Source organism: Saccoglossus kowalevskii, chromosome 3 (genome assembly GCF_978046115.1).
Source record: "Saccoglossus kowalevskii chromosome 3, keSacKowa6.1, whole genome shotgun sequence".
NCBI classification, from domain to species: Eukaryota; Metazoa; Hemichordata; class Enteropneusta; family Harrimaniidae; genus Saccoglossus; species Saccoglossus kowalevskii.
In genome coordinates this window covers 40,933,900-41,078,078 of record NC_140643.1, presented here as the reverse complement: position 1 = coordinate 41,078,078, position 144,179 = coordinate 40,933,900, and the positions used below count along the sequence as shown (strand labels likewise).

The 144,179-nt window shown below is 36.0% G+C and overlaps 4 protein-coding genes across 4 annotated transcripts; all 4 read right to left on the bottom strand.

Moving 5' to 3' along the window:
• Window positions 1-7,140: 7,140 nt before the first annotated feature.
• On the bottom strand, window positions 7,141-8,265 carry LOC100375862 (melatonin receptor type 1B-B-like). Its single transcript, XM_006814246.2, has one exon. The coding sequence runs from the start codon at window positions 8,263-8,265 to the stop codon at window positions 7,141-7,143; it is 1,125 nt and encodes a 374-aa protein (XP_006814309.2).
• Window positions 8,266-41,522: 33,257 nt separating this feature from the next.
• On the bottom strand, window positions 41,523-44,166 carry LOC102801156 (uncharacterized). Its single transcript, XM_085497216.1, has 2 exons — window positions 44,000-44,166; window positions 41,523-43,485 (listed from the first exon to the last, which is right to left on the bottom strand). Exon 2 carries the CDS (start codon window positions 43,479-43,481, stop codon window positions 42,303-42,305), a length of 1,179 nt encoding a protein of 392 aa, XP_085353342.1. The 5' UTR covers window positions 43,482-43,485; window positions 44,000-44,166; the 3' UTR covers window positions 41,523-42,302.
• Window positions 44,167-44,693: 527 nt separating this feature from the next.
• On the bottom strand, window positions 44,694-48,540 carry LOC100376008 (NXPE family member 4-like). Its single transcript, XM_002732955.3, has 4 exons — window positions 48,397-48,540; window positions 47,019-47,734; window positions 46,676-46,728; window positions 44,694-46,278 (listed from the first exon to the last, which is right to left on the bottom strand). Exons 1-4 carry the CDS (start codon window positions 48,472-48,474, stop codon window positions 45,437-45,439), a joined length of 1,689 nt encoding a protein of 562 aa, XP_002733001.3. The 5' UTR covers window positions 48,475-48,540; the 3' UTR covers window positions 44,694-45,436.
• An 8,638-nt stretch (window positions 48,541-57,178) lies between these two features.
• LOC100376158 (plexin-A2-like) lies at window positions 57,179-135,343 on the bottom strand. Its single transcript, XM_085497508.1, has 43 exons — window positions 135,204-135,343; window positions 134,656-134,847; window positions 134,382-134,573; window positions 133,286-133,477; window positions 133,012-133,203; window positions 131,642-131,833; window positions 131,231-131,422; window positions 130,712-130,874; window positions 130,131-130,256; window positions 129,480-129,580; window positions 126,361-128,011; window positions 126,085-126,180; window positions 125,447-125,609; window positions 124,615-124,711; window positions 122,525-122,645; window positions 122,053-122,181; window positions 121,757-121,858; window positions 121,247-121,343; window positions 116,302-116,495; window positions 115,912-116,060; window positions 113,577-113,700; window positions 110,902-111,038; window positions 109,366-109,545; window positions 105,819-105,909; window positions 93,401-93,643; window positions 89,982-90,158; window positions 77,121-77,358; window positions 76,347-76,489; window positions 74,362-74,483; window positions 72,586-72,651; window positions 71,495-71,569; window positions 70,962-71,028; window positions 70,208-70,354; window positions 69,125-69,281; window positions 68,074-68,183; window positions 67,714-67,810; window positions 66,883-67,013; window positions 64,709-64,858; window positions 63,876-64,045; window positions 63,441-63,588; window positions 59,859-59,999; window positions 59,695-59,769; window positions 57,179-58,371 (listed from the first exon to the last, which is right to left on the bottom strand). Exons 1-43 carry the CDS (start codon window positions 135,341-135,343, stop codon window positions 58,267-58,269), a joined length of 7,575 nt encoding a protein of 2,524 aa, XP_085353634.1. The 3' UTR covers window positions 57,179-58,266.
• Window positions 135,344-144,179: the final 8,836 nt, after the last annotated feature.

Genomic DNA, 144,179 nt, shown 5'->3' with positions numbered 1-144,179 from the left:
ACTCGTGAAAAAGATTCATAACCAAATATCCAAATATAACCACCACGATCTAGCAATGTGGTTTTACATTTCAGTTACAAATACTTTTGTCATGTTATTTGTCTTTACTATTATTATCTAATAAAATACCTAATCTAAATAAATTTAAATTGAATTGAAAGAACATCCGCAATCTGTTTATTTCGATTAGCATTCCTTCAAAACATGGAACTAAAAAGTTACAAATTTGTCGCACTGTGATCATACTGCATGTACTTTCTTTTATTTCTATAGCCTCAATTTGGTATAATTCCCTGGCAGACTGTAACAAAGTAACCATTACGATTCAATTTGGGTCATTTATATTTTGTATTCATGCCAGTGTTATCTCACCTACCGTTATTTTTTTTTACAAACCTTTAATGTATTATTTATGTATTATTTGATTTTTTAACAGTGTGTAAACTTTCGGTGTTTATTTTGTAGTGACCTGTCGTGGTAATTGTTAACTTTATTGCACACACATTAAATTATAGTGATACATAAATGCATGCGATGTATTGTAGCTTAGGAAAGTGCTTCTGCAATACGGACATTGACTTGCCACTTTAAAACCATCTGGATCTATAGAATTAATTAACATATTTAAACTCTACACGTGCGTATATTCAGTCACTTTACCAGAAGTTTTTAAAGAAAGCACATCGTCATCTTATGTTTAGGCTGACCGTGTTCATACTCACTGTGAGTTGAGTTATAGTCGTAACCCTGGTTTAAAGTCATTGAAAAGAAATTTGGTTTGTGAATTGATTGACAAGTTGCCATGTTTATTATATATATGGAATCTTGACTTTGTGTCGACGGTCACTATACGAGCGAGCTGTTGAATAGTTACAAGATAGAACTTGATAGATGTCAGTTATATACACAGTATTATACGACTGAAATGCACCTAATCAGTAGTAAATTAGTTTGCTATTACCATGTATTTATTTGATCATAAACAGCCGCGTGGTGTCGAGCACGCTTTTAGAAACGTGCGATATCGTGTCAACAAAGACTACTTGAACGCCGACTAGAAGCTGACGGTACACTGTGTTACTAGTCTGGTCTATTGCCACGTTAACCACTACGTAATTGGTATTTATGCTATAAATAAAAAAATATTCCAATGTGCACAGTATGTCTAATGACGATGGTGACGTGTGTGGACATTTTTGTTATAAGCATGTTGTATATATTCGATAATGTGCGTTGTGTCTAGTATGGTTGCTTACAGTAGGCTGCATACAAAAATATCCAGTACATAAATAGTTTATGAATCATGCATAGTTGGGTGTTGAAACATGTGTGCTTCTAACAAGCCAGTGTAGATGAAAAGTGAACACAAATGTGTCTTATAAATTGCTATTTTGTAAAACATAAAGTCTGGGCTTTTGGGTTTAAACATCGTTGGTGATTTTACTTTTTGAACTTCTTCAAATTGAACATATTTCGAGGTACTCGCCAAGTGTCTCGATTTCCAGTTATAGGATAATAAGTTCATATAAGTATCAGGGGGAAATTCTTCTCCTCTGGGTTCTTCACACGTGTCAAGGGGGAATATCGTCTCGTTTCTCTATCACGTTCCCTTGAGGTACGGGATCGGGAAAGTCACTTAAACTTTTCAGCCAAATAGACGCACACAACAAAATACGTTTCAACTCCCGTCTTAGTCGGTCAGTCGAGCACTCTATAAGACACAGTGCCCTGGGGAAAAGTCCCCAAGACTATCACAAGGCTGACCCAAGACTGCGTCAAGACTCGCCCCAAGACTCTCCAAGACTGTGTCTCTCCTCGTGTACTCGCCAAGACCAACTCAAACAACTTTATTCACTTTCAAAACCTTAACCAATTACAAAGAAGTATAAAGACTCTAGGGCGTAATCTTCAATCATACAGCCAATCACACTAAGTACTGAACACGTCATATCTTTTGATTAATCGTTCACTACATTACTAACTGCAAATACTAACTGTCAGAAATAGTAGTCCGAATAGCGATGGTTATATCGTAATTAGTTCCAAATCACTGAATCAAGTTCCGTCCAGAACCTCAAATGAGCCTAAATGATGACAGATATAACACAGCTATTCGCTAGTTATCAGCTAATTAAGTCGATCAACAGATACGTGTAAACAAATTCATCACGTAAGAGTACATTTTTTGAAATTAAGTCTAGAGCCCAATTTAAAAGTCAACTTGTCAGATGTAAAAAAAACGGAAAATAAGCTTAGAGCCAATGCTTTGGCGGAGAGTCTTAAAAATGACCCTGTCGATTACTGGAAAAGAATTTCCTTACGAAAAACAAAATCTACACCACCTACTACTGTCGGTAGTTGTACTGGTGACATTGCTGTGTCAGATATGGCAACGTCATTACAAGTCTATACTTACTAAGACAGGTGCGGATTTTAATATTGAAATTCCCACTTCTGATTTATACAGATATGTTAGTTTCCCCGGAAGAAATTTCGAATATGATAAGAGTTAAGATCAGGAGCTTCTCCAGGTATTGATGGTGTTTATGTTTTGCTATCCCTTTGTTTTTCTGCAATTTTGATCCATGGCTTTGTACCTAATCAGTTTATGTCTACTGTTTTAGTCCCCATTCCAAAAGATCCTGGGGGCGATATCTGTGACCAGTCTAATTGTCGTCCGGTTGCTGTTGCAACTGTGTCATCAAAATTGTTAGAGAAAGTTTGGCTCAATAGATGTATTGATTGTATCCTCCCTTCCATTTGGTTGTTTAATAGGGAGTCAGAAAATTAATCATTTATTTTACGCTGACGATATTGTAGTATTCAGTACAGGAGCGTATGGTCAACTTAACTCTATCTTTTTAATGAGAACAAAAACCGTATGTATGTTAATTCAGTCTCGTTTTCGAAGGTTAAGGAATGTGTAAATTTATTTAAGTGGTAGACTACTTGATTACGTCACTGTATATATATAAATATATGGGACACTTGATCACTAGAGGAACACGATTATTCGCGATTTTAAATTTGCGTTCTTAGCTGTTAAATGTCATTTATTTTCTGTATTTTGTGATATTCCATATTGTGCATTTTTGTGGTCTAATTTTACACTTTGTAGTTTTAAGTCTATTAGGAGAGCACACTCACACGTATTTCGTAAATTATCTGGGTATTCACATTCTGTTGTACAGAGTAATAGGGCAGGGTTTGTTAATCTTTATATTAGATCTTTTGATGAAATTCTTCGGAAAAAGACATTTAGCTTTATGAGTAGACTGTACCTTTCATCTAACCCCTTTGTAACAACAACATTGTACATTTCAATTCATTCCCAGAGTTTAATATGGAAATTATGGGAGGATTTTTTGACTTGTCTTTTTTTTGCTATGGATTTTTTATGATCTGAAAATTTTCGTCTGCTACCATAAAGTTGATTACATTATTCTTTAAATGTCATATCAATAAACAATTTAATGACACATTTAAAACACTTTTAATTTTTTTAAAGTATTTTAATTACTCTGACAAACACGTTTCCAAAAGTACTAACACACTAATTGTTTCAATAGAGAAGAGTGTGTTTTTAAAACTAATGAAAAAAGTGCCCTAAGCATTTTCAGCAGCTGAGCCACAGAGAATTTCCCGATTCTGCGTGGCACTTAATTAGCTTTAATGCTTATCAAGCGTATACAACTACTGTCAAAATATATTACAGGCCAAAGGCAATAGAACATTGATCCCTCATGTGACGATTAAAAGGACAAGTAATATGAACTTAGTAATCAGCTGTTTGTCGTAATAGCGAGCATTATAGCCATAACTAAACCTCCTTATAAATACACATCTTAGTTGCATTGATCGTGACAAACTAGAATTAATTGTTGTATCTGTCACAAAATTGAGTGACTATGTGTATTGCATTTTTCTTGGTCTAATTAATTATAATAAATATTTAAGGAAATGTTGTAACCCATGGTGTATTGGAATTATGTGTGGTGTATATGTGAATTGAGAACACACTGTAAATGCGTGTGGAACTAATAATAGTTAATGGTTGGATGTAGTATGTAAAGTCAGTGACACTCCAGTTGACTTCCTATTTCTGAGGGATTATTGTTATTCGTAACGCAAGGTATAGGATACGCTTATAAATCAGATGATGTTAGCTTTTTAGATCTCTCTGGACAAGTTAAATGTGTTACTTACGCGTACTTATATACACATCAGAAAAAATATACATAAGAAAGTATATACTTCATATACAGCTAGTTTTGTAGCACAGTTATCTATAGCACTGCGGGGACGTATGTTTACCTCATTCCCTGATACTTATCTTGCGATGTGAAGATTTTACTATTTCTATTGTCCGTTTTCAGCTTGGTCCGTCTATCGATGTCAAAAACCTTATCTATTGTGCCATGCCCTTCATATGCTCAAAACTATATATCCATCTTATAAGATTCTACCCTGCCTAATTATATTGGTGCTTTGGATAAATAAACTTGTTAAATTTGTTCATACTCAACAACCTGTTCTTATTTACTGTAGTCATTCGAATTTCTTCTGAATATTGTTCGAGTAGACGGTATTTAGTCTTCTAAATATTTGAGACACTCTTCTGCACGTATCCATGACTACGCGACCAAAACGCTTTGTTGTTAGACGTCAGAAAGTAATAAAGAAAATATTCATATTCAGTACAAATCTTCACTGGCAAACAAACCAGAGTGGCACGCACTGTGTATATTGTATTCATTTAATGTGTTCGATATTTTATGTGGGTTCTAGTGGGCCATGTATGGTCTGTATTTGATAATTGATATATTATGAGGCAACGTGTGCACGAAGACAGTATTGCGATCGTATAGACTGCTGCGTAGCGGAGTAATGTCCTGCTTGTAACAATAACAACCCGAAATGACAACGAAACACGTTTTTCCGTTGTGCAAACGTTTGCACTTAGTGATGGGGTTATATTTCCGCCACGCTATAGTGCTTCGGCAACCGGTGTGAACAAACAATTGTTCGAAACGAACATGTTTCAAATAAGGAACAAGTAACAATTTCTAACACGTCCGTACGAAGTTTATGGTTGAATTCTATTTTTGTCCGTGTCAGATGTATAATAAATAAATTTACTTCAGCATAAGTGTTTACATTTTATTCCCAACAGTAAGTGTCGTAATGCGTTGAGTACAGTTTGAAGCATTATTATTTGGAAATCTTGTGTTCTCTTGTGAGCCATATCTTTTTTTTTCACATACCTGATTGTGTACTTGCATTTTTTAAAACTTTATATGGAGTGATTACATACTTGATCAACATTATAGAATACTTTCTGTTGTTTGGTATTGGCTTCCTTAATATTTTAATGGTCTTTTATAAGACTTTGGTAGATTCTACATTACAATATATGTTTTACTTTCTTCGACTGCGTCTCTCTTTTGCGCACATCTTCATCTTTGCCCTTTGTCCCGTTATCACGCAATAACGTACAATGAGTCCTTCATTCCCCAATTATTTGCAACCAAAATTACCTTGGTTTTTCTCTCTCATTCAATGTGTATTCAATGTAATATGTATAACGAATCCCATTCCCGCGTTGTAGTAATTTTATTCTATTTCATTTCACACATAACGAATTGACAACTTCCAAATAAACATTATTAACGTTCATTTAACGAATTGCTTTAAGAACAAAATTCCTTTCAAATAATATAATGGTAAAGTTATAGCATTTGTCGAACAGGACACCATATGTAGCTGTTACACAATTAACTATACAAAGAAACTAATACGTTTGTGAGCTACATACCAATTGGGTAAGACCACGTACGAGTATTTACCTCATTTAAACCATATCCGCTGCCAGGTTGTATTTACAATGTATTTATATAACCACAGGGGGCCCAGGAACTATAATCAACTGTAATACACAGTCTCTATGAGCGGGGGGGGGGGTATCGGCTGGTATCTAGTGTAAGAAATAGACAAGGGATGATGGCTCCAGCCAGCTCACATTTTTTAAACTCGAAAAAACAGACGAAAAAAATAAAAAATAAAATCTAAAAAAAATACCAGGTTGAAGAATATTAGTTGCTCCTTCGAATTTCGCCAAAGCCTTACCTACATTTTACCGATATCTGCAGAATAAATCAAGAAAACTACACAAATTGACTCCATTTAGGAATTCCTAACGGTTAGTCCGAACGCACGACACCGTTGGAGGCGTGGCCTAGTGTAAGAAATAGACAAGGGATGATGGCTCCAGCCAGCTCACATTTTTTAAACTCGAAAAAACAGACGAAAAAAATAAAAAATAAAATCTAAAAAAAATACCAGGTTGAAGAATATTAGTTGCTCCTTCGAATTTCGCCAAAGCCTTACCTACATTTTACCGATATCTGCAAAATAAATCAAGAAAACTACACAAATTGACTCCATTTAGGAATTCCTAACGGTTAGTCCGAACGCACGACACCGTTGGAGGCGTGGCCTATAACCAAGAAATACCACCAGCAACGTACAATGACGCGATTTTGTCACAAATATAACTAAACTCACATATTTCTAAATATAACCTGTCATTAATGAATAAGTGAAAAGTTAATACGCTATATAATAAATTATATTCTCAACGAATGTAATACAGTGTACTCATTATAAGTAGATTACATCATTAATGTGTTCTATAATATATACGGTTGTCATAACCATTTTGTCAACCCCAAGCCTTCCAATACGCTGTATTACTTTGTGATTAAATCGTGCAATGCATGCTTTGAAGATTACAGAATCTCACTTAAGTATGTAAATTAGGAAGGCTAAATTCCTAATAATTTGACATTGAAACTTTTCCAGTTTCCTGGGCGTTAAAACGTAATGTAACATTAACATGACAATTACATTATTTCAATTAACCTTTTGAATTCTATACGAACGACAGCCAAGTCAGAATGAACGTTTTCACGAAGTCCATATTCTGTAAAAATATAAACAGGAAAGCATTTAATAATGGTATCAAGTGAAGGTAAGCAACTTAACAGTGCGCCGATATGCACTCACTGAACTTATATTTTCGATCACCGGTATCATCTGAATTTTACATACTAAAATAAAATGTTCTTACCAGCCTCGGAATTATTCATCTAAAGGGATCACATGATTTCGTTCATTAGTTGATGGAATTCTAAAATTTACAGACTTTACTGCCCACACTGCAGTTGGACGTGTAGTGTCTCCGGAGTACTGTGACTCTACACTATCTGTTCCTCTTAAAGGTGACTTAATGCAGCAAATGTACCGCCATACGGACGAATAACTTCTCCTAAACTGTGCGTTCGTTACACCGTATACAATGGGATCCAGAGCACAGCTAGAATGAGCAATAGTCCATACAATGATATGTGCTGTTTGTGATAGTTCATCTTGAAAATCGAGTAAGACTACAACGCCATATGGTATCCAACTCAGGGAAAACAGAGCGAAAATGGAGATGATCATTTTAAGCAATTGTACTTGTTTTTTATTGAGTCTGGAGCGTCTTTGTTCCTGTGCATGGTTGTTAAGAGAGTTACCTGGCTCCCCGTCTCGATGTAACTGAATTTTGAGTGTTTTATTCCTAACATACATGAATATGCTCATGTAGCACAGTACGTCAACAAACCAAGGAAATAGTACACCTGCACTGACAAAAAGCAATATCCAACCATACTGTGCTGTACGATCGTAAGAACAGACAAGCGTTTTCATATCAAAACGGTTATCACCCCAGTTCAGAAAATTTGGCATATCGATAAGAGCGGAGATAACCCACACTCCAATAGCCATCACAACTGTGTTCCGAAGATTGAAGATGCGTTTGTAATACTTATTGTGACAGATGTACACGTAACGGTTAACACTGATCACCATGATGTTCCATAGCGATGCTATGCACGCCGTAACGCAGAAGAAAGCTATAACTTCACAAAGAACAGTGTTGAGAGTGAAGAAGTGGTGACTCTGTAGTATACCTAAAACATTAAATGGCAGAATAAATCCAGTTACTATAATATCTGCCCACGCCAAACTGAAAATATACACGTTGGTGAGGGTCCGGAGTTTGTTGTTGAATGAAAATGACAAGATAACCATTATGTTGCCCAATGTACCGGCCAAAATTAATATCAGCTGAACGGTGACGTAGAATACCAAGAATGGATGGCTTGGATCATCGTACTGTATACCGAGGTTGGAACTCGTGGCACTCGCTGTCTTGTTCATATCTACATTCGACGTGTTCTCACTTGAAACGATGTTATATTGTGTGCTGTCAGTATCAGATCATAACAGTGAAGCACGTTTCTAAACTGTTCATTCTTGTAGACTTGTGTCTTGCTTGAAACATGTTTTATTGGTGCCTTCAATCTGTTTATAATAATACATTCAAGAATATATTAGCAATTAAGTACATAAGTAATTGACCAAATATTAAATAGTTATAACAATGTGAAGAATACACATTCTTAACTGTGAATAGACACGATGACGTGGATCTTTTTTCTTTTATGTTCCCTATAATACTACAACATGCTAAGTTTCGCCCATTTTTGCGCACATGCCCGTCCTTGCCCTCTTATGGCGCGATAACGAGCAATGCGTCGCCCATTATTCCCGAGTATTACACTATTTCGCTCCATTTAACATTTGACATTAAATTTTGTAATACAAAATCCCGGACAAAATCAAGCAACTTTTCCGGTATTGTGTGATTTGCTCATCAATGATGATGAACACAAACAAATTTAAAATTCGTTTATGGTCGAATTAGTGTGTCGTCATTTCCAGATTCATGGCGTCCACTCTACGCATCATTCAGGGCGTAATGAGCCAAAAACGCAATTCACAGCAAAATAAACATTTGACACGTACTGTTGGTATATCATAATAAATCCATTTAGTTTACTAGTATATACGAAGTCAATTTTACATTAAATCAACTCCTAATATTAAATTTATGTTTCCCTTTTCATTATACTAATACTTAATATAGTTAAATGCGTATCACATGATGTGCATTTGTAGCTTAGCGTCGTTTTTGTTTGTATACATACCAAATTTATAACACTTTGAAATTAAATTAAGGTAAAAATGCAGGTTCGTGGGCTCGTGGCTATAGACTGTTGAAATTTTCTAGAATTGTGAATAGTGGAACATACTCAAAAAACGATTTTAAAATATAGATAACAGGTGCAAACATTCTTACTTTTGAATGCTTAGCAAGATTTAGCACGACTGTACATAAATAATAAAAAAGAAACATGGTGAAAAGAAATGATGGGATCTCCATATTATGCACTATATTTAGCTTTAAACAAAACGATAATACATTTAAATTTGGAACTGTTACAGCCATTTTAATTATGAGCATTAGCAAACTTCTTACTGAGTGAATTGTTATGCAAATTAGCAATTATCTCAGCTTCTTTTTAGTGCACATCCCAAAAAATAGCTCCTATACACTTTGACCTTTTGTTTTGAAATTTTCACAAATGATTGAAAATGTGTTTATCTTCAAAACGCCGTTGGGGCATTGTTTTTGGTTGCACAGTGTTACAACAATCATACAGACAACTAGCCTGGGTGTTAATTTATGCACAAACTTGAGCTGCTGCCCTGCAAAATTTACAACTGGTAGACAGTTTTCAAGACGGCACTTTCTTCATAGTAAACAGATGTACCCATAAACCAATTTTGACAGGAAACAGAAGCATGGTTTCAAATCACTTTTGACCAAAAAAGCACATTTTTGTGCGTAGTTCAAACTACAGTGTCCATAAAAAAAATACTAACAAAATTTTATAATTCATACAATAAGCTTCCCGAAAATATATAGTTTTGTGGACAAGGGAGGTCATCCTGGTTTCCTAATTAACTAATTAAAATACATGTCAGGTAAACTGCGTCTCTACCTTAAACGTTGTCTGACGAAGAAATGTTCCACACATATTCTATTAGTTAATGTCACTAGGCTGTAGTATGTTAAGTGTACAGTAATTGCGGGTTCAGGATGCATGCAAGTATAACTAAATGATGTATACATTGAATAGAAGTGAATGAGTATTACGATCTAATAATGCATGCTGTGATTGGTTGAAACTCAGAAAGGTGAACAGATTGTAGAACAAAACTTACATTACATTACATTACACTACACTACAGCTCAGAGGGTTCAGGACAATGCAATTCTAATTAATCTAATTAATTGATGATTACATGTAGCCAAATTATTCACAAGTAATTTATCATTTTTGTTGTAAGGTTATTTATTGGTAGATTTTCGCACATCAGCTCGACAAATGAATTACAGTTTTTGGTGAAATTCAAGACAGTCGCCGTCAAATCTGTCAAGTTACCGATTCAAATGTATATGCAGCTTATATAACAAACATACCCCGAAGAAATATGTATATCTCAAAAATCGAAATATTTTATTAGACATTGCCTATGTTTATCAATATTAATCATGACAATGGTATCAAAGATTGACATTCTTCTAGAGAAGGCCCTAAGGTGAGTTTGTTGCATTTCTTCTAATGGCCCTGTGGAGTTAAAATTCCCAAGTGAATTGTAAAAGGCTGTTCGATCTATGCTAGATTATGGTACAATATATCGATACTGGACAGATGTTGTTTCCAATGGCCGTGTTATTTAAAATCTCCGATACTGCCGATGGATACTATGAGGTTATTACGATAATACCGCAAAGTATACACTAAGGCATTATCGACCATCTGGTAGCGGAAATCGATGCGTTACCGTACATACTTTATGCATATCTTGCGGTATTTTCGTAATAACACATTGTTATAAATTTTTACCTGCTTGTACTATTAATTTAATAAGAGGTAGCGGCCCAATATGCCAACAAAGAACGTTTTGCAGTGTCGGAACGTTCTCGTTCTGCGTCTGAAGTAAACACAGGAAAATGTTCAGATTTGACGTAAACGTGGCTCACAATTATATCGAATAAGGAAGACATTCGAATAACTCTGTGCGACATTTTACGGGCAGGTGAATTCTATTGTTTTTGATGATGTATAATAATGTACGATATTTAATTATAATATATTTTTTGAAAATAGTTTTTTCTCTAAGTCGCGAAATGGTATGATGATACCCATTTATTTTGTAATTTTCGACATTAATCTATTATAATAGTATGGAGAAATTATCGTATAAACTTTACTTAGCAACAAATTAATTGAAGCATTTGTTGTTGTGGGTGCTGAAAAGCAGTATCTGGTTCTATGGTAGCAGGTATTTAGAAGAATGACTAATAACAGGTGTCAATCTTTTGAACATGTCTACCAGAGGGGATAAATTTGAAGCCATTCACTATTCTTACTCTGTTTATGATGTAAAACCGGGACATGATTGTTTAAACATACTACCTACTTCCAATGCATGAACCAATGAGTGATAAACATAATAAAATCTCAGAACAATTACTAAAGAATTGAACTACTGGTTTACTGCCACAAGTGACTGTCATTGTACTAGTACTTGAAACAACATAGTGATTACGTTACGAGCTATTCAGAGCAATATTTAAAAGATGACGATTACTCGCCTAATATACTGGTAAATATAACCATTAATGTACCATATATCTGGCAAAATAGTTTATATAGTTGTTGATTGCCACTGTATTAGTTAAGACTGTGTTATATATTGCAATATCGGTTAATGTGCTTGAGCAGGGGAGGGGGGGGGTCATCTGTACTATTACGAGAGACGGAGACCAATAGTGGTTTTCAGCAAGTTTTATAATTGTATGTTACATAATAATGTAATAGCAAACTTCATTGTACTGCTTTATGTGCGTTAATAATAAAACATGATAAATATTGCATCGATAATTGTGCTAGGATTTGCATATATTGCTATAACAACTTTATTATTTGTGGTGAAACTGTGATATTCAGGGTAAGCCATTTGTTTTAGAATTATACATGACGTCATATAATCTTATAATTATGTGTGTATATCTACTACATACATATTGCTATATTTATCGTATCATTTACAGAGAATCAATACTCCCAATGGTTGATGGACATAAATATGAAATCTTATATGAAAGAAATCCAAAAGGACGTCGTCTTAGATGATAGAAGAAATCGTAGAGTACATACTGTTGAGTAGTGGGGCGTTACTATGAGAGCAACCTGTGAGTGTGTGCAAATTACAACATTACTGCTATTATATGTTGAGAGTACATGTAACTGCACATATTAGATTTATTATTCATTAACAAGATTTTCAGTATATTTTCCAGTGTTCTACGGTTTGTTCGAAGGTTAGATACAATTTTATGAGACGTCATCATGCATGAATAAATTAAAATGTGTTAGCCTACGATATCGCATACACATCGGATACTCTAGTCATTATACTACAATAGAGTATATATTGAGAACTTTGAATTGTGGGTTATGTGTTACTCGCCAATGATATATACTAGTAGTACACAAACAAGCAGCATTATTTACTAAAATACACATTACTGTTAGTTAAGCTAAATAACCATTTTGCGACGTCTGTATGACTCCTAATGATGAAAGTATGAAAGTCGTCCTGCGTACTTGTTAACGAATGTTCTCAGTTATTACATGATGGGGATCGATACTTACCCTTATCCACCCGGCCACAATCTAAAGCCAGCCAAGATATCATTGACTTCTTAAGGTATTCCTAATAAGAGAAAGAGGAGTTAATGATATATGTCAATATGTATCACAAAATGGTACCATGTAAAGTACAAGAGTTTTATACTATTTTTTCAAAATATTATTAATGTTGTAACATTGAATTATCTCTGGCCTGGGAGGAACAGCAATATTCGAACTCTGGTCTCGATTGCCATGACAACATCAGTTTTTCTAGCATTGGGACATGACTACAACATCTTGTCATGAGTGTAAAAATGAAATCACAATAAGGTGATTAAATTTCATTTTAAATCCATGAAATTATAGTTATATTTCATATACATGCACAAATTGGAGATATTGTGTGTGTATATATATATATATAACGAAATAAATATTTCTGTCAACTAAATAAAATAAATACATCTTGGAAATACAAGACATGCATTTGAGTAGCATAACGACGTGTATAAGTCTATTTAAAGCCTCAATAAATTCGATTTTTTAACCTTTTCATTCAGACATTCGGTGAAATCTATTTACCCCTAGCTAAATTTTCGAAGCACGAGGTTTTTCCCGACCGGCAAACCAACATATTCGTGATCATACACACAAAGCCGGGTCTTCCTGTCACATGATCCAAACTAGATATATCAAACAAAGTGAGTCTTGTCCCTCGGAATAGCTGACCCAATTTCTGGATCTTAGCTCGTGAAATTGTATTTATATGAGACAGGGCATAGATTTCATCTTCATTATTTTTTTTTATATATTACCCTTTATTTGAACCGTGTTTTCAACTTGTTCAAATATTCGTTGCATTGTACACTTGTCAATCACTTACACGCGCAGCATTCCATAGTACGCACGCTCTATGAATTGAAAGATATAGCAACGTGTTGTTGCTGAATGTGACATTGTATTCATACCACAAATTATTCATAATATATACAATTTCATTTCTGGACAACTCAAATATCTATTTTGAGTGCCACCGAACGTGCCATTCCACTCCGCATTATGCTCATAAAAGTACATTTACGAATGTCCATTATTTTCACTTTCACTACTACATACAAGACACGGCAAAGATACTGACAATGGGAAATGCGTCAACACTTTTAAGTACGTACTATTATTATTGAGAGTGTTAACGGAGTTAATTTCCCCAGGTAGATTACGCATTATGATTATGTCGTACACTAATTAAAATGTTTTTGTAACGGTGGACACTATGACGAGAAGATATGAGATAGATATACATATCCGTCTTAAAATCAAACTGGTATTTCTGTGACGACCCCAACATTCATTCACATACGTACTGATGTCTTTTCTTCTAGGAATATTCGAGCCGATAACAAGTCTATATACTACAACGTTTATATGCAGGTCACGTGATAGTTTGAAAATAATATGTTCATTGAGTTCAGAAAAACCATCAGATTTGATAGACTTCTAATACCAGCTGATAGTCTAAAGCAAATTCTCAAAATATTGATTCTCAGACTGATGCACTGCTATGTAAAACCTCTGCTATATCGTTTTTCAAATGTAGATATAACATTGGATCTCGATAAAAGATCGTGTTGTAGAGATATTTGAGAAATGTTATAATGTTCATTAGTCGGAGAAGTAAACTTAAAGAGACGCACTGCGTGCGTTGAGTTGACATTTATCTGCTTCCAAACTACTGCTTAAAGTCGGAGCATGAATATTAACATAATCAACGCCAGCCAATGAACTCAGTCAACACATACTAAAATGACAACATCTCGATCAAATGTGTAATACAAATTTTACAAATTAGGTAAAATAAAGAAACAAAGGTCACAATGTTCTGTGGGTGGCCCTCTCTATTGAAATAAGCAGGCCTTACACTGTGACACGGCATGTACCATGCTTAATGAAACCATGCCTTATGAAAGACGTGGCACATTACTAATACTACTACTCAATAATTATGATTATAGTTAATGATTATTTTATAATCAATGTCCTTAATATAACAACTCACATTACCTGGTCGGGAAAATAAGTACCTCGCTAAATGTAGCTAATTTATTAATTCATTAAATTCAGGTTGTACCACTAATGATGTAGTATAGGCTCAGCTGTGCGCCACTTTAATATTATATTTGTATGTTCAAACCTAACGACTTTGTCAATTCACTACACAAATTCCAAATACATAATTCTATTCATTAATGTAGTGTCTGGGTGAAGGTATTATATCTGGTTTTATTTCATTGTTTATATTACTAGGTTCTTTCGTCTAGGGAGTGATTAACTTTAAATTATCAAGTATTTAATGTGTTACATTTCTCGCAAGAACGTTTGCTTATAATTACCAATAATGAATGCTTACAACTGTACTTAAGTCATACACGCCAGACAGTGTTCTATATAATGTGTTAATTGCTCACCGGAGAGCTATGAACTATATTTGCAGTACAATATGAACGCAGCTAAGATGCTGTAATTTGGTGTAGCTAGTTAATTAAATCAAAATTTATGTGAGCAGTTTTATAGTTGCTGGACACTTTGATTGTCTTCGCCAGGACAAACAATTCTTATGGGGTGAAAATATATAGGAAGCTCTACGGACCACGGTATTGCGACGTATGTGTTCTACATATGAAAGTCTACGACAAACACAACAAATGAAATTACTTATGTTGATTGTGAAAATGTATCACAAGAAACATGGAAGATCGTCACAAGTCAAGCATTATGTATTCAATAACAAAAGTCCAAATTTGTAGCAGGGAGCCTCCCCCCCAAAAAAAACGGCAAATCATCATCACTACTATCGTAAATCTAGGCTATTTTACTCAATCGTCATTGAGGGAAGATTATATGCAGTCATTATTGCTGAAGATCGACTTGACTTGTATCATGATAAATCTGATGCAATCTCAGACTGCGAGATTTCGTTGCTTACCAAAACTAAGAATTTCCACCTCTATTATATCGTGCACTAGCTTTGATTGTGGATAGCTACACCCTCCATTTGCAGCTTTAATAACGACCTCAAAACTAGTTTGTCGCCCCAAGGCGGTATAGATGCCTGTATGCTTCTCACCACGCTAAATTAGCTTGCCCGAAATTCGAATACGATTTTATTAAAACGAGAGATTCGTACCGGAGCCCAAATCCGGCTATCCACGTCACGGTTCTCCATTGTGCGTAAGACGATTTATCTCGCGGTGGACTTGGTGCAAGAATTACCCGAGTTTCACATTAATGTTATACAAAAGAAACGTTAATGAATAGACGACGAAAGGTGTAAGTTTACAGCATATAATACAATGGATACAATGGAATACATCGATGGTCACGGTTATAATTGGTAGTACTCTATATAACGCAGCTAAAATGAAACACAATCTAAATTTATTAAATGGGGTCTGTTCTATGCCAGTTGAAATCATCGTCACTCAACCTTCGGATTGAACATATTGGATCGGAAATTCAATACTGTGAAGAACATGAGAATTATGTAACATGGGCTTGGTCGAAGGTGAATTTCATTTTTGCTTGTATGTTCACTATATAATGATCTCAGAGAGAAATATCTACCTTTATCTTTCTACCATTCATATCATACATTTATACGCATTATGCAAATTGCTACTACTGTTTTGTGTGTTTTTAAGCACAGAAAATCGCAAATAACCATAATAATTGTTCTAGATAGATTACATGTATGTCAATGTGTCTTTGTACCGGGCCATAGTACTGAATACACTATATGCATTAAAGGCTATTCAGGAACTTATTTGCAAATAAAACACTTTCATGGGATCATGCTCTAAGATATTTATAATGTATTGTTCTATAAACAATGTATTTTTGCATTCCTCTCATAATCCTATATAGAGATTAAAGTTGCTCCCTGAACTCATTTTTCCAGTTGTAGCTTCAGCTAAGTGACCACTTACCATTTCTTTGAATAAATCAGTTAACACAAAGAATTGTGGATCCTTGGCAAATATTGCCTGGAAAGTGGGAACATGTTTCGCTATTTAACGCATTGGCGCCTCTTTGTGGAATTTGTGCATTTGAAAACTCCAGATTATATATTAATTTGACAGAGTTTTGTTCAACGTATCTGCTTGTAATATTTTTGGGCAGGTAGTTTTCAAGAAAAGGTTGAAAAATGCATTGCTTTAACAACACTAAAAATTATTCACTAAAATTAGGGAATTGAACTTGTCAACACAAAATAAACACCCTATTTGCCACATTGCTACAACAAACCCAGACGTTCTTTTGTAGATACGCAAGTCACAATGTAGTGGCAAGTTCAACAGAAAACAGGGTAACAAGAAAGTTTGAATTTTTCTGGCCTACTGTAAAAATCAGGAAGAGAGGATGGCTAATTTGCATATTCATTAACCATGTACACAATTTACCGATATTTATATTAAAATGGTTATAAAAATATATCGTAAAAACGGATCCGTTATAAAATATATATGAATCCTCATTTACAGACAAATTATGCTTTTCATTAATTATATACAACCTAGACATCAAAAAGAAACGCATTTTTGTACGTTTTAAGTGCGCTTTAGTATAAATCCAAGACTGCCTACATATACGACAGGTAAAACGTTTAGGGCTGCTTGTGGTCACGAACCTGCATCAATATCTTAAGGAAACATCATTCACGATGAAAAACGGAAATCTTGAAAATAAATTCAAGTTTACTTAATGAATTTGATATATGAGATTTGTATAACTACATCAACTGCCAAACGTTTACGTGTTTTGAAACAATCCAATTAAATAAATAGCAATACATGACGAAAACGTATGTGTAACGGCAATTAAGAACATGCTGTGCGGTATTATATATTGTCTCCAATTCAATTACTCTAGAAATAAATTGTAAACCTGTAGAAACAACACTACTTAGACATATTGTATGCTGGGCATCTATGACGTATGAATGGCAAAGTGATCCACATCAATCAAGTTTAACGCAACAAAAGCAATAATTCGTAAACTATAAACCAAATTTAAATTCTCAGTCACAATCCGTAGAATGAATTTCATTAATAACGCTATGGATACACAATAGTCAAGCGTAGCAGTATATATGGTTAGTAGAAATACTCAATCGATGTACAAATAAACCAAGTACAGAAACAATGTTAATACTGTAGAAGAACGTGCGATTTCCCGAATTATGTCATAATTATGGCAGATGAGAACCGATCATTGAAACATAACGCGCGCGTGATCCTAACCATAGCACATATCAATCACATGGCAACATATGAAATTACTCGCTGATATTCATTCAACATGTTATTATTAGTACAACGTAAGAGGATTTATAGTAGAATTATAGAAGAGTTATATAACTGATATAATCCCAATTATTCAAACGTGCAATATTTAATGTTATGTTTCTTTCGTAACATTTATCATTCCGGTTTCATGAATATGACGTCATTCGTCGTGCGTGTGTCACTATAATATTGCTCCATGCCTTTGTGATTTTTTCGTAGTTCAAGTGTGCTATAAGCTCATCTCCACAAAACGTTGACCATTGACTGACAATTGGGCCGCCTAGAAGTCAAATATGTGAATAAAGAACTGCTGAACTCAAGCATACACATGTTTAAAAAGGAATGCCTCAGTTGTCCAGTGGAAATCGCAAGTCCAGCTTTACGTCTCCATTTAGAAAACTAGTTGGGTAATGAAATGAAATAATGAAAAAAATGAGAAGGCACTTCAGACAGCGAATAATAAACCATTGCAATGCTCTATCAGTCTACATCATTACGTGAAAATCGACAAATATAGTGCATTATTATAATTATTGAATATTTTTTCTAGGTATATTTAAAAATCTTCATAAATTGTGAATAGTACGTATTGTTATTTTAATTTTAGAAACATCTCTTGCTACATGCGTCACAGTTTTGGTTGATTAAATAGTTTAATAAATTCTATTGAGCCATTAAGAGAGAGTTCAAGGATTTCCAAGAAAGAAAGAAGCTCGGCCATTAACCTTATACAGTATTAATTGCGCTGAGAAGAAAAGAACCAGGAATAGCTTGGTCCCAGGTGAATTTCAAGCCTTAACTGGATTATACTCGCGAACTACAGACTTGTGATATGTTGGAAAGAATATAATCTAAACATCAAGGACGTATACAATGAAGAATACCCAGGGAACTAATTAAATAGTTGAACATTAATACCATCTCAAGGAATTCAGTTTTAGATTATCTACTCAGTTGCGGGTTGCGGTGTTCTTTGATCAAATTACACATACCATAATTATATTATATGAACACTATTAGAGAATAACATAAATGGGCAGTAGTGATATGACCTACTGACATGAACAGATACATATACTTTCAAGAAAAAGAAAAAAACATTGTATAAGTGAATAACTAATTTCAAATGTCACCTAACGATACATTCGTTGAAGTTGAAGTGAAGGGAGACAGTCATTCTAATATATTTGACTCATGTGTCGCTTGATAATATGTATCAAACACTACGCGGCACTTATGATACTAAGGAACAAACAACGTACAATGGATTGGGGATTGCGAGTGTTTACAATGAATAGTGAAATTGGTGATCACCTCGAAGCAAGGTATTGCTGTAATGAAATTTTATTTAGTAATTGACCTAAATACAGATGAACAAATTATATATATAAGGAGGTGTCCAATAGTACAGTTCAAGGCCATCAACATTTCTCATATCGCACAAACCCAATACTTAGAACTAATGGAAACTCACTAAGTGAACATAACTTCTACCCACTGTTAATGGACAAAGTACATTATTTCTGTACTCTGTTATATGCATGGTACTGATATTGTTCTATTGATTGGGGCGGGGTCATAGTTTTCGTAGTTTTGCGTGTTACCAACAAATACACAATTTACGATGTTAGGGACAATCCTGTAAACAGATTATTTTATTTTATTGTATTAACTCTATTTATTAAAGGTAGCGGATATGCTAAGTAATGTATACACCGCAAGTTAGCGAAGACAATCACAGACGGTGTATACCTACATATAAAATCATGTTGTCACTGTAGACGTACTTAGTATATATTCATCACTTGGAAATAGTATATAAATACGTGGGTTGGTATACGTCACTCACAGAGACATTCAATCAATTTATTTTCCTAAAAACATCACCATTGAATTGTGTACTACTATTATAAGATTGAAACTATACATGATGCATGTTAAAATACAAAATTCTCAGCTGTTCAAATATTGAAGTTGAATAATTAATGTACCCAATCGTAGTTATCGTTTTTAGTAACATTATAAGTACAAAAAGGTAACATGAGAAAGATAGACAAGTGTAACATCACTAAATGGCCAAATTAGCGACATATATATATACCTTCTATCAAAACGGTTAATGTGAATATAGAGACCGACTCACACAGTCACATATAGAGAAACGATAGAGCTAATAGATAATCTAATAAACATCAGGTCAACTCATGGAGAGAAGGATTAATTGACCTCACTGTGTCGTAGGAACGCATTGTACTATGGTGCGAAGTTTCAAAATGATGTTTTTGACAACGGTAACCAATTTAAAACATATCAATTGACAGCGTATCCCAAAGCGGCCAATTATTTGACTAATTATTGCTAGCGTTCAAATCGTCTCATGGTTACGCTGGCATCGAAGAAATCAACGCGCATATTGGGACATGAGACCAATGTCCGTTATGGTAGCGAGAGAGAAATATACTTCTTTAATTCAAAGATTATGTTTTATTGCATTTGGTACGTAATTTCGGCGGAGGGGGGGGGGGGTTATACACTACGTTTTTTCATAATCAGGGTCAGGTGACGGACTAAGGAAAGTTGGAAAGGAAAAAGGATCTTGAATACATTAGTGACAAGATATGCCATCTTGTTCAAGTTATCACCTGTTATCACTTCTGAAATCATTCATTTTTATCGTTTTCTTGGTGACAGTCCTAGTAGATCGAATACTCGTATATCGATAACGAATGAGCGAAATGGCGTTCACATTATTTCTTTTATCCGCGGCCAAATGCGAAGAAATCTTTAATTGGCTTTTTATGGAAACTAACTATCGCGGTTATTGGAAATACCATCTTTCAACACTTTTCTTCTCGTAAATGCTACTCATATAGATATGTCTTGCACCTCTGTACATTTTGAGTTATGGTGACAAGATAATAGTCCGTGAATTTGAGTCATTTTGAACTGTTTGCTATGTGTGATCTTATCTATCTTCTGAACTTATATACAATAGTCTATAGAACATCCTGACTCGTGGTTGCTATGTTGTGACCATTCTTTATAACCACAAATTACAAACATATTCGCAGTGAAAATAGTGAAGTAATGAATCGTTACAAAAAGTGTATTTCCTGCACATTTCCAAAATTACAAATATAGGTCCATCGATCCTTACTCAGAGCCAAAACTAATTTACATCAAAAACGTAAAAAATGCATGGTAATACGACATTACCCTGGTATTAAACGCCAATTCTGATTTTGAAAGAAAGAAATAGAATAAACAGTATAACAACCTATCCCACAGGTTCATGCTCATCAAATATCAATCAAAACTACGATGCATGTTCTCGAAATATCAGGATTTCAAAAAATGTCCTTAATTAAAGCGGGAGGGAACTGAGTTCCAAGCGACGATAACAACACACGCTAAAACGCAAAGGCTCATGGGTAGACGCTTGTTTCAGTTGTTTGTAAACAATGACACGCTATGCATTGACGCTGCAGTTCGGCGTCTTCTACACCGATCTGACGCATATCGCGCTAGGTGTGCCGGGAGTTTGTTCGAAATTTCGAACGTTTCGAAGTCAATTGTCGATTGCCACGTATTTTACGGATATATTAAATCGTTTCAGAGACCTGTTTATTAAATAATGATAAATGAAACTTAGAAAGCTTGTAAGAACAAACTGGGCCCAAATCGCGCAAATTGCAATAAGTTTACGCTGGTTCGGATGGAGTTCTAGGCGTGATTTTATTGCGCTCAAGGACGTTCTATTTTCGAACTAGTTGAAACCGGAAATAACGCAACTACTTTCGAACTTCAAACACAAATTTGATTATCGTTATTATGTGTTAGTTTCTGTTGTTTCAAAGATTGAATTATGTATGACAATAATATTTCACTCTATAAACAATGTTTCACTAAAATATGTGATTCAAAGGCAACCCAAATTGTAAAAAGCAATATCAAGCTCCGCGTATAAACACTGTTGTAAAGAGGCGGCGGAGCGGAATTTTAGCCAAAATCGGCTAGTAAGGCGTCATATGACACAGGTTTGTGCTGGGACAGCGCTTCCGGGGCTAATCTGCACTGGCTCGGAAGGTTGTAAATGATTAGCTAGTTTGAATTTGCATAACAATACTGACAATGAACGTGCATTCAACGCCACAAGTTTTTTTGTTTTTTTAGCCAATCAGAATTCATCTTCCGAGCCAGTGCAGATCAGCTGCGCTTCCGGTGACGACACAACGCACGCTATGGCCATCTGACGCATGCGCAGGTGACGACTCCCCGCTTTGATACATCGTTTGTTTAAAAACTACTATACTAAAAACTTTCAAAGGAATTCCGTTTCCCCGGCCTGAGGAACTATTGCATCAAAACTCAAGCAAACAGACTTTTCCACAAGAAGTTCTGCTTACAACGCGCATTTTCAAACATTCAGTCTTAATATGACATACAATTACAGCCGAAATAAATTTACAGTAAAATAAAAAGACAGAACCCCATGACCTCGACCTGACGTTTGTGTGCTATGGGAGGTATACTCACGACTTATGCGATGTATTATTCACCGAGCGAAGCATGGAAACATCGTATCACGAGTAATGCATTTGGCCAGTAACATTGATGTGAGCATGCGTGGCATAATCTTGAAAAATAGAGGCATTGGTGAAGAGTAGATGTAAACGATTTTGTGCATTAGTGGTTTCCTATGCTTTGCACTAAACACTCTCATTTTCGTCGATGATTTCAATGAAATGCGTTCATGTGATATATATAAATGTACAACTTAAGTTCAATTGGAAAGACGAATTTACCATCAACAAGACGTTGAAAACTCAATTTGTATAATGGCCTACATGACTATAATGGCCTACATGACTATAATGACTGAACTTGACGGTTCATTGTCACGTAGTTGCGACCGAATCAAACCGACGCGTTTCATCAAAGAGACGCGCTGCATTCAGTGATCAATTTACGCGACTTCTTCAATTTACGTGAGGTTTTCATCGCATATCACATTTTGTATACCTTGAAATCCTTGATAGTACCTACGTGTCAAAAATACATGTTTGCTTCTTCCCCAAGGTATATCTAATTTCCACATTTGTTTCCACAAAAGTATTTTTAAACAAGATAATTTAGACACAATGAGAATAAGTGAGAAGCATTGCTAAATTAATGCGTCTAATGCATGTTTTATTAGATGGTGATAACTTAATTTAATCAGTGCACATTTGCGTTCTGAGATGTTAAAAAAAGCTTTAATGACATGACATTCCAGTTACTAGACCAAAACTGCGACCATACTGAATTAAATACTTAGTGAATAGTGAATAGTGAATTTGAGATCATGGTTATTTCTATAATCATACTATAGTGGATTTGCAGATTCTCATTTTTCTCATTATTTCCACATTACTTTCACATTTTCGACTGAGATACATTGACTATAGAAGTGTTAGTTGAATGAAAATCACTATACCCTGAAAGAATAAAGATGATGTCCTTGTCAATGAGAAGAGTTTCGCATACTTCCTGATACACTGGATTAACAATTATTATTATACATATGTCACTGTAACGCCATAAGTTACAGCGTGTCGTAATTTTGCGGTATTTTACGGGGTATTTTCATCACATGAGGAAATCCGAATTCCAATTATGGAATGATTACGCTCGTTAGCGTCCTCTAATAATAAAAACAAACATGGCTGATACCAAGGTTTGACCGGACTCCACACAAAGAAGTCCACTGATTCTGTTCTAAACTTTTTGGATTCGGCATTCCCATGATGTATCCTTGAAAGGCAAAGATGTATAAATATTATGAGAATACCTAAAAGTAAGCCGTCGCATCGACCTCTGCTGTGCGACGGTCGATACTGCCGCTGTACTGTCTACGTGCATACTTACACAACCACAGATCATTATCACACGAATCTCATAGGGATATAAGTTTGTGTACACAACGCAACTACATCTAGGTGCATAGAAAATACAAAACTAGAGAGGTATTCAGGTATTTTCAAAATACATCCATGCTTTACATATGAGCTGATTCTGTAAATGTCAGGTGATCCATCCGTTATATCACTGATACTATTGAACTATATAAATACAGAGGATCTGTACGAGTGGCCTAGTGATCAGGGATTTACCGAACTTACGTAGTCATTTCCATATGTTATAAATATAAATAAATGCAATATTACACAGTCACGAACTTGAGGTCATATTTATGTTATCTCATAAATCTATTTGTTCTATTCATTGCCATAATACACGCACCCGGGAGAATTGAAAATTGTCCATATCGTCTCAGAATGTTCGATACCGCGTTTGCATACTAGAATGCCGTTCCTTGAACAACATAGTTTACAGACAAATAATCACCATTGATACAAGATTTTTCATATTTTCTGAGAAATCAGTATATTTACGGTTTTAGAAACACATTGATAACATTGTCATTCAAATCGTGAAGTGGTTCTATCAGCGGTTTTTACACAGCTCATGAGAATTCGGCAATCGGTACATCGGGAAAACGAACCATGTGTACTGCCACAGATAAGGAAAATAAGAAATGTCAAGACCGTACATGCGACTATAATACGCAAACACGCCATTTTATGTATGGTATAAAGCGGAAAGATTTACCATTTTTCAAATACTATCTAAAAATAGTGTTGCCAAGCCGTCACTTCAATCGTGCTCACATTACAAATGTGCATCGACCAATCAGATAGCCCATTGGACATCGTTGTTTGATATCAAAATATTCAAATAGTATGTATTGTATGAAACAGACATGATACATTGGATGAAATATCAGACTATATATGATATTTTATTACGACGTATATACTTGTATAGCATGGTCTTATAAAGAAGTTATGCCCAGATATTTTATGAAGAATACATTACCACCCTGTAAATCAAAAACTGACTCATTTTTGTCCCCACTTTTGATTTTAAAGTGAAGACCAACATGTATCAATTTTATTAAACACATGAAGTATTTTTTTCAATTTGCAACTGAGTTATATTATAACACTAGTTTTTTAAAATGAAACAAATTTTGGGAATAAAACATTTAAAGCCGGAGAATCGTCACATACGCATAGCTTGTTAGTGTTTACAAACAAACGTCTTTCCATAAGCGAAGGTCTGATCTCACATAATAGGCACTCTCATTGTACCCGGCCTACAAACTATTTTATTTGCACCTCTATGGTATGAGATACCATAATTTGTTGGTATGCTCGAAAACAGTTATTGCGGCGACCTTCAAATCCAAGATGGCGTCCAAGATGGCGACCAAGCCTGTACAACCTAATATAGCTGGTTCCATTTGTGATAGAATATTTGTGAAAGTGGTTAAATATATGTTTTTGTGAACGAAATAGTTCGCGAACTAATATTTCATGATGATAAAACTATTGTTTCTTATCAAACTGTAAGATATTCACCAATATTTGGTGCAAACCACGTTTTATGTATATAACTGATGATCTATTTGTTTGTACCATGGTAGCTATTCAGCAGCTGAAAGTAAATAGCAACTCCACAGTAGGTGACTTGGCAGGAACTGTGCTAAGGTTGATAATGAGACAGGTTCCCACGAGATATACAGCATATGTACATTAGGTGACTGACACCTATCCAGAATCCTGAACGAGAAAATCGAACTCATTCAGAACACAGTCCCTCAAAGGACTGTGATCAGCAGAAGGCAGCTTTGTCACCGTAATTAGCAATGCATAACAAAAAGTGGAAAAACAGTTTTAAAAGACCCTTCGAGATTCAACGAGTCATTGGCACGGGGATAACACACATAATGAAAATTAAACTGTAATCAGTGGAAATGGGTTTTATACGTACGAAAATAACAATATTCAATACGTAAATGGTTCGTTTCGCTAATTACAGATAAATAAAAATACGTAATCAGCGAAACAAGGGTCTTACACGTATAATATTTACAACTGTTGGACGAAACTTGACCAGTACATTCACCTTTCAGTAGTGTATACAACGGCTTGAAACAATTGTCAAAAAATAAAGGGTAAAATGTTTAAATTAACAGTAATATTGCAACCAGCTACGCAACGTGCAAGGCTCCGAGGCATACCAAAAGCCGTATTAATTTGCATATGACCATCAGTATGGCGGGCTCTCTGGCTCAACCAAGGTCAAAAGATGGGGCTGCCCTCCTTTACGAACTTTCCTGCCGGTGTCATCACCTTTATTTTTGACAACTGTTCCATGCTGTTGTATACACTGGACTACTAAAGCCATCAGTTTACATAATAACACACATGTAGGACATTTGTTTCGCTGATTATAGATTTCCAATTATCTGTAATTAGCGAAACGAATGAGTTATTGAATAAAATATTGTTATTTTCGGCAAATGTTTTATGTCTTTATATACACTACTGAAAGGTACATATACAGGTAAAGTTTTGTCCGACAGTTCGTACGTGTACGTGTAAGACCATTGTTTCGCTGATTACAGATTTCTGATTATCATATACTAGTAGTTACTGTTCAGATCAAAATACTAAAACGTGTGTGTTACTTTGATATGTTAGTGTGTGTATGCCACACACAATTATTATAAATATTCATAACCAGTAATGATAGCTGTAATTGCCCATTGTATACTATATATTGTGTATTTCAAAATAAAAGTCACTTAAACTTTCAATTGCAAATTGTTTTTTCTATCTGGCAAATAAATTTAGCAGTTTATATTTATACGGTATATAATACCCTATGTGACAATGTCACAATGTGACCTGAGATCCAGGCAAGCTATGGGAATCAGTCCTTCGTTTAATGAGTCTTTGCGTTTTTAGCAAGTGTTGTTATCGTCGCTTGGTAGTTTTTATAGTATATTTAGTAAAAGTGTATATTATGAAAACACTTGTAGTGTTTTGAAAAGTGCTTTCATAATATCTGCACCCGAAATACATTTTGTATACATAAAGTTTTTACGAACCGTAATATATCAAATGTTGCGTTTCGTGATCAAGCACTTTGCACATATTCGCGACATAAATATATGCAATACATACAAACAAATCACATCAAAAAAGACAATTTATATATTGTTTTTGTAAAAGATAATTACAATCGCATAAAGGAGAGTTTTTTGGAACTAATTCATTTGCATATCGACCTTGAAAATACCGAAAATATTATTGCATGGGTGATATGCAAATTAGTTTTAGTCAAAATAAGTGACTGCCTAAAAATACCATTGTACTGCTGTTCAAATTTCATTTCACTCAAGTATATCCATGTACCCCAAGGGTAAAATATCGTACTTCTACTTATTTGCATATGGGCTGTGGAAATACCGATTTTGATTTCAGAAACGAGTCAAAATAAACTGCAGTACATATATAATAATGTTCATTATTAGCTTTCACATTACACTGAATATCAGACATTTCTAAATAATAGTGAAATAGTTATATATTATTAGAGACATTGAGGAGCTGGTTTAGATTAATCGCAAACTCGCATAGGTGTATGGTAATCACCATATTAGATGAAATTCAATATTGAAGCTCTGATAACAGAATAATAGCTATGAAGAAAATGTATATATTTAATTGATCACTGCCATTAACGCTTGTCTAGCGCCATCCAGCTTACTAACTAACTAACTCGAGCATTGATAACAACATTTTGTTGTACATGTTGATTTTTATTTGTTACTGGACTTATGACAGGTATTTTTGTTTCAGTACTTGTCGCATACATGAACACTTATGAAACATGCATAGTCAAGTTTGTTAGGTTAAAATCGTGCATAAGTGTTTTCTGTGTTTCAAAATAGAATCGTTTGAAAGAAAAGTGTTTCAGTTACTTTCATGAACACAGATATATATCACACATCCACACTATCTGACAGTTTTTTATGTGTTTTCAATTGTTGTAAACATGAAAGCGCTCCTAAGATTTAAAGCGCAGTTACATTGATGTACAATCAGTTTATCCGAGGCAGATTTCCTAAGCATTAATTCAACCAGTTTATCACTTTATTATAATGTTTTCAAAGGTATGACATTCAATAAATGTAGCAATCGAATTAAATCGACACTCGACACACATGCATCACTTTATGCATATTATAATGGAAATATTAGACGTAGCTGATCACAATTGAAAGGGGTGCCTCCAAAGCCTCCTGTTATATGACTTATAATCTGTAACATTGGATGAATGTATTATATAGTCGTATTGTATTGCAGTAACTATGATTTCGTCAAGGTACGTAGTATTGCAGCATTGATAACTGATTATATCGAAATAAATCGAATAACATACAGCCAAACATGTATAACGCAGGCCATAATTTCTTGAAATTTTAAAATCTATGCTGTTTTATTTATGGAATCTAACATCGATACGTATCGATAACGTTACATCAGTATCGGTTACGTCACATCAGTTACTTTCTGTGCCTATTCTGACAATAATAAATAAAATTACTGTTCGAGGCAGCGGTATATAATGTGGGCAATGCAGCCATGGGTGAATATTTTCAGTGAATGAAACGCATTTTCTATAATATAAAAACGTTCACTGTTGTAAATATTTATTTCACCTATACAGAAAGGCATTATGTAATGGACGTTAGTCTCGGGTTATTGACAACTTTGTTAATATATATCAATCATATGTACTAAAGAGTTTCTAACATTATATACGTATTACAATATGTTCTGATTTGAATAACAAGTTACTCCATGCCTGAACGGCAGTATTGAATACCCTGGAAAATGATTGAATGAATCTATTGTAATATGCCTTATGGGTTTTCAGTGGTAGAATATATGCATTTGATATAGAGTGTATTAACAGTTTGCATTTGCAAACCATGATGTAATAATTAAATCGAGAGAATTTGTTGAGAACAATGGAATGACACAGATGGCAATAGTCAATATGCGGGGTGTACTTTCACTGTACATCTTCCCGGAATATATAAGAGAATACTCACAATGTAAAATCGTTAAATTTGTCGACTGATGTCTTTCATATGTTGAATTGAGTGGGTTCAGCATACATTTTACTATTAGCTAAAAGTCGTATTAATTCAATCTCGTTAATAGAAACATGGGCGATGATTTGAAGAATCTTTGTATTTGGCTCGTTGTTATTCGATAATATATAGGATTATTTTTATTTATGTAAATGTAAAATATAAATACAATATTATAAACTTGGTTCACAGCGAAGAGCGGCATACTACTAAACAGTGACATTAGTTACTTGGGTGGGCATTGTATTATAAATAATAACCTTCAACGGTGTAACCTGGATAGTTAACACTTATCTGGTCAATTCAATGTAAAAGTACATGAGATAGGCAGGATATTTATGATTGGAAATCGCTGTGCGTTGTGCTACGCTGATATGATAATATGTGTACAAAGTGATCGCCAGTGATGTAATTAGAACTGTTAATCAGATTAACTGTACAAAGATATGGTTTTACTGACATGATAGTGTACCTGTGAAATGAACTACACAATACGAAAGATGAATCTTAGCCCCCATCTTTTCATCAAAATTGCGGAGGTAATGTACATGAAACAATTACAGTCAGTGATATAACCGGAACTATTAGGCTGGATTATAAAATCACTGTTGAAAGGTATGGCTTATGTCACATCTGGTTTACTATGTAACCTTGTATTGTGATTGTGACTAGCGAAATATTGATACGAGTTGTTAGAAGAGATGTTTTATTAAACTCACTTCAACTGTGATACTTTATTTTTACGAGTGCGATGTGAACAGTGTAATCACTTCCCCCAATCGGAATGTCTTCTTTGTACACAATGTGAAGTGGAATACACAACATCGTAGTAGTACTGTTTTAACGCGATTGTAAAGTATAGTAGTGAGTGTTACGTGGTACATTGACGTCGAGTAAGTTTCAAGCAAAGTAATTTTATCTTCAATGTAGTTTCTAAATGTCGCCATTTATTGATGGATCGAATGTGTTTATTTGAAAAAATGAACATTGGAGTTTACGCGGGTGAGAATTCTTTTTCAAACTACACCTAGACAAAAAAGTCTGACTATATTATGGTCTCTCCAGGAAGACGTGAATCTAGTTAGTTGATGAGAGAGTCAGGTCTCATCTTGATTACAAAACAAATACATTATAGCTTACAAATGGAAACAAATCCCATTTATCTACGATATTACTAGCCTCTTGGTTGGTGATTCCGCAATAACATTATTTTTTTTGTAAATTTTACCATCGATAACATATTTTAAAGCGTGTTGAAAGAAATCAACACGAGAGCCTTCTTATAACACAAACACGCGTAGTAAAAGTCTTGTGGCGTTTCACTACAAACTGGCGGTGTGTGGTTGCAGAGATACTTTCGATGTTCCACAGCAAGGAACTCTGGCAAGGAGAATACATCATTCGGAATCGTAAATTGTACAAAGCTTCTTAGTGGTTCCATACTTCATTTGTATATTGAAATGTCAGCAATTTACGGGCAATTCAGCATCATAGATACACGGTTTTGCTCATTTTCACGTTGGTAAAAACGTTTCCTAAATTGAGATGCAATTCTATCAGCGGTCTTTATACATAAAAGTTTGACAATCGTAGTAAGGGTAACGAATCTTATTTCAAATATTATCTTAAATTTGTGATGTTAAGCCGTCAAATAAATGTGTTTTAGAATTTTGGAATTTGACGTCACAGTCGACCGATCAAAGCTTTGATATCCCATTAGATGTAGGGTGGCATATCGAAAATATTCATATATTTCCCATATTATCAGACTATATATAATATTTTATTACGACGTGCAACCAATTGTATAGCATGGCGTTACATGGAAGGATACCCCAGGTTATCCGATGAAGAATAGGTTACCAGTTATGTACAATCGATACGGATTTAGAAATGTGATTAATGACCTAGTTTATTTGAGGAGATATCACAAGCATTAATACAACTAGGGTTATTGTGTTTTTTTGCAAATAGTACTTTATTGTAACGTTTTCAAAAAATACGACATTCAAAGGAATGTAGCAATCGAATTGAATAGACACTCGACACAAATACAAAACTCTTTAAATATCATAATGCGAAATATTAGGCATAGCTGATTATGATTGAAAGGTGTCCCTGAAGCTTCCTCTTACTTCTTTGATTTGTATTCTGTACTCTAAAATGAACTACTCAATACGAAACGGTGAATATTTGTTACTATCTTTTATCAATAATGTGGAGGTATTGTATATGAATAAGTATAATCAGTGGTGTGACTGAAACTATTAAGCAGGATTATAGAATCACTGTGGAAATAAATATAGCTTCGCTGTTAAGCACTATCCCAATCACTATGTATAGGTCTCGTTTTGTGAATGCGGCTGGCGAGGTAGATTTTATTTTTGGACAAAGTGATAATATGAGTTGTTATGGAACATATACTATTGAAATCACTTCAATTAATTAGCTAGAAATTTATTTGTACACGTAATAGGTGAGCAGAATAATCTCTCTCCTCAATCGAAATGTCCTTTTTTTGTACATAATGTGAGGTGGAATACACAACATGCTTAAATGGTACATTGACGTCGAGTATATCTCAAGCAAATGCCGTTTTACCCCTGATGTGATTTTAAAATGACGTATTTTACATATAAATTGAATGTGTTTGTCCTGTGTCTGTTCTGACTACATGTGCTTTAGCTTGAAATGACTCAAATATAGTACATTACTTTCGATCCATGATTTAAATGTAATGTTGCAAAGATTTAAAGACCAAAATACATGACCTTTTCCTAAAGATGTGACTCATTCTCCATATTACGACGGAAAATAATTGATACTTGAAAAGTTACCTTTGCCCCTTCCCCAGGTAATTAACGTCCAGTCCCTTATAAAAGGACGGTCCGTGGAAGCTTTTGTCAGAGACATATAGATGAGTGTCCATGTGTATCGGATTTACTGAATTCATCGAGACATTTTTCGTATGTTAGAATAAATCCGAAATCACACGATTTCAAACTTGAAACCTTATTTATCCGGATATGTTTTTCTATATATCTTTTTCGCAACTTGTTGTCACCATACATCCGTCATAATCGTAAATCTTCAAAGCTTCTTTCGTACCTCATTTGCATACTGTAACGCCATGCCCTGAACAACAGAGTTTTCAGACATTTCATCGTCATCGATACACGGTTTTGCTGATTTTCTCAGATAACAGTATATTTACCGTTTCATTAATAACATTGTTCCCCAAATGGGAATGAGATTCTATCAGCGTTTTTTGTACATCTCATAGGAATTTGGCAATCGGTACATCAGATAAACGAATACTTTGCCGCTGTTTAAGGTAGAGAGAATAAGAAATGTCGAGAACCGTACACGCGACTATAACACGATAATTACTTCCGGCATAAAGCAGAAGTAATTAAAACTCATCATATTTTATACATTGTCTAAAAAGGTGTTGCCAAGCCGTCAAATAAATCATGTTTTGGAATCTTTAGCGATGACGTCACAGTCGACCAATCAAAGCCGGAATATCACAAAGGATATCAGGGGTGGGATATCCATATATTGTGTTTCACACGGAACAGACATGATACATAAAAATATATTAAAATATATTATTACGACGTGTAACAAATTGTATAGCATGGCGTTACAATGAAGGATACCCCAGGTTATCCGATGAAGAATACATTAGCAGTTATACTGATGTACAATTGGAACGGATTTAGAAATTTGATCAATGACATGTCCGGTTTATCTTGAGGCAGGAGGTCTCCTCAAGCTTTAATAAAAATCAGTTAAGGTGCGACATTTTACAAATGTAACTTGTCATCATAAGAGTTTCCAAAGACATTCAGTGAATGGAGCAATCGAATTATATCGACACTCGAAACACGTACTTCACTTTATGCATATTATAATGGAACTAGTGTACGTAGCTGATCACGATTGAAAAGCGTCTCTTCTAAGCTTCCTTTTACGTATATGATAAACCATACATTTAATCTTAGTTCTTATCTTTTTATCAAAATTGCGGAAACATTTACATGAGTCGGAGTATTATAGCCAGAGGTGTAGCTGGAACTGTTAAGCAGGATTATAAAATCACTGTGACGTACAGAAATAAGTAGACAGAATGGAGACATTTTAACTGATGAAAATGAGAATCAGATGTTACTAATATGCTCTCTAATATCTTTCAATTAGATAAGTGTAGTAAAGTGATATGTTGTTTTCATCATGTCGTGTGAGTTAAAAAAAATACATTGTACTTTCCCCGTCAAATCTACCAGTGGCTAGTACGATTCTTTCCCGATCTACATGTATATATTATAATACTTGTATATTATTTTATAAAAGACACTGAGATTAATATAGTACATGCATTATTTAAGAGCATTATTATATGATTATTATATATTTTTCTTGTCCATTTGTGGTCAGAATCGTTCCCATATGAATTTTAACCAGTATGTTCTGCGCATGATGTTTAGATATATTATTGTAGTGTACTGTTTTAAGACTTTTATATTCACTTTTGTCATGGGTATGTTGTGTCAGGTATTAAATGAACCCGGTCACAAAATACTAGAATACTATATAGTAATGTATTTAATGTATTCGTGGTAAGTATTCTTGACGGTCACCATGTTGTGAATGGTTGACCAGAGGAGAGGGTTAATTTAAATACATTCTCATGAAGATTGTGTCGGTCCATCCCCAGTCATGAAAACTGAGCCGTAGTTAACCATAGTTGACCATAGTTAATATTTACTTTTATGAGCCAAAAAGAGAAATATACACCGTGGATAGCTTCGGTAAATGATTTGCTCGTTGAAAAAACAAACAAACATGATCTTCCTACTTCAATAACTAGTTGTTCATTATTCACTTTATATTTTCCGACTGTAAACTACACTTTATATCACCATTATTGTGATCTATCACGTCACTGATATTTAACGGTGCCTAGCTATGACTTGCAATCCTCTATCACGGCTTGCTGTGTAATTGTTGGAGGTAGGGAAACACTGGTACACTCTACCAATGAATAAAGACAGAATAAAGACTGTTTATAGCAGTCAATACTCTTTGTAGAGAACATTTGCGACAATACCAAACACTAAATAATACAATAATATTACAGATGTTACATAAAATTGAGCATTAGGACACATAGATGGTTTGTGAAAGGCAATGCGTCATTGAACTTCAATGTTAATAAAACAAAACGTCGTCCGACGTAATATTACATCTTTTTTTGTTGCTGTGTCTCCTGACATTTTGCTACGTACAAACTGTACACGAGTGAGTTTGTCACAACAAAACATGACGATATTCTATAATAGAGGTCCAAATATGTTCAACTTACTAGGAGTAAGCTCAGCATTACAGATGTATACTGTGTATCTTTGCGCCAACTATCGTCATGGACGGCGTTTCATTCTAACCGTGTTCACCGTTGTAATTTCAACAGTACTTTTTACCAAGGTAGAATTATTTTTTTCATGTTTATTTTGTTTTAGTGTGAATGGGTGGAATGTAAAATAATAATAATATCATTTTACCGATTGTAGTAAAGGTCATCACTAATGAAATAATATTATCTCACTGGTTTCAAGTATTGGCCAATGGGATAATCTTACATTGCTCATACCTGATATGAACGTCATGTTATCTTGTCTCACTGTTGAGTTGGTGGTCTCGTTGCGGCGATTGCGATTGCAGTCTGCTGTCGCTTTTAGTATTCATTTTTATCAGAATAAAATGTTAAATATCAAAATAAAATTTTCAATCTAAATAAGAAGCTACAAATTTAGAATTGTAATTTGAAATCTAGGAACGAAGGTGAAATTATAGATAGAGCTATATAGTGATATCTCAAGGAATACATTGGTAGCACCTGCACGATGTAAATTAATAGCTAGCGTATTTAGCGTTGTTCGTAGTAATTCTAATTCGTTTGACGGGGGTGAGTGTACCGTTAAATTATATATAGTATATATAGATAACACAAACAAGACAACCCTTTTGCGGCATACGTGGCCTCTTTCGTACTCTACGCAGTAGTACACTTCAATTGGGAAATATGTCGGAAGCTATAAGACCCGGATGAAGATAAGGACGATTCCTGGAAGCCATTACGTTCAATCGACAGACGCATTATTATATGATTATTATATATTTTTCTTGTCCATTTGTGGTCAGAATCGTTCCCATATGAATTTTAACCAGTATGTTCTGCGCATGATGTTTAGATATATTATTGTAGTGTACTGTTTTAAGACTTTTATATTCACTTTTGTCATGGGTATGTTGTGTCAGGTATTAAATGAACCCGGTCACAAAATACTAGAATACTATATAGTAATGTATTTAATGTATTCGTGGTAAGTATTCTTGACGGTCACCATGTTGTGAATGGTTGACCAGAGGAGAGGGTTAATTTAAATACATTCTCATGAAGATTGTGTCGGTCCATCCCCAGTCATGAAAACTGAGCCGTAGTTAACCATAGTTGACCATAGTTAATATTTACTTTTATGAGCCAAAAAGAGAAATATACACCGTGGATAGCTTCGGTAAATGATTTGCTCGTTGAAAAAACAAACAAACATGATCTTCCTACTTCAATAACTAGTTGTTCATTATTCACTTTATATTTTCCGACTGTAAACTACACTTTATATCACCATTATTGTGATCTATCACGTCACTGATATTTAACGGTGCCTAGCTATGACTTGCAATCCTCTATCACGGCTTGCTGTGTAATTGTTGGAGGTAGGGAAACACTGGTACACTCTACCAATGAATAAAGACAGAATAAAGACTGTTTATAGCAGTCAATACTCTTTGTAGAGAACATTTGCGACAATACCAAACACTAAATAATACAATAATATTACAGATGTTACATAAAATTGAGCATTAGGACACATAGATGGTTTGTGAAAGGCAATGCGTCATTGAACTTCAATGTTAATAAAACAAAACGTCGTCCGACGTAATATTACATCTTTTTTTGTTGCTGTGTCTCCTGACATTTTGCTACGTACAAACTGTACACGAGTGAGTTTGTCACAACAAAACATGACGATATTCTATAATAGAGGTCCAAATATGTTCAACTTACTAGGAGTAAGCTCAGCATTACAGATGTATACTGTGTATCTTTGCGCCAACTATCGTCATGGACGGCGTTTCATTCTAACCGTGTTCACCGTTGTAATTTCAACAGTACTTTTTACCAAGGTAGAATTATTTTTTTCATGTTTATTTTGTTTTAGTGTGAATGGGTGGAATGTAAAATAATAATAATATCATTTTACCGATTGTAGTAAAGGTCATCACTAATGAAATAATATTATCTCACTGGTTTCAAGTATTGGCCAATGGGATAATCTTACATTGCTCATACCTGATATGAACGTCATGTTATCTTGTCTCACTGTTGAGTTGGTGGTCTCGTTGCGGCGATTGCGATTGCAGTCTGCTGTCGCTTTTAGTATTCATTTTTATCAGAATAAAATGTTAAATATCAAAATAAAATTTTCAATCTAAATAAGAAGCTACAAATTTAGAATTGTAATTTGAAATCTAGGAACGAAGGTGAAATTATAGATAGAGCTATATAGTGATATCTCAAGGAATACATTGGTAGCACCTGCACGATGTAAATTAATAGCTAGCGTATTTAGCGTTGTTCGTAGTAATTCTAATTCGTTTGACGGGGGTGAGTGTACCGTTAAATTATATATAGTATATATAGATAACACAAACAAGACAACCCTTTTGCGGCATACGTGGCCTCTTTCGTACTCTACGCAGTAGTACACTTCAATTGGGAAATATGTCGGAAGCTATAAGACCCGGATGAAGATAAGGACGATTCCTGGAAGCCATTACGTTCAATCGACAGACGCATTATTATATGATTATTATATATTTTTCTTGTCCATTTGTGGTCAGAATCGTTCCCATATGAATTTTAACCAGTATGTTCTGCGCATGATGTTTAGATATATTATTGTAGTGTACTGTTTTAAGACTTTTATATTCACTTTTGTCATGGGTATGTTGTGTCAGGTATTAAATGAACCCGGTCACAAAATACTAGAATACTATATAGTAATGTATTTAATGTATTCGTGGTAAGTATTCTTGACGGTCACCATGTTGTGAATGGTTGACCAGAGGAGAGGGTTAATTTAAATACATTCTCATGAAGATTGTGTCGGTCCATCCCCAGTCATGAAAACTGAGCCGTAGTTAACCATAGTTGACCATAGTTAATATTTACTTTTATGAGCCAAAAAGAGAAATATACACCGTGGATAGCTTCGGTAAATGATTTGCTCGTTGAAAAAACAAACAAACATGATCTTCCTACTTCAATAACTAGTTGTTCATTATTCACTTTATATTTTCCGACTGTAAACTACACTTTATATCACCATTATTGTGATCTATCACGTCACTGATATTTAACGGTGCCTAGCTATGACTTGCAATCCTCTATCACGGCTTGCTGTGTAATTGTTGGAGGTAGGGAAACACTGGTACACTCTACCAATGAATAAAGACAGAATAAAGACTGTTTATAGCAGTCAATACTCTTTGTAGAGAACATTTGCGACAATACCAAACACTAAATAATACAATAATATTACAGATGTTACATAAAATTGAGCATTAGGACACATAGATGGTTTGTGAAAGGCAATGCGTCATTGAACTTCAATGTTAATAAAACAAAACGTCGTCCGACGTAATATTACATCTTTTTTTGTTGCTGTGTCTCCTGACATTTTGCTACGTACAAACTGTACACGAGTGAGTTTGTCACAACAAAACATGACGATATTCTATAATAGAGGTCCAAATATGTTCAACTTACTAGGAGTAAGCTCAGCATTACAGATGTATACTGTGTATCTTTGCGCCAACTATCGTCATGGACGGCGTTTCATTCTAACCGTGTTCACCGTTGTAATTTCAACAGTACTTTTTACCAAGGTAGAATTATTTTTTTCATGTTTATTTTGTTTTAGTGTGAATGGGTGGAATGTAAAATAATAATAATATCATTTTACCGATTGTAGTAAAGGTCATCACTAATGAAATAATATTATCTCACTGGTTTCAAGTATTGGCCAATGGGATAATCTTACATTGCTCATACCTGATATGAACGTCATGTTATCTTGTCTCACTGTTGAGTTGGTGGTCTCGTTGCGGCGATTGCGATTGCAGTCTGCTGTCGCTTTTAGTATTCATTTTTATCAGAATAAAATGTTAAATATCAAAATAAAATTTTCAATCTAAATAAGAAGCTACAAATTTAGAATTGTAATTTGAAATCTAGGAACGAAGGTGAAATTATAGATAGAGCTATATAGTGATATCTCAAGGAATACATTGGTAGCACCTGTACGATGTAAATTAATAGCTAGCGTATTTAGCGTTGTTCGTAGTAATTCTAATTCGTTTGACGGGGGTGAGTGTACCGTTAAATTATATATAGTATATATAGATAACACAAACAAGACAACCCTTTTGCGGCATACGTGGCCTCTTTCGTACTCTACGCAGTAGTACACTTCAATTGGGAAATATGTCGGAAGCTATAAGACCCGGATGAAGATAAGGACGATTCCCGGAAGCCATTACGTTCAATCGACAGACGCTACTACATTACTTTGTAGTAACGAATCTCTACTTCGACCACCGTTTACAATGCGTATTCTACGTTCACTTGAAATTAACAATGTTGTCACCGGGTTGGAATATTCAATTAAACGTGTTTTATCAACGTTGAAGTTTAATGGCGTCGTACCTTTCACAAACCATCTATATATGTTCTAAATGAACAGTTTTACATAACATATGTTATTGAATTATTCTGCTTTTAGTATTGTCCTTAATGCTTTTTACAAAGTGTATATACTGTTATAGACACTATTGTTTGTGGAGGTCTTCATTCAAGCATAGTTCGAACGAATTCGTTTGTGAAGAGAACTAGTGTTTTACTTCTTACTCCAAGAATTATATAACAGGCCATGATAGAGGCTCGCTATACATGGCAAAGAATCTAGGAAACATTAAACACCGGTGACGTCACGGATCATAATAATAGTACATACCGTCGAAAAATATGTTCATGTTTGAGAAACGAGGAAATTATTGACCGAAGCTAGATTTTTTACAAAGTAATAAGGCACGGTAAAGCGCGGCTGAGTTTTCATTATGTATGGATAATCACACTCGTCAAGTGAATGTAATAACAATAATGCACTTAAGGAGATAGAGAAAAATTACCATGAATACATTAAATATATTATTAAATGAAAAGTGATTTACTAGTGGTAAGTGAATGTTACCAGTGACATTATATTTCCTTATGAGCAGCTAGATAAATACTAGTAGTATGTGAAATTAATAAGAAATAAGTCATGTACATTTTGTTTTTGAAGTTTTAGTGACTTTGTCTATTTACCTGACTCAACATCAATACAAAACATGGCAAACGTGATTGTAAAGCCCTGGAACAATACAATAATACATCTTAAAACAAAAAAGTCATCATAATTACATTAAAAAAATGAATTAATACTCCTTAAATAATACTACATGTACTGTATTAATCTCAACTTTCCTTATAGAATAATATAACATTCCTAAAACATAGTACAGCTGCGTATCTAAGAAAGTTTGGCAAGAAAATACTAGGTAACATGCTCTTGAATATATGCTCTCAATATCCCTAAAAGAATAATATAACATGAATTGTATAAAGGTTCCAAAATAATAGTACAGTAATATAAACGAGAAAATCGGGCAAGAAAAATACTAGCCTAATTTGGCGGAATAATTTTGTTTTATTTACACTGTATAATAAAAACAACACATAGCTTTACACTTATACACCGGCCAAGTGATTGAGAGCTAATCAGCGACTGTGTTGCAGCTGGTGACTTCTTGCATTAATGAGAGACAAGCTATAGTCATACTAGTAGTAGATACACGAATTACGGGCTAAGAGTTAAGTTAATCTCAAATGTTTGCATATCGGGTAGACCCAATTGAGTTCACGCACGGGAATAACAGTGGTTAGCCTAGCATGGGTTAAAAACTTGAGGTGACAGCCCCGTAGCAGACGGCTATTTCTGTGACGTCAAATATACCAATTAATGCGCGTGCTCCGGTGAACCTAAACTACAGTTTAATGATTGCAACCTAATCCCGACATTCTGTGAACAATCACCATGATGGTTTAACCAATGGGAAATAAGAAATATCATTGTCGACCTATATAATCCTGCTACCGGTATACCACTAATAGTATAATGAATGTGTGTGAATAGTTAACACTGTACCCCAGTCGTTGGGTGTTGGACGTACGAGAATAAACTGTCAACTTCCAATAAAACTCATTAGATTGCTAAATGTGATTATGGTTGCGATTTGAATATATCAGAATTAGCTTCATTTGTTGTGCGATATTTTGAGGAAAATAACTATTTATAGCAAGATGTTTCTGATAATTCCAAGTCGTGACGTCACCGCTTTGATATATTGCCTCTGGTTTAACCGTAATTTGACATGTGCTTGTGAGCGAACCATAACGATATAAGCCGCACATAGGTGAACCTATTAACGAGAGATGTTTAGATCATTAAAAAATATATGTGCGTGCAGAACGTCACGTGCGACTCAAAAAAATCATCGAAGGAGAAGGACGCACCAGGCAATGCTCGTTTCCCCACTAATCTGACCTTGGTGGCGTGGTCGTGACGCATGTATTGGAGATACAGAATGTATTACACAGACATGATGGCGTTTTAGTTTACATTCACGACGAAAACAGTAGGTTCAACGTTCACAAGGGGGAACAAATGATATTACACTTTATGAAACATAATTTGAATGTTTTCAACTATTCTACCCACGTACAAGTTGTCACATTCATATAACTGTTATTTTATTACTTATGGCGTCGAATGCATTCTGGGCACTACTATGTTGGTTACATACGTGTGCACACATGCAGAGCGTGGCTTAACACAGATCGATGTTATTTGCAAATCTCGAAATTATTTTTTAAAATCACCGTTTCAATTATATTTAAAAATTGCGAATCATGTGCACACATGAACTGCAGCTATTACGTGCATTCAATAGTAGTCTGGAAGGGAGCCCCTATTCAGTATACTGCTCAGAGGTGTCAGTGCTGGCCCTGATACCCCATATTATTACTTACGTATACACTAACAGCTCAAAATCAACATAATTCTCAACAACAACACTGAAACATTCGAGCCAGATTTTTAAAATTTGCAGCGGAAACTATGGCCAGTAACACTATTGCTCGTCTCATATTACTACAAAAAACCGCCAACTACTAAGTACATCACTCGCTGATTGGCTATACGCACCGTCATTCACTTTGCCGATGTATAACTTGTGAAAATATATTGTCTACAGCTATAAGTGCCTGATTGTATTCAGTTACATCGAGTTCAAAAATAATAAACTATCAACACATGTTTGCATTGGGCTGGAAAGTATATTTTTGTATAATGGTTTCTTGGTGAGACGACTAGTATTCAATCTGTTCGTCGAAATAACAATACAAAATAATGGGCCAACCTATTCTACACTAACGAAATGTTGGTCTCTAAATCGAGCGAAAGAAGGAATCATTTAGGCTTGAAAACCACGATTTTTTGGCGATTGTATTCTGTATTATTTTGCTTGTATCAAAGTTACAACTTCGAACAGCCGGGAATGATGTAAAAATATTTTCTGTCGTTGAGGACGCAATTGTATTCTTGCATTTTAAAACTTTCATATCATAATCTAGAGCGGCTGGCACAATTGTTAAAGTTTTAATGTATGCATTTGTTATTCAGGCATAAAAGTAGTTCAACACTTGTGGCGGTAAATTAAAATTGAAGAGCAGATAATTGGAGCTGAAACGATTGTTTTTGTCTGAGATGGCGGTATGCCTAATTGTACAGAAATATACTGGAGGTAAAGTTGTGTATTTGAGATCGATGTTTTTAACAGAACCTAAATCAACATCAGACATTATGTGAACATATGCGTGTATTATAAAGTCTTCGTCACTCAGCGACAATGGTGTCCACTGTATGCTCGAATTTAATAGTTTTACATTATAACACAAGTTTAATTCCCCCTTCACATTTTGGTTTAATAACAAAGTCAAGTACAGATAACTTCCAAAGATATTTATATTCCTTGTTCACCAGCATGGAAGTCTTGGAGATTAACTCCATTATTTTCACATACGTACGGTGGCCTATTGGAACTATCTCGAAACTCTAACGTCTTTCTGACACGTGACCGGCAGTATCTGAAGATTGGATATGCGCATGCGGCGAACGCAACAGCGAGCAGGAATCCGCCCAAGAAGACACCGATATAGCTACTGGTTTCATGACTCCGACATACTTCTTTTATCACGACGAGTGAGCCACCCGAAGTGTCGTCGTTGTCGGAGGTCACATTTACACCGTGCACGAATGTCCTTTGTTGAGTTCCGTTTTGAGCGATGCACACGTACACGCCATTCAGTTGTTGTTCTGCTCTCACAATAACAAGTGTTCTGCCGTGGTTTAGCAAAAGTACATTGTCTCTGTAAGTGCCGTCAACCATAAGACTTTTGTCGGGTAAAATCCATATTATTTCATCGATATGACCACCATCGAGTCCACACTCAATTTCGGCATTTTCGCCTTCCACAACTACAATCAAGTTGAATTTATCGGAAAAAACAGGAGGCGCAGGACAAACTAAACTTCCACTGTCCACGTGGTCTAAACTTTGTCCCGCTAGTCGTGTTGGATTCTGACACGACAGATCAAAACTAGTCTTGGTAGATTCCGGAATCGTCTCTAACCATTCCTTGTAATCTGTCATATGACAGTCACATGTCCACGGATTCACGGTGAGGTCAACACTGGCGTTACTTAAGAATGTCAATGGCGGTAAGTTACGCAGAAGATTACCTTGAATATTCAGTTCACGCAAGCTTGGTGTTCCAATAAAGAACGAACTTAGGATGTAATGTATTCTATTGTGTTGTAAATGCAATGTTACCAGATTGGACAAACCAAGGAATGATGTGGCTTCAATGTGCTCCAATTCGTTGTTGTCCAAATATAAACTTTGCAATTCTAGCATACCTGCAAATTGGTTATCCAGCAACACTGTAATAGCATTATTTGATAAATTAAACAACGTGGTGTTTGCTGGAAGATGTCTTGGTACTTCAGTGAGTTGTTGACTTCCGCAGTCGATGTTTCCATCAGAACACGTACACGAGTTTGGACATAGCTCTGCGGCAACTCCGTACATAAATACAACTAAGACAGATATTTTAATAACGTCTCTAATAATATGTACCATGGTCCTAGAAGTAAAGATATAAATCTTGAATTTGTGGTAAAAATAACTTCTGCTGGACCGATATTTCTAGCTACGAATTACGTAATTGTATTGAACCTTAGCAGATAATAATTAGCTTACTATTTTGTCGTTAATTATTGACATAATAGCCCACATTGTTCATGCTCCTGAGACAGATATTGAGAAATAACCAATGATTCTTTTGATGGCAATATACATATGTAATGGGCAGATAAATGATTTGGCAGGTTCGCCGAGAATATTTGAATAACAAAGAACACGGGTCATGGACTGTGCTGAAGCCAATTGTTCAATGGGACCCTGAACTGAACGCCTATAACCCACGTTATACAGTGTTTATTAAGCATATTCAACTCAGTATTTCTTCTGAGTTATCGCAAAGTGTACTATGGACCACCGGTCGATGTTGAATCTGATGATGAACCTTTCTGATGTGAACGTGCAAGACGTAAGAAGTCTACATAGAAACCTTAGGATTGCAGTCAGACTTTACTTACCCTGTGTGCGTTCCTGGGATGTGCGTTATTCAAATAAGTCTTTACTACAAATGTTACACATGCACGTGTCGAAATAAATCGCCAATAGATTTTTAATTTTCACAGGATGATATTAACGTTAACACCGATGGTTGACTGGGTGGATCGGTGATGTTGAATAGAAGGCGAACCTCTATTCATTAGCATGTCAATGTATTGTGTATAACGAGGCTCTGCGTATGAAACAGACTATTGTTGAAATAAAGGTGGGGATGCATACCTGATAACCTGTCACGCACAATCAAATTTATGTCTGTTATTTCATTAGTTGTATGGTCTGAGCCTGATACAACTACCACAGTTACAGTTCGTATTTTTGAATTGTATATGGATTCGAGTCTCCATTTTATGTAATATATACTTTTATCCTTATTTTAAAATGTGTTCTTATGTAACAGAATTTGAACGCTATGTAGTATGAAACATATCAGATATATGTGATGTGCAAGTCATTGGTTTGGGTGGGGCAAAACTTGTGTGGCATGAGACATGTTTATTTGAATAGAAAATCGTGGCCTAGATGATTCACTATGAGAAACCCCGTAACATATCGGAATATAGGACAAAAAGTCTCCGGACAAAACGCCACTTGAGTTTGAATTCATGCGTCGCGTGTTTTTAAAATATAAATCGGGAAAGATGACAGTCACACCTATTACAACATATCGTTTTAATTCAAACGTCGCATGTCTATAATAAATACACAGGTTAAGACATCACAACACCATTTTAACCATAATTTTAGAATGCAACCAGGCAACAATTACTGGAGTGAATCGTACTAATAATCGGGTGTGAGGGCAGTGTTTATTACTAAGTTGTTCGTGAGACTATAACAATGTACAGTCACTTAATGCCACTGTTACTTTAGAGTTTGGATGACCGATGCATGCAATGTATTCGTACCGAGAAAAAAATAGTTATTTACGTCAATAACTAACAGTCCGCCGGAGTTGAACTGACTCAGATCTGTACGGAGACGTGTTATCCTGCGTTTCACTTGTCACATGTAGTGTATCGTATCTAATGGACAACCATCATTAGTAAGTAAATTAGGTCACGTGGTTTCGCTCAACAACATCGGTGACGTAATAAGTTAACTCTCCATAATCCATTGTACATCTGAACACTTTTAATGTCACGTGTTATGTCACACAACCTGGAAAAACAGATTTTTCGCCAACAGAGAAGAAAATACACAACATCTTGCACGAAAGCAGGAAGATATGGCTACCCAGAGTTAAAAATGTGGAAGGAACGAATTATTTCATTTGACGTGGGCGTACCAAGTAGACCACAAGCTTATATTTTTGTCATGTTGCGCCAGGCTTTCAAGTCCCGGCATATTTTCATGTGAAGTCAGTAATCAAAGTCGAAAATACATACTAGTATATTGCATTACTTTTCTGGACAGATATGAGATAATATATATTCTAATTCTTGTTTCACTGCCCTTATAGGCATGTGTAATTTCATCTTGGAGCCAAATGATGCGGCATATGCAGTGTTCATGTCCCATGTGTCTATGAAATGTACATTGGTATCAGAGAATAATTCTTTCATGATACGTATCATATCAAACAATAGCCAATATTGACTGTATTTATTTTGTTCACCTCTATCGTGTGACCCCTTTATCAAAATAATTGTGTCTGGACAGCGATGACGAAGATGTTCCAAAGCTCGCTTGATGGAGTGCAATCTGTCTGTATAACTATCTAGCGTCCAGCCAGTGAAATGCGCCCACAAACTCACCAACACTACATAGTCACACGCCGGTCTCTGCATTCTGTGTATCACATCCGTCTCAAATGGAAAACGCAGAATTGGTATTTCATGATGGAAGGTCAGAGCATGGTGACGAAATGTCAGGTTGATGTCATGAGGGATATCGTATAGAGTCCAGACGTAGTTTAATTCTTCCGTTCCTCTGACGTCATAGATACCTTCTATGGGGTCGACGATGTCCCTCCAATTACCTTCAGTTACATTCACAGGATAGCCAATGTACTCGATCATGATTTGAAAAAGTTCGCGTGTAGTAGAATCCCCAATGAAGTATACGTCTTTGCCGTGAAGACAACGTTGTACATCGGATGGATTAGACCACTGACTGTTCTTACAGGTCAACGAATACCAGTGTCCATCTAACCAGTAACCATCACTTAGAGTCTCTGGCAAGTTTGGTCGACAATTCGGTACTGCGAATGTGTCATAGTCGGATTGGCCAGTATCTCGATCTGAGGAAGAACAAGGGAGAAACCATGGATTGATATTTAACTCTATATAGAAATAAATAGCAGCATACAGAGACAGAATTATTATCATAAATTTATTTTGTTTAATAGTTTATTAGTAAGTTGTAAATTAACATCGTCGGAACAGTTCCTGTCAAAAATATAAAACATGTAACATTTCTATCATGACTGACAAATGTTAATGTTTACCTAATGTAAGCGTGACCATTTTAGTATGGTACTCGTCAGTATGCAATTACCGTGCGAGTGCGATGTATTAAATGTATTGGTACCACCTGTACGGTAACTGCTGTTATGTTAATGATACCGGTTTAGCTTAACACTGCCACCTATTGAATACATACGGCTATAAATAAATTAATGTGTAATTTCTACTCACCTTTAATTCTAATTTTTGATATTGTACCGGGAATTTGAACCATAGCATTTGGTCTGTGAAGAAATGTGCATTTTATTACTGGAGTACCGCTTTTGATATTATTTCGCACATATTTCCTGTTTTGCTGTACGTATATGATAATATATGTATGAATCCAATTTTAAATGTTACATAAAAATAGACACATGTCTTCTACCATGCCCATCATTGTATTAATAATTCGTGAAAGTGGCTAATAATATACATACAATATGAGAAGTTGTTTGTGGTCGTTGCCATCGTGGCGTAATTAATCACGATAGTTCTTATTTGTGTTTAGCATTTTTTTTATAAATGTACTCACTGTTTAAAAAGAAACTCGTGTTTTTTCTTGTCTTTTAGATAATCTTGCCCTTTAATGTCCCTTTTACGTGTTAGAATGGACAGATTGCCACAGTGTGAATACTTGGGTGGGTCACATAGAAATGTGGTATCCCCAAGAGCTGATATGTGAGGGTATTCACATTTGTTTTCCCATAATCCTTCTCGTTGTATGTAGCACGTGGTGCGTTCAATGCGTTTCCCGTCGTCAAATATTCCAATCCAAAGCACGCGATGTTCTTGGGGTCTATGGAAAGTCTTCATCCATGTAATGGCCTCGCGTTGCAATGCAAGCAATATTTCAAGAGTCACGGTTCCACTCCAACCAGCGTAAAAGTACACACTATATGTACCGTTGTTGTGATCGATGACTTTTCCTGTTGTACCAAAATTAAAATCGGTGTTGTACATCTTTGCAATCCATATGTCGCCCCCATATCGTCGTTGACGGCCATTGTTGTCCTTGGCGACTATCATCAAGTGAATAAAATCCCCTCTACATATGGCGTTATTGCTTCCAATCAACTTATAGTAACTAGTGTTGGATGTCCTTCCCATTGATCCAATTTTGCTGGACATTATATTCCATGAAAATCCATCTTGCGCACTGTAGTCCGATGCGATAGCCATGGCGGAAAGTCTGGGTATGAGTGGTTTAAGGCGCGTACTAGATCGTAACTGATGTGTGTGAACATTAGACTAAAAACAAAAACAAAATATTTTCCCAATTTAAAAATCACACTAAAAGCTATTATATGTAAGAAACAGTCCTAAGCAAATTTACATTATCTCACACTGACGACTTGGGGAGACATTTGTATTCAAGTTACACATTTTATAATTTACATTTTAATACAAGTTTGTTCACAGTCTACAAGTCTAAGTTGAGATTTAAAAATCAGCAACACAACAAAATACCCTACTTCATACCATGATGTATAGTTACCAGGTTATCGGTGATTTATAATAGCAATAAACAAAATAAATCTAATATATATGACAAATTCATGGCGTAATCCATGGTAACTGACAGAGTCTAATCTAGTGTGCAGTCAAGTTAGCTTTACACGACAATGTGTGCAGGGTAGCATATAACGTATCGGCGACATAGTTTGTAATGACGCCATAACATGTGACGTCATATTGTAGGTATGAACCAACGGATGCATGCAATTTAATACGTTGAACAGTGAGTGTTGAAAAAAGGCAACTAAATCGTACTCGAAACTCAGTGACACGATTTATACGGTGAATAATTAATTCATACTAATTAATTCATAGTATTTTCTATTATTATTGGTAAAACTATTGTTACTACTTTATATATGTTTAGTCACTTAAATAAATAATAAATAACTTACCAATATCACAAAGCTCACAAAAACTGTCCAGCAGGTTAGCAGTATGAAGACGTAGAGAAAGTATGTCTTTACCGACATATTAGTCTCAGCATATCATATCAAAATCGTTTAAATGCTGACAGCGTGCAAATACGTCTGTGGGAGTAATCACAATGAATGACTGTGTGCATTTGTCGACAGCTGCTTCGGTATTGAATAAATCCAACGACAGACACAAATAAAACGTTATCGTTAAATGTATAATTCAACTCAGCGTGGTATGCTGGGAAGTATAACCCAGCAACCATAAATGACAAACAAGATGTTTTAGTGAGGTTTTTTATGAAACACTTACAGTCAGTCAGCGAATCAACATTCGCGCATGATGTCATTTATTGGATACACGTGGCTAATTACGAACAGGCTGTTTGTATTGAATAGAATGCTACACTTATTTATTATTATACTTTTGGTCATGTGCCCCATTGATCTGGCTGCTCGTTTATTAATGGAAACACCACGTGCACCACTCTCATGATGCACACGCTTGAAAAGACTCTGGTTAAAAGTGTGGCGTTATATCTGATATTCATATGCAGTAATGTAATTAACAAGAAGATATAGCTTTTCCTTAAGTGGTCAAGAAAGGGTTGGAACCCACAACATTCACCGCGGCAAGTAGAGTTTTTATTGGCTGAACTATTGCGATTCTCGATTGAGTTTTTGGGAAACACGGGTATTAGAAGGGTAATTTCAATGTCAAATCGCATGCAATAAATTATTCATGAGCAAATGACAAAAGGTACAATACACACAAATCAACAAAAGCTCAGTGATGTGCACTGGCAATGTAACTGAATGCCGATGGTATGAGTACGAAACATTCACTGAAAAGTGTGGGTATTAGACTAAAGACTTGCAACAAACAGACCAGCGACTTTAGGTCTGGTATATACAAGTGCAGAACTATAACATTCAGACTACATAGATCCGAGTGATTGTATAATGTGGATAATGTGGATTACATTCATCACTATAAGGGTTGAATGCATTGTGACTGTATACAAGGTATACAACTAAGTGAAATATATTCCATTGTATTAACAATGCACCCTAGTGATAGCGGGAGATAATTGTACCACTATATTACTATAACAACTGGCATTGTATAACTAAATGAATTGCTGTATATTTACAGCATTACAGGTTACATGCAAGTTATTTATATTATAAGTGGTTCGTAAATGTCACACGCAACGTAATATTACCGTAATTGGTATAGTACAGGTGTGATGGTTCAAATACCAAAATGGCAACAGTAACAGAAAGACTTCCCTGGCGGCGATGATAACATGCGAACACGGAGCCAACAGATGAGGTTTCAACTGGTACTGGTATTATTATACTCTGTAAACATCAAGTACAATAACGCGTTAAAACTCCACTACTCCAATAACTAGATACTTAAACTCCAATACAATTCAACGAGATCTCCGATCTGATCTCAGTACTGAACAACTCCCCTATATATACCCCCACTGTCTATAAATAGACCATTACATCAGCATACATAATGAGTCTGGAACTTACTACAAATTTCTAGAATGTTCCATTACCTTCTATTGCCTCCTACAGTGTTCTATTACCTATTCAACCAGTTTCTAAAAAAAATCTAGAATATTCCATCCAGACACAGTACGGTTCTAGAACATTCTCAGTAACACGGAAGTGGTAAATAAGTCGTATGCGACAGTAAATGTCTACATTGTCAGATATACTATAACTAATATACATACTGTTATTAATTATAAGATCATATCAGATAAATGCGCCCGTACAACAATATCAATCATATTGTCAAAATTAAAATCTTGTTGATTCGATCTGTCTTGGCAGCAATTGTCTACATTTGTGGTGACCTGAAACTCATTGATACTTATCTATAAATTACAGGTAAATTCTAACGTGTTTCGCCTCTTACATCCACCAAAGGACATTTTAACTTTCATTCCAGTATTTGTTATTGCAACCAGATCGTTCTTGACTAGAATGTGCGTTCCCCCTTGTCCATTAATGATGCATGATGTGCTGTAAACTACAAAACTTTGAATATATATACAACTAACAAATAAATGGTAGTTTTTTCAAAATTGTTTAACATTTGTTTTATTTTTAAAATCCAAAATGGCGGTAAAAGATACATGAGCGCTGACGTTTTGATCCTAGGAATAAGTAGTCATTTATCAATAATTTAACAACAAAGAAATCAGAATGGCCGAACCCTTCCGAGGGGTCAGATTTAACTTTGATTCAACTCGAGCATGGCTTCCGAGCCAGTTGATCCGCAGTCAAAATTCTGCGAAACTATTATCTTAATCAAAGTTTAAGCCTGGACACTCCATGGATACGTGTATTTATGCTATAAAAGGCGTTATTAACATGCTTTTTAGATGACACCAATAGATTTGACTGTGTCAACCACTGGTCCCTGTTCCTGTTTAGAAAATTGATTGACAGGGGTCTATCTGGTTATGTTATTCGTATTTTAATTGTTTGGTACTATACTCAGTTGTTTACAGTCCGTTAAGGGATTCTACTTCTACTTATCTTAAAATTACATTGTTACGAACACTAACATGTATTGTTCACAGCTTTGGTTTCATCATAATCGCAAAAGTATTAATGATCTCCGTGTTGCGTATAATAATGTGTTTCGTTTATTCCTGGGTCTACCCGGGGACTGAAGTGGTATGTTTGTATCATGCAACATTCCTACATTTGATTTACATTACATTTAACTGCAAACTTTAAAATCAAGGCCTAAAATGTAGATTGGTAGTTGTTAAATTATTTGTATTTTTATATGCACGGACTTGTGTAGTTTCTCCCCATACCTGACCATGGGTGAATAGAATAGAATCTGTATTGCTTATCCTCAGTTTGGCCATTGGAAAGCGATATGACAGGTTACAAGGGTTGTACAAACCGTTTGTTTACATAATCATACCTACCAGAAAATTCGTGAAAATAATAAATTGTATTTATTACTCGTTAGGCAGAGTAGCACGCTCACCGGAGGTGGGAAAGCTCCGATGGCTGAAATGAAAAATTTTTAACATAAAAAGGCAGAAATGGTCAAAAAACTTAAAGAAATCCAAAACTACTTGCTAACAAGGAGTCTTTTCCTGGGATTTAACCAATCAAATGACTCTTCAGGGACCGGGTTCCTAGAGAGTAGACCCCCCAATATAGGGAGGCTTACTAAACTACTAACTTACTAATGCTTTTGCGCATGGGGCACTTGGTGGCTTGGGCTGGGTTCATGAACACTGTCTGAGCCATCACCACTGGTCCCAACCTATAGAGACCGCCCTCCATATGTTGGAGGTCTCTCAGGTAGTAGTTAATGAAGACATTCTGAGATCCCCAGAACCCCGCTCGAAGCACTTGTTCAAGGGAGACATGAAGCCAAGGAGTTGGCTACCTCGCACACTTTTCCGTGTGCCCTCACCTGGTGTTGTTCCAAACTAGTCACTGAAGAAGCCGTTAAAGTGTACGCTTCCACGACCGTATCAACAATCCACCGTGATATTTGAAGCAGAGGGGTCTTGCTTGCCCCACCCATAACAAACAAACATGGCTCCTCACTGCCCGAGACACCTTTGTGCGATTGAAGTGCCAACTCAGAGCTCAGACATGACATGTTAGTCAGGCTTGGGATGACGAAAGGTTCAGGATCATGCCACACTCGTCAAAACAACTTGTGAGTCCCTGATCAAATAAATACAAGATAAAAATTCGGATAACTCACTAATAGAGGGACGGGGATGATCAATCTCCCTTTCGTTACACCAATCGATGTAGAGTCTCCATCTGGACTCGTACAAACATCTGGTGCCATCAAACTGTGCCAAAGCGAGGTCCTTGGACAACTTGCACTTGCATGAGTTTATCAACAGCCTCCATGTGTGGAGATGGAATAATACGGGGCTCATCGGACAACAGATTCAGAAGACCTGGCAACTCCCCCTGGGACTCGACTAGAAGGTTAAGCAACATTGGGGACCAGACCTTCATAGGCCAATTGGGCGCCATCAGTGCGACCTTTCAGAGACAGTAGGTTGGTCTGCAACTCCAACCAATTGATGTGGCGGCCTGCATACGTGGGACTTGAAGATCCATCAGATGGCTACCCCACCCTTGAAGCAACGCATCCATAATGAGAGTCAGCAAAGGAGCCGTCGAATCTAGGGGCACTCCCTTTTTCAAGTTCCGGGCGTCCTTCCACTAAGGGAGGGCTGCCAGGGCTTGAACCCTGAACGTCAGGTTCCGCATGTAAGCATTGCAGTCTGGTAAGCACCTCTGAATCTGACGAAACAGGAGAGCTGCTGACGGAACTAGACAACGAGCTGAAGTTATACTGCCAATAAGGCACATCAGTACATATATATAGAAGCCTATCCTGTCGACAGGAGTTGGCTGGCGAGCTCCACAAGTCACACCACGCCTGAGAGGGGCAGACAAGCCCTTGCTCTGTGTCAAACAGCATACCCAGAAAAACTAGGTTGTGGGATGGTATGGGGTTGGACTTGAGAATATTTATTAAAAAGTCCAACTCGTGGAGGAGCGTTTGCGTTAATCGCTAATGCTCCTCTAACATGTCCCTATCTCGGTTGTGCCATAACGCCAACCCCCTGAACTCTTAGAAACGAGGTATGATATGGGAATAGAACCCTGAATCTAAATGGGGGTTCTCCACTAGGTGTGCCGCCCCTTTCTCCAGAAGGCTGGTTACTTCCTGCCGGGTCTCCACCTTGACCGTCAGTAGAAGACCAGAGGAGAAGGGGTCTACCAAGGTTGATAGTCAAAGCGGATGGAGCCCATTGGTCTAAAGGACCCACCAAGGTTGATAGTCAAAGCGGATGGAGCCCATTGGTCTAAAGGACCCACCAAGGTTGATAGTCAAAGCGGATGGAGCCCATTGGTCTAAAGGACCCACCAAGGTTGATAGTCAAAGGGACGGCAGTCCACTGGTCTAAAGGACCTACCAAAGTTGATAGTCAAAGTGGACGGCAGCCCACTGGTCGAAAGGACCTACCAAGGTTGATAGTCAAAGTGGACAACAGCCCACTGGTCTAAAGGGCCTAACAAAATTGATATTCGAAGCAGAGAGAGCCCACTAGTCTAAAGGACCTACCAAAGTTGATAGCCAAAGTAAACAACAGTCCACTGGTCTGAAGTACCTACCAAAGTTGATAGTCAAAGTGGACGACAGCCCACTGGTCTAAAGGACCTACCTATGTTGATAGTTAAAGCGGATGAAGCCAACTGGTCTGAAGGACCTACCAAGGTTGATAGTCAAAGTGTATGGCAGCCCACTGGTCTAAAGGGCATACCAAAATTGATAGTCAAAGCGGAAGTACCTACCAAAGTTGATAGTCAAAGTGGACGACAGCCCACTGGTCTGAAGGACCTACAAAGGTTGATAGTCAAAGCTGATGGCAGCCCACTGGACAAAAGCACTAAGGTTTTGATCACTTTGTCCTCAGAGATGCTTGTAATCTAACCTTCAGACTAGAATACAGCAGAATAAATCTGTGTTTGGAAAACTTTCTTCTTTCCTTTATGAGCAACAAAGTGCACTAACTGTCACTACTGTCTATTTAATTACAGGGATAGACTTTGCATTTCAAATACTGCAAACATGGTTATACTGACAGTGACTTTGGTATATAAAGACAGTGATGTCGCTTAGGATTGCACGCATTGTCACGATTACTGCCAAAAAAACAAGTGCCAATCTGAAATAAAGGACAGTATGAATGTACTACAGATTCAGACTTGAGGTCAACTAGACGTTGTCTGCATTAGCTGGTATACATTTATATCAAAACAACAGCAATATATGACACTGTATACATACATCAAAACTCAAGATATAACATTACAAGATATAACACATATGTAAAAATTAAGATATAAAGCAATTCATTTTTTGAGGAATTGTAAAAAGATTATCCAATGGGTTATACCCAAGTAAAGTAAAATATTAGCATGCATGATAATAATTCAATATTAAAATAAAACATAAGTACATATTCATGATACATACTAGTACATTCCATGTACAAGTAAAATGAAGCCAGCTTCATACATCAACAAATCCACATACATGTCAAAACTGTATAGAATTGACAATAACCTAGTGATTACAGTAATCTGTATAGAATTGACAATAACGCAGTGATTATAGTAATCTGTATAGAATTGACAATAACGCAGTGATTACAGTAATCTGTATAGAATTGACAATAACGCAGTGATTATAGTAATCTGTATAGAATTGACAATAACCTAGTGATTACAGTAATCTGTATAGAATTGACAATAACGCAGTGATTATAGTAATCTGTATAGAATTGACAATAACCTAGAGATTATAGTAATCTGTATAGAATTGACAATAACCTAGAGATTATAGTAATCTGTATAGAATTGACAATAACCTAGTGATTACAGTAATCTGTATAGAATTGACAATAACCTAGTGATTATAGTAATCTGTATAGAATTGACAATAACCTAGAGATTATAGTAATCTGTATAGAATTGACAATAACCTAGTGATTACAGTAATCTGTATAGAATTGACAATAACCTAGTGATTATAGTAATCTGTATAGAATTGACAATAACGTAGTCATTATAGTAATCTGTATAGAATTGACAATAACCTAGTGATTACAATAATCTGTATAGAATTGACAATAACCCAGTGATTATATTAATCTGTATAGAATTGACAATAACGCAGTGATTACAGTAATCTGTATAGAATTGACAATAACGCAGTGATTATAGTAATCTGTATAGAATTGACAACCTAGTGATTACAGTAATCTGTATAGAATTGACAATAACGCAGTGATTATAGTAATCTGTATAGAATTGACAATAACCTAGAGATTATAGTAATCTGTGTAGAATTGACAATAACGTAGTGATTATAGTAATCTGTATAGAATTGACAATAACGCAGTGATTATAGTAATCTGTATAGAATTGACAATAACGTAGTGATTACAGTAATCTGTATAGAATTGACAATAACCTAGTGATTATAGTAATCTGTATTGAATTGACAATAACCTAGTGATTATAGTAATCTGTATAGAATTGACAATAACCTAGTGATTACAGTAATCTGTATAGAATTGACAATAACGCAGTGATTATAGTAATCTGCATAGAATTGACAATAACGCAGTGATTACAGTAATCTGTATAGAATTGACAATAACGTAGTCATTATAGTAATCTGTATAGAATTGACAATAACCTAGTGATTACAATAATCTGTATAGAATTGACAATAACGCAGTGATTATATTAATCTGTATAGAATTGACAATAACGCAGTGATTACAGTAATCTGTATAGAATTGACAATAACGCAGTGATTATAGTAATCTGTATAAAATTGACAACCTAGTGATTACAGTAATCTGTATAGAATTGACAATAACGCAGTGATTATAGTAATCTGTATAGAATTGACAATAACCTAGAGATTATAGTAATCTGTGTAGAATTGACAATAACGTAGTGATTATAGTAATCTGTATAGAATTGACAATAACGCAGTGATTATAGTAATCTGTATAGAATTGACAATAACGTAGTGATTACAGTAATCTGTATAGAATTGACAATAACCTAGTGATTATAGTAATCTGTATTGAATTGACAATAACCTAGTGATTATAGTAATCTGTATAGAATTGACAATAACCTAGTGATTACAGTAATCTGTATAGAATTGACAATAACGCAGTGATTATAGTAATCTGTATAGAATTGACAATAACGCAGTGATTACAGTAATCTGTATAAAATTGACAATAACGTAGTGATTACAGTAATCTGTATAGAATTGACAATAATCTAGTGATCATAGTAATCTGTATAAATATTAGATTATCCTGATAGTTATCCAACATGTATCTATTCTGATAACTTTTATTTCACCTTTGTTATTAGCATACACATTCTCTTGGTAATTAGCAAAAGTGTTATAAAAATTATAAAATGGTAACAAAGAAAATAATGCATAGTCAGTAGGCTATACAAAAATAGGTAAACACGGCAAACTTTGATTTTTATATAAAACCAAGTAAACCCTAAACTTCTATTCTTACAAAACACATTTCATTGTTTCAACTTAATACAATCATCATCATCATAGGCAATCTTTTTTTGGATTTATTTGAAAATCATCGTTTTTGCTGCCAAACAAATAATAAATTGTATAATACTGTATAATGACGAATTTTCACTGGGTTTAAATTTCGCTGATTTGCCATTTCAGGCATATTCAGATGGTTTTAAATTCACGGTTTTATCATTTAGATAATGTGTTCTATGCTAATTTTTACATATTCACTGGGTTTTAATTTAGCGCATTTTCCAGTCAGCGAAATAAGCAAAATTAAAACCCAGTAAATAATTAACGCTTTTACAGTACACAAGGTGGTATAGGAAGGACTCGGGAATTACACATGTACAAAACAATATTACTAAACAATATTACTATTAAACAATTAAAGATGCAATTGGATGAGTGATCAATAATTGCAATATGGACAAGTGATCAATAATTGCAATATGGATGAGTGATCAATAATTGCAATATGGATGAGTGATCAATAATTGCAATATGGATGAGTGATCAATAATTGCAATATGGATGAGTGATCAATAATTGCAATATGGACAAGTGATCAATAATTGCAATATGGACAAGTGATCAATAATTGTCATACATTTATTAATGGCAACTATCACTTAAAGGTAACTACTACCAGTACAATATGTTGTATGTTTGAAAGATTCATTTACGCTTACTTGCCATCTATGAAAGCATTTTTTTACAATTAACGGTATTTGAATACAGGATCCCAAATGCAATCATGTGAATGACAGTATATAACCATATGCTTAGATACTGACACATGTGTCAAGACACCTCACATTGCCAATTCAAAGGCATGATTAAAAAACACAATTTTCTGTTTCCATAAAAGATTATAGACTTGCTTACAGGTCATATAATAATTGTTTTTTTAAATGTAACAAACAAATGAGAAAAAAAAGCTGAAAACTAAATAGTGCAGTTTATGCAAAATGAAGGAGTGAAAGCAGAAAAAAAAACTTGTATCTTTTGCATGATCTAGGTTGCTATCATTCATGAACTGAAAACTTACTAAACATGTAGGCTGATGTGCAGAATGCACATGATCAAACACATATTCACAACCAACCAGGCAAACAACCAATCTGTCCCCATTGCCAACTCAATACAGCCAACTTAAGACTTTGTGAAAACAACAACAAAGTGAACAATATCCTTCTTTCTGTAAAATGTCAACTGTATCTAAAGCAAATACAACTTACAGTTTCTGATGTGTTTAAACACTTACCAGTAAAAGTATCTACACTGGTGCTGCTGAAACTCAATGCAAAAGATACAGGTAGTTTGTTTTTCCGTGATCATTCCATTAATTAACATTTTTACTATTTTCATTTTTTTTTTAATTTCTACTTTTTTGACTTTCTCAAGTCTAACATAAAACATAGTTCTGATATACATATATCATAACTAAACTTGATTTGTAAATGCATCTTAGTTATACTTTCCATGTTAAAATAAAACAAATTCTTGTATAGATGCTCACAAAGCAGTTATCTGATAGTAAGAGGAATATAGGACTACATTAAGTTATAAAATATATTTTCAATTTATTTATTTAAATATTTATTTTAGACAGATTTAGGTTCAACAATTTCCATACATTAAAAATGATTTATCTAAATAAGCACAAAAAATATCCATCAGATATCATAATGACTGCCCGCCATGGTTCCAGCTACTGCTTCAAGTTTAAATGCCAGACGCTGTTTATTACTGATATCATCATCTTCCAATGCATCTAATAACTGAAATAAAATAAAATTTATGTATTTTATCTGTCATGCAAAAACATGTCCATTGACTAATATCGTTCCCGACTAGGCACGGTAAAATAAAATGGTTCACGTCAATTTCCAAAATCTATGCAAGTGTGTATTTATTAGATTTACAAGCAAAGTTATAGACATTATGTTATTGTTGTGTTTTTACATCGTTTGAAGTCATCCAAATCTTGGAATTAATCACAAACTGATGAAACTCTGTCAACTTGTAGACCTTGATTTGAAGGTGTGCAGTGAAAAATTTCTCCTACTACTTTGTTATCTTGGAATGAATTTGAATCAGAAGTGGCCATTTTTAACCCTTTTTGAGGGTTTAGGCATTCTGATTTTGTTGCCGTAGCATTACAGATTGATTTCACATAATAGATAAAATAAAGATTTTGATCTGTCACTTGCTTTAGCTGCCATCTTGGATTTCCATAAAAATGTTGCCTATTTGTTTGTCATCAGCACTTATACCAAAATTGTGCATTTATTATCTATAGCCAAAGCTTTTTATGAGAAAAATAGAATAATTAAGATCAGTAGCATGGTTTGGCTGCCATCTTCGATTTTGTGTAAAAAAAACAAACATGTTTCTCATTTTTTTTTCCTCAAACGGCTTGTGTACACAGCTGAATTGAAGTTAGAAATAACTGATTTAACCGATACTGAGGGTCTAGACATTCAGATTTTGTTGTTGTTGCATTATTGACACATTGTGTATGTATAAACAAACGTCAGCATGTCATGCGTCTTTTATTACTATTTTGGGTTTTAAAAATGAAACAAATATTCAGTCAGTATAGCGCCCTCTTGATGTCAAAATTCTGTCTGGATTACAGATGTGCTGAAATTTGACTGTTCACCTGACTTTGTGTTATCACATACGCTCTATGGCTTCATTTGGTCAGAAATTCAAATATATTAGCAGTTTTTGTTTAAAAATTACATACTTTATATTCCCTAATATGATCAAATAATAACAGTAGATAGATTACATATAGTATATCTAATATATATAAGTTAATAATTGAGGTTACATTTACCAACCACCTTAAAAATGTTAACTTGCTTGTGAACTGTTAATGCTGTAGCTTTAATTTTCAAATGCTTTTTTTTTAAAAAAAACTTCAAAAAAAGCACCAAAAAAAGCTCTGACATCCTCATTTTTAACTGATTCACATGAATATTTTTTGCTGATTGAAATTAAAAAGAGTATTGCAAACTTGTGAGTCATAGTTATTAAAAAAATTGTATTATATAATTTTAAAGTGATTTAATTACAGCTTACAATAAATGTCTTACCTTATCTCCATACTTTGTGGCATATTTGTACAGCTCATTAAGAGCACTCATTTTGTTAAACTTTCCACTCAATTCCTGTTGAATACAAACATAATATGATTCACCAAGATTTCAAAGTAGTTTCTTGATTTTATAAATTTTTACACAATCATACAAATACATACCGTGAAATCTTCTTCCAAATTTATTACCATTTCTTTCTCACTGATGGAAGGCTGTCTTTTAATATCCTCATAATAATCATCAACCATAGATCTGTATTCTGGTAATTCTTTGGCAAACAGTAATTTATTGACTGGTGCTTCCTACAGTGACAATCAAAGATTCTGATTAGAGCTACAATGAGGTAAAGATTGAAAAGCATGAACAAGACATACTTTTTATAAATCAAAACATACAACGAACCGTATAATTGCGTGAAATTAGTTTGGAACGGTCGGTCAGTTTGATTAATTGTGCGTTTGTCCTGCCAGACAACTGGTGCTGTCAATTGTTTGTTGGCCGGTATAACTGTAACAACAAACTGGCTACATTTTAAAAACAATCAGTGACGAAAAGGCTGAGGTTAACGAGACAACCCATTTTACTCGAAGGAGTGGTAACTGTAATCTCATTTGTGCCAAACAAACCCGGATTGTGACAGGAATCGTTTGTATAAAAACAAGATTTGGATGGTAACGGTTCAACAATTTGTCTATTAGATTCAAGCAATGTTCAAGAAGGTTAACCTCATATAATAAATATCGGTGGATTAATCGCATTTATAATATTATCACGCCATCTGACTGTGGCCATTTTCAGGCTCAAATCAATCAGGGGAATCCAGACATGTATCAGTCTGAGGATGCGTAAAAACATTCTATGTTCCCTAATGCAATATAGAATCGCCAAGAGTGGACACGATCACAAACTGGTGTCAGCAAGATTCGAACGCCAATCTTTTAGTCAAAACCCAGGCAGTTAGCCTATTCGCTAGCGAGTTTGCAAATTGGCTGCCCCAATACTTCTGACACTTGCTGTAACGTAACATAAAGCAACAGTGAATATATGTTTATCAATCATCAAACTAAACATTTGATGTTACATACATGAAGCGCACTGCGGCGGTTACGTGGCTAAGACGAAGGACATGTGACCATGCGACAGTATTATTATGCTCGTATACTACACGTTCGAGTAACTTTCCAATAAAAACGTGATCAGCAATAATTTCTAGTACTGCATGGAGAATTGCGTATTATTAGTTTTCATCAGACATATCCCTGTACAGGATTTTTTGAAAAATGTTTAAAATTTTCGAAAGAATATTCGAATACTAGTTGGGGCATAGACCTTAGAATATGTATTTAAGGTCTATGGTTGGGTGAATATGAATTGAATACTAGTATCCATATGATCTTTTGAAAAATCAGCTAAACAGTTCACAACCACAATTATGGTGAATTGGCGAATTTTCAACGAAAAAAACTGCTCCGGTCATGAGCAGAGTTTGCTGCATCTTACAATGTTGAACAGTACTTTTCGTTCTCAACATTGTGAAATTATTTCGTTTTTTGGGAGAAAAAAAAACTGAATAAAATGATTTTGGCAAGATAATTCAGAAATTTATATTAAGAATAATTCATAATGAAATGTATTCCATATGCACCCATAAATTATTTTCATTATTACTGATTACACACGAATATTAAAGAAAAAAAGATAATTTGCTATATTCTTGTTTTCACGTCATGTTCACAATTATTTGTAAGGTGTTCTTTGAAATGTCAAATTTTCTCAATGTTTTAGCGACTACTCCGCGGGTATATAGCTTGTTCTCACACTAGCATAATTTTGCTTGAGTTCACTCATCGCTTTCCCACATGCACAGTGCGTTTGAAAATAGCATAATTATATTGCGTGAGGGGCTGGTGAGACTGTCACAATGCGTTCTATTTACTTATTTTCATCGCGCGTGGACGGCGCATTTGATTGCATTTATTTTGTATTTTTATTTTCGAAATGTAGCACTCGCTGTGTTTATTTTGTTATGTCTCGCAACTGAACGTTCAAGCTGACTTTGTTTTGGCTTATATTACGTGCAGTGGACGGTTGGGCGTTATGTTTGCAACAATGTATTTGTTTATCATAAATGTCTACTCTACTAACCAAAACATAATCGTTTACAAGGCCTGTCGCCGACACTGGGACACGTTTTCGATCTGACTAATTTCACGCAATTGTGATGTTTGTTGTATGTGAATAAGCTTATTAAATTAACATCAGACATTGAGTGACTACATACATGTAGATACTAGATAAATTCAGTATCAAATGAGTTCTTGAAATAAGTAGATATTAACTATTTCATGCTCATTTCACACTAGTGTTTCAGAAACTGTGACTTTTCAATCATGATGATTGTTTAACATTAAAAAATAAATAAATAAATATTAAAGATATTGCTCTGGAACAGCATTAACTAAAACAAAATCAGCCATTTTGAACACATGTATAATGAATATATAAAATTTGAACATATGGAAGATATGGCACTAGAGCTGCATTAATTAATACAAAATGGCCACCAGTCGGCCATTTTAAATCTGATCTGAAAAATAAAATGACGTGCAACAGGAACCCATAATGTCTAATGTATGTACCAAGTTTGAACAAAATCCATCCATAAATGCTTGATATTTGATGATTTTTTAGCACAAAAATGGCCACCATTCGGCCATTTTGAATAGGATCGTCAAACCAATATATCTGCATATCTATGACATGATCTATAATGAATATTTAAAATTTGAACATAGTCAGTCACAGCAAGTCAGAGATATGGCACTAGAACCACATTCATTAAAACAAAATGGTCGCCAGTCGGCCATTTTTAATCTTATCTGAAAAACAAAATGATGTGCATCAAGGTCCTATAATGTCCAACGTATATACAAGGTTTGAACAAAACTCATCTGTAAACAGCCGGGAAATGCTTGATTTTGTTGATTATTTAGCACAAAAATGGCCACCATTCGGCCATTTTTAATAGGATCGTCAAACCAATATATCTGTATATCTATGACATGATCTATAATGAATATTTAAAATTTGAACATAATCAGTCAAAGCAAGTCAGAGATATGGCACTAGAACCACATTCATTAAAACAAAATGGCCGCCAGTCGGCCATTTTTAATCTTAACTGAAAAACAAAATGATGTGCATCAAGGTCCTATAATGTCTAATGTATATACCAATTTTGAACAAAATCCATCTGTAAACAGCCGAAAAATGCTTGATTTTGATGATTTTTAGCACAAAAATGGCCGCCATTCAGGCATCTTGAATCAGATCGTGAAACAAATTGACGTGCATATGTATAATATCATGTATGATGTATGTGTGATTGGTTCAGGCATTTCTAAGATACAGGTCCGAACGCACACACAGACACACGGAAACACAGAGGTCAAAACACAAGTCTCCATTTTCGGACTGCGTCTAATAACATCACATACTGGTGACATCATATAGAATAACATCACATACTGGTGACATCATATAGAATAACATCACATACTGGTGACATCATATACAATAACATCACAAACTGGTGACATCATTTAGAATAACATCACATGCTGGTGACATCATTTAGAATAACATCATACTGGTGACATCAATGGTATCCCATGCAATGACATCACATCACATACCAATGAAATCACATATCAATGACATCATATGCTAATGACTTAACATACCTTTCCTAATTTCCTTTGAATCTTAGAGCAAGCATCAATAAATGTCTGTGCAATGATATCTAGGCTTCCTTCCAATGTATATGATAAATTAATATCGAAGACAAAGTGTGGACATTTTATTATGTTGGCCCAGATTCTCAATGGAAGACTGAAAGAAAAAATATCAATGTTATTACCGGTAGTATAGTGCTACAGTGTATAATAATCACAGTGATTATTAGAATGTAATATCCTTGTATGGTACAGTCTATGTCATAATATTCATAAATTTATGCAAATAATAAAAGTGCTGAGGCAAAGCTCAATTCATTTAGATATCATGTCAAATATGCATATCATTCGTTAGTTGAGTTCTAGAAAATTACAATATTATCTCTTTCTGTCTGGTTGACAATCTGTATCTCTATAATTCAATATTTTCATATAATCAAATACCTGTTAGATTTCCAAATGTGAGGAACGTCTGAATGCTGACAATCATATTTCTCTGCTAAATTATCCAAATAATCAAACATGTACTTTATGCTGGATGGAAAATGATATTGCTGCTTATCATAAGTCAATAATGACTTGAATACATCATCTACAAATGAAGAAACAGTTCCCTGTAAAAGAGAAAAATCTTTAATATTTTGTCCACTCTATACTCAGTATCTAGTCTGCATTTTTTATCACACTTTATCTTGAATTAGAATTATGCTTCTTAGACTATCAATGAAGAAACCGCATTTTAAAAAAATATTAACACATACCATCAGAGGTACATGTACATTACTTGGGGTTTTGCAACTAAGGTGACATGATACCAAGATCTTGTTTCAATCTCGCTCTCACATAAGCAATTCAACTCAGAAAATGCGAATGCGCATGCCCAAGGTAACTAGGATACTGGGATGTCCAGGTGGATCAAAATAGCTGTTCACAATATGACGAATTATCGTCTATCTACGAGAAGAGACTTGAATGGGATCTTGGCATGATGTCACCATACAGTACTGTGCGCGTTGCAAACCCCAAGTAATGAACCTCTGATTCCATCAATACCTTATATAATCTGAATTCACAGCAAAAAACACTTCAGTTGAAGTATAAAAGAACAAAATTACAGAGAAAAACGCCAAGAACGACACTCGACTGGAATTGATTTGGTGACAGTAACATTAATTTGTTACCCCATTTAACATGATGTAAAAAAATGTTTTCAATCTTTTGGAAATCTAATAATTTATACCGTGCTGAATAATCTTTCCATGTGCGCGAGTTCTTACCTTGGTTTGAAGAAGCTGACCTAGGTAAATTTCAGAGATGACTTTGTCACCACGAGAACGACCAGGTTTATCTTTCTTTTTCTGCAAATGCTTTTTGGATTTTTTACTTTCTGAAGAAATCCCACTTGTGTAATAATTCTTTGATTTTATCTGAAAGTCACAACATATCAGGTCACCTTTGTCAATATACTATGCAGTAATTAAGTTATAACCCAATTTATATACTACAGATGATCACATCATACATTTCAGTCATAAGTGTCAACTTTCAAAGATTCTGTAAATGGCATTTATACTGACATACTGACTGAGTATCTGTTGTTAAACATGTGTAACATGATGAACAAACATGTATAAAATAGTTGTAAAATTTGATTTTAATCAGAAAAAAACATGTCAGAGATAAGGCAGTATTCATTAATACAAAATGTCAGTGAGTCAGCCAATTTGAATCAGATCTGAAAAACAAAATTATGTGCATTGTGTCACATACAAAATATGTACCAAGTTCAAAGCAAAGCTGTCCATGTGTGACTTTGATACAGATTCAGAATGGCAAACAACCATGATGCATTTTGAACATTAAAATAGTTGCCATTTGGCAATCTTGAATTTGATTGTCGAACAAATGCATTTTGCATATGTGTGACATGATGTATGGGTGAAGTTTGCATGTGACCATTGCAGTCATTCAGGTGAAGATGCGTGGACAAAATGTGAACATGAGAGCAATCCATAAAACCCAGTTTTCAAACTACCACTGAATTGGAACTAAATACACTGTCACTTCTCACAAAACAATATAATAATTACTATGTTAAATAGATTGAGATTCACTGGAGATAAATGTATGCATTGTATTCACATTATGTTCAGAAAATATTACTTCCATTGATATTATTTAAAATTCCTCAGTCATCATGACATATTCATATGGGTTCCACGCAACCTATAGAGAAATGTAATACGTGATAATGCATTGATGACAAGACAGTAACACTGAGAATGAAACTCTTGCACTACTGGTGAGTACACTGTTATGGCCAAGAGTGACTGGGAAAATGTACTACTGGTGAGTACACTGCTATGGCCAAGAGTGGCTGGGAAAATGCACTACTGGTGAGTACACTGCTATGGCCAAGAGTGGCTGGGAAAAATGTACTACTGGTGAGTACACTGCTATGGTCAAGAGTGGTTGGGAAAAATGCACTACTGATGAGTACACTGTTATGGCCAAGAGTGGCTGGGAAAATGCACTACTGGTGAGTACACTGCTATGGTCAAGAGTGGTTGGGAAAATGCACTACTGGTGAGTACACTGCTATGGCCAAGAGTGGCTGGGAAAATGCACTACTGGTGAGTACACTGCTATGGCCAAGAGTGGCTGGGAAAATGCACTACTGGTGAGTACACTGCTATGGTCAAGAGTGGTTGGGAAAATGCACTACTGGTGAGTACACTGCTATGGTCAAGATTGACTGAGAGAAATGCACTACTGGTGAGTACACTGCTATGGCCAAGAGTGGCTGGGAAAAATGCACTACTGGTGAGTACACTGCTATGGTCAAGATTGACTGAGAGAAATGCACTACTGGTGAGTACACTGCTATGGCCAAGAGTGGCTGGGAAAAATGCACTACTGGTGAGTACACTGCTATGGTCAAGAATGACTGAGAGAAATGCACTACTGGTGAGTACACTGCTATGGCCAAGAGTGGCTGGAAAAAATGCACTACTGGTGAGTACACTGCTATAGCCAAAGGTGACTGGGAGAAATGCACTACTGATGAGTACACTGCTATGGCCAAGAGTGGCTGGGAAAAATGCACTACTGGTGAGTACACTGCTATGGCCAAGAGTGGCTGGAAAAAATGCACTACTGGTGAGTACACTGCTATGGTCAAGATTGACTGAGAGAAATGCACTACTGGTGAGTACACTGCTATAGCCAAGAGTGGCTGGGAAAATGCACTACTGGTGAGTACACTGCTATGGCCAAGAGTGGCTGGGAAAATGCACTACTGGTGAGTACACTGCTATGGCCAAGAGTGGCTGGGAAAATGCACTACTGGTGAGTACACTGCTATAGCCAAGAGTGAATGGGACAATGCACTATTTATGGCAAAGAGTGGCCAGGTTTATTTGATTTAGTAAGTTGTGTTTACAGTACTCACAAGGTGCCATGTTTTCATGCTTCCTTTGCCCTCCTCTTCATCACCATTGTCATCCTCAAGAATTAAAGCACGAGATGAACAATGAAACAACACATCTGGTGGAGCATCAGGATCATGAAAGTGAATATAATCTGAAGTAAAATAAAGAAAATAATGATTACTATCCCTTTAAAAAATTTATAACCAATAAATATTGCATGATGATATGCATAAAGTTGTTTAGACAAATGATTTTTTTATTATATGCTCTTCATGTATATTTATTATGGTTCTACAGTTATATTCTCAAGATAAAATTGATGACAGATGCAATGCAGTACACAACACCCATTTAAATATGTATATTTTAATAAATAATTATCGTTATCAGAGGTACATTACTTTGCAACTACGGTGACATGATACCAAGATCTCATTCAATCTCGCTCTCGCATAAGCCTTCCCAGCTCAGAACAATGCGAATGCCCAATGAAACTAGGTTACTGTGTGGTCCAGGTGGATCAAAATAGCTACACACGATATAACGAATTACGAGAACTATATTGTTTGGAACAATTTCAATGTATTACATTTTTTCACTATGATAGTGGCAAGACATGTTTTATTTTTTTATTACAAACCTTGATTTATGCCATGTCAGAAGGTCGTAGCCTCAGTCTCGCTATCTACGAAAAGAGACTTGAATGGGATCTTGACATGGTGTCACCATACTGTACTATGCGTGTTGCAAACCCCAAATAATGTACCTCTGTCGTTATAACATTACACATTACAATACAACCACATGTTAAAGTGAAGTCACAAAGAAACAAACTAAAGATGGAAACTCACCATATTCATTAGCAACAGTTACTGGACTTCTAATTTTAGAAGTAACATTTGAGATTTGTTCTTTGTAAACTAAAGCTAAACTTGCTTCATCTGGTATCTGGAAATTAACATAGATTTGCTTAGTAGGAACAAAGAAAACATACATTACTCAATAAAAAGTAAATTCCAGTAAAATATCAATATGTCTTTCACGTGATATAACATCAATGAAGTGAATAAATTTTGGTAAGGATCATATGCACCCATGAATAACTACATGTATGGTGAAACTTTTTTTAATCTGAATACCAAGTGTCTGGGAAAATCAGTTAACAAGTCACAGAGAATGAATGGATTCAAATCACTCGTATGTTACTGTACCTGATAATGACCCATAGTATTAATTCGTTTCCATTGTCCTTCTATTTCACATGTAATGTCATCATCTTTCAATGTTAGGTGACCTTGGCCAGCTCGTCCACCCCTCCACTCTAGATAAAGTATAGTGACAATTACATAAGTGAATTTATTTATATTTCTATTACATAATAGAATTCCCATTTGATCCATGCTTTTGATATAAATTAACAATTCTACCATATGTACCATTATATTGACACAATAGAAGCAATTTAAAACTTATCTGAATCAGTCATTTTTCAGTGGCAGGGTTTCTTGAGTACCACACTAGAGGGCAGTAAAACTTACCTAAATCAGTCTCTTTTGCAGCACGTCTCCTTGAGTATGGTGTACTCTTATACTAGTAATCGCATAAAATAATTCACAATGCCACCACTAGAGGGCAGTAAAACTTACCTAAATCAGTCTCTTTTGAAGCACGTCTCCTTGAGTATAGTGTACTCTTATAATCGCATAAAATAATTCACAATGCCACCACTAGAGGGCAGTAAAACTTACCTAAATCAGTCTCTTTTGCAGCAGGCCTGCTTGAGTATAGTGTACTCTTATAATCGCATAAAATAATTCACAATGCCACCACTAGAGGGCAGTAAAAATTACCTAAATCGGTCTCTTTTGCAGCAGGCCTGCTTGAGTATGGGTACTCTTATAATCGCATAAAATAATTCACAATGCCATCACTAGAGGGCAGTAAAACTTACCTAAATCAGTCTCTTTTGCAGCAGGCCTGCTTGAGTATGGTGTACTCTTATAATCGCATAAAATAATTCACAATGCCACCACTAGAGGGCAGTAAAACTTACCTAAATCAGTCTCTTTTGAAGCACGTCTCCTTGAGTATAGTGTACTCTTATAATCGCATAAAATAATTCACAATGCCATCACTAGAGGGCAGTAAAACTTACCTAAATCAGTCTCTTTTGCAGCACGTCTCCTTGAGTATAGTGTACTCTTATAATCGCATAAAATAATTCACAATGACACCACTAGAGGGCAGTATTTTAAAACTTACCTAAATCAGTCTCTTTTGCAGCAGGCCTCCTTGAGTATGGTGTGTTCTTGTACATTACATCCAATAATTTATTTGTTACTTGTGACACTGTGTCAACATCTAATATCTTGACTTGAGAATCTGATGTACCATCCCATTCAGTCACAACATTCACTGTCTGCAAGAAAAGAAGCCAATAACACTTCAATACAATGGGTATATATTTATCAACTCTGAGTTTTCTTTAACTATTTGTCACCATCACAAGATTGTATACTGAAGTGACTTTTTTTGCAAAGTATGTTTTATTTATTGATATTATGTGATCCAATTATGAATTACAGAAACCAAATTGCATTATACCAGAGAACCCTTTGAGTGCACAGTATTCGACAGACCAGTGACATAAAAATGAATTCATCTCAACTTGTACTCTCAAGAACCATTTACACTTACCAGTGACTTCATCTCCTTATTCTCTCAGAAACCATTTACACTTACCAGTGAATTCATCTCTTTATTCTCTCAGAAACCATTTACACTTACCAGTGAATTCATCTCTACTTATTCTCTCAGAAACCATTTACACTTACCAGTGAATTCATCTCTACTTATTCTCTCAGAAACCATTTACACTTACCAGTGAATTCATCTCTACTTATTCTCTCAGAAACCATTTACACTTACCAGTGAATTCATCTCTACTTATTCTCTCAGAAACCATTTACACTTACCAGTGAATTCATCTCTACTTATTCTCTCAGAAACCATTTACACTTACCGGTGAATTCATCTCTACTTATTCTCTCAGAAACCATTTACACTTACCAGTGAATTCATCTCCTTATTCTCTCAGAAACCATTTACACTTACCAGTGAATTCATCTCCTTATTCTCTCAGAAACCATTTACACTTACCGGTGAATTCATCTCTACTTATTCTCTCAGAAACCATTTACACTTACCAGTGAATTCATCTCTACTTATTCTCTCAGAAACCATTTACACTTACCAGTGAATTCATCTCTACTTATTCTCTCAGAAACCATTTACACTTACCAGTGAATTCATCTCCTTATTCTCCCAGAACCAATTCACACTTACCAAAGATTTTGTCTCAATATGTTCTCTCAGTAAGTAATCATCATTAAGAGAATACTTGGCAAATCCAGTCACAGCATCTACAGGTCCTTTCTCAATTTGATGTTTTAGTGCTTTATACAAAAAGAATATTGGTGAGCCAGTGCATTTCTGAAAAAAATAAACAATTGCGTATCGGATTATTATCTACACAAGACTAGAAACCAACATGAAAGTGAAACTGGATCATGTTAGTACAATATTCATTTTCCAATACAGTTATAAGATAAATTTAGAATATATGGAAACATGTGTGCAGTATTATGAAAGAACCTTTATGTTTATTTATTTGACTATGCAATTGGTATATATGGTATATGCTTCATGTAATGTACATGTATAATTATACAGAGTGACTCCACAAACACATGGATTGCAGTAGTCCATCACAGGAAATGGCATTTAAATTGTTTACTATGCCTATCACACATTATTGTTCATTCTATGTGCTAACATCTTCCATACACTACTGTCTAGCTTGAAAGATGTATCGTCACAATTTGAATTAACACTTTGATTTGAATAAACTTGTGATTGACATTCATTTTGATGAATCAAACGGTTTTTGAAACATGCCTTTTTATCAACTTTCAGATGAGAATTGTGCTTAAATTTTGACCAACTCTTAAACTAATATCAAATTGTAATCTATAAAACATCATTTTTGTATGAAAGACATTTGCCATCTTTCAATTCATACGCCTAGGCTTATATTTACCTTGATAAATCTGTGGAGTGACAAGACAAACCAGTTTGTCAGTAATTTCTCCATGACAGTCTCAGTCCTAGAATTCACATACATTGTAAGGTTATACAGCATTATGGTAATTTAAGGTTATCACGAGAATAACATAAATTATGCTAATGACTAATCACGCCAAGAGTATAACAATTACAAAATACAACATGAATGAATGAATACATCTTTCATTTAATCAAAAAATTATAATTATAAAAATTATTGTTTAAAAGTTAAATAATGAATTACTACACATCTAAAAATATAACTAAAATACACAAGCTATTCAACAATCAGGGAAGTACCCATTGCTGTAAAACAAATAGATTCTCCAATGAATTATTGGAAAATGAGGAATATTGCACCACAGACCCTGATTTGAAATAACTGCTCAGTTTACAAACTAAGGTTTCCACAGAGAGACGAGCCTAGAAAATAGTGTTTTGTTTAGCGGGTTTCTAATATTTAGTTATTTTAATTTTGACAGTGAACTTTCAGCCAAGAATTCTTACCTTCTCAGCATTATCTTGACTTTATTCTCTTCAGAGGCTTTTTCTGCAGCCCTTGCTAACAAAGTTTTTAATATACTAGAAATAACATGAGTTAAACATTATCATAATTTGTTGATAATTTCTCTGTTAATGTTGAACATAATGAACAGAACTCATTGGTTTAACAACAGTGATGCTAAAATACAAGAAATAATGTTCAAACAAGAAAGAATTTAAGATTTATAGCAGTTGATTATTTTAGTACAGCCTTACCTCAAAGATTAGCAGCTAATGTCAGATGGAAGAAAAAAGACTGATTTATGAGAGAGAGAAATTGTTAGTTGAGAGATAAGTTATTAGATTTGATATTATTTTTATATTGCTAACTGTGCTACAGAACCATATACAGAATTCAAATCTGAACTGAGAATGACTGAACTTTTTTTCATTCTCAATGTATTTTTCTTTTTTGTGTGTGAAAGAAAGATTGACATCTTTAAAGTTACTGAATAGTATTTATATGATCTCCTCTTGGGAAAGGTACCAGGAATTAATAAGGCATCTTAGAAGGCATACATGTTTTATGGAGAAAAAAAAATGGTATTTTGGATGACATTAATTGTTGTTGTGTTTTTTTTAAGTTGTGGTTTTTAAGGTAATAACAAGTTTTAGATAAAAATTCCCAAAATACAGGCCTTATACCTGGCAGGAGAAAACATTTCATATAATCCATAAAAATCTTTTCAACGAAACTATATGATTTTGCTGAAATTATTAGTAAGTGAGAAAAAAGCAAAATAAGATGTGACTATGGATACCTAAAAGATAGCTATTAGAATGTTAACGATAGTTAATAGCCTGTTTCAAATTGAGATTCTAGCAAACATCCAAGGTCTGTAGGGACAAGAACATTTACTAGAGCCAAGACCGTATTTTAGTATTTGTGCAGGCCTTGAACGTCTAAGAAGAACTTCAACCCCAAACAAACTATTAATGGAAACACAACACACTGTTAATGACTGTATACCTTTAAAAAATGTGAATTCTAGTAATGATGTGCCTTTAATGGTACACAAACAAATATTTAGTGACTATGTAGAGATTGTACTTACTCAGTTAGGTATGCCATCTTTTTTTCATTGTGAAGAGCAACAGTCAAGAGTGTAGCTAAATTAATCCTGAAAAAAGGTAACAAGGTTATACAATAATGAAAATGGAATCTTGGTACAGTCATGAGATTACAATACAGCTTGTATCCTGTTTTGAAGTAATATCAGAAACAAAATTGCCTAATATACTGGTAAATATTTGTATACAAGTCCTTTCCAAACCAAGCTTTTTTATAACTTAATTTTTTTGATTTATCCTTAAAACAATCAACAAACTGCCATCGAAGAGAATATTCACTGGGTTTAATTTTAGCAGAATCTATGTTGCAAGAAAATTAACTAGATTTTTAATTACTAGTTTGTGCAGAAAACAATGCTGTCAGAAATAGATTTAATCATTTATGTAACTTTATACATTTATATATAATTTTGGGTGAAACCAGGTTGACACAACTAAATTTCTGGTATTGTTGTCACTGTGACCGTCCTTGTTGCACGTGAGGTTGACCCAGAATCAAATTTCGGGTATCTTCGGAGATCATGTGAGAAGTGAGTGACAGGGAGAGTAGGCCAGGTGTACCACGCAAAAAGGGAAACAATTTTGTGAAGAGTCTTCAAGTTCGATTATATAGGAATGCCACATGTGACAGTCCTTCATGAACACAGCGTTGGATCACAGGGAGTGCCAGATGACTAATACAGGTGTGTTATTTCATGGGCAAGTCCCTAATTTATGTCATATCGGTAAAGGGCTATGTCATCATCGTGGTTGACTTGAGACATATCGCTACACTTGCAGGGAAATAACCGTAAAGCCCGAGTTCGTTGGTTAAGAATGAGTTGAAGACAAATAAATAACAGCAGTAACTCAGCGATTCTGCAAAGAAAACGAGTTATTTTGTGGTCAGTGTGGACGCTTTGTTGCAACAATACATTGTTTACACCGAGTCACGTGTCATCATTGTGGATTACTTGCTGTCGAATGTCATGTGCTGTGACATCCTGTTGATTGTTCATGGTCGTGTGCCATCTCCATTGTTTGCCTGTTGTCGCGTGTATCCGATCGTTCATCAGTCGTTCAGCTTTGATGCTTACTACTCCATGTTTTATGAGACAAGATCGCTGACTACAATAAAAGACATACATCACCAAGAACTCTAGATAAGTGTATCATTTTATTGTTAAATCTTTTAGTGCTTAAACCATTGTAAGAATTTATGAGCCCACCAAGGTTGTAAACCATTGCTTTGTAACATACATGTATTTACATTTTGTACTTTTCATGTTCTTGTTAATGATGCATGGAGATAAATATAGTCTATGCAGTTTGCCTTGAACTCAGTCGCACTTGCCATTTTGTTATTTGTTTTGTGCACAAAGTGGCGACCACCACAGCCGCTTTTCCGTCAATTACAAGTAATTTATAATATACTGATAATTGTTTGGAGTTTATACTGCGTTTATTTGTGATTAGAATTTAAGTGTTCATCAAAAATGAAGAATTCAGTAGTCTATCAATTGAGATATCATGAAATTCAGCAGTTCTAAAACAACGGAACTCTAGTGAGTGGTGAGGTGTCTGTCAAATTTCATACTAGGTTCCCATTTACTCCTGAGTACAGAGAGACAGGAGTAAAGTACCTTCCCCAGAGATATAATAGCATGGTACAGCCAGGACTAGACCTCGCAACCCTGAGACTGTCAGCCCAGAGTAATAACTATTCACCATAATGTTGAATCCTTGGTATGAATATTATATCATTGATGAATTTAACTTACTTTTCTCTTGTCGACAGATCCTTCTGTTCTTCAAGGGTTTGAATGAATATTAAGAGGAACTGTTTATTTGTCAGCAAAGAATGAAACTGCCTTAAGCCTTCAGATGCACTACTATTCAAATCCTATTTGGGTTATGAAACAAACAAAATATAACCAATGTAATAACATAATATACATCCAATCACTTTATTGTATAAAATCACACAGTTCATTTTTTGTTATAGTTTGTAGAATATATAATAACTTGGCAAAAAAACGGTATTCATCATTACCACTCCACTACATAATGTATAATCCCCATATTTTTACAGTGAAGAAAGATCATCTCTTTTTTTTCTCAGCTAATTTCTCAAAGTGAAAACATTTTTATCATACATCATGTTGACTGCATAGTCATTGTAAAACAGGAATGGTATACTTACCACTTCATCAAATACAGGATGGTCAGTTTGTCCAGCAAACATCATGTTGACTGTATAGTCATTGTAAGACAGGAATGGTATACTTACCACTTCATCAAATACAGGATGGTCAGTTTGTCCAGCAAACATCATGTTGACTGTATAGTCATTGTATGACAGGAATGGTATACTTACCACTTCATCAAATACAGGATGGTCAGTTTGTCCAGCAAACATCATGTTGACTGCATAGTCATTGTAAGACAGGAATGGTATACTTACCACTTCATCAAATACAGGATGGTCAGTTTGTCCAGCAAACATCATGTTGACTGCATAGTCATTGTAAGACAGGAATGGTATACTTACCACTTCATCAAATACAGGATGGTCAGTTTGTCCAGCAAACATCATGTTGACTGCATAGTCATTGTAAGACAGGAATGGTATACTTACCACTTCATCAAATACAGGATGGTCAGTTTGTCCAGCAAACATCATGTTGACTGCATAGTCATTGTAAGACAGGAATGGTATACTTACCACTTCATCAAATACAGGATGGTCAGTTTGTCCAGCAAACATCATGTTGACTGCATAGTCATTGTAAGACAGGAATGGTATACTTACCACTTCATCAAATACAGGATGGTCAGTTTGTCCAGCAAACATCATGTTGACTGCATAGTCATTGTAAGACAGGAATGGTATACTTACCACTTCATCAAATACAGGATGGTCAGTTTGTCCAGCAAACATCATGTTGACTGCATAGTCATTGTAAGACAGGAATGGTATACTTACCACTTCATCAAATACAGGATGGTCAGTTTGTCCAGCAAACATCATGTTGACTGCATAGTCATTGTAAGACAGGAATGGTATACTTACCACTTCATCAAATACAGGATGGTCAGTTTGTCCAGCAAACATCATGTTGACTGCATAGTCATTGTAAGACAGGAATGGTATACTTACCACTTCATCAAATACAGGATGGTCAGTTTGTCCAGCAAACATCATGTTGACTGCATAGTCATTGTAAGACAGGAATGGTATACTTACCACTTCATCAAATACAGGATGGTCAGTTTGTCCAGCAAACATCATGTTGACTGCATAGTCATTGTAAGACAGGAATGGTATACTTACCACTTCATCAAATACAGGATGGTCAGTTTGTCCAGCAAACATCATGTTGACTGCATAGTCATTGTAAGACAGGAATGGTATACTTACCACTTCATCAAATACTGGATGGTCAGTTTGTCCAGCAAACATGTTGACTGCATAGTCATTGTAAGACAGGAATGGTATACTTACCACTTCATCAAATACAGGATGGTCAGTTTGTCCAGCAAACATCATGTTGACTGCATAGTCATTGTAAGACAGGAATGGTATACTTACCACTTCATCAAATACAGGATGGTCAGTTTGTCCAGCAAACATCATGTTGACTGCATAGTCATTGTAAGACAGGAATGGTATACTTACCACTTCATCAAATACAGGATGGTCAGTTTGTCCAGCAAACATCATGTTGACTGCATAGTCATTGTAAGACAGGAATGGTATACTTACCACTTCATCAAATACAGGATGGTCAGTTTGTCCAGCAAACATCATGTTGACTGCATAGTCATTGTAAGACAGGAATGGTATACCTTCTGTGCCACGCAAATCACTGTTCAAATCAGACATATCTGTCTGCAGTTCAAGAAATGCTGATAAGTAAAAAAAAAAATATTTTATTGTTTATCATACATGTCACAAAATAACGTCACAATAATCACAAGGAGTGATTTAATTTCCTCAAGCCCATTTCACAACTGTATAACATGTACTGAAATATAACCATAATGTGTATATTTACTTTTCTATACAAGGATCATTGTACCATACAAACTAAACTGGCTGTGCTATCTATAATAAAATACCATAGATATCAACCCTTACCCGAAAATAACCCATATCACCCTTACAAAGACCCACACCCATAATAAATATTCCAATATCCACCCCTCCCAAGACCCAAAATGAATATCATTGATATCAACCCATACCAAGACCCAACATGAATATGCCTGATATCAACCCATACCAAGACCCAAAGAGAATCTCCCTGATATCAACCCATACCAAGACCCAAAGTAAATATGCCTGATATCAAATCATACCAAGACCCAAAGTGAATATCCCTGATATCAACCAAGACCCATAATGAATATCCCTGATATCAACCCATAGCAAGACCCAAAGTAAATATGCATGATATCATATCATACAAAGACCACACAATATCCCTGATATTAACCCATACTAAGCCACACCCACAATGAATATAAATATTCTCACCTCTTTTACATTCATGAGAGACAGTCATCTCCAGTTTATTCATATCATTTTCTATTTGCAAAAGTTTTTTAATTCCACGTTTTGACCTCATCAAACTAAGTAGTACAAGTGTTAAGATTACGACAGTTAACAGCCCTAGCACACCACCTGCTACTCCTCCAACCAAAGGAAGGTGGCTATTCTCTTTTTTTTCATACTTCAAATAACCAATAAAGAAGTACAAATTACCAACTTCCACCTGGAGAAAAATTCAAATGACATTATTTCATGAGTGTAGATAATACATTTATCACTTCATACTATACATCATTACTGAACCCCCATAATCTTACAGTAATCTGAATTTAGGCGAGGGTTCTTCGAACCCGCCTATTCACATAGTTCATACCCACTCCGGTCAGTCAAAATGACTATTTTGAACTGTAGGCATTAATCAGCGTTAATGCTTCAATAAATGACACAAGGTTTTGGCAAAAGTGGAAGGGGGAGCGAATTGCAGACGCAGGCGTCGCAGCGAACAGCTCCATGATGCGACTCGCCTGTGAATTGCATCATGACGCCGAGCGCGTGGTACCTGGTTGCAACCTTCCACCAGCAGAGACTGTACAGGCGGGCGTCATGGCTGGCGTCCCCCTGGCGGCAACCCCAGGGGGATGGACAGCGTGGGTACCCATGTAAAGTCTGCTTGGTCTGTGGTGGAAACCCCCTTTCCTGTTTATTGCTAAGGTTGTTCATGAGCAGATAAACATGAGTTACACTTGAGTGAGATCGGTAATGGTATAGAAATTGGTATATAGAGACCTTTGCATGAATGGGTGGGTGGGAGGTCTGCTGAGACGATGTGTATCGTACGGTGCGGCAAAATGAACTGATGCTTGAAGAGGATGCGAGCACGGATAAGCGAATGAACAGTCTGGTGTTAATTAATGTAAATCCGACTGAAGAACGAAATGTGAGCAAATATTGCATGAAGTACAATGTGGCATGGGAGGTGTCAAAATATGAAAGGGGGATGTCAGCTTGGTCAATGCATGTCATAATTGAGCATTAACACAGATTATAAATTATATTCATAATCATACTATTAATGCTTCAATAAATGACACAAGACACAAGGTTTTGGCAAAAGTGGAAGGGGGAGCGAATTGCAGACGCAGGCGTCGCAGCGAACAGCTCCATGATGCGACTCGCCTGTGAATTGCATCATGACGCCGAGCGCGTGGTATCTGGTTGCAACCTTCCACCAGCAGAGACTGTACAGGCGGGCGTCATGGCTGGCGTCCCCCTGGCGGGAGCCTGCAGATAGACTCACAACCCCAGGGGGATGGACAGCGTGGGTACCCGTGTAAAGTCTGCTTGGTCTGTGGTGGAAACCCCCAAATTAAAGGCAGGATGATGTGTTACAAAGTCTATCGCGATAGGATAAAACAAAGCATGGTTAGACTGATGAAACATTAAACTAAATACACTGCAAATACATGCAACGAAAACGAAATGAAATCTCAAGACAAATGTCGAAATTACAGTTAAGGAAGAGCAAGTGACAAGTGACCCGGAACTGAGCGGATGATGCTGGGGGGTGTGCGAATGTACGTCTGGTAGGCGACGCTGCGCCACCTGCCCAGTGCCTTGATCAACCAGTCCGGAAGATTTGCGTCGGCAGCTGTCGTGGCTGCACCACTGCGGAAACTGTGAGTAGTGTAACGGTTAACATCTGGTACAGATGCGCGAGTGAGAAGGTCTCGAATGTGGTTGCTAACAGCTTGCCGCGTGAGGAAATTACTGTTGGCGAACTGGAATGCGGGTAGGTGAGCGACGGAACTATGTAGTGCTTTGTACGCCTGGTATGCCTGCACGGCGCAGACCGATGACTGTGAGGGTGCGATGATGATGTTACATCCCCGGCGGAATGGGTCTGTCTTAGACGCCTTGAGAGCAATGACGAGGTCTGTGTTGCACGTGATGTCTGCCGTCAGTAAAGTGCGTTGTGGATCGAAGGTCATTGACGTGGGTGCGACAAATTCACTGACTCTCAAGAAGCCGAAGAACGCCAGTGTAAAGGCAGACCACAACATAGCTTTGTCATGGTCGCAAATAGTGGGATGGTTTGCGACGGTGTTCTTAAGCATTCGCATTAGTGCAATGGTGATTGGGAGTTTTACACGATTTGGCACGCCGTGATGTCTTTTAATGCCTTGCATAGTGAAGTGAAGCAGGAGGTCGTCGCGTATTGATGAGGTGAAGCCAGCTTTGATGTGTGCACGGATGATAGCTGCGAGGTAAACTTTTAGCGTGCCATAGGTAAGTGACGATGTTGCGAGATGTGTCATAAACAGAATCGTTGAGCGTTGCGTTAGTGGATAAGGATTCATTCCATACATGCGACAGAAGAGAAGATAGCGAGTTTGTCCCGCATGATATGTCCGTCGTGTACCTGGTGCAATGCTCAGGTTGATGTAGTGGCAGGCTTGTTGTGTGAGGTTGACGGGACTACGTCGCACATCGGAGCCGTTAAGAGGGTGCACAGGTCCGGAGTTTTGGTTGGGACCCTGTCTGCCTGAGGTGCCAGTCGTTGAAACCGCAATATCTGTTGGCGAGAGAGAGAGTCAGCGATATCGTTATTAAACCCTGAGATATGTGAGATCATGACGTGAAAGTTATTAGATGCTGCAGTGAAGAACAGCAGTCGGACAAGTTGCATGATCCGTGGACATGATGAGGAGCCTTTTTTCCATATTTGGACAACTGATATGTTATCGCAGTGAAACCGTATTCGAAGACCATACCACAAGTGGCCCCAAATTAAGGAAGATAGTAGAATTGGTAGAAGTTCCTTCCAGGCAATAGAGTATAAAGGGTCATTTGTAATGAATGTAGGCCAGGTGTTTGCGAACCAATGACCCTTGTAGAATGCCCCGTAGCCAAGTGTTGCTGAGGCGTCTGTAAACAGTTCGAATTCTGGGGACGGTATCCAGTTTGGGTTGAGGAGGGATGCTGTGCCGTTCCAAGATGGCAAGAAGTCACACCACCATTGAACGTCGTGCCAGAATTCGTCAGTGAGTGTTATGACTTGAGAAAGACTGGTGGCTGTCATGCTGATATCAATCATGCGCCTCAGGAAGATGCGGCCGGCTGGTATGCACTTACATGCGAAACTGAGGCATCCAATGAGGGAGAGCAATTCACGTTTCGAGCATGTATGGCGGGTCAACCAGCTTGGCAGCTTGACAAGTAGATCCGCAAGCTTGTCCTTAGGTAGTCTAATAACCATGTTGACAGTGTCAAGCTCCACCCCTAGAAAGGTGATGACAGAGCAGGGACCCTCAACCTTTTCTGTAGCAATGGGTACCCCCAAGTGGTGACAACTTTGCAGCATAACATCCATATTGTGCTGGCAGGCGTTAGTGTTTGCCGGTCCAACTGTCAGGAAATCGTCTAGGTAGTGTAGAAAATCCGTATTCCTTGCGCGATGACTAACGATCCAGTGAATGGCATCAGCAATGCGGTTGAAGAGGTATGGTGCTGAGCGAAGCCCAAATGGCAGCACACGGTCGAAGAAATAGCATCCTTCCCAAAAAAACCCGAGCAGGTGCCAGTCTTCCTTCCGAACTGGGCATAAGCGAAATGCGTGTTTAACATCGATTTTTGCGAGTAAGGAGCCATGGCCATGCTTGTGAATGAAGGCTACAGCATCATCGATGCGTGAGTAGACCAATGAATGATCTTCTTTTGAGATATTGTCATTGACGCTGTCAAGTGTAGGTTGGGAGAGATCCATGATAATGCGAAAACCCCCACTTTTCTTAGGCCGTAGGCCAAGAGAATTACAGACAAAGTTTTTGAGGGGAGGACGTTTAAATGGTCCGATAGTGTGACCAAGTTTGAGTTCTTTTTGGATTGATTCTGTGATGATAGAGGGGTTGATGCGAGCGGACTTGGCGTTGCGTGTAGATCTTGGGTAGTGCTTGCCGCGAAATCCAAGGTTAGCCCCATGAGAAATGTCAAATAAAATGGCTGCTACGAATGATTTGTCCGGGTGATCGTGCAGTTCTTGCGCAAAAGAATCGAGCTTAAGAGGTGTGCTTGGGTGCATATTTTCGACCACGTGAGCTGGCATGATCATTGGCGTGAAAGGGTCGTGGTGTGTAGCCACGAAAAAGCTGGTTTTTCGTCTCGGTATCGCGGTGGCTAGTGGCAGTGTGGCCTGCAGAGTGGCAAGACGAACAAATGTGGAGACGATTATACCGGCATGGAGTTTCGCAGCGATCTTGATTGAAATTACGGCACACTGTATTGTTATAATTGTCAGCAGATTCGTTCACCCATGTATAAGGATTCCTGCTTCGTTGGCATTCCTGTTTGGTATGACCTTTCTGATGACAGTCAGGACATGTTGGAATGAGCAGATGGAGTTTTTGTTGACAGAATTTGTAGTCAAGTTGGTTGTTAGGCAAACTCCAGTTCCGTAGGCCAGGGTAACGTGAGTAATCTAGACGGAATTCTTTGTCATAGGTGACCCATGCTTCTGGCTTGAACTCAAGAGCTCGGCTGGCGATGTGACGCTGGTAATTGAATAAATGTACAGCTCATGTGGAAAATAATGTGCCCTATAGGCAGCAAATGTTGACCAACATTCCAGCCAGTTTGCTAAATCGCGAATTTCATTCTTTTTTGCATGTTTTGAGAGAACAGCGACTGAGGGATCGTCAGAGTCCAAAGCCACTCGGGTGTTTGAGATCTGGGTGGCATTTGGTTTTCTTGAGTCAGGGTGTAAATCGGACAAATCAACAAACTTACCCCGGTTTGCTAGTTGATTGAGTATTTGCTGGTCGACGTATGGTAAAAACAAGTCTGCAGGTGGGATGATAGGAGGAACTGCAATGCTGGCATTGTTCATCATCGGCATCGCCTGTGTCGCAGTGTTGATACCGGAAGCGGAAGTGAGAATGCCCTCACCGGCGAAACGTTGTATGGGAGCGGCCATGTTGGTTGCGTTGAAATGACCCCCGGTAGCAAAACTTTGTTGACTAGGATTAGCGTGAGCTAGCGATGCTTGGCTTGTAGTAGCTGGAAGTTGTTGAAACATCGAATTGTCTTGATGAGCGGTATTATTGTGTACGATCGCATTATGTTGACTAGCTATTGGCAAGGTAATCGGAAGGCTGTTATTTGTGAGAGAGTCAGTTGGCGTCGAACTTGATGGCGTTGTTTGGCTTGGGTCGCGTGATGACACGAGGCTTGCCGACAGTTGTGGAGCAGCCGGCGGTTGCGAAAAATTATTCGGCTGCGTTTGACAGTTTCCTTGCTGTTGTAGGCTACGAACGAGATCTGCGAGTTCGCTTCTGCTAACTGTGATGACATCGCTGGGGAAGTTCGTGGACTGTAGTACAGTGGGATCTCCATTGTGTGCTGACGATTCTTGCGGAGGTGAGTCAGTTACGTCTATAGTCGCAACATTTTGGAAGCGAGCTGGAGTACGACGATTTCGTTGAGACTTGCGACCGCCACGGCTGGTGTTAGATCTTCCGCGTCCTCGAGGCATGTTGGAACTGGATGTTGTGAAGAAAAACTGGTATTTGTGACAAAATGAATGGCTGAAATGCTTTAGCAAGGAATTCTGCTGAGACGATGTGTATCGTACGGTGCGGCAAAATGAACTGATGCTTGAAGAGGATGCGAGCACGGATAAGCGAATGAACAGTCTGGTGTTAATTAATGTAAATCCGACTGAAGGACGAAATGTGAGCAAATATTGCATGAAGTACAATGTGGCATGGGAGGTGTCAAAATATGAAAGGGGGATGTCAGCTTGGTCAATGCATGTCATAATTGAGCATTAACACAGATTATAAATTATATTCATAATCATACTAATTCTGCCGGTGACGGAGAGATAGAATCCAGGTCAGGGGAAGCCCCATGACTTCAAGATTCTTTTACCCCTTACGTCACGAGCCCACGTGACCGAGGCCACCTGGCAGCGCCACAGGTAGCCGTCCATCACTCTGGTTCCTTTCTCTCCGCCTCGAGGACTTAGACTAACCCGATAGAAAGAGTGGGGAGGTTGGGGGGGACCCGGAGTCTATGGTGGGTATGAACTATGTGAATAGGCGGGTTCGGAGAACCCTCGCCTAAATTCACTACGTTCAATTACCCACCATAGACTCCGGTCAGTCAAAATGACTATTTTGAACTGTAGGCAGAGTCAGACACCGATAGGTGGCAGGTTTTTCCGAGCAAACAGAAAAAAGGGAATGATGAAAGTCTTTTCCCAGTCCGGGATGAAAACAAACTCAAAAACCTAAGTTAAGACCCAAGAAGGGTGGTGTCTTACCTTGCCTGTGCTGTCCCTGAAGCAAGAAGCCAATGCTGCTGTGGTGACAGGGTTCGGTGCGCCCAAGAAAGCAAGACCCAAGCCGAATTCGGGGGTGATAAGCTTGAAGTAGGACCGAAACAGTTCGCATAAGGGCGTAGGTCGAAAGAAGCCACACCTGGGAGCTTCCAGGAAGTGCTAGTGGAACAGACAATCTGTCCGCAAAAATGCTGACGTTCTGCGTTCTCCAGAAGCCTGCTCTCAGGATGTGTTCAAGGGGGGGCGCCTGACGCCAGCGCTAGTGAGTTAGCAATCACACAAACCTCATGCGCTCATACTTGGTGTCTCTGCAAGGACTGTGTTGAGGAGGATAGTGTATTATAGACCTACAGGACAGTTGCAGTAATCCACCTGGAGATTGAAGTCGGGGAAGCCGGCTTATCCTGCTTTCCAGGGCCGTAACACAAAAAACATGTGTTTGGTTCCCTGTCTGGAAAACTTGGTATGATTCTCGTAGCAACTCAGCGTTCGGACCAGGCAGAGAAGCAATTCCTCCTGATCCTCCGGACCGACAATATTTGACAGCCGGGGGATGACGATCAGATGAGGATCGTGTCCTGGGATTTGGTTCTTGGCGAGAAACCCGATTCGTGTCTTTAGTACAACTTGATCGTCCATAAAGGCGGCACAACAGTCCGCGAAAGACAGTGCGCCTAGCTCTGACCGGCGCCTACCTGAGGTGAGGGCCAGTAGGAAGACTGTTTTCCACGTCAAAAACTTGAGTGGTGCTGAAACGAGAGGCTCAAAGGGAGGTCTGCTTAGGGCTAATAAAACAACCGACAGGTCCCAATTGGGCGGTTCCCTTGAACAGGCCCTGGGCCTCTGATTATGGAAAGCAGTAAACATTCTCCTAATAATGGGACAATCGGCTAGACTTGACCCCAAAGAGTTTTCTATGGCGGGGGACAAGGCTGACCTGCAGCCAACGATCACTGCGTAGGACAGACCCACTTCATCAAACAAGTGGACAAAGAAGTCTGCTACCTGGCTGATAGAGGGATGGCATGGATCAATCTCCCTTCCACTACACCAACTGGTGTATGCTCGCCATTTCAAGTCGTCGGCAGCGTTGGTGGAATCCCTGTTCGCCCTGGCCAGGACGTTGGCAGCCCGCTTAGATAGATCTTTCGTCTGCGCGAGTCTACTGAGAGCCTCCATGTGTGTAAGTGGTACACTGCTGGGCTTGTTGGTAGTGTGCTGTCCGGTTGGGACAGCAATCCCGGTATGTCCGGCAGTACTACCGGTGTTTCGACTATCATTTCCAGCAGGAGCGGAAACCAGGCCTTGGTCGGCCAATTGGGTGCCACCAGAGTTAGTATGCAGGTGAGTTCCTGTCGAAGTTTCTCCAGTACCCAGTGAATTAGCGGGAAGGGAGGAAAGGCGTACACATCAATGTGGGACCAGGGGATCGATAAGGCGTCCACAGCCCAGGCTCCTGGTGTCGGCAGGAGTGTTACGTACGTCGGGAGCTTGGCGTTCCGGGGTGCGACGAACAGGTCTATCTTTGGACCATCCCACAGCCGAAACAGCCTGGAGGCAACCCACTGGGGGATCTGCCACTCAGTGTTCTGGAGACGGAGGCACCTCGAAAGGGTGTCTGCCAGACTGTTTCTCACCCCTGGAAGGTGGTGTGCGGTTAGCTCCACATTGTATTCCAGGCACCAAAAAAGAATTTGCTCTGCTAGGGCCGACAACGATGGGGAGCGCGTCCCCCCCTCCTTGTTGATGTAGGAGACCAGCGCTGTGTTGTCTGTGCGGAGCAGGACTCTGTGGTCTTGAACTTCGGGTTGAAAGCGTGAAAGTGCCAGGTGCACTGCTTTCAGCTCGAGCCAGTTGATATGGTGGTCCCGAACCTGTTTAGTTCCTGTGAGCTCGGTGTTCCAATAACAAGCGTTGGAACAGGCGGCTGCGTAATGCGGCCTGAGTTACTACCCTTCAAACCGAGGTCATCATTCCGATGAGCCGCATTAGTTCTTGGAGAGACACTGAAGGAACGCTGACTAGGCGTTCTGCTAGGTTCCTTAGTGCTAAGCAACGCGCTTGAGATGGGCGAACCAGGCCTACTTCGATGTTGAACTCCATGCCCAGGAACACCAACTGTTGAGTCGGGTCGGGATGGGACTTTGTGATTTACTAGGAAGCCCAACTGGTGAAGTAAATCCTGTGTAAGCCTTACATGTCTGGCTAATAACCCCTTGCCTGGGTTGTGTATCAACCAATCGTCTAGGTACGGATTGACGTGTACCGACATTTGGTGGAGCAGCAGAACGACCTGATTCATCACTGGTGAACACGTAGGGCGCTGTGGATAACCCGAAGGGGCGCACTCGAAATTCGAATACTTGGCCCAGATGGGCGAATCTAAGGAGAGGGCAACTCACTGGGTGCATCGGTATGTGGATGGAGAGTCGGACACTGGATGGTGTCTCCATGCGGAACCGATCGAGAAGCACATACTGGTTTAGTCTGCTTAATGTAGGTCCAGAACCGGACGCCAGCAGATTTTGGTACTACGAATACATTTGAGTAGAAGCCCGGACTTCTGAACTATTCTGTGTATGGCGCCCTTTCTTAGCAAACTGTCTACTTCCTTTCTGATTGCTTCCGCCTTGTGGGGGTCCCCTGGCAGTGCCCCTGACGGGGGGACACTGACAGGGGCGGAGGAGATGTCAGTGGTATTCTGTAACCACGTGCAACTACCTGGAGCGTCCAGGGATCGGATACCTGCTGCCTCCAAGCCGGAATGCACCGGCACAATCTGTGTGCGACAGGGATCTGTGAACATGGGTTCGGAGGTTGCAAGAGGGTGGGTTCTCCTCTACCGTGAGGTGAGCCTCCCCGGAGATCACTGGGGTTACTAAGCTGTAGCCTGATCTTTTGCCGAACCCAGGCCCATCCCCCTGTCGCAGAGGTAAGCTTCAAACATGCTTACCCCGCTGCCGGGGTTGATGACCACCCGAGGAGGAGGAGCCACCACCTGGTCCTCTCTTTCCCGGAGCACGCCGCTACCCTTCCCTCCCGCGGATGGGTGCAAGCGCTTGCCTCCTGACTGACTCTGTTTTGCGGAGCTAGTCCTAGGGCGTTGTGCTTTCTGGCTTGGGGCGCCCTCCGCTTCCCCTTGGCAGCAGCCAACTGGCTAGCAGATTCGACTTGAACCATTTGGTTTGTTACACCCCGAAGCTCTGCAACTTCCCCCGCTATCTCCCCATCGAAGAGGGTGGAGGATCTCCAGTCTGCGTAACTGAGGAGGTGGCGTACCCCCTGACTCAGTTCTCCGGCGAAAACACATGTGTCTAAAACCGCGTCCCCCTGCACAGTAGTAGCCCCGGCCATATGACACTGGAGGATATCGCACATAGCCGTGCGGTGGCCTACCATTAGCTGTGTCGCCTGGTCTAGGAGGCGAGTGCATTCTGCGTCTGAGGTCTCAGTCCTGGGTGCGCACAAGAATGCGCTCCAGTGTGGCGCCCACGAATTCAAGGAAATTAATGGGTTGTAACTCTGCCCTCAGGGCATGTTGGATAGTCTCTGAATGGGTCGATGAGAATGACCATAGAACGCGGCTGTCCCCCTTCATCCGGCTAGCAAAACAGAAGTTTGTGGTACCAGGGTCCGGGGAAGGAGCCTTGGGGTCCGGTCGAGGTCTTCTGGTTTCGTCCCACGAATTGGGGTCCGAATCAGAGATTGACCCGATGAAGTTATGCAAAAGATTACCCCAGCCCGGGGTTTTCGGTGTTACCTCCTCCGCGGCTGACCAACGGCCGCCCTTCAACACCGTCTGCATGTCGTCCCCCACGCTCAGCGCTCAGCTGGACCAGGGGAGAGGTGTGAATGGGGTCGATCTGGATCCTGGCGCCTGTGATCCCATCAGCGTTGAAGCGACCGTAAGCGGCTGCTTTAGAATCGAGGGTGGGGGAATATACATAGCGTCACCTGGACTGATAATATTCTGCATCACCCCAACGGCGTGGCTCACCGAATCATTATGCAATGTGGATTCTGAGGGACCACCCGAGGTACCCACTGTATCCGATGCGAGCCTAAATATGTGAGCGAGTGCATGTTCAAGAGTGCACAATCCTGTCCTGACCCGAACGCCCTGCCCCGAAAACGGAGTCTTGGCTACAAACGTCCCTGTTGGTATTACGTGTCTGAGGTTCCCACAGAGACCTGTTGCCACTAGTCTGAGCCTCGGCCTCCCCTGAATCAGCGGAGGGGTGGGGGTGGGGGTGGCTGGGAACGGGGGGTTCCCCCGGAAGAGACGTGTTTAGAATGCGAACTGTGCTTTCTGTGTTTCTTCCTACTTGCCGGCTAACAGCTCGCTCCGCCTGCAGGTGATCTGCTCTGCCTGCCAGGGACGCAATTTGTTCTGACAGTCCTTCGACCAATGCCCTCATTCCAGCGGCAAAACCGGCGCCGTGCGAGGATGGGTCCACAACGGGACCCAGCGTGGGCCCCATAGGAGGAAAGACCTCCAGGGGCACAGCCTCGCTGTTGCCAAGAAAGTTGGGTAACCCACTGCCTGAAAAAACAGACTGTGTAGATGCCCTCCGATCAGCGGGGGGAGACCGAAAAATATCGGCACCCCCACTATCTTGGTATTCCGGTATGAGAACCGGTAGCCGAGCGCGAGGAATTATCATTCATGCCAACACACAACTCACTCACACCCATGTCAGTAGCACTTGCCGCGCGACCTTTTCGCGAACGAGCGACGCGGTCAGTCTCGGCTATTTTGACATACTGCTGGAATGACTCCCAGGCTTCCGAACCCCAGCGATTACAAATATTCTCTGAGCAAACACCTGAACCCCGAACGCACGTGAAACAACGATAGCACTTTGTATGCGGGTTCCATTCCTGCAATTGCTGTGTACACTGAGTACAAATCCGCCTCGTAAACTGAGGAGATAATACCGGCGGTGAGCCTCTGGCATTGCAAGTGCATCTGTCCATTTCTAAATACATTAAAAATAAAAGACGACATGCATGAGGGAAAACGAATTACAGTTGTAAAAGGTGCTGCCATGAAATCAACAATTGATTACGTAGTGGCGCTGGGTTTTAATTTCTTTGTTGTGGAAAGCATAACACACAAAGAGGAAAACGACACAAAGGTAAAAAGACAAGAAAAACTTATCCTACCAGCTAGAATGTCGGATGCCGCGGCTGCGGCAAAGACCCACGCTAGAAACCCAGACAAGAAAAAGAATCATTCCCTGTCAAGGCGGAGAAAAATTAAGAGTGATGGACGGCTACCTGTGGCGCTGCCAGGTGGCCTCGGTCACGTGGGTACGTGACGTAAGGGGTAAAAGAATCTTGAGGTCATGGGGCTTCCCCTGACTTGGATTCTATCTCTCCGTCACCGGCAGAATCGCTGATTAATGCCTACAGTTCAAAATAGTCATTTTGACTAACCGGAGTCCATGGTGGGTAATTGAACGTAGTGAATTAAAATACATTAACAGTAAATTAAAGGATGCAGCAGTGTTTTTATGACTATTGGCAGTTATAGTTCAATGATGTGTGTAAGTCTGTAGCATAAATAGAACAAATTCAGTAAAAAAAATCATCCTAATGGTCAAAATAGCTCGGCTGTCCTACAAGAACATTGTGGTTGCCAAGTCGAGCAACACACGCCCATAAGACAAACAAGCAGCCTCTCGACTGAGATATTAGCAATGCACATTTCAATTAACTATTGTATTTTGTATAAAAGTTCTGTTATAATGGTCATTCTGGTGAAATAAATAAAATAAAAATTAAAGAACTGAAGATATCATTAGAAAATAAACAAATCTGAGAGAGGTCTACCAGAGGTACTTATATGTATAGTATCAAAGCAATCGGACTTGCAGTTTTCAACAAGAAGTCAAAACTTTTTTTAAATATCACTTTTACCAAAAATGACAAAAATATGCATCAAAATTAGATAATTGAAGATATCATCACAAAAGAACAAATCTGAGAGGAGTCTACCAGAGGTACCTATATCAAAGCAATCGGACTTGCAGTTTTCAACAAGAAGTCGAAACTTTTTTTAAATATCACTTTTACCAAAAATGACAATAATATTCATAAAAATTAGAGAATTGAAGATATCATCACAAAATGAACAAATCTGACATGTTGCAAATACGAAAGCATTTGGTTTAATTGTTTTGAAAAAGAAGACAACAATGTAAAAAGTTGACAGGTCATGTCAGTAATATGAACAGCTGTGCTTCACTGACTTTGTCGACAGCGGAGCTAAAAAGCAAGTCCTTGAAAGAACAGTGTATTTAATCTTTGTCGACATAGCAGCATCTGCAAAGATTACAGACTCCTGTCATCAAAACAAATATGCCACTTTCTATTATTTTCCTTGGTTGTAATTTTTTGTACACAATTGTTAGTACTGTGTTATTTTGAGTATAATTTGTATAATTATAAAAGCATATTTTTAGTACCACATTGTTTGAGTAAGGTATTGAGTATGATATACTTACCCTGACTTCAGGAAATGTGTTGCCTGTTGGTGCACCTGTCTTATTAACTGCACTTGGTGCCTCCGGTGGTGGACTACAACTCAACTGAATATCAGATAAACTAGTTACAGTACAAAGCTGTTTACCAATGTAAACGGTCACATCCTCTTTAGTTGATGCAAGGGCCAGGTTTTCACCCTAAAAAATAACAAACAAACAGTTTTTCTGATAACTGTCATACACCATATTAAATAACGTACATGGTACAATGTATATAAAATAACCAAGTTTTAGTATTAAATTTGCGATTACATAATTTTATCAGACATGAACTGATTGTTTTCAAGAATATGAAATGCAAACTATGCAAAAGCATACACTATAATAATAATTAATTCAAAACTAATATAAAAACACTCCCAAAGAACAATTTTTCTGCACAAAGAATTATTATTGATGTGAATCATCTTGTTCTTGTATTGGTATAGTTCAGAAAAAAAAGTTGATAACAGTTATAATTAGTATGGAAAATATCCGTCATTGATTCATCTACACAAACAGAATGTATGTACGTAGTGTCAATCTATATAGACTGTACAGATTAAACAATTAAAGCACCATGGGAACGATTAATTAGTTCCCGTTAGTTATAAAATTTAAAATATATAGTTTTGTTCATCGTAATATAGTTGAACATAAACATGTCAGAGATATGGAGCTAGAAGCAGATGCTTGTATACAAGTCAAACAAGTATGTGCCCATATTGAGAGTTATTGCTCTGAAGCAGCAATAATTGAAACAAAATGGTCATCGGTTAGCTGTTTTGAATCCGATAGTCAAACCATTACATATATATATATGTATATATTATGACATTATGTATAATGAATATATAAAATTTGAACATAATAAGTCAAAGCATGTCAGGACTGCATTCATTAAAACAACATAGTTGAACTCTGGTGACCTTGCCCTTTGTTATATAATATAATTCCCTTTAACATAGTTTGTTTCAATATAAATATACATTGTCATAATTAATTTTGAATACAAAAAAAGTTTTGGGGTTGAACTAACAGTGGGGAATCAGTCTACCGAATGTCCTTTAAAGATGTAAATATCTTACAAAAACATTTGTGCCTTATTTGTTTAATTATTTTAAGGGACATAATTTCCAGCTTTATTCAAAGTAATTCAGATATTTTAGAATAAAAACAAATGCCTCATTGCAAGAAAAAAGTGCTGCATTTAGACGTGAATAGATTCATAAAACATGCAAGATAACAGAAAATCTTAGCTGGCTTTTGTCCAAGTATTTTGTACAGGTGTCTGTCAAAAATTAATGATTCACTGAGACAAATATAAACTGCCTCATTGTGTGACTACTGTATTATATGAAAAGTAAAAAAAAAACACCCTTTATGAATAGCTATCATGTTGCAAGCTCTGCTTTGTATGCAAATCAACTTAAATAGTTAGTTGGTGTCCAGTGGAGGGAGAAGTCAACAGTGCTGTTGCCTCCTGAGAACCTACATCTTCAAACACTGCAATCTTTGTTTGAAGTGAGTTTTTAAACTAGTATTATAAAAACTCTATCATTCTGTTCTAATAGCTGAAACATACTCCTGTGAGTTTTCATTTGTCGAATGAACTGTTTGTCAAATACAGAATACATATATTTTAGAACAATTTTCTTTTTAAAATGTGGATGAAATGTTTTGCTTTTTATGTATTTTTTATGTATTGTTTTTGATTTGATAACTTTGAACTAAACAGATTTTCTATTAGCTTCAGACCTTGATCAAAGTTTGGCACCCAGTTCATAGGAGTGCTTATATTGATTTTCTGACATCTTGTTTTCTGTAAAGATTTATTGGTAGGTTTGCAAATGTGTATCAGACTGTGCAATCTCTCCATGAGTTGGTTTTGAAACCCAGTAAGGGATTCTGAGATACATTACCAAGGATATTATTACAAGATAAATCATTTGCTTCATTGAACACATACAACAATGCATATTTCCACTGAGATCAGTGACCTTTGATGTGTATCACCAGTGATCAGTCAAGTAGAAACAGTCAAAATATTTTATCAGTTTTTCTCAATTTTTGCATGATATTTTCATACAGGACATCTGTTGTTCAAACTAAGGAAGACTTTATACTGATGAACAAGGTGACCAAGTTTGATGAAGTTTGGAATAGAATTAGTAAAGTTATCATGCACACAATAACAATTATTAACGACGACGACAACGACGACGACGACGACGACGACGGACAAAATTTTTCCCTTAATATACCTTTCCCTTCCATCTTTGATGGTACGGGCAAGGTAAAAATGGAAACCAGTCAGCCATTTTAAATCCAATCTGAAAAACAAAATGAAGCGCAAAATACATATTGTATAATATTATGTATTATGTAATCAGTTCAGGCATGTCTAAGATACAGGTCCGGAGAGAAGTCAATCCATAAGTACGGAGAGAAGTCAATCCATAAGTACGAAGAGAAGTCAATCCATAAGTACGGAGAGAAGTCAATCCATAAGTACGGAGAGAAGTCAATCCATAAATACGGAGAGAAGTCAATCCATAAGTACGGAGAGAAGTCAATCTATAAGTACGGAGAGAGGTCAATCTATAAGTTCCTGTTTTGGATTGCATCATTGTCGCATTCACATTCATAGGGTCACAGTAGGAACTTATAATAGTCGCTTCATTGTTTATCCAAATAAAAAATTAAAAATCCTGTTTATGCTGTGTCTAAAATAAAACTTGTCAACATTGGAAAGCACAAAAACATTCTGTTTTTTTTTTATTTCACAAAAACAGGTGAACTATTACATCTATATTCAATTATTTTGAAATGTTTTACACAACTTTAACCCAGTTCTATGCATAGAAATGATGTTATGTTTACCAAAATCTTACTGATATTCACATCGTTTCAAAACATGACATGTGAACCCTTTCCAACCCTTTTAATGTCTGAGGAAAATCTGTCATTTTTTGAGAAGCATGGATTAAATAAAGCTACACTGTGAGAATATTCTGTGTGTATTTTTTGGGGTTATTCATTTTATTTTTTCTTTCATAACCGAAGCTCCCAGACCCCAAATATTTAGATCAGGACAACATCTTTCAAGTTGAATAAAAATACATGCATCAAAACAAGACCATCCAAATTAAGGAATAATTTTTGGACAACTCAACTACAGTCTCACTCTTTTAACTGTCATTTGCAATGAATAATTAGTATAACAACAATTATTTAAATAAATATTTAATACTATGCCACCTAATTCAGGCAATTAACTATTTGATGCTACTTTGAAGCAACGATGTGACATTGATGACAAAGCAACATTGATGCAAAGCGAACACAATGAGAGACATTGTACACATGATAACTCCACTGTAAGTAGAAAATACACTGACCTTGATAAATAGGTCTCCTCCTAAATAATCCTTTACATTATCTTCTTCAATGAATTGGAAATATTCAGGATCAATATATACTAAATAATCAAACTGTTCAAGTTCAAGAAGTTCTGTGACATCATCCATTATAAGACCTATAGTTGCTCTTATAAAATTCCTGTTTTGTCTTTTCTGACGAGATAAGTTGACTTGCGGTGACAAACATCTCATGACAGAGGTTGATTTCACTTCACATATAGGCTGAAAATATACATACAGATAAATTGATATTATATTTGTGTTTCCTGTGACCAGCAGTGAATTCTTTTTAGAAGTATTTAGCAAATGTGTTTCATGAATAAATAAGACCACTCTATAAACCCTATGATTCCATAAACATATATAAACCCCATGGGTTAATAAACATCTTTAAACCCCATGGATCCATAAACATCTATAAACCCCATGTGTCAATAAACATCTATAAACCCCATGTGTCTATAAACATCTATAAACCCCATATGTCTATATAAACCTCTATTAACCCCATGGGTCCATAAACATATATAAACCCCATGGGTCCATAAACATCTATAAACCCCATAGGTCCATAAACATTTATAAACCCCATGGGTCCATAAACATTTATAAACCCCATGTGTCTATAAACATATATAAACCACATGTGTCTATAAACATATAAACCCCATGTGTCTATAAACATATATAAACCCCATGTGTCTATATACATCTATAAACCCCATGTGTCTATATAAACATCTATAAACCCCATGTGTCTATAAACATCTATAAACCCCATATGTCTATATAAATCTCTATAAACCCCATGGGTCCATAAACATCTATAAACCCCATAGGTCCATAAACATTTATAAACCCTATGTGTCTATAAACATATATAAACCCCATGTGTCTATAAACATATATAAACCCCATGTGTCTATAAACATATATAAACCCCATGTGTCTATAAACATTTATAAACCCCATATGTCTATATAAACATCTATAAACCCCATGGGTCCATAAACATATAAAACCCTATGATTCCATAAACATATATAAACCCCATGGGTTAATAAACATCTATAAACCCCATGGGTCCATAAACATATATAAACCCCCATGTGTCTATAAACATCTTTAAACCCCATGGGTCCATAAACATCTATAAACCCTGTGTGTCAATAAACATCTATAAACCTCATGTGTCTATAAACATCTATAAACCCCATATGTCTATATAAACCTCAGTAAACCCCATGGATCCATAAACATATATAAACCCCATGGGTCCATATACATCTATACACCCCATGGGTCCATAAACATTTATAAACCCCATGTGTCTATAAACATATATAAACCTCATGTGTCTATAAACATCTATAAACCCCATGTGTCTATAAACATCTATAAACCCCATATGTCTATATAAACCTCTATAAACCCCATGGGTACATAAACATACATGAACCCCATGGGTCCATAAACATCTATAAACCCCATGTGTCTATAAACATCTATAAACCCCATATGTCTATATAAACCTCTATAAACCCCATGGGTACATAAACATACATAAACCCCATGGGTCCATAAACATCTATAAACCCCATGTGTTTATAAACATCTATAAACCCCATATGTCTATATAAACCTCTATAAACCCCATGGGTCCATAAACATCTATAAACCCCATGGGTCCATAAACATCTATAAACCCCATGGGTCCATAGACATATATATATGCCCTATGGGTCTATAAACATATATAAACCCATGGGTCCATAAACATCTATAAACCCCATGTGTATATAAACATCTATAAACCCCATGGGTCCATAAACATATATAAACCCCATGGGTCCATAAAAATCTATAAACCCCATGTGTCCATAAACATCTATAAACCCCATATGTCAATATACACCTCTATAAATTCCATGGGTCCATAAACATATATAAACCCCATGGGTCCATAAACATCTATAAACCCCATGGGTCCATAAACATCTATAGACCCCATGGGTCAAACATTTACTAGTATATACCCCATGGGTCTATAAATATCTATAAACCACATGGGACCATCAACATATATAAACCCCTTGGGTCTATAAACATCTAAATCCCATGGGTATATAAACATCTATAAACCCCATGTGTCTATAAACATCTATAAACATCATGGATCCATAAACATCAATAGACCCCATGTGTCTATAAACATCTATATAACCCATGGGTATATAAACATCTATAAACCTCATGTGCCTATAAACATCTTTAAAACCCATGGGTATATAAACATCTATAAACCCCATGTGTCTATAAACATCTATAAACCCCTTGTGTCTATAAACATCTCTAGACCCCATGGGTCAAACATTTACTAGTATATACCCCATGGTGCTATAAATATCTATAAACCACATGGGTCCATAAATATCTATAAAACACATGGGTCCATAAACATCTATAAACCCCATGGGTCCATAAACATCTATTGACCCCATGGGTCAAACATTTACTAGTATATACCCCATGGGTCTATAAATATCTATAAACCACATGGGTCTATAAACATATATAAACCCCCTCGGTCTATAAACATCTAAATCCCATGGGTATATAAACATCTATAAACCCCATGTGTCTATAAACATCTATAAACCCCATGGGTCCATAAACATATATAAACCCCATGGGTCCATAAACATCTATAGACCCCATGGGTCAAACATTTACTAGTATATACCCCATGGGTCTATAAATATCTATAAATCACATGGGTCTATAAACATGTATAAACCCCATGGGTCTATAAACATCTAAATCCCATGGGTATATAATCATCTATAAACCCCATGTGTCGATAAACATCTATAAACCCCATGGGTCCATAAACATATATAAACCCCATGGGTCCATAAACGTCTATAAACCCCATGGGTCAAACATTTACTAGTATATACCCCATGGGTCTATAAATATCTATAAACCACATGGGTCTATAAACATATATAAACCCCTTGGGTCTATAAACATCTAAATCCCATGGGTATATAAACATATATAAACCCCATGTGTCTACAAACATCTATAAACCCCATGGGTTCATAAACATCTATAAAACCCATGGGTCCATAAACATATATAAACCCCATGGATCCATAAACATCTATAAACCCCATGGGTTCATAAACATATATAAACCCCATGGATCCATAAGCATCTATAAACCCCATGGGTCCATAAACATATATAAACCCAATGGGTCCAATGGGTCTATAAATATCTATAAACCCCATGGGTCTATAAACATCTATAAACCCCATGGGTCTATAAACATCTATAAACCCCATGGGTCCATAAACATATATAAACCCCATGGGTCCATAAACATCTATAGACCCCATGGGTCAAACATTAACTAGTATATACCCCACGGGTCTATAAATATCTATAAACCACATGGGTCTATAAACATATATAAACCTCCTGGGTCTATAAACATATATAAACCTCCTGGGTCTATAAACATCTAAATCCCATGGGTATATAAACATCTATATACCCCATGTGTCTATAAACATCTATAAACCCCATGGGTCCATAAACATATATAAACCCCATGGGTCAAACATTTACTAGTATATACCCCATGGGTCTATAAATATCTATAAACCACATGGGTCTATAAACATATATAAACCATATGGGTCTATAAACATCTAAATCCCATGGGTATATAAACATCTATAAACCCCATGTGTCTATAAATATCTATAAACCACATGGTTCTATAAACATATATAAACCCCCTGGGTCTATAAACATCTATAAACCCCATGTGTCTATAAACATCTATAAACCCAATGGGTCCATAAACATATATAAACCCCATGGGTCCATAAACATCTATAAACCCCATGGGTCCATAAACATCTATAAACCCCATGGGTCCATAAACATCTATAGACCCCATGGGTCAAACATTAACTAGTATATACCCCACGGGTCTATAAATATCTATAAACCACATGGGTCTATAAACATATATAAACCTCCTGGGTCTATAAACATATATAAACCTCCTGGGTCTATAAACATCTAAATCCCATGGGTATATAAACGTCTATAAACCCCATGTGTCTATAAACATCTATAAACCCCATGGGTCCATAAACATATATAAACCCCATGGGTCAAACATTTACTAGTATATACCCCATGGGTCTATAAATATATATAAACCACATGGGTCTATAAACATATATAAACCATATGGGTCTATAAACATCTAAATCCCATGGGTATATAAAGATCTATAAACCCCATGTGTCTATAAATATATATAAACCACATGGTTCTATAAACATATATAAACCCCCTGGGTCTATAAACATCTATAAACCTCATGTGTCTATAAACATCTATAAACCCCATGGATCCATAAACATATATAAACCCATGGGTCCATAAACATATATAAACCCCATGGGTCCATAAACATCTATAAACCCCATGGGTCCATAAACATATATAAACCCCATGGGTCCATAAACATATATAAACCCCATGGGTCCATAAACATCTATAAACCCCATGGGTCAATAAACATCTATAAACCCCATTGGTCCATAAACATATATAAACCCCATGGATCCATAAACATCTATAAACCCCATGGGTTCATAAACATCTATAAACCCCATGGGTCCATAAACATCTATAAACCCCATGGGTTCATAAACATTTATAAACCCCATGGATCCATAAACATCTATAAACCCCATGGGTTCATAAACATCTATAAACCCCATGGGTCCATAAACATCTATAAACCCCATGTGTCTATAAACATCTATACACCACATGGGTCCATAAACATTTATAAACCCAATGGGTCCAATGGGTCTATAAATATCTATAAACCCCATGGGTCTATAAACATATATAAACCCCATGGGTCCATAAACATATATAAACCCCATGGGTCCATAAACATCTATAGACCCCATGGGTCAAACATTAACTAGTATATACCCCACGGGTCTATAAATATCTATAAACCACATGGGTCTATAAACATATATAAACCTCCTGGGTCTATAAACATCTAAATTCCATGGGTATATAAACATCTATAAACCCCATGTGTCTATAAACATCTATAAACCCCATGGGTCCATAAACATCTATAGACCCCATGGGTCAAACATTAACTAGTATATACCCCATGGGTCTATAAATATCTATAAACCACATGGGTCTATAAACATATATAAACCATATGGGTCTATAAACATCTAAATCCCATGGGTCTATAAACATCTATAAACCCCATGTGTCTATAAATATCTATAAACCACATGGTTCTATAAACATATATAAACCCCCTGGGTCTATAAACATCTAAATCCCATGGGTATATAAACATCTATAAACCCCATGTGTCTATAAACATCTATAAACCCCATGGGTCCATAAACATATATAAACCCCATGGGTCCATGAACATATATAAACCCCATGGGTCCATAAACATCTATAAACCCCATGGGTCCATAAACATATATAAACCCCAAGGGTCAATAAACATCTATAAACCCCATGGGTTCATAAACATATATAAACCCCATGGATCCATAAACATCTATAAACCCCATGGGTTCATAAACATCTATAAACCCCATGGGTCCATAAACATATATAAACCCCATGTGTCTATAAACATCTATAAACCCCATATGTCTATATAAACCTCTATAAACCCCATGGGTACATAAACATACATGAACCCCATGGGTCCATAAACATCTATAAACCCCATGTGTCTATAAACATCTATAAACCCCATATGTCTATATAAACCTCTATAAACCCCATGGGTACATAAACATACATAAACCCCATGGGTCCATAAACATCTATAAACCCCATGTGTTTATAAACATCTATAAACCCCATATGTCTATATAAACCTCTATAAACCCCATGGGTCCATAAACATCTATAAACCCCATGGGTCCATAAACATCTATAAACCCCATGGGTCCATAGACATATATATATGCCCTATGGGTCTATAAACATATATAAACCCATGGGTCCATAAACATCTATAAACCCCATGTGTATATAAACATCTATAAACCCCATGGGTCCATAAACATATATAAACCCCATGGGTCCATAAAAATCTATAAACCCCATGTGTCCATAAACATCTATAAACCCCATATGTCTATATACACCTCTATAAATTCCATGGGTCCATAAACATATATAAACCCCATGGGTCCATAAACATCTATAAACCCCATGGGTCCATAAACATCTATAGACCCCATGGGTCAAACATTTACTAGTATATACCCCATGGGTCTATAAATATCTATAAACCACATGGGACCATCAACATATATAAACCCCTTGGGTCTATAAACATCTAAATCCCATGGGTATATAAACATCTATAAACCCCATGTGTCTATAAACATCTATAAACATCATGGATCCATAAACATCAATAGACCCCATGTGTCTATAAACATCTATATAACCCATGGGTATATAAACATCTATAAACCTCATGTGCCTATAAACATCTTTAAAACCCATGGGTATATAAACATCTATAAACCCCATGTGTCTATAAACATCTATAAACCCCTTGTGTCTATAAACATCTCTAGACCCCATGGGTCAAACATTTACTAGTATATACCCCATGGTGCTATAAATATCTATAAACCACATGGGTCCATAAATATCTATAAAACACATGGGTCCATAAACATCTATAAACCCCATGGGTCCATAAACATCTATTGACCCCATGGGTCAAACATTTACTAGTATATACCCCATGGGTCTATAAATATCTATAAACCACATGGGTCTATAAACATATATAAACCCCCTCGGTCTATAAACATCTAAATCCCATGGGTATATAAACATCTATAAACCCCATGTGTCTATAAACATCTATAAACCCCATGGGTCCATAAACATATATAAACCCCATGGGTCCATAAACATCTATAGACCCCATGGGTCAAACATTTACTAGTATATACCCCATGGGTCTATAAATATCTATAAATCACATGGGTCTATAAACATGTATAAACCCCATGGGTCTATAAACATCTAAATCCCATGGGTATATAATCATCTATAAACCCCATGTGTCGATAAACATCTATAAACCCCATGGGTCCATAAACATATATAAACCCCATGGGTCCATAAACGTCTATAAACCCCATGGGTCAAACATTTACTAGTATATACCCCATGGGTCTATAAATATCTATAAACCACATGGGTCTATAAACATATATAAACCCCTTGGGTCTATAAACATCTAAATCCCATGGGTATATAAACATATATAAACCCCATGTGTCTACAAACATCTATAAACCCCATGGGTTCATAAACATCTATAAAACCCATGGGTCCATAAACATATATAAACCCCATGGATCCATAAACATCTATAAACCCCATGGGTTCATAAACATATATAAACCCCATGGATCCATAAGCATCTATAAACCCCATGGGTCCATAAACATATATAAACCCAATGGGTCCAATGGGTCTATAAATATCTATAAACCCCATGGGTCTATAAACATCTATAAACCCCATGGGTCTATAAACATCTATAAACCCCATGGGTCCATAAACATATATAAACCCCATGGGTCCATAAACATCTATAGACCCCATGGGTCAAACATTAACTAGTATATACCCCACGGGTCTATAAATATCTATAAACCACATGGGTCTATAAACATATATAAACCTCCTGGGTCTATAAACATATATAAACCTCCTGGGTCTATAAACATCTAAATCCCATGGGTATATAAACATCTATATACCCCATGTGTCTATAAACATCTATAAACCCCATGGGTCCATAAACATATATAAACCCCATGGGTCAAACATTTACTAGTATATACCCCATGGGTCTATAAATATCTATAAACCACATGGGTCTATAAACATATATAAACCATATGGGTCTATAAACATCTAAATCCCATGGGTATATAAACATCTATAAACCCCATGTGTCTATAAATATCTATAAACCACATGGTTCTATAAACATATATAAACCCCCTGGGTCTATAAACATCTATAAACCCCATGTGTCTATAAACATCTATAAACCCAATGGGTCCATAAACATATATAAACCCCATGGGTCCATAAACATCTATAAACCCCATGGGTCCATAAACATCTATAAACCCCATGGGTCCATAAACATCTATAGACCCCATGGGTCAAACATTAACTAGTATATACCCCACGGGTCTATAAATATCTATAAACCACATGGGTCTATAAACATATATAAACCTCCTGGGTCTATAAACATATATAAACCTCCTGGGTCTATAAACATCTAAATCCCATGGGTATATAAACGTCTATAAACCCCATGTGTCTATAAACATCTATAAACCCCATGGGTCCATAAACATATATAAACCCCATGGGTCAAACATTTACTAGTATATACCCCATGGGTCTATAAATATATATAAACCACATGGGTCTATAAACATATATAAACCATATGGGTCTATAAACATCTAAATCCCATGGGTATATAAAGATCTATAAACCCCATGTGTCTATAAATATATATAAACCACATGGTTCTATAAACATATATAAACCCCCTGGGTCTATAAACATCTATAAACCTCATGTGTCTATAAACATCTATAAACCCCATGGATCCATAAACATATATAAACCCATGGGTCCATAAACATATATAAACCCCATGGGTCCATAAACATCTATAAACCCCATGGGTCCATAAACATATATAAACCCCATGGGTCCATAAACATATATAAACCCCATGGGTCCATAAACATCTATAAACCCCATGGGTCAATAAACATCTATAAACCCCATTGGTCCATAAACATATATAAACCCCATGGATCCATAAACATCTATAAACCCCATGGGTTCATAAACATCTATAAACCCCATGGGTCCATAAACATCTATAAACCCCATGGGTTCATAAACATTTATAAACCCCATGGATCCATAAACATCTATAAACCCCATGGGTTCATAAACATCTATAAACCCCATGGGTCCATAAACATCTATAAACCCCATGTGTCTATAAACATCTATACACCACATGGGTCCATAAACATTTATAAACCCAATGGGTCCAATGGGTCTATAAATATCTATAAACCCCATGGGTCTATAAACATATATAAACCCCATGGGTCCATAAACATATATAAACCCCATGGGTCCATAAACATCTATAGACCCCATGGGTCAAACATTAACTAGTATATACCCCACGGGTCTATAAATATCTATAAACCACATGGGTCTATAAACATATATAAACCTCCTGGGTCTATAAACATCTAAATTCCATGGGTATATAAACATCTATAAACCCCATGTGTCTATAAACATCTATAAACCCCATGGGTCCATAAACATCTATAGACCCCATGGGTCAAACATTAACTAGTATATACCCCATGGGTCTATAAATATCTATAAACCACATGGGTCTATAAACATATATAAACCATATGGGTCTATAAACATCTAAATCCCATGGGTCTATAAACATCTATAAACCCCATGTGTCTATAAATATCTATAAACCACATGGTTCTATAAACATATATAAACCCCCTGGGTCTATAAACATCTAAATCCCATGGGTATATAAACATCTATAAACCCCATGTGTCTATAAACATCTATAAACCCCATGGGTCCATAAACATATATAAACCCCATGGGTCCATGAACATATATAAACCCCATGGGTCCATAAACATCTATAAACCCCATGGGTCCATAAACATATATAAACCCCAAGGGTCAATAAACATCTATAAACCCCATGGGTTCATAAACATATATAAACCCCATGGATCCATAAACATCTATAAACCCCATGGGTTCATAAACATCTATAAACCCCATGGGTCCATAAACATATATAAACCCCATGTGTCTATAAACATATATAAACCCCATATGTCTATATAAACCTCTATAAACCCCATGGGTCCATAAACATATATAAACCCCATGGATCCATAAACATCTATAAACCCCATGGATCCATAAACATCTATAAACCCCATGGATCCATAAACATCTATAAACCCCATGGGTTCATAAACATCTATAAACCCCATGTGTCTATAAACATCTATAAACCCCATGTGTCTATAAACATATATAAACCCCATATGTCTATATAAACCTCTATAAACCCCATGGGTCCATAAACATATATAAACCCCATGGATCCATAAACATCTATAAACCCCATGGATCCATAAACATCTATAAACCACATGGGTCTATAAACATATATAAACCCCATGGGTCCATAAACATCTATAAACCACATGTGTTTATAAACATCTATAAACCCCATGGGTCCATAAACATATATAACCCCCCTGGGTCTATAAACATCTAAATCCCATGGGTATATAAACATCTATAAACCCCATGTGTCTATAAACATCTATAAATCCCATGGGTCCATAAACATCTATAAACCCCATGGATCCATAAACATCTATTGACCCCATGGGTCCATAAACATATATAAATCCCATGGGTATATAAACATCTATAGACCCCATGGGTCAAACATTTACTAGTATATACCCCATGGGTCTATAAATATCTATAAACCCCATGGGTCCATAAACATCTATAAACCCCATGGGTCCATAAACATCTATAGACCCTATGGGTCAAACATTTACTAGTATATACCCCATGGGTCTATAAATATCTATAAACCACATGGGTCTGTAAAGATATATAAACCCCCTGGGTCTATAAAGATCTAAATCCCATGGGTATATGAACATCTATAAACCCCATGTGTCTATAAATATCAATAAACCACATGGGTCTATAAACATATACAAACCCCCTGGGTCTATAAACATCTAAATCCCATGGGTATATAAACAACTATAAACCCCATGTGTCTATAAACATCTATAAACCCCATGTGTCTATAAACATCTATAAACCCCATGGGTCCATAAACATCTATAAACCCCATGGGTCCATAAACATCTATAAGCCCCATGGGTCCATAAACATCTATAAACCCCATGGGTCCATAAACATCTATAAACCCCATGGGTCCATAAACACATATAAACCCCATAGATCCATAAACATCTATAAACCCCATGGGTTCATAAACATCTATAAACCCCATGGGTTAATAAACATATATAAACCCCATGGATCCATAAACATCTATAAACCCCATGGGTTCATAAACATCTATAAACCCCATGGGTTAATAAACACATATAAACCCCATAGATCCATAAACATCTATAAACCCCATGGGTTCATAAACATCTATAAACCCCATGGGTTAATAAACACATATAAACCCCATGGGTCCATAAACATCTATAAACCCCATGGGTTCATAAACATCTATAAACCCCATGGGTCCATAAACATCTATAAACCCCATGTGTCTATAAACATCTATAAACCCCATATGTCTATATAAACCTCTATAAACCCCATGGGTCCATAAACATATATAAACCCCCTGGGTCTATAAACATCTAAATCCCATGGGTATATAAACATCTATAAACCCCATGTGTCTTTAAACATCTATAAACCCCATGGGTCCATAAACATCTATAAACCCCATGGGTTCATAAACATATATAAACCCCATGGATCCATAAACATCTATAAACCCCATGGGTTCATAAACATCTATAAACCACATGGGTCCATAAACATCTATAAACCCCATGTGTCTATAAACATCTATAAATCCCATATGTCTATATAAACCTCTATAAACCCCATGGGTCCATAAACATCTATAGACCCCATGGGTCAAACATTTACTAGTATATACTCCATGGGTCTATAAATATCTATAAACCACATGGGTCCATAAACATATATAAACCCCCTGGGTCTATAAACATCTAAATCCCATGGGTATATAAACATCTATAAACCCCATGTGTCTATAAACATCTATAAACCCCATGGGTCCATAAATATCTATAAACCCCATGGGTCCATGAACATATATAAACCCCATGGATCAATAAACATCTATAAACCCTCTGGGTCCACAAACATTCTACTAATCTCATTCATGCACATCTATGAACACTTTTTTGTGAACAGGAGCTAATTAGCATTGTTATCATGACAAAATATTAATAAACAAACTGTGCACACTGAGTGATTGACCATTCTTAGTAAATGACCAAACATACAGTAATATATACACACATAATGCACAATAAACAGTTACCAGTAGTAAGAAACAAAAACTTACAGAAGTGAAGTTTTCAGATTCAATCTGGATTCTCATCCTTGGTTCTTGCACTACAAAACCAGAACCATTTATCAATGTTTCTAGACCACCACTAGGAAGAAATAATAATAATAATAATAATAATAATAATAATAATAATAATAATAATAATAATAATAATAATAATAATAAAGTAACATTTCATGAGTAATAATATAACATTTCTACTAAGTGTAAAGCAATAAAAAAGTGTAATATAAAATAAAATACAAAATAGTTTAAAATCTGACTATGTTGTCGTCAGTTGAGCCAAAAAAAACAAGACAATGGCACTATAAACTTTAAACAATGTTTTGGCTTAGTTACAAGTAAATCCTAAAGTAAACAAGTCATGCATGGCACAGTCCCGGTTAGTTATCAAATTTAAGATATATAGTTTTGTTTATACATGTAGTAATATAGCTGGAATATAACCATGTCAGGAATATGATTTTTTTAACATTAAATTGATTGACATTTGTATCTGATCGTCAAACAAGTACTTGTCCATATTGAGATATATTGCTCTGGAACAGCATTCAAAATCAGCCATTTTGAATCATGTATATATATATATATATATATATATATATATATATATATATATATATATATATATATATATATATCAGTTCTTTTTATTTAGATCATGGCAATTTTTTGGTCAGAGCGCCCTCTAGTTTTGTGGAGAATCATGTTCATTTGGAATGCTCTGATTGGATGGAAGTTCAAGCCTAGCAAGGTGTGATAGAATTGGCCTGTTATGTTCAGATTCAAATAAGCATGAACCACTAATTTGACAGGGAAGTGATACTTATAATGCAGCAAGCTGTTCTAATTGCTGTTGTGGTAGAGTTTTTCTATTTTCCTGTCAAATGCATTTATTGGTCCACTGAAAAATGAAAATAATGTTCCCTGTAACTTAGACTCTTATTGATCAAGGCATTTTAAAAATCATGGGTGTTAACTCCCCTCAAGTTATGACCCGTTGTCCCCTACAGAATAATGGTTGCATCTAATATTAAAATAAAGATGGCGGAGTATAGCGTTGATTCATCTCGTTCTACTCTGGATTACTTGGAGTCAATAAAGATCCTAGAAAGTTAGTATTTATATGCCTGTGTGTTTTTTGTTTGTTTGTTTTTTCACTGTCTTTGACTTTCCCAGTATGTTTGTTGCTGTTGACAACAATTCAGTCCTCTGCCAGGCTTCAGTCAATGTTTTTCTTCACTACCTACCCAACTCCTCGTCGGGCACTATGTAGCTGGTGTGGTATATTTATCACAGACAGTAGGGCAATTGTCACATTTAGTGCTCCAAGAAAATATTCTCTGTCCATGTGTATTTATATAAATAGATGCAGTTTCTTTGGCTTGAATAACGATCACTGGCTTCGTACATACAGGTATACTGGTTTACCTGTTTCTAGTTGAAATATAGCCAATCTTATTAACCAAGACAGTTGGACATTTGCCACATGTCACAACACTCATTTCCAAGTGCCATAGCTTGAAACAAGTAGTCAAATCTGATATTGGCTGGAGCTTTAGTTTATATGGACATGGTAAATGGCAAACTAGATGGTCAGAAAGTAATAAAAATAATCACAGCTTTACTCCACCCACCCCACTATGAAGTAAAAGGCTGTTTATAAGGCCATGTATGATGGTTTCATTTTTCTTATGGAAAACAATTTTAATTAAAAACTTCTATGCTCCTGTACCCAACCGTGGGGGTTCATCACACTAAACAACAGGTGTCACTATTACTAAGATAAATGTACTTTTTTTTCATTAAAATTACTGATATATATATATATATATATATATATATATAACATGATGTATAACGAATATATAAAATTTGAATATAATCAGTCAAAGCATTTAAAAGATATGGCTCTAGAAGCCCAATCATTAAAACCAGTCGGCCATTTTAAATGTTATCTGAAAAATAAAATGACGCGCATCAGAAACCTGTAATGTCTATTGTATGTTATAAGTTTCAACGAAATTCATCCATAAATGCTTGATACTTGATGATTTTTTAGCACAAAAATGACAACCATTCGGCCATTTTGAATAGGATCGTCAAACCAATATATCTGTCTATCTATAACATGATGTATAATGAATATTTAAAATTTGAACATAATCAGTCAAAACAAGTTGGAGATATGGATCGAGAAGCCCATTCATTAAAACCAGTCAGCCATTTTAAATGTTATCTGAAAAACAAAATTATTTGCATCAAGGTCCCATAATGTCTAATGTATATATCAAGTTTGAACAAAATCCATCTGTAAACAACTAAGAAATGTTTGATTTTTATGATTTTTTAGCACAAAGATGGCCGCCATTCGGCAATCTTGAATCAGATCGTAAAACAAAATGATGTTCATCAAGGTCCTATAATGTCCAATGTATATAAAAGGTTTGAACAAAATCCATCTGTAAACAGCCGGGAAATGCTAGATTTTGATGATTTTTAGCACAAAAATGGCTGCCATTCAGCCATCTTGAATCAGATCATGAAAGAAACTGACGTGCATATGTATGATATCATGTATGATGTATGTGTGAAGTTTGATTGTAATTGGTCCAGGCATTTCTAAGATACAGGTCCGGACGCACACACGCACGCATACACGAAGGTCAAAACATAAGTCCCCGTTTTCGGACTGCGTCCAAACAGGGACTAATAACTGGTACTTTGCAAATTACTTTCTACAAATGTTATTTAATTAAGTGAGCAATGATTTTCGTTCAGCCTAGTTTTGAGAAAATGACAAATTTAATGTAAACACATGTGCTGCTATAGAGAATCCCAGAACAGTACTTCCATCAGCATATGATGCACAGTGATGTATAATGCTCCAGCAAGTTGTTATGTCAGCCTTATTGGCAGATTTTCTCCAGTTTATTCTCACCATTCTCATAGCCTACTTAAATAAATGTATATCACATTTACTCACATTTTGGGCATAATATATTTTATTTATTTATTTATTTATTGCTTCCCTTTTGTAACAGGGGCTCACTATGTAAATTAGGAGCTGCACCAAATCAAAAATACATTTCACTCAAAGACTAATGAAAAAACTTTTGATAGACAAAAAGAAACTAAGTTGAACATGAACTAAGATAACAAAATATAACAACAACAAAAATATCTAAAAGTAGCAAAAAAATATGAAAACTAAAATATAAGAAGTACACTGGAAAAATATTAAATATTATCTGTATACTTTTTTCTACTCTCCATGGCATCAACTAAGACATTTTTTGTAAAAGTATCAATTTCGTCACACATGATTGAATTATACTGCCTTGTACTGTTAAAGGACTGAACATGCAACTACAACATGAAGGGATGATACAAGCAAAATATCTCAATCAGAAAAATTATTATTGAGTTGTATACACACACATGTATCTAGAAGTTAGTGAATAGTTACCTAGTAGGGCATGAATATGAATTTGTTCAAATAGTTGAATCATTAAGTATTGCAATGTAATGACATACACACCTGTATATGCTAGACAAGGGTATGATGTTGTTCACAGAAGGATCATCTGCATATTCATATTGCGACATGGCTTTACTTGAAGCACCATCAAAGTATACTGTTAATTCAGCAGTCGGGGTCACATCATGTGGTGAGGTCATACATACAATTATGCTTTCATTGACATGATTTTCATTCATTCTGAAACAAATAAAATTTTGTAAAATGTAATTGAAAGAACACATGACGTATTTCCCTGTATGACCCTTTGTGTACCATCATTTTTTCATATAAATGTATTTCTATAACTTTTTATCAAATTTTTGGTCAAAATAGAACAAGCAGCCTCTCGACTGAAATAGCTTGCTGTTGGCAATGCACATTTCAATTAGAGAATTGAAATGAACAAATCTTAGAGAGGTCCACCTGTAATAATCCTGATAATACTGATAGCAAAGTGATGTGCATTTGTGACCAATATTGTGGAATAAACCTGTCAATGTGCAAATAAGATGCAACTGGCCAACTGGCCACATTTTGTCATTTTAACAGTTACTGTATCAGAATGTATAAGGGCCAAGTGATTTTCCTTGACAGCAAACCTTATTCTGTTATCAATTTCATGTCAATTAAAACTCTCTCCTCATTGCTTAACCCTTAATCAATGCAACAAACAGAAGCTCATCTCAAATATCAGACATTGCTAATGTCTTCAAAATATACCATTAGGTCCTGTCAGAAACCAAACCAGAATAGTCAGAAACCAAACCAGAATAGTCAGAAACCAAACCAGAATAGTCTGAAACCAAACCAGAATAGTCTGAAACCAAACCAGAATAGTCTGAAACCAAACCAGAATAGTCTGAAACCAAACCAGAATGGTCAGAAACCAAACCAGAATAGTCAGAAACCAAACCAGAATAGTCAGAAACCAAACCAGAATAGTCAGAAACCAAACCATAATAGTCAGAAACCAAACCAGAATAGTCAGAAACCAAACCATAATAGTCAGAAACCAACCCATAATAGTCAGAAACCAAACCAGAATAGTCAGAAACCAAACCAGAATAGTCAGAAACCAAACCAGAATAGTCAGAAACCAAACCATCCAGTCTCACCAAAGTATAAGAAACGAGTCTAATTATGACATCTTTGTTATATTGAACTAATCTAGTCAGCCCATCACTGCATCACACATGCTTGATTACTACCTGTTATATAGCAATATCCAAAACCTTATTCCCCATCTATAGTGGTGTTCACATTATAGGTCTCAGCAGGTGACGAAATGTGCATGTGTGAACAATCAGCATGTGCCGAAAAAAAGTTGATCACGACCACCAATAGAGTCAAGATTGAAAATGACATGCGCCACGATTGGCTGCCTGAACACTCAGCACGAACCGAAATCACTCCTTTGGTGGTTACAATGCACCAACTTGTATTTTCTACTTGCATCCATATTTTGTCCCATTAGTAATATTCTAGTTTCCCAGCTTTGAAAGCAATCTTATGAACCAAGGCTACTCTGCATTGGTAAATACATAATACACTTACCTGTCTACAGTACATATAGAACCACCAATGTCAACTGTAATATTTCTACCTGCATCCATATATTGTCCTGATATAATAACTGTAGTACCTCCAGATTTAGGACCAATCTTAGGGTGAAAGTCAACTATAGTTGGTTTCTAAATTAGATAAAACAATGAATGGTAATTAGAAACTATGTATCACTGTATATTCCATAAACTGAGACTTATACTTCCACTACTTATTATTATAAAACAATTTATTTTTACGTTTGCTTAAAACGTTGCAATATGTAGTATTTAAATGTGTCCTTAATATAACAAGTCAGCTCTCAGAAAGTATGGTATATACAGCCAATGCATATATCTGCCTTAGTTCATAATTCATTTGATAACATTTTATTATTATTTGTTTCCCTTTATTCAAGTTTGAGTTTGCCTGGTGGCAGTGCATCAATGCTGCTAAGTTCCAACAATTATACCACTTCTGTGATACTCACTATAACTATATCAATGTTTTTATTTTAATTTCCACACAAGATATATGTGCCAACCATTTAAAGAATATTTTTGGAGATTTAACTTGTTGATAATAATGAGCATTCCACTGAGACTAAAAACATTTTCCAAAGTAAAAGTTATTTGATTTTGATCAACTGATATTACATGTTTTTGTTTCAATTAACCGTCATTTCATTATTTTTGATAACTGAATGCATGACATATCATTATGGAAATATCAATATCTAGTTTTAACTAAAGGCATATGTGTTTCCCTACAAAAGATATATTTTATTTTTATTTATTTATTAACACACAACATCCCCCGGAGGGGATGAAAAGGGTTACAAATCAGATATTAGTAAAAGAAAAATAACCACATAAAAAGTAAGGGAACAAAAAGGCATAAAAAAAAAAAAAAAAAAAAAAGATAATAATTTGAATACAAGGAATGTATTACTGGCTTAGTTTATGTAGGTGCTGCTGTCTTGTATTAAAACAGTTTTTTAAATATTGCGCTAAAGGAATAGACATTTTCTCGTCACTTAGTAATGATATGTAATGTGACATAATATGGGAAAGATAAAAAATGCACATCACAGTTTCATATAATTTTACTATACAGTCACGAGGACTTTTTGATTTCGGCCTTTATAGACAGGTGTCTTTTATATACAGGGTCACTAATTTATTCATGAATATTAATTGGTATAAGGTCTATGATTAGACAGTGAATCAGTGTAATGTACATCTCTCAATTTGCTCACACTGACTATTATGATGCGTACACTCTTCAAAGCTACCAAGAACATGAAACTGAATTTTATTTTTATTTTAGTTCAAAGCATATGAAGAAAGTGAAGTCCCATTTTTTTCAAAGAAAAACAATCATTTTTAAAAGGTGTGGATACATGTCAATACAGTCTTTTGTTGAGCTTTGGTCGTTAAAGGCCCAATTCACTTGCCCTGGGCAAGTGTGAATTGGAGGTGTGGCTATGCTAATGGGTGCTGTTAATCATTTGCATAGCCTATGTTTACAGAAACCCATAGTTTATTTACAAGCTGATAACACTAATCTCTGTAAACATCGATGCATGTAAAGGTCCAGTCAGGTTGCCTCTATAGAGCATGGACCTAAGCTATATAGGCGTCTCGTAACGACAAAACTAATAACGTAGTTAATAAGGGACTTGTTATGAAGAGATGTGGCATTGATTCATGGTTATATAATTTTTACTTCCATGCTACATATCAATAAGCCTTCGTCTGAACTGCGGATTTACCGTATTATGTCATTTGTCATCCTTGTATCGTCAAACTACGATGCCACGGCAATAACCACGATGTACATTCACTTAGAGTGATGTCAAGCTGCGGTCTACGATAAAAAAATATATTTGCTGCACGGCGCTCACACTTTAACTCTCAAAAATGTGCCACTAATTCATGGTAATAGCAAAGATAATGAATTTGAGACGATGCATCATTCCATGAAATTTCCTTTCTATTGTAAAACACGGCAACACATCGAAAAGTTAAGTTTGCTTCATCGTCTGTTACGTGAGTTCACGTCTACGATTGAACAATCACTTGATGCGTTGTCTTCATTGAATCTGCTATGTGATAATGAGAAACGCATTAGGAACTTTGTGGAGATTAGATGACGCATTCTGTTTCTGCGGTCCAACCTCACGTGACTTTGATTGACAGCAGTTAATTATTCAAGCTTAGTAGCGTGTCCCTTTCCCCTGTTCATGTTTTTGACTTTTATCGGCCAGAATCTCAACTCGTACACTATTTATTGTCATAAATACTACACACAGTCACTGCTGTGGTATTCATAGTCACATACATCCACTTTGGCACAACATAATCGACCTGTAAGTTCAAGAAAACACGTTTTTACCAGAACTTGGCTGGGGCTGTTTACTACAGCGTGACAAGCAAAGAAATAATCCATATTGTTTAGAAGCGTATTTATAGTATACCTGGGCCTTTAAATACTAAGGAGCTGGCCATGGTTAGACAGAGTTATTTTAATGTAAACTGATTGTGTGTGCAGCTGCCCCTATTAAGGTGACCTTTTACACAGGTTTGACTGAATTATCGACATTTGTAATTATTGATACTTTCAACTTGTTAAATTACCTGCAATCAGAGATGAATATAATTACAGACATAATAAATTATTCTCACCCTCCATGTAAACTGTACTGAATCATCAGATGTTCCAGTCTGAATTGATCTATCATTACCAGTTACTGTTACAGTGATTGTACCAGAATAATCAACAGCAGCAGACTCTGTGGTACACTCAAGACTGTAATGTAAATAAATACCAAAACAAAATCAACATTACACAGATAAACAATGTATATAATTATTTTAACTATAGCTACTTTATTGAAGGACAATCATCGTTATGCTAAGTCATGTTGAATATGGGACCCATAGCAATGTGTAAATCAAAGAAAGCTTAGAAAGAGAGTTTTGGAGACACATTACAAATTAATTCAAAATTACTTATACTTGAGATATTGATGGAATAGCTGAAAACTAATTATGCAAATAAGGTAACTAATATGAAACTAATAAGGTCTGCACAATGTACCAAGTTTCATTGAAATGTGATTAGAACCAAAAAAACATTAATTATTATACTAATTAGAGAATTAATATGAACAGATTTTAACCCAAAATTAATCAGACTGTCTATTGTCCTCGAGAATTTATGTACCAAGTTTTATTCAAATGTGATGATCAATACTTGAGATATCAGTATTAAATAATTATGTTAATTAGATGATTAAGAAGCATAAATATTTACCAAAAACTAATATGGTGCATAGTCTTAGGTTCATTGAAATGTGATGGGTACTCTTTAAAAGTTTCATTGAAATCCAATGAGTGGTTTTTAGACATCATAGAACAGCAAAAAATTTAACTAGTTATGCAAATTAGGTAATTAATAGGCACAATTATTTATCCCAAAATTAATCAGGTCTCTGCATAGTCCTAGAATATCTATGTCGCAAGTCTCATTGAAATGTGATGATTAGTACTTGAGATATCAGGTGAAAAGCTGAAAATTAACTAATTCTGCTAATAAGGTGATTAATATGCACAAATATTTACCCAAAAACTAACTAGGTCTCTGCACAGTCCTCAAGTAACTATGTACCAAGTTTCATTGAAACGTGATCATTACTACTCGAAATATCAAAAGCTGAAAATTAATTAATTATGCAAATTAGGTAATTAATATGTACTGATATTACCCTAAAAACTATCAGTTATGTGCAGTGTCCCAAGTTTTATTGAAATGTTATGATTAGTACTTGAGATATCAGTGGAAAAGCCGAAAATTGATTAATCATTATGTAAAATAGGTAATTAATAATATTAACAGATTTTTACCCAAAACTAATCAAATCTACGCATTAGTTCAGAGCATCCATGTGCCAAGTTTCATTGAAATCCAATGAGTGGTTCTTCAAAAATCAGTGGAACAGTCATAGAACAGCTTAAAATCAGTTAATTATCATGCAAATTAGGTAATTAATATTCATAGATTTTTACCCAAAACTAATCAAATCTGCGCACTAGTTCAGAGCATCCATGTGCCAAATTTCATCAAAATCCAATGAGTGGTTCTTTAGATATCAGTGGAACAGTCTTGGAACAGCTAAAAATCAGCTAATTATCATGCAAATTAGGTAATTAATATTCATAGATTTTTACCAAAACCTAATCAACTCTGCGCATTATCCCAGAGCATCTATGTACCAAGTTTCACAAAAATTTGATTAGTGGTTCTTGAGATAACGGTGGAACAAAAAAAGTGACATACATACATACATACATACATACAGACATACAGACAGGGTAACTGCAAAGACTCCCTTTTGTGCTTCGCACACGGGAGTCAAACATGTAAAATATATTGTTTGTTTAAAATTTGAACATGTGCTGTGCAACAGTCACTGCTCTTCAAATAAAAAATAACATATTTTATATCAATTTTGAAAAAAATACAATTAGTGATCTAATACATTCTGATAAAGATGGCTAACAGTACGTCATGTATATTTGCAAAACAAAATGGAGTGTACAAGTTTCCAATTCAATCTTAGTAGATTTCATGTTCAGTTTTATTTATTTGATTAATGCATGCTTAATATAAGACAATGTACTAGCATATTTAAAACAAAATGGCCACTTATTGAGGAGCTTAGAACATATCACAAAACAATATTCAGTATATGCTCTATAGTGTACTAGTTTATGTGCCAATTTTGATCTAAAATAATTTACAATGGCTATGTCCAGGTATAAAAAATATGGATAAAGTGAATTTCTGAAACCAGTTGGAACAACTGAGATACTTATTTGTATCACTACATATTGAACTATTATGTAAACATCGCAAAATTTATTAGAAATTAATATTTTATTGGATGTGTTGTAACCTGAAAATGTTCGCAGGCTTCAGAAGAAGCATGAAAACAAAACATAATCTTTATATACATACCTTCTTGCTACCCTAAACTTTTCTTCAATAACAACACAAGTGTGCTCTGCTATGGTGACATTCTGTACAAGAGAGTAGTATTTGCCTAAATTACTACCTAAAATTATTACATCTGTACCTCCTTGATATGGACCAGATGATGGCCAAATCTGAAAAAATAACAGCTATATGTTTGACAATCACATTTCAAGATACCAAAATATCGTCTGCAACAAACTAAGTGTCCTAGATTTTAAGATATCATAGGCCAGTCCAACACAAAGTGACATTCGTGACAAGACATATGCTGAGTGAGGCCAATATTAATATGTATTGAATGATCATGTGACTGCTTTTGACCAATAACATTGACTGTCATACTTGAGGGTTAATAATAGTTACTAATATTACCTGTGTGATAACAGGATCATCACATTTCACAGTTGTATCTTGGGGCAACCAAACCTGATTACCGGTACACTGTTCTTCAATCTGACAGGAAGTATCACTAACACACCATCCACATTGTAATTCTTCTCGTGTTGTTACTGTAGATAAGCATTCACTGCAGTCCAGGCGATCAAAACTACAGTTATACAATGTTACTGTATAGAAAAATTAGTACTCGTATTAAACTAATGCTATTTTAGTTGCCCTTTCTGATGGGTGTTTTCTTACAGAATTAAATTACACATGTATGTACGGCACTGAACTTTTATTTTTTTTAGGTGTGCCTCATGAGTCATCTCAGGCACTGACAAATATGTTTCTTTCAATAATACATCCAAAACAAAAAGCCTCTTTCAGGGCCACTGAATATTCCAAAGAAGAGAACTATAACTGTATTATCTATACCACGGAGCTCTTTTTATTTAGCTCCGTGTGTTAACAAACCACATAGTGGTAGATTAGTTACCATATACCATTTGCGATAATGTGCTTAGTCGGCTACCCAATAATGTCGCTACTGGTTGTTGTGAAAATAAAATCAGGCATCCACAAAATATTGTTATCATAAGCAAACTCTTGATACAAAGCAATTTCTGCCATGATGTTTTCAACATCATTTGACATAATAGGTCAAGTCTTTTTATGTTGAGAACATAAAAAGAACACTTTGTTTTTACTGCTAGGAATTTTTGCATTTTGAGAATTTTTAGTCGTTTGTGAAGCCAAAATTTAGTGAAAGTCACTGACACTGTGTTGTAGGATTCTAGTGATAATTTCACTGATATAAAGTTTAGTGAAAGTCACTGACACTGTGTTGTAGGATTCTAGTGATAATTTCACTGGTATAAAATTTAGTGAAAGTCACTGACACTCTCTGTTGTAGGATTCTAGTGATAATTTCACTGGTATAAAATTTAGTGAAAGTCACTGACACTGTGTTGTAGGATTCTAGTGATAATTTCACTGGTATAAAATTTAGTGAAAGTCACTGACACTGTGTTGTAGGATTCTAGTGATAATTTCACTGGTATAAAATTTAGTGAAAGTCACTGACACTCTGTGTTGTAGGATTCTAGTGATAATTTCACTGGTATAAAATTTAGTGAAAGTCACTGACACTGTGTTGTAGGATTCTAGTGATAATTTCACTGGTATAAAATTTAGTGAAAGTCACTGACACTGTGTTGTAGGATTCTAGTGATAATTTCACTGGTATAAAATTTAGTGAAAGTCACTGACACTCTGTGTTGTAGGATTCTAGTGATAATTTCACTGGTATAAAATTTAGTGAAAGTCACTGACACTGTGTTGTAGGATTCTAGTGATAATTTCACTGGTATAAAATTTAGTGAAAGTCACTGACACTCTCTGTTGTAGGATTCTAGTGATAATTTCACTGGTATAAAATTTAGTGAAAGTCACTGACACTGTGTTGTAGGATTCTAGTGATAATTTCACTGGTATAAAATTTAGTGAAAGTCACTGACACTCTCTGTTGTAGGATTCTAGTGATAATTTCACTGGTATAAAATTTAGTGAAAGTCACTGACACTCTGTTGTAGGATTCTAGTGATAATTTCACTGGTATAAAATTTAGTGAAAGTCACTGACACTGTGTTGTAGGATTCTAGTGATAATTTCACTGGTATAAAATTTAGTGAAAGTCACTGACACTCTGTGTTGTAGGATTCTAGTGATAATTTCACTGGTATAAAATTTAGTGAAAGTCACTGACACTGTGTTGTAGGATTCTAGTGATAATTTCACTGGTATAAAATTTAGTGAAAGTCACTGACACTCTGTGTTGTAGGATTCTAGTGATAATTTCACTGGTATAAAATTTAGTGAAAGTCACTGACACTGTGTTGTAGGATTCTAGTGATAATTTCACTGGTATAAAATTTAGTGAAAGTCACTGACACTCTGTGTTGTAGGATTCTAGTGATAATTTCACTGGTATAAAATTTAGTGAAAGTCACTGACACTGTGTTGTAGGATTCTAGTGATAATTTCACTGGTATAAAATTTAGTGAAAGTCACTGACACTGTGTTGTAGGATTCTAGTGATAATTTCACTGGTATAAAATTTAGTGAAAGTCACTGACACTGTGTTGTAGGATTCTAGTGATAATTTCACTGGTATAAAATTTAGTGAAAGTCACTGACACTGTGTTGTAGGATTCTAGTGATAATTTCACTGGTATAAAATTTAGTGAAAGTCACTGACACTGTGTTGTAGGATTCTAGTGATAATTTCACTGGTATAAAATTTAGTGAAAGTCACTGACACTCTGTGTTGTAGGATTCTAGTGATAATTTCACTGGTATAAAATTTAGTGAAAGTCACTGACACTGTGTTGTAGGATTCTAGTGATAATTTCACTGGTATAAAATTTAGTGAAAGTCACTGACACTCTGTGTTGTAGGATTCTAGTGATAATTTCACTGGTATAAAATTTAGTGAAAGTCACTGACACTGTGTTGTAGGATTCTAGTGATAATTTCACTGGTATAAAATTTAGTGAAAGTCACTGAAACTCTGTGTTGTAGGATTCTAGTGATAATTTCACTGGTATAAAATTTAGTGAAAGTCACTGACACTGTGTTGTAGGATTCTAGTGATAATTTCACTGGTATAAAATTTAGTGAAAGTCACTGACACTGTGTTGTAGGATTCTAGTGATAATTTCACTGGTATAAAATTTAGTGAAAGTCACTGACACTCTGTGTTGTAGGATTCTAGTGATAATTTCACTGGTATAAAATTTAGTGAAAGTCACTGACACTGTGTTGTAGGATTCTAGTGATAATTTCACTGGTATAAAATTTAGTGAAAGTCACTGACACTCTCTGTTGTAGGATTCTAGTGATAATTTCACTGGTATAAAATTTAGTGAAAGTCACTGACACTGTGTTGTAGGATTCTAGTGATAATTTCACTGGTATAAAATTTAGTGAAAGTCACTGACACTGTGTTGTAGGATTCTAGTGATAATTTCACTGGTATAAAATTTAGTGAAAGTCACTGACACTCTGTGTTGTAGGATTCTAGTGATAATTTCACTGGTATAAAATTTAGTGAAAGTCACTGACACTGTGTTGTAGGATTCTAGTGATAATTTCACTGGTATAAAATTTAGTGAAAGTCACTGACACTCTGTGTTGTCGGATTCTAGTGATAATTTCACTGGTATAAAATTTAGTGAAAGTCACTGACACTGTGTTGTAGGATTCTAGTGATAATTTCACTGGTATAAAATTTAGTGAAAGTCACTGACACTGTGTTGTAGGATTCTAGTGATAATTTCACTGGTATAAAATTTAGTGAAAGTCACTGACACTGTGTTGTAGGATTCTAGTGATAATTTCACTGGTATAAAATTTAGTGAAAGTCACTGACACTCTGTGTTGTAGGATTCTAGTTATAATTTCACTGGTATAAAATTTAGTGAAAGTCACTGACACTGTGTTGTAGGATTCTAGTGATAATTTCACTGGTATAAAATTTAGTGAAAGTCACTGACACTCTGTGTTGTAGGATTCTAGTGATAATTTCACTGGTATAAAATTTAGTGAAACTCACTGACACTCTGTGTTGTAGGATTCTAGTGATAATTTCACTGGTATAAAATTTAGTGAAAGTCACTGACACTCTGTGTTGTAGGATTCTAGTGATAATTTCACTGGTATAAAATTTAGTGAAAGTCACTGACACTGTGTTGTAGGATTCTAGTGATAATTTCACTGGTATAAAATTTAGTGAAAGTCACTGACACTCTGTGTTGTAGGATTCTAGTGATAATTTCACTGGTATAAAATTTAGTGAAACTCACTGACACTCTGTGTTGTAGGATTCTAGTGATAATTTCACTGGTATAAAATTTAGTGAAAGTCACCGACACTCTGTGTTGTAGGATTCTAGTGATAATTTCACTGGTATAAAATTTAGTGAAAGTCACTGACACTGTGTTGTAGGATTCTAGTGATAATTTCACTGGTATAAAATTTAGTGAAAGTCACTGACACTCTGTGTTGTCGGATTCTAGTGATAATTTCACTGGTATAAAATTTAGTGAAAGTCACTGACACTGTGTTGTAGGATTCTAGTGATAATTTCACTGGTATAAAATTTAGTGAAAGTCACTGACACTGTGTTGTAGGATTCTAGTGATAATTTCACTGGTATAAAATTTAGTGAAAGTCACTGACACTGTGTTGTAGGATTCTAGTGATAATTTCACTGGTATAAAATTTAGTGAAAGTCACTGACACTCTGTGTTGTAGGATTCTAGTTATAATTTCACTGGTATAAAATTTAGTGAAAGTCACTGACACTGTGTTGTAGGATTCTAGTGATAATTTCACTGGTATAAAATTTAGTGAAAGTCACTGACACTCTGTGTTGTAGGATTCTAGTGATAATTTCACTGGTATAAAATTTAGTGAAACTCACTGACACTCTGTGTTGTAGGATTCTAGTGATAATTTCACTGGTATAAAATTTAGTGAAAGTCACTGACACTCTGTGTTGTAGGATTCTAGTGATAATTTCACTGGTATAAAATTTAGTGAAAGTCACTGACACTGTGTTGTAGGATTCTAGTGATAATTTCACTGGTATAAAATTTAGTGAAAGTCACTGACACTCTGTGTTGTAGGATTCTAGTGATAATTTCACTGGTATAAAATTTAGTGAAACTCACTGACACTCTGTGTTGTAGGATTCTAGTGATAATTTCACTGGTATAAAATTTAGTGAAAGTCACCGACACTCTGTGTTGTAGGATTCTAGTGATAATTTCACTGTTATAAAATTTTACAATATTCACTAACTCCTAAATTCGCTAAAATTCACTTTTCGAGCAATTAATTTACAGTACTATTCATAAAAAAATGACAAACTCACCAGTGAATCCATATATATCATCAACTATATAACTACCACCATTCCATTGCACAGATAAACTAACATTCAGCTCTTGAACTTTGGCATCATATTTGTACTGATAGACAAGAAAATAGATTTGTCAATGACTTTGTATTTGGCTGAATGAACATTTGAGAACACAGAATTATGTCTTGTTTTTGTACTCACTTTTCACAAAATCTGTCAAGGCTTGATTGAGAAATGGTTAAGAACACTAATTATAAAAACCTAAATGGCTGCCAATCAGCCATTTTTTTATCAACTCATAAAACTAAATGACATGTATGAGTATCCAACCATGTGTGACATTAATATCAAGATTGAATGAAATCATCCAAATATTCCAGAGAAACGGTTGATAACATGTTGTTTTTTTAGAAAAATATAGATTAGATATTTATATAGATATTTATTTATTTCAGATTTCACCTACTTTTATAGTAATAAAAGTCATTTTGCAATTTACATGAAAATTATACAGGAACTTACTTGTTTGGCACTGCATTCAAGCAAAGTCTCATTATGTCTGGTAGCTGGTGTGGAATCTTCAAATCCATCCCCTCTCAGAATACACGTATAATCAGTAATGTCCTATAAATGTATGAACGCATTTACATATAATCAGTTATACATAAAACGAGTGTCCAAAAATTATAAAGTATAAAGTTGACATTTACTACATTTTGTATGTTGTTGTGACAGAGTGACATTTTCAGCATGCCGACATTATGATTTAACCACAAATCATCTTTACTTTTTAAGATATAATGTAAAATATGAATTACCTCAAGATTTAGAGCAAAAACCATAATAGATTCTGTCCACTCTACAGGAATAAGAACTTCATCACTTTGCTGCTGCAGTTGAGGACAGAAAGTGTGTCCTATTCTTTTACTGTCACTATAATATATATTCTGTAAATCAAAGCAATGTCGACATTTTTTTTATATTACAGAATGAAAAATGAAATTTGTTGGGATTGAGAGTAAATAATGCAGTAACAGCTTGTTTCCCTCCATGTGGTTTATGTGCTAGTGAAAATGAAGTAAAATGAATAAAGTGTTTAGGTGAAAATTAGGAGGTACTGATTGGATAATGGTTCTCAAAAAATAGGTACACCTGATACTGATAGAACGTTATAAAGTTATATGAAGTGAAGTGGTTTATGATAAATTGCTTGAAATGATAATGAATTTTGACTCTCAACTCAACTGTTGGAGCACTGTCTAGTAATATTTTAAAATTTGAAATACTTACATTTACACCAAATACAATTGTTGAATTATCATCCTGTACACATGTATTACTTTCATGTGTACACCTGTTTTCATATATACACCAATCACATGCCCAGTTACTGCTTACACATTCTGTACACCTGGAATAACACAACAGAAAATTATCATATTTATCTGGAAAAATCAGCCCTGGGTGCTGTTTTAGCACCTGGGCAATTTGTTGATGCTTCAAAAACAAATAAACAAGCCATGCATGGCACAGTCCCCATCAGTTATCAAACTTAAGATATATAGTTTTGTTTATAGTAATATGGTTGGAACATTAACATGTCAGAAATATGGAACCAGAAGCTGATGCTTGATTATGATAATTTTTTAACATTAAAAGGATTGGCATTCAGTTTTGTATCTGATCATCTAATGAGTACTTGTAGATTATTGAAGATATCACCACGAAATAAACTGAAAGAGGTCTACCAGAGGTACCTATATATATATAATGAAAGCAATCAGACTAGCGGTTTTCGACAAGAAGTGGAAAATATCACTTTTTACCAAACACGACAAAAATATTCATCAAAATTAGAGAATTGAAGATATCATCATGAAATGAACACATCTAAGAGAGATCTGCCCAAGGTACATATACACCAAGTATCAAAGCGATAAGGATTGTTGTTTTCAAGAAGAAGTCAATCACTCATATGATAAGCCCCACACGACAAATGCGACAGCGGAGCTAAAAAATGGTCACTGGTTGGCCATTTTGAATACATAATCAGTCAAAGCATGGCAGAGATATAGCACTAGAACCTCATTCATTAAAACAAAATGGCTGCCAGTTGGCCATTTTAAATTTGATCTGAAAAACAAAATGACGTGCATCAAGATCCTATAATTTCCAATGTATGTACCAAGTTTGAACAAAATCCATCTATAAACGACCAAGACCCAGTTCCAGAATACCAGAAATGCTTGATTTTGATGATTCGTCATTCGACCATCTTGAATCTGATCATGAAACAAATTTATGTACATATGTATATGGCGAAGTTTGAATGTAATCGATTCAGGCATGTCTGAGATAAGGGTCCACATGCACAGAGGTCCAATTCGTTTTCGGACTGCATCCAAACCGGAACTAATAACATAAATACTAACACAGTAATAACCAAATGTTTTTTCAAGAATGTTTTAAATAGGATACAAATCGTCAAGTTTAGTGAGAATTTAATGCACACAATGACAGTGTATGGAGCTTTCCAGAAAGTATTCAATTCTGGTAAAAATAACACTGTGACATCCATCCCCTAGAAGTATTAAATGCAAGTTATTGTTAGAATAAGTTAGATGCAATCAGAAATTTTAAATTATCTACTGGTGAATTTGTGCTGACACAAAGGCAAGCAGCTAAATAAATGAAGACCGACATTCATGCATCAGGACACTTAGGTTTTTGTGGTAGTTTTGTTGTAATTGTCTGCTGTTACTACCGGTACCCATTGCAAGCTCCAGAGATGTAATGTCGCGCATCTTAAGAGATTTTTCATGACATGAATCAGGTGCATGAATAGAGACAGCAAATTATTAGCCAAAGGGTTTTTATAATTCCAAGTGTACAACTATTGTTTAAAACAAATGGTCTGTGTTAAAGCCAGGAAGAGAAAACAGTTGATTGTACAAACAACGTTGAGAAAAAATTGCCATCTCTCAAAGTACATGTATGACCCATTATCCAAAACATCGTCAGGGTGATCTTTCAGATAAATATGGTACTGAGCTATAGAATGTCTCAACGAATTTCAGAACAATGGATATAGGATTAAGGGAAATATGATTGCCAATTCTAAATTTATTTAATAAAAAATAGTTTCATATTCATTTAGTCAAAATGTTGTGATAAATTGCTACAAGCAAAACCTTTTCTGCAAAGTGTGTTAGATTGGTTATTTAGTAACCTTTTACTGCTGTAAACTTGTTGAAGAGGGCACAAATAGCATACATTATTCATCAAAACCCCACATTATTTAAATAGTAATTATTAATTAACTTTTTCACTCAGATTTAGTTGCCATGCACCACCATGTTATATAAATAATTCTCACTCACATTTTGAAGTATGAACACTCAAAAAAATAAAAATCTGTGTTGACAAAGTTCTGTCCTGTTTCAACACTTCTTACAGACAGTTGTACAGCAACATGATCTGAAAAAGAATACCAAAGGCAGATGTTGTAAACATTTATATTTAGATAAAATGGCACAATTTTAGACTGCTCACTTTTACATGAATATTCTTGCCATAATGGTCTATATTCTACCTTTATTACCACTTCTCCTAGCAACTAGCAATAAAAGGGGTGGGTGCACAAGACCATTGAAATCATAAATGGACAGGGGTAATAATATCTAGGTAGCTTAAGATGCACTGACATGGACAACAAACTCCCAGTACTTAACAAGCAATTATGTTGCAATATGATATACTCATGGCTGCATATACCACAATAGATGCTGGGCTATGGCACAAAAACATATCATACACAATAACACTGAGATCTAGGCTTGATACTACTGATAACAAGCTAAATGCAAATTGGTCTGTAGTGTGTGACTAGCCGGTCTGACTCCCTTGAAAGTCTTTGGTAAGGAAGCACTACTGGTTGAAATATACCAACTCCAGAAACATACTGTGGTGCACTTTCATCTAGCTAGTACACAAACTATTCTTTTAACTATCATGATTATAGAATAAAAAGTACAGAGCTATAAATGCAAAACTAATGAAATGATTAAAAGTTTGCTGTATAATTATTGAAATAAAAATAAAGAAGATTAGCTTTCCTATCACCACTAGATGGCGCTATACAGGAAAACCCATTTATTACAATTACAAATTACAATTCAATTAAAATCACTGAAAACAAATTAAGAGCTCTACCTTGATCACTTGGAATATCAGGTCTTTGATTGGTAGGTGGTGTATCACATGACAAGCTCTGACCAGACTGATTGGCTGGTGTGTTAAACCAATTTTCATAAATACATTCATATGCTGGACTAATATTTCTTCCATCAGGAAGCTCAGCAACTTTAAGTACAATCTGAAATTATTAGAACATGTACTCATTAGTTTAGACACTTAGAATCCCTGAAATATGTATACAAACATTTGTTGTAAAAACATTACCGGTAGTGATCAAAAAGTAAATAAATCCATGTTGTTGAAATAGTATATACCCAGATCAAGGTAAAATTTGAATGTTCAAACAAGTGCAGTTATGTTTTGAAACAAATGCAAATATGGCTTTTCCTGGACAGGTAAAAATTATTGTTTTCAGTGCTAGATGTATAATAATAAAAAATACTGGTAAATGTTTTCCACTAGAAATGTTTGTAATTTTATAATTTAAGGGCATCACAAGTTTCTCTGTTGCAGAACGAACCACTATGAAGTTTTCACTAATACAAGGTTCTGTGATTACCTCTAACTCTGGCAAGTTAAATTCTATTGATGAGGTGCAAATACATGTACCACTGATGTCTGGTTTGACAATTACTATACAGAGAACATCTTACCTGATTCTGGACAGTAATAGGTATACTATCTGTTGGTTCTATTGATGTGATATTAACACATGTATCATTAGTAAACACATCTAACCATCTTGATGTCTAGTCTGACAATGGACAATTACTATACAGAGAACATCTTACCTGATTCTGGACAGTAATAGGGATACTATCTGTTGGTTCTATTGATGTGATATTAACACATGTATCATTAGTAAACACATCTAACCATCTTGATGTCTAGTCTGACAATGGACAATTACTATACAGAGAACATCTTACCTGATTCTGGACAGCAATGAGGATACTATCTGTTGGTTCTATTGATGTGATATTAACACATGTATCATTAGAAAACACATCTAACCATCTTGATGTCTGGTCTGACAATGGACAATTACTATACAGAGAACATCTTACCTGATTCTGGACAGTAATGGGGATACTATCTGTTGGTTCTATTGATGTGATATTAACACATGTATAATCAGAAAACACATCTAACCATCTTGATGTCTGGTCTGACAATGGACAATTACTATACAGAGAACATCTTACCTGATTCTGGACAGTAATGGGGATACTATCTGTTGGTTCTATTGATGTGATATTAACACATGTATAATCAGAAAACACATCTAACCATCTTGATGTCTGGTCTGACAATGGACAATTACTATACAGATAACATCTTACCTGATTCTGGACAGTAATAGGGATACTATCTGTTGGTTCTATTGATGTGATATTAACACATGTATCATCAGAAAACACATCTAACCATCTTGATGTCTGGTCGGACAATGGACAATTACTATACAGAGAACATCTTACCTGATTCTGGACAGTAATGGGGATACTATCTGTTGGTTCTATTGATGTGATATTAACACATGTATCATCAGAAAACACATCTAACCATCTTGATGTCTGGTCTGACAATGGACAATTACTATACAGAGAACATCTTACCTGATTCTGGACAGTAATAGGGATACTATCTGTTGGTTCTATTGATGTGATATTAACATATGTATCATCAGAAAACACATCTAACCATCTTGATGTCTGGTCTGACAATGGACAATCACTATATAGAGAACATCTTACCTGATTCTGGACAGTAATGGGGATACTATCTGTTGGTTCTATTGATGTGATATTAACACATGTATCATCAGAAAACACATCTAACCATCTTGATGTCTGGTCTGACAATGGACAATTACTATACAGAGAACATCTTACCTGATTCTGGACAGTAATGGGGATACTATCTGTTGGTTCTATTGATGTGATTTTAATACATGTATCATCAGAAAACACATCTAACCATCTTGATGTCTGGTCTGACAATGGACAATCACTATATAGAGAACATCTTACCTTATTCTGGACAGTAATAGGGATACTATCTGTTGGTTCTATTGATGTGATATTAACACATGTATCATCAGAAAACACATCTAACCATCTTGATGTCTGGTCTGACAATGGACAATTACTATACAGAGAACATCTTACCTGATTCTGGACAGTAATGGGGATACTATCTGTTGGTTCTATTGATGTGATATTAACACATGTATCATCAGAAAACACATCTAACCATCTTGATGTCTGGTCTGACAATGGACAATCACTATATAGAGAACATCTTACCTGATTCTGGACGGTAATGGGGATACTATCTGTTGGTTCTATTGATGTGATATTAACACATGTATCATCAAAAAACACATCTAACCATCTTGATGTCTGGTCTGACAATGGACAATTACTATACAGAGAACATCTCACCTGATTCTGGACAGTAATGGGGATACTATCTGTTGGTTCTATTGATGTGATATTAACACATGTATCATCAGAAAACACATCTAACCATCTTGATGTCTGGTCTGACAATAGACAATCACTATATAGAGAACATCTACAAAAAATTTAAAAAAAAGTTGTATATTGAATATATACTTGTATGATCAATTACATAGTCCATGTGAGTTCTCAAGTTTAAAAAAATAGATAATGATTGCATATAAACAGAGAAAATCAGAGATATGGCTCCTAATCTCCATGCACTAAAACCAAAAGCCACTAGTCAGCAATAATAATCCAATCTGACAAAAAAAGTGATGTGCATTAAGGTCCTATAAATTTCTTATCAAGTTTCAACAAAATCAGTTTATGCATGATTAAATGAATTAATCTATATATGTGACATTGTGTATGATGTATATTTAAAGTTTCAACTTGATAGGTCAGGACAGCTCTGGAACTGCTTTTTCAAAACAAAATGACCCCCAGCCGGCCATTACGAATTTGATCTGAAAAATGACAGACAAGCATACATCTGTCATCGTAACGCCATAAGTTACAGTGTGCCATAATTTTGTGGTATTTTACGGGGCATTTTCATGCTACCATATAAGGAAATGCGAATTCCAAATATGGAATGATTATGCGTGCAAGCGTCCTCTAATAATAAAAACAAACACGGCTGCCATCAGGGTTTGACCCGGGGATTTGACCGGACTCCACACAAAGGGGTTTGCTGATTGTTCTGAAATTTTTGGATTTTGGCATTCCCATGATATATCCTTGGAAAGAAAAGATGTTTAATAATAAAGTTATTACGAGGATACCTCAAAATATGCGCTCAGACAGTATGCCGCGCATCGACCTCTGCTGCACATCGGCCAATACTCCAGCAATACTCTCTTCGTGCATACTTCATATAACCTCATATTATTATACATCTGTCACCGTAACGCCATAAGTGAGCTGTACACCACGCATCAACCTCCGTTGCGCGTCGGTTGATACTCCAGCTGTACTGTCTTCATACATACTTTGAGATATTCTCGTAATAACCTAATAATCTTAGTATTAAGTAAAAACAGTCTGTCAATACACAAGCGATATCTGGCTCCAGAAATACTTGATTTTAATGAAGTTTCAGCAATTCAGCCATCTTGAATCCATCATCATACAATTATATGAGCATATGTGTGACATGTATGATGATGATGTATATGTCTCAGTGTTGACAAATGTTTTAATCTTCAATGATCATCACAGATGAATTTATAATCTCATGATTACTTGTATTGATTTGCTGACTAACATCAGTTATTATATCACTATCATGTCACCACATCCACTGGCAAGACAAATCATATCAGCCATGCAATGACCATATTAACAGATGCTGCATGCAACAATCACTCACAATTAAGTCATTTCAAGTGATATAAACACAAAGCATAGTGATCTGACTGCAATAAAGTGAAATATGCAATAAAAAAAATGCATAGCCCAACTGTTCACATTTTGTTAACAATGTATTTTACACAGGTTTTGTATGCTGCATGGTACCTATACCTACATGTATGACTTACCTCTTTTCTAGTGTGCACCAGCCACAGTATGGATCCACTGATTTAAAACAGTCACCACAAGTTGTATATTCACTGCAGCTTTGGACAGGTATTTTAGAAATCTATAATAGTGACCAAGAAACATGACAGAGTATTACAACTGCATGTAGTATGCAGAAAATCAGTACATGACACAAGAATTGATAACTTAGGCAGACATCATGTTCTAATTCTTATAATCAAGGTGCAAGCATCCAGTTGCCGGGCTCAATATCACTCTTTTCTCAGTAGTTTATGTGACTCAATTTATGAACACATTTCATCAAAAAAGTTCACGACAGACTAGTTTAAATGATAATGCTCCATATACTGTTGCATATAGATTTAAAACAGTGCAGAGAGTGAACAAAAATGTGGAGTTGTCAATGGAATTATTCACATTTGACAGCATGGTTTGACTTCAAATCCTGAAATACTGAAGCTAGCCTGAAATGAAGGTCACTCTGTCTAATCACCCAATAAAACATAATTATTTGTTATAATCACTATAGGCCATTTGACATTTAGAGGTCTTCTAAATTCAATTATAAAATTCAGTACAAAATTCCTCACAATGCTTACAGTGAGTGATTTTCCAACAGACCATACAAAGGGAAAGGGAATGCAACTTACATTTGTCACAGTGAGAACATAAAGATGAGCGGCCGAATTATCAAACTTCATATCTGATAAAACTGGAGTCACATTTGGTAATGTAATACTACCATATTGATTGGTCAATGAGCTTTGGAAATGAATCTGTGAATATAAAGTACATTAAATACTGATTATAGATACATTCTCACTACCTGCTTAAATACAGAACTTGAAGGAACACAGTGTACTAGTTCTTGTACAGTGGTTACAGCAATGGATGTAAGTAGTGTATTGGGATATTCCAGTACACCAACCAAGGATTTCTTTGTATAGTAACCCTTACCTTCAGTATGTGTCCATCTTGTGTTCCTATAAACCCAACAGTGTGTTCTTGTACAGTGGTTACAGCAATGGATGTAAGTAGTGTATTGGGATATTCCAGTACACCAACCATGGATTTCTTTGTATAGTAACCCTTACCTTCAGTATGTGTCCATTTTGTGTATCTATAAACCCAACAGTGTGTTCTTGTACAGTGGTTACAGTAATGGATGTAAGTAGTGTATTGGGATATTCCAGTACACCAACCATGGATTTCTTTGTATAGTAACCCTTACCTTCAGTATGTGTCCATTTTGTGTATCTATAAACCCAACAGTGTGTTCTTGTACAGTGGTTACAGCAATGGATGTAAGTAGTGTATTGGGATATTCCAGTACACCAGCCATGGATTTCTTTGTATAGTAACCCTTACCTTTAGTATGTGTCCATCTTGTGTTCCTATAAACCCAACAGTGTGTTCTTGTACAGTGGTTACAGCAATGGATGTAAGTAGTGTATTGGGATATTCCAGTACACTAACCATGGATTTCTTTGTATAGTAACCCTTACCTTCAGTATGTGTCCATTTTGTGTTCCTATAAACCCAACAGTGTGTTCTTGTACAGTGGTTACAGCAATGGATGTAAGTAGTGTATTGGGATATTCCAGTACACTAACCATGGATTTCTTTGTATAGTAACCCTTACCTTCAGTATGTGTCCATCTTGTGTTCCTATAAACCCAACAGTGTGTTCTTGTACAGTGGTTACAGCAATGGATGTAAGTAGTGTATTGGGATATTCCAGTACACTAACCATGGATTTCTTTGTATAGTAACCCTTACCTTCAGTATGTGTCCATCTTGTGTTCCTATAAACCCAACAGTGTGTTCTTGTACAGTGGTTACAGCAATGGATGTAAGTAGTGTATTGGGATATTCCAGTACACCAACCAAGGATTTCTTTGTATAGTAACCCTTACCTTCAGTATGTGTCCATTTTGTGTTCCTATAAACCCAACAGTGTGTTCTTGTACAGTGGTTACAGCAATGGATGTAAGTAGTGTATTGGGATATTCCAGTACACTAACCATGGATTTCTTTGTATAGTAACCCTTACCTTCAGTATGTGTCCATTTTGTGTTCCTATAAACCCAACAGTGTGTTCTTGTACAGTGGTTACAGCAATGGATGTAAGTAGTGTATTGGGATATTCCAGTACACTAACCATGGATTTCTTTGTATAGTAACCCTTACCTTCAGTATGTGTCCATCTTGTGTTCCTATAAACCCAACAGTGTGTTCTTGTACAGTGGTTACAGCAATGGATGTAAGTAGTGTATTGGGATATTCCAGTACACCAACCATGGATTTCTTTGTATAGTAACCCTTACCTTCAGTATGTGTCCATCTTGTGTTCCTATAAACCCAACAGTGTGTTCTTGTACAGTGGTTACAGCAATGGATGTAAGTAGTGTATTGGGATATTCCAGTACACTAACCATGGATTTCTTTGTATAGTAACCCTTACCTTCAGTATGTGTCCATCTTGTGTTCCTATAAACCCAACAGTGTGTTCTTGTACAGTGGTTACAGCAATGGATGTAAGTAGTGTATTGGGATATTCCAGTACACCAACCATGGATTTCTTTGTATAGTAACCCTTACCTTCAGTATGTGTCCATTTTGTGTATCTATAAACCCAACAGTGTGTTCTTGTACAGTGGTTACAGCAATGGATGTAAGTAGTGTATTGGGATATTCCAGTACACCAGCCATGGATTTCTTTGTATAGTAACCCTTACCTTTAGTATGTGTCCATCTTGTGTTCCTAAAAACCCAACATTGTGTTCTTGTACAGTGGTTACAGTAATGGATGTAAGTAGTGTATTGGGATATTCCAATACACCAACCATGGATTTCTTTGTATAGTAACCCTTACCTTCAGTATGTGTCCATCTTGTGTTCCTATGAACCCAACAGTGTGTTCTTGTACAGTGGTTACAGCAATGGATGTAAGTAGTGTATTGGGATATTCCAGTACACTAACCATGGATTTCTTTGTATAGTAACCCTTACCTTCAGTATGTGTCCATCTTGTGTTCCTATAAACCCAACAGTGTGTTCTTGTACAGTGGTTACAGCAATGGATGTAAGTAGTGTATTGGGATATTCCAGTACACAAACCATGGATTTCTTTGTATAGTAACCCTTACCTTCAGTATGTGTCCATCTTGTGTTCCTATAAACCCAACAGTGTGTTCTTGTACAGTGGTTACAGCAATGGATGTAAGTAGTGTATTGGGATATTCCAGTACACTAACCATGGATTTCTTTGTATAGTAACCCTTACCTTCAGTATGTGTCCATTTTGTGTTCCTATAAACCCAACAGTGTGTTCTTGTACAGTGGTTACAGCAATGGATGTAAGTAGTGTAATGGGATATTCCAGTACACTAACCATGGATTTCTTTGTATAGTAACCCTTACCTTCAGTATGTGTCCATCTTGTGTTCCTATAAACCCAACAGTGTGTTCTTGTACAGTGGTTACAGCAATGGATGTAAGTAGTGTATAGGGATATTCCAGTACACTAACCATGGATTTCTTTGTATAGTAACCCTTACCTTCAGTATGTGTCCATCTTGTGTTCCTATAAACCCAACAGTGTGTTCTTGTACAGTGGTTACAGCAATGGATGTAAGTAGTGTATTGGGATATTCCAGTACACCAACCATGGATTTCTTTGTATAGTAACCCTTACCTTCAGTATGTGTCCATTTTGTGTTCCTATAAACCCAACAGTGTGTTCTTGTACAGTGGTTACAGCAATGGATGTAAGTAGTGTATTGGGATATTCCAGTACACTAACCATGGATTTCTTTGTATAGTAACCCTTACCTTCAGTATGTGTCCATCTTGTGTTCCTATAAACCCAACAGTGTGTTCTTGTACAGTGGTTACAGCAATGGATGTAAGTAGTGTATTGGGATATTCCAGTACACCAACCATGGATTTCTTTGTATAGTAACCCTTACCTTCAGTATGTGTCCATCTTGTGTTCCTATAAACCCAACAGTGTGTTCTTGTACAGTGGTTACAGCAATGGATGTAAGTAGTGTATTGGGATATTCCAGTACACCAACCATGGATTTCTTTGTATAGTAACCCTTACCTTCAGTATGTGTCCATCTTGTATTCCTATAAACCCGACAGTGTGTTCTTGTACAGTGGTTACAGCAATGGATGTAAGTAGTGTATTTGGATATTCCAGTACACCAACCATGGATGTCTTTGTATAGTAACCCTTACCTTCAGTATGTGTCCATTTTGTGTTTCTATAAACCCAACAGTGTGTTCTTGTACAGTGGTTACAGCAATGGATGTAAGTAGTGTATTGGGATATTCCAGTACACTAACCATGGATTTCTTTGTATAGTAACCCTTACCTTCAGTATGTGTCCATCTTGTGTTCCTATAAACCCAACAGTGTGTTCTTGTACAGTGGTTACAGCAATGGATGTAAGTAGTGTATTGGGATATTCCAGTACACAAACCATGGATTTCTTTGTATAGTAACCCTTACCTTCAGTATGTGTCCATCTTGTGTTCCTATAAACCCAACAGTGTGTTCTTGTACAGTGGTTACAGCAATGGATGTAAGTAGTGTATTGGGATATTCCAGTACACTAACCATGGATTTCTTTGTATAGTAACCCTTACCTTCAGTATGTGTCCATTTTGTGTTCCTATAAACCCAACAGTGTGTTCTTGTACAGTGGTTACAGCAATGGATGTAAGTAGTGTATTGGGATATTCCAGTACACTAACCATGGATTTCTTTGTATAGTAACCCTTACCTTCAGTATGTGTCCATCTTGTGTTCCTATAAACCCAACAGTGTGTTCTTGTACAGTGGTTACAGCAATGGATGTAAGTAGTGTATTGGGATATTCCAGTACACTAACCATGGATTTCTTTGTATAGTAACCCTTACCTTCAGTATGTGTCCATCTTGTGTTCCTATAAACCCAACAGTGTGTTCTTGTACAGTGGTTACAGCAATGGATGTAAGTAGTGTATTGGGATATTCCAGTACACCAACCATGGATTTCTTTGTATAGTAACCCTTACCTTCAGTATGTGTCCATTTTGTGTTCCTATAAACCCAACAGTGTGTTCTTGTACAGTGGTTACAGCAATGGATGTAAGTAGTGTATTGGGATATTCCAGTACACTAACCATGGATTTCTTTGTATAGTAACCCTTACCTTCAGTATGTGTCCATCTTGTGTTCCTATAAACCCAACAGTGTGTTCTTGTACAGTGGTTACAGCAATGGATGTAAGTAGTGTATTGGGATATTCCAGTACACCAACCATGGATTTCTTTGTATAGTAACCCTTACCTTCAGTATGTGTCCATCTTGTGTTCCTATAAACCCAACAGTGTGTTCTTGTACAGTGGTTACAGCAATGGATGTAAGTAGTGTATTGGGATATTCCAGTACACCAACCATGGATTTCTTTGTATAGTAACCCTTACCTTCAGTATGTGTCCATCTTGTATTCCTATAAACCCGACAGTGTGTTCTTGTACAGTGGTTACAGCAATGGATGTAAGTAGTGTATTTGGATATTCCAGTACACCAACCATGGATGTCTTTGTATAGTAACCCTTACCTTCAGTATGTGTCCATCTTGTGTTCCTATAAACCCAACAGTGTGTTCTTGTACAGTGGCTACAGCAATGGATGTAAGTAGTGTATTGCAATATTCCAGTACACTAACCATGGATTTCTTTGTATAGTAACCCTTACCTTCAGTATGTGTCCATCTTGTGTTCCTATAAACCCAACAGTGTGTTCTTGTACAGTGGTTACAGCAATGGATGTAAGTAGTGTATTGGGATATTCCAGTACACCAACCATGGATTTCTTTGTATAGTAACCCTTACCTTCAGTATGTGTCCATCTTGTGTTCCTATAAACCCAACAGTGTGTTCTTGTACAGTGGTTACAGCAATGGATGTAAGTAGTGTATTGGGATATTCCAGTACACCAACCATGGATTTCTTTGTATAGTAACCCTTACCTTCAGTATGTGTCCATCTTGTGTTCCTATAAACACAACAGTGTGTTCTTGTACAGTGGTTACAGTAATGGATGTAAGTAGTGTATTGGGATATTCCAGTACAGCATTTTCAGATACAGGATCTTTACCATTAACATACCTATACAGGCCACCAGTGGAACATTCTTCCTAATAAACATAGAAAAACTATTTAAATCTGATGCCGCTCAAAACTTGGTTACTGAGTACACTAGTGTGTCAATTTATGTTCAACTGAAACTCTAAAATTTAAATAAATCTACATTTGTAAATCAAACAAGTATCAGGTGTTGAACAGTAGTATATACATGTGGTCACAGTGGTTGCTATAGACACATGCCTTACATTGTAGGTGCTATGAACAAGAATGTTCATGTACTACAAAAAAACATGTCAAACCAATAGCATATGCATAAATACTGTCTCTGTCTCAGGCTAAATTTAGGAGAAATAAGCCCACTATTTTTAACTGAATGAAAAAAATAATGAATGATACTGGTATATTATGAACTTATTACTTGATTTGATTTCCCATCATGCCTAGCTTTTCAGTATTCAAGTTTATGTACAAATGTATGCTGCCCACAATAGTATTTGCTGCAGATTGGAGAAACTTAGCAGCAGTAGGCTGAAGCAGTCTGTCAGCTCGACTGGTAATTAATCACAATATTTAACACTAAACCAAACTATGCCAGTTACATAAGATAAATGAATGTAAACTTCCAATATACAATATCAGTCTCAATCAATTAACCTGTCGGATAAAATCTAGGAAGTGATCACACTGGCTTGGAAGTCACAAGTTCACAGAGTATACTTATAACTTAATGCAAAGTTTTTTAAATTGCATGAGAAAGATGACATTATGCAACTCATTGCTGATGACTAGGACAGATTACTGGAGTTAATATTGTTTATTCTTTCTGTCGCAATGATCATCAGACATAAGACTATGACCAAGTTTCCATTGTCCATGTTCCTGCCCTTAGAATCAAAGTAGTGCAATCGTGAAAGACTAGAACACAAAAGTAGAATTTTGGGTTTCAAAGCAAAAAAAACGTATAGAGCATCCCTAAGATAGTTAATAATAATATTAGTATTATTATTATTATTATTATTAAGCCTTTGGAACGACAACAAGAGCAAACAAAAAAAATTATTTAAAAAGAAAAGAGAAAAAACATACATACATGAATATATCTGAGACTGAATAAAAAAATTAAAGTTGAAAATTATATAAATCTCATGGTGAATTCATACAACTTTCATTTGCGTGTTTACAAAGATGTTTAAGAAATTTTTGTACCTCTTTAAAAACAATCCCCCGCAATTCATATTATTCCATGGAATGTTACCAAAAAGCAAATGAAACTTGGAATTCACACCCCGAGTGATCGAAATTAATTTCTTAGGTGGGATGTTGCATTGCATAAAAATAGGAAATGATGTACAGTGTACATCTTCTATGCCATTCATTTCAGTTTTTTGTAAAAGCTGTTTATTAGTTTGTGTTTCTGTCCCATAAACATGATCTAATCCATTAGAAACAAGTATTTTGTTTATATATTTTGGCCAATTCCTGATAAGCTTAAAGTTATATTTCTGAGATTTGTAAAACTCTATAAAGACAACTTGGGTCTACCTGCTATTGTCCTTATGTTGTTATAAGATGGGTACTTCAAATTTATTGAAAATTTGGAAAAATGTTATTTTTTTTAATAAAATAATTCTGTTGCAATCATTAAAATTTAAGTTATTAACTTTAGAGTTAACAGCCAAGTGTCAGTGCATGAATTAGGTTAATCAGGATCAAACTACATCCAGATATGGTCAGCATTGACCAATCAGTGTTGGTTTTACTTCTATTCGAATTCAGTTAGTTCATGTTTTTTACCACGTTCCTGTAGCAGTTGCACTTTTTATCGCTGTATTAGTGAGATTGTTTTGGAAATACACATGTAAACGGTATAAACGTTGGTGTATTATCACATTGTTATAACAAGTCATTGTTAATGACACAGTCCCCGTCCAAAATTTTGTGGTCTGACATATCAATTTGATGCTGATGAAGTCATTGAGATTAGATTAAAACCATTAATAGGAGATGGATTTTTAAAAAATTATGAATTGGACATTGGGCAGTCATATTGAATCAAATTACAAAATAATGCTCATGTTGATGTATCTATTGGTATACTGTCTTTGTAAAAAATTTAAACAGAAATGTTAATTGCATTCAAGAGAAAGTAGCATGGTTACCATGAAAAACAAAATGGCCGCCAGTCAGCCATATTAGTTTGAATCACAGAACAAATATGACATGCAACTATAACCCAATATGTATGTTCATCATACCAACTTTGATCCAAATCGGCCTAGTGATCTCTAAGAAACAGCTCCGCACATGTAAAAATTATGATTTTGTACTTTTTCATGAAAATTGGGCATTGGTCGGCCTCCAGCCATATTGAATTGAATCACAAAAATAATGTTGGTGCGCATGTATCCTTTGGTATACTATCTTTGTACAAAATTTAAAGAGAAACGTTCATTGCATTCAAGAGAAAGTAGCATGGGTACCATGAAAAACAAAATGGCTGCCAGTCAGCCATATTTGTTCGAATCATGAAAAAAATATGACGTGCACCTATAACCAAATATGTATGATCATCATATTAAGTTTGATCTAAATCGGCCCAGTCATCTCTGAGAAACTGCTGCGGACACGTTTAGGTGTCAGAAATAGCAAATTTTACATCCATATGTATTTTACACGAATATGTAAGACATTATGTATTGTCTTCATGTAAAGTTTGAATGAAATCCATCAATGGTGTCCGAGATATAGCTTTGAATGTACGTACGGATGGACCGACGGACGGAACGAACCCAAATTAATAGTCCTCGTTTTCGGACTTCGTCCGAACAGGGACTAAAAATACATAACCTATGTTTGTATTTATGTGATGCTATTCACAATTTGCTGCCGAGACCAGGATCTATCTCAACACTACAATGCCAACATTATCTGTCACTTAAAAATGCATTAAAGGAGCAATTGCTGTCTCAAACTAATTTTTACTTATAAGTACACATGTTTCGCTGTTCTATGCATTAGCAAGATTACTGCAAGTCTGTATATGCTATCAAATTGGATTGCAAATCAATTGTCATGTGACCAGATAAATTGTTTCTGAACGAATGTGTAGTGTATGGTTAGTAATTGAGAGTGAATAACAGATTAATCTGGTATCAACAAAAATCAGATTTATTAAGGTAGAACCCTACTCATTAATGCAAATACCCAGAATTTGTTCACATTGCACTAAATTGTATTCCAGGACAATATAAGTATATTGACATAAAAAAAAGTTGGGGGTCACCAACTTAATTCTCAAGAAAATGATAGTTGCATTTTAGTGGATAGTGGCCATTTTGTTAGTATTATGACGATTTTACCATAGGTTCCTATGTCAGAAATATTATGCCATATCTCAAATAATAGGCTGGCTGTGTTCTACAGAATTGTTTTAAAAACAGCTATTTTTGAAAAAAATATTACTACCGGTACATGTAATATTAGAAAATATTAGTTTCTCAAAATATGTCAATGTTACACACAAAAGAATGCTATTTTATGGTGCCATGGGACAACATCTTATTCATTGTACATAATAAACCAATGAACATTGTCATGGAACATTGTTATTGCCATTTATGACTAAATTTCTAAAAAATTATTAGTAAGCTTCTACCCTAAAATGTACAATCTTATATATTGTCACAAACTTTATTAGTTCTATTGGCTATTTTTCATATTTATGCAATGAAATCTTGCCATTCATGAATTCATTTGCAGCCAATTATATTTATTAATTTGGAAGATATTCCCACAAATAAACATAGGCAGGAATTATGATGAATGTGACAAAAATATGATAAATAATACATTTGCAAAAAACAAGATTTTTGATCTGATTATGAAACAAACTGACATGGAAATGTATTCTAACGTGTCAAATATAAATGAAAATGGTGCATTCGTCTTCAACATATAAACTGTAGTAGTACATAAAGTACTACCTGTAGACACATGCAACGGATGAACAGATTCGGTCCAGAGGGTGCTAAAATATGACTTTGAACAGATGGAGAATGAAAGTAAGTCTTTGTTTCAAACTTTGTTTTAAAGGAGATTAAAAAGTGATGCATTTGCCTAGCAAACATATGTATTAGTTTTTCAATTGACTTATCATACATTCATCATACCACAGTGGCTTGTTACCTATGACTAAAATGATGTATTATTAATCCAAGTGGTGTCAACTACATCCCTGTAATACATGTAGTACCCAGAGGGTGTACATGTCATCGGCACCGCTTTGATTAATAATACATTGTTTCAGTCATGGGTAACAAGCTACAATATACTGAAATCACACACCATGTCAGAGGTCATATTTATTGTCACACACAGCAATAAGATCGTGCAAGATCTAGTAAAGATCACTTTTTATTGTTTAGGTCACATGATCAGCACATTTGTTAAAATTAAAATGGTGGTAGAATGATTGTTTTGTTGTTGTTGTTGTGTTGTACATTGTTTTGTGTACAAATTCTGCCATGAAAATTATACTTTGGTCGCTTTTGTGAAATCATTCAAATGCTATTATAATAGACACTTCCATCCAGTCTATGGTGATATTTTTTTTCCAGCATCACTTTATTTTTGTCAAAGATAAGCATATCTCAAACTGAGTAATGAGGTTTGTCACAATAGACCATTTTCCGTACACTGCGAGAATCACGCGTTATGCGTGAAATCGAACGTAAAAACAGGACAAACAAAGGTCATAGCGTCGTAGTCGCGTCAAACATCGCGTGGGATTCGACAAACGCGAAAGTATTTTGGGGACATTTCTATGCTTAATAATGTGCTGTCCACATTCAATGATAGGCAATTTCGATTAAATAAGGGTATTCGGAAGCAATATTCCTCTGTCGAAGATCGGCCGGTCAATGTAAGCTGCGAAATAAAGAAATTCTAGTTCAACATCAAATCGTTCGATTTTGCGGCAGACGTTCGACGCGCGTCTTTCATGCATCTCGCGAGATCTCGCAATTGTTCGGAAAATCACCTATTGACACATTTGATGATCCACATGAATACACCATACGTACAAAGTGTGAAAGCAATTGGTATAGACACATCAGATATATTTTTTACTACCTTATACTAAAATAGGTTTGGATATTTAGAGTACTAACGAATTAACGGTTAGACTTAAAGTACACCACGAATATTCACTTTTGAGATATAATTTTTGGTATGTGTTGGTTCTTGGATATTTCATCTTTGTCATCCTGTACTTCATTTAGTAATTTAGTAGTTTGCGTAAAAAAGGAGAGTTTTGCAATTTCGACATCAAAAATGCCTTGGCTTCGTTATTTGCTGAGGGACGGCCTCTTAGGTATGTGCTAGCTCTGTAACTTGAAGCAAATGAACCTAAAAACATAAGGTAATCAAACAAAAAAGACAAAGAATCACTGTTACAATGCTGTACCATTACTTTCACCATCCTACTACAGCCAGATCTGAAGGCCTTTGCCGCATTCTGGCCATGTTGTGTGGCGCGTATCGCGTGGACGGGTTTCATGTTCTCTGCACGTAATAAGCTCGGTTATTAAGCATCCTTTATTGGGGATGCCCGGTGGCCGAGGGGAAGACGTGTAGTGGCGTGAAGCTAGGCGATTAGGTGCCGTACGCGAGCGCCGGTTCGAGTCACGCACTCAGTACGTATTTACTATAATTAGACATAGTCTTTACCTTGCCGTTTATTCGGTGTTATTTGCAAACAAAAAAGACGTTGTACTAAAGTCCAAAAAATATGTTCAGAGTCTTCACTTTTTCATAGCATAAAAACGATTTGCTCCCTCACTTATTGTGACACCCTCAAATCAACTGATTTCCATGCCCTTCAAGAGTCAACAATGGTATATTCCTCCATTTTACGCCACGACTCAAAACAGTCTTTTCTGCTTGACGTGTTCATTTGCCTTCAATTACGTTTCAGTGGCTGTCACTGTCGTCTCCTGAGTCTTGTCGATAACATTTTGGTTCAAATTCACGTAGCTATCGCCGAGAAAATTCAAGAAATCCTTCATTTCTTTGTCAACTAACATGCCTGAAATCAAATTAGCATAACAATGCGTTCGACCATTGTCACCATTTTATTCGACAGCTTTCCACACCAGTGCCACACCACATACAACTAGAACATTTAAACCTTTGTTGGGAAATTCACGTGCATTAAATTGCGTTTTTAAGTCGCGTACCCTAAATTGCATTTGAGAGTCCCTCAAGTATGTTCCAAAGACTGCAGTCGCATGAGAGATAACAAGAGCATTGATTCTTTATTTATTTATTTATTTATTTATTTATTGCTTCCCTTTTGTAACAGGGGCTCACTATGTAAACTACGAGCTGCACCAAATAAAAAATACATTTCACTCAAAGACTTATGAAAAAAAAAAAAAAACTTTTGATAGACAAAAAGAAATTAAGTTACATGAACTAAGATAACAAAATATAACAACAACAAAAAACATCTAAAAGTAGCAACAACAACAAAAAATAAGAAAACTAAAAAATAAGAAGTACACTGGAAAAATATTAAATATTATCTGTATACCTCTTTTTACTGTCCATGGCATCAACTAAGAATTTTTTTGTAAAAGTATCAATTTCGTCACACAGGACTGAATTATACTGCCTTGTACTGTCACCCAGGATTAAACATAGCACTTCTTTGTTTGCTATGAAGTCTTTATGTAAATTTATTTCATTTTTGTTACATAGGAGCATTTCAATCCCTTCCATTAGAGTTTTTCTCTGTGCTGAGAAACATTCACAATGTAATATGAAATGCTCGTGTTTCAGGTTCCTTTTTGCAACATGGACAGATACAATCATTATTATCCCAGTTTGCCCATTTCTTTTTCTCATATGCCAAACAAGAGTGCAGGATCTTGCCTTGAATTTTAATTGGGTGCCCTTGAAGTTGGATAAAGAATTTAAATATTTCTCACAATATTTTAAATTTGTTTTAAATTTTCTATAATGGACGAGACTTGATTTCTCTGCCATTTTTTGTTTCCATTGAATCTCGTCACTTTTTACAATCAAATTTTTAATATTTCTTTCAGACAGATTAGTGAATTGACTTTTGTTTATCTTTATATTTCTTTCTATATCTTCAATGCTATTTAGCCATGGCCAGGTCTTAATCAGATTATTCTCTTTAACTGCTGTTAGTTTATTAAAAATAATTTTTGACTATCTGGTTGATTCTATTAAACACAACCTCTTGTAATAATTCAGTTTTAATAAACTGACTCTACTTTTCATAGTTATCCACCCCAGGTCCCCTAGAATGGCTTCATTTGCTGTGTATCGACAGCAACATGCTCCTAGAATAAACTTTCCCACTGTACGTTGCATTCTTTCTAATTTTTCCATATCTGTTGAACTAAGTATTAGTAACTCACAGGCATACTCTAAAGCAGGTCTAATAATGTGGTTCCACAGGGATAAACCATAATCTACTCTATTTACATTGCCATGGTTACCAAGAATTGATTTCATAATGGGGAATAACTTGTTAAACTTTTCAGACATTTTTTGTACATTGTGTATGATCTGACAAGTTACGTGTAATCCAATAACCCAAATATTTATACTCAGAAGCTTCTTTTATCTTTGAGTTCCCAATCTGCCAATCTTTGTTTTTGTTAACTTTCTTGTTAATGATCAACACGTTTGACTTTTCCTCATTAATTGTCATCTTCCGTAGCTTGCAGAAATGGTTTGTGACATTTAACATGGATTTGAGTTGGACCTCATTTGGTGCAATAAGCACCACATCATCAGCAAAAAACAATCCATTTATACAAATTTCATCTAATTTAACACCAAGTCGTGAATCATCTAACAGTTTTTTGAATTCATTCATATAAATTGAGAATAACGTTGGGGCTAAAACACATCCTTGTTTTAAACCCTCATTCTGTGTAAAATAATCTGTTTCAATATCGCCAAATGATACTTTACTTTCAATATGGTTATATGTATTTTTTATTATACGCCATAATTTGCCCTTTACACCATTCTGCCATAAAGCATACCATAAACCTTCTCTCCAAATGCTGTCATAAGCCTTTTTAAAATCTAAGAAGGCAAAATATGTATGCTTTTTCTGGTGTTTACGAATTGAAGCTATCCCTTTTAGAATGAACACTTGGTCAATTCGTTTAAATTCATAAAGGAGTGTGTCATTTGAGGCCTCACTGATCACTGCGTTTCCCGGAATCTATTGGGTGCTATCACCAAGGTAAAAAGTCTCTCACCCCTTGGTTGTTATCACAGTTTTTTTGACCGCCGGAGAGATTCAAGTTCAAAATTTTGGTCCCCAGGTGCCTCTGAGTATCCAAATGTTCTGCCTAAATATGTTTTCAATGAAAGAACTAAATAGGTAGATAACAAATTATTAGTTGTCCGAGATTACATCACGAATGTTTGTTCCCGGGAGTATGTAATACAACTGAATTCACGTTCTAAATTCATAAAGGTGTGTCATTTAGGGCCTCACTAGTCAC

Excerpts from the sequence above, each read along its gene's own strand:
- LOC100375862 (XM_006814246.2), bottom strand. The coding sequence starts at position 8,265 with ATGAACAAGACAGCGAGTGCCACGAGTTCCAACCTCGGTATACAGTAC.
- LOC102801156 (XM_085497216.1), bottom strand. The coding sequence starts at position 43,481 with ATGGTACATATTATTAGAGACGTTATTAAAATATCTGTCTTAGTTGTA.
- LOC100376158 (XM_085497508.1), bottom strand. The coding sequence starts at position 135,343 with ATGGTTGGTGTACTGGAATATCCCAATACACTACTTACATCCATTGCT. Across the intron at positions 111,039-113,576 it reads CAGTACAGTTTACATGGAGG|AAACCAACTATAGTTGACTT; the intron begins GTGAGAATAATT and ends TATCTAATTTAG. Across the intron at positions 60,000-63,440 it reads TTCAAAGGAAATTAGGAAAG|GAAGCACCAGTCAATAAATT; the intron begins GTATGTTAAGTC and ends TTGTCACTGTAG.
- LOC100376008 (XM_002732955.3), bottom strand. The coding sequence starts at position 48,474 with ATGTCGGTAAAGACATACTTTCTCTACGTCTTCATACTGCTAACCTGC. Across the intron at positions 47,735-48,396 it reads TTGTGAGCTTTGTGATATTG|TCTAATGTTCACACACATCA; the intron begins GTAAGTTATTTA and ends TTTTGTTTTTAG. Across the intron at positions 46,279-46,675 it reads ATCAAAAATTAGAATTAAAG|ATCGAGATACTGGCCAATCC; the intron begins GTGAGTAGAAAT and ends GTTCTTCCTCAG.